The sequence below is a fragment of the Eleutherodactylus coqui genome, chromosome 1, assembly GCF_035609145.1.
Source record: "Eleutherodactylus coqui strain aEleCoq1 chromosome 1, aEleCoq1.hap1, whole genome shotgun sequence".
NCBI classification, from domain to species: domain Eukaryota; kingdom Metazoa; phylum Chordata; class Amphibia; order Anura; family Eleutherodactylidae; genus Eleutherodactylus; species Eleutherodactylus coqui.
Genome location: NC_089837.1, coordinates 437,836,116 through 437,958,011, shown reverse-complemented (window position 1 = coordinate 437,958,011; position 121,896 = coordinate 437,836,116). Strand labels below are relative to the sequence as shown.

General features: G+C 42.7%; 1 protein-coding gene across 1 annotated transcript; it reads right to left on the bottom strand.

Annotated features, from left to right (window-relative positions):
* Positions 1-700: 700 nt before the first annotated feature.
* On the bottom strand, positions 701-77,971 carry TNFRSF19 (TNF receptor superfamily member 19). The gene is made up of 10 exons (XM_066582259.1): positions 77,839-77,971; positions 58,880-58,981; positions 51,959-52,069; positions 45,156-45,334; positions 37,118-37,203; positions 11,462-11,623; positions 8,219-8,344; positions 6,885-6,978; positions 4,789-5,131; positions 701-3,148 (listed from the first exon to the last, which is right to left on the bottom strand). The coding sequence occupies exons 2-10, from the start codon at positions 58,949-58,951 to the stop codon at positions 3,140-3,142; spliced, it is 1,182 nt and encodes a 393-aa protein (XP_066438356.1). The 5' UTR covers positions 58,952-58,981; positions 77,839-77,971; the 3' UTR covers positions 701-3,139.
* Positions 77,972-121,896: the final 43,925 nt, after the last annotated feature.

The window sequence follows — 121,896 nt, the reverse complement described above, 5'->3', positions numbered from 1 at the left end:
ATATGTGTATTTGCACCATATTTTTTGTTCATTGGGCTTTAAATTAAATTAGCACGCAAAACAGTTTTTTTTTTTTTTACTGCGCTCTTTGCACGTGCAAAAAACCCCGCAGTCACGGTCCTGTATATTGAAATGGCTAAATAGCCTAATTAGTTTCATATGTTCTATTTTTCTGCGCAAATGCATAATTGTTTTGCATGACGTAATTGCGCATATAAAATACGTGTATGTGAATGAACCCACTGCAATAAATGGGTTCTATTCACTGCATATTGCGCACCCAAATTTTGCAAGCACAAATATGCCTGTGTGAATCTGACCTAAGTCCAGTTTCTTACCTTGTATTCCGAGCACCTGTCATACAGACATGGTCCCGAGCTCAGAGTATCATGGATCCCAATGATGCTCTAAGTTTGGGTCAGTAGAGTCGCTGTTGGGCAGAGACATAAATGCACCTGTAATATGCTTGTATGAAACTAGCAGTACAGCTGGGGGGACAGACTTATGACAGACATGCATGAGCCCCATGCATAGGGGCTCATGCATGGGTCCTATTCTAACTGATAGAAGCCATTTATGAGACTCTTACAGTGTTCCTCCACAGATAGTTTACCAATTCTGTCGCTGCAATTCCTTTCTCCTGCCTGATCTGATTCTAAGTCCCAAGCTCATGTTTTCACTCACAGCCATCAGAAACACACAAAGTGCAACATTTTATATTTTCTTAACAATGTATTTACAGAATGAGATATAAAAAAAGGCAAAAAATGTTCAGATTTACAAATCAGCAAATATCTGGAGGTTTCCATGAACCCATCGTGAATTCACACTTTACAGCAATTTACATTACTTGCTGGGCCTCATACAGTGGTTTTCTTGTCCACAGAAAGCAGAGCTTCCGCTTACCAGCATTGGAAAAGTGAAAGCAAACTTCTGATTCTTTGCTATGGACATCAATGCCACTAGTTCTCCGAGGCCGTGTTAATACATAAAGTCCGTAGTATACAAAAAGCAGGTCAGACTATACACATATATACAGAAACACCCGGCATGGGATTATTCTTGTCTTTACAAGGGATTTCCTTCATTGTTCTGCTGGAAGTAAGACACCTGTATTTGATTGGATTTACTTGGGAAGATTTATTTAGTAAATCTGATGCAAAGGAAAAATGGAGTAACTGTAAAAGAAACGTGATTATGCCTTTTACACATAGTATAAACCCTTCCTGTTCAGAACATGTCAGCACCTCCATCTAATCTGCAGCAACTACACGAAGCTTCCTGTCCGTATGGGCTGATATACCTGCTGAACGATCTGAACACATAACAGAAGCTATGCTAAAACAAACTGCTGTAGTTCTGAAGGTCAAAGGAGGTCCAATGTGCTACCAGATGGGGGTCTCTAATAAAGTAGCCATTCAGTGTATAATTCCTCATCTCAAAGTAATATGCAGGCAGACTAGGTAGACCATGTGGTCTCATTCTCCTGTGTCTACATCCACTGGATAAAGTCAGCACTTTGCACTACTTGTGTCACTCCCGTCATCCCTTCTAGATTGTAAACCCTTATGGACAGGGCTCCTTCTCCATTTGTATCATTATTTGGTGATGTTCATTTGTCATTTTGGTTTTTTTTTCACTGCTTTAAGATAAAGTGTTGAGGAATAAAGATTCCTAGTAGTATTATTATTCTGATTATCAGAAACATTCATTGCTGGTCTCCTACAAGGCCCAAATCATCGGCCTTCTGGGATCAGGCAGAAATACTGGACCATGTGCTACCTGCTTCAGCGGATAACCACTGAGGAGACACAAATTTCATAAACAATCATCTACTAATTAAAATAACGATGTTCTACCAAATATTGTAAGTAAAAGGATGTTTTCTTAAAAAAAACTATAATAGGACTATAAAAAAAAATAAAAACATGACCTATCATACAATATATCACTTCATATAAAAATCTACATACATTATATAAATGGTGCTTAAAGAGAAGCTGTCATTGGACAGAATCACTGGTGCTGGATGTATAGCTCTTAGGTAACGGCCCCGCTGAATCGATTTTTTTTCCCCCCCCTATATTCACTTTCCTTCACCCAAACATCTTCTTCTTTGGTTTGGCTCCCAATGTGTCAAGTGGGCAGTCCCCACTGCTCATTCTCAATGGGTGATGTAGGACTGTCAATCAAGTCTAATGTCACCCATTGAGAGAGAATATTGGGGACTGCCCACTTGACACATTGAAGGCGCTTGAAGCTGGGCCTAAGAAGAGCCTATCTGAGTGAAGGGAGTTGAGTATGGAAAAAAAACAGGGATAGCCTCAGCGGGGCCGCAGCTGCCGAGCCATACATCCAGCCCCGCTGATTCTATCCACTGACAGCTCCGCTTTAATGACAATACATATGATGGTGTCTCAGAAATATAACCATTTCGATATGTGTTCCTCTGCATAAAGGGATTGGATAAGGGTCCAACATGAGTGCATTACATCTAGAAAAGGTCAAATGTATAATAGATTACCATGGCTCCACCCGGCAAGATGTACCGGGTAACAAATGTAACAGCTTTGGATGGCAGTTGACGTATTGATCAGATTGGAAAGAGTTGTAATGTGCCGACCTCATACAATACTCATTTAATTGCACTGTGCAAACCCCATAAAAAATAATGGGAACTGTGCTTTAAATATTTTTGCAGTCCGATGAAGATGAACTATATAGTTCAATGAAGGTCATCACATAAATAATTTAAAAAAAAATCACATTTACATTCGGCTTCACAATGCACTTCAGTCCTGCTCTGGACTTCTCCAGTCAGCTTGCTCCAGTAGTTACTTTTGTGTAAGTTTCCTAGCATTTCTCCATGTATATCCCAGTACATACACATCCTCAGGTCCATATTGATACCTTAAAATGTCTTAAGGATGAACAACTGGCCACACATCAAGCTGATTCGAAGAAAATGTGGAGACGTATTCTATAAAGAACCTTGTGGCACATATATCTCCAGGTGGAGGACCAAGACGTCAATCTCCACATGGGTGTTCTAGATGTAGATCTCCAAGTAGATCTCCAGATGATGGTTGGCTGATCTAGAACTAGGCCTCTGGATGATGGATATTGAAGTAGATCTCACTCAGCATTCCTGAAAATTAATGACATGATATAAATGACTCTGTATAGAGTAAAAGTAAGTACAAAAGTATCTATATACCAAACATCAAAGGGGAACAGTCACACCAAGCAGCAAGGGCTTATTCATGCAGGTAAGCCCGTATATTGTATACAAAATTGGATGCAAAAGGCATCAGGCGGCACACAGATGCTGGGTGCGCTGTCTGATATCAATGATCTCCTAACATCTCATGGGCAGAATAGGACATGACACAATTGTTTTACATGCAAACCTTGGTCCATAGTTTGTACATGGCTCGTACGGGTGAAGCACATGGTTGTAAGGGCTTTCCCCTGTGACAGTGAGCAGCTAAAAAAAAACTGTTTGCAAATCCAGCCTAAATTGCCTCATGGTTCTTTGCCATGAAGCTAATGTTATCTGCACAAGGAGCTTGGAGACTTTTTCACAGGTCAACGATTGGGCAGAAAAATTTGCTTCGTCTATCACTGTCCTGCATAAAAGGGCCAGCGGGTTTGCTTGTTTGTTGGCTGATCTGGTCCTTTATGCAATCATTACAATGCTCTCTCCTTGATGGCACATCTCCACATGTAGACGGCAAGATATGCCGCTGACCAATATATTCAGTATGGGGTAGAAAGCTCATAGCAATAATTGTTTATACCCACTACAGATAATATGCCCATAAAGACAAAAGGAATGAGTACTGACCGAAATGCTGATTTGTCTGTCATCTTTCGTTATCTGCCTATGTAGAGCCCCCCTAATCCTTTCCAATCAAGTGTCGGCCCTCGTCAGAAATTAGGATTTCCCTACGTAGCTTTTATGTCAGACGAGGGTCGACACGTTTCTAATAATATGCAGAACAGCGCTCCGAAGTCGGAGGCTGTACTGTATATGTATGTAACAGTATATAGGATGGCGCTATGATGTTGGAGGCTGTTCTGCATATATATGTTACGCTGTCCTGTATGCTGCAATACACATATGCAGAACAGCCTCCGACATAGGAGCACTGTCCTGTATACTGTAGCATACACATGCAGAATAGCCTCCGACATCGGAGCGCTGTCCTGCATAGTGTTAGAAACGTGCTAGCCTTCCGCCAACATCGGACCTATGCAGAGAAATCTTAATGTCGGACGAGGTGCAACACTGGATTTAGAAAGTGTTCAGTAAAAAAAATATATTGCTAATAAAATCATTGTGACAGATCATTTTCATGTCTTTCTGTTGAGTACTTGATAGAAATCCACAATGCACTTTCCCACCCAAATAAATAAAAACTGGGGAGCGTGCAGATGTCAGCTAAATTGGATTGGAAAGGGTTAAGGCCAATTTCAGACAACTTGATCCATGTTTTGCAGACCATAATGTAAATCTAAGTATCTATTCACATGGCTGTGAATTTTGTCCGTTTTCGCCTGCGTATTTGCATTCACTGGCAAAGTTTTCTATTGGACAGTTACGGAGCTGTATTTGCCCTATAGAAAATAAAACCAATGACAGCACATAGCGATCAAAAACTAATGAGTTACAGCTGTAATGTGATCTGTAACATGTTCATATTACGGATCTGTATTACACACGTGTGACAATATGATCGACTGAAACAGGTGTAAGACTGGATGACATTGATGAAGCCACTTCACCTGATTCTCCGCTTGGACACATGAAGGGTGCTCTTCCTCAGGCTGGCTTCCTTCAGCTCCTTGACACGCATCCAGCTCTGATAAATGAAGATGTTTTGAAGCCTTCGTCTCGGCACTGATACTCTGCACGCTATTTGTGTGTAAAATACTTGGCTGCTCTGTATCTCTGTTCAAAGTGTCTGCATCTCCTCCTATTAGCTCCGGATGTGGCTCGCAGACAGGAGTGCTAGCGCTGCCAGGAGGTGTTTGCATAAGAGGCCAAGTTTCTGCAAGCTCTCTGCAGGCCGAGTGTGAAGTGGGTCCAAAATATGCTGGAATCATGTCCGCCGCAGAGTCCACGTTCCTGAAAAAGCAGCAGTTATTAGAAATGTCCCTAAGTGCTTCTAAATATTAGCTTGCACAAATCTGTCGCCTACGCAGTCACATAGAGCCCACACAGAGCTCATCAATTAAATAGGAATTAGGAGCATCCGCTCCTCGGTGATGGCTCATAGCTCCAGAGTGGGCAGGATGTATTCTTATTTATTCTGGTTCAGCCAAAAATAATCCTGCCTCCCTGCGTCTAGGTGACGGACACAGCGAGTTAAAACAGTCTATCAAGTGACAAAGAATGTCAGGAAATAATCTGGTCAAGTCCTTGAGCTAGGAAACCATGTAAAGTCTTCGAGCGGTACCAAAGCGGCTTGAGCATTTTTTTAGAAACAGTTATAGCCCCATCCTGGAAAAAATAACCCCTTCCCACCCCATGACATACGTATATGTCATCATCAGGAGGGGGCTAGAGCAAAATGGCATACATTTACAGGATACAAATGGCACAGGCTCAGGAGCTGAGGCCTCCCCATCAGCAACAGGTAGGTAAAGGTAAAGTCCCCGATGCAAGCGCCGAGTCATGACTGACTCCTCGGGTGACGTCACAACATGACCTTTTCTTGGCAGACTGTTTTTGTGGGGTGATTTGCCACTGCCTTCCCGAGTCATCTTTTACCCCCAGCAAGCTGGGTACGGACCTCAGAAGTATGGAAGGCTGAGTCAACCTTGAGCCAGCTACCCAACCCAAGCGGGGATTGAACCCGCAACCATCAGGTCATGAGTGAGAGCGTAGGACTACATTTCTGCTGCCTTAAAACTCTGCTGGTTCAGAGAACTTTAGTTCCGACCATTAATCTCATGCTAAGATGAATGTTGACTATGTAAACAGTTAACAGAGAAAGGGCGCTCTCTCTGTGATGTCATTGGCCATATAATTACGGAGGGCCAATGCAACTAGAGGCCTAATAATGGCCTTTGGTTCTGCCCTGGTTGGTGTTGTTAGAAAAAGAGGTAATACACTGTAGTAATAAAGTCTTGCAGTATATTATCTGAGTGATCATAGCATTGCAGGTTCAAATCCCCTACAGGGACATAGAAAAAATAAATATTCAAAGAAAAAATGAATGAAAAATAAGTTGCTTTTTTGTTTTGCCAAAAATGTTTGGTATTGCGCCATCCATAACGACCAGGACAATAAACCGAACAAACCTTTTAACCCACACGGCAAACACTATAAAAATAAAGCAAAAGGGAAAAAAAGAAATCAAAAAAGTTATGTGTATCCCAAAATTATACCATTAAAAACTACCGCTCGTCACACAAAAAAACAAGCTCTCACACAGCTTCATTGATGTAAGAAAAGTCATTGGTTTTTTGAATGCAGTGATGCCAAAAACAAAATTATTTTTTCAAAAACAGGGATTTTATTGCACAAAGGTTGAGGAACCTTAAAAATATATTATTTTGGTATCGACGTAATCTTACCGACCCGCAGAAAAAAGTTGTCATTTATACTACATAGTAAATGCTATAGAAAAAACTATGCCAGAACTAATGTGTTTGTAACCCCCCCCCCAAAAAAAAAGTTATAAAAGTTATATGATACATTACATGTACTTCAAAATGGTACCAATAAAATCTACACAATGAACGAGTCATCATACAACTATGTTGATGGAAAACTTTAAAAGTTTTGGCTTTCGAAAAATGGAGATGAAAATCCACAAAAATCTGGATTAAGTATGAATACATAAGGGTCTTATTTGTAAGGTAAACCCACTTACCCCTCGTACAGCGTGCTATGTGATGGGAATATACAACCATGTTCGATGCTGTATGTCTCCTCACAGCACAGTGATGGAATCAAGTGAACAGGGCCTAAGGGGGAAAAAACGCAATATCTAAGGATGATTACTGAAGCCACTTCTAATGTCTCCATATTGGAGAATTCAGTACATCATAGATTTATAGACTAGGGCTAACCCATAAGTTTCCACCAGTAACTTCACACACTGGACAGACATGAATTGCGCCATGTTCAGAACGTTTGCATTATTAGAGGGTTATCCATAATTATTAATAAAAAAGGATCTACTTATTTTGCAGAAACAGCACCTCCCTTGTCCACCATGTTTGCCACTGCTGTTAGGCTCCTTTTAAGCTGGTTTATAACTAGTTATTTTATATCCATTGAAGTAAGCCTCTGTTCACACTGGCAATGGGATGGTAAAGCATTTATTATATCAGTCTTGGATCCTGTAAAAATTGTACCCAATAGGTCACATGTGCAAAACTGAAGGCCTTCGGGTCGGATCCGGCCCACCACATCATATTATGTGTCCGTGAGGTCCAGAAGCAGAAGAGCTGCTTTTAGATAGTAGGCTCCTGAGTTGTTCCGGGAAGACCCTCTAGTGCACCATGGACTTGTTTGGAGCCTGCTGCTGGCTTCCAGGATTGTGGCTGCTATCTTGGTTCTACACTGCGACGTTGGGTGCAATGCAGACTAAGCGAATGTGCCTGTTACTTCAGCTACCAGAGCCTTTGCTGTGCAATCCCCTGTCTGCTTCTCCTGCTAAGCCTATCCTGCAATACAGCATTGCTTGCCGGGGCTCAGACTATGAGTCGGCTTGTACATCCTGGTTGGTGCTCACTACCATCCTGCAAAGGACAGTCTGTTCCATCCTGTCTGTTCATATCTGTGAGCTTGCTGCACAGATCAAAGAGGACATTGTGTTATACTGCTGCTGCGTAACTCAGTGAGTAAGGGTTCTGTCTTAAGAAATTTTGGGGGTATCTTTCACCAAGTTCTGCTAACTCCCATAATTTTTTCTTTTCTCTGGCTGCCTGGCAGTTTAGAGACAAGTGTGTGTGTGTTGGGGGACTTGTGCCCCAATTTTTCTTGACTAGAACAATGCTCTGGTTCATCTTTTCTCCCCTCTCCTTCCTTTTAATATATCCTTAAAAATACAGTCTTAAAATTACAAAAGGCCCTTTGAAGGCAACCATAATGCTGATATGTGGCCCTCGGTGAAAATGAGTTTGACACTCCTGTCCTGTAGGTGATTGAGCAGACCTGAATGTCAGTATCTGAACCACAGCAAGTGAACTTATTACTTACCACAGGCCTGTGGCGGCTCTTGCTGGCAGCGACAATATGTTCTATGTGGGAGCTCGGTGACTTGTGGTCTGTCAAAGCACAAAAGTTCTGACCCAGTGTACTGCACTTCTTGAGATCGGCTAGACCCTGTATAAGAGAGAGGAACATGAGAAACACAATGAAACCCAATGTGCAGCTGGGATTATGTTATGTCTTTCTTTATATATTTCTATATACATGTACTAGTAAATAGTAAAGAAAGGAAGGGAGGCAAAGGAGAACAGGAAGGAGGTAACAGAGGCAAGGAAGGAGGAAAAGGAGAAATGATGGAAGGGAAGTAAGTAAGGGATAGAGGGAGTAGTAATTCTGCATCGTCGGAATACCAGTAACCTGAAACAGACCGTTGATACGCAACTTCTCCCTGAACCCCACTCAATAGACTGGTTGTTAAGCATTGTGTTTCTAGGAACCAGAATGTCAGACACTGATATGGGCAGTATATCGCTGAATTGTACTGTCCTGACAGCACAGAAGACTTAGGCTGGGCTCACACAGGGCGGATTTGCTGCCGAATTTTGCTACAGCAAATCTGCCTGCGGCCTCTAATCCTGGGATTAGCCAGCCCTGTGGACGAAATTTGTCAAAAATCTCATCCACACAGGACGAACAATCTGTCATGGCAAAGCTGGCTCTGCGTCGCGAATTCCCAGGATGCAGCATGTCATTTCTTTTCTATTTTTCGTTGTAGCCTCGCTCCTCTCTATGGGAAAGTCGGCCGCAAGGGAAATGCCTGCGGTGAAGCCGCTCCAAAACCCGCGGCTAAGTGTCGCGGGTTTTGAAGCTGCACTTATTCCGTGGAAGTCTCGCAGTTTTTTGCTGCGGCAACACCAACAGATTTCTGCGGTGAAGTCGTCCCGAGGGAACCCAGCATAACAGTAGTTTGGTAGAAGTCACATATTCATTACATCAGACTAAACAGATTTTTCTAAAAATATATTTAGATGTAAAAACACTAAGATTTACATCACTATTAATAGTAACATAGTATGTAGAGCTGAAAATAACACATATCCATCCATCTACTTCAGTCTATTATCTTCCAATGTTGATCCAGAGGAATGTAACCCCCACCAATGAGATAGAAGCCAAATTTCCTTGTCTCAGGGGAAAAAAAATTTTGGCAATCAGAATAATCCCTGGATCACGGACCCTTCTGAAGTAATCAGTGACTATAACATGCAATACTGTTACACTCAAGAAAGGTGTCCAGGCCCCTCTTACACTCTTTAAGTGAGTTCACCATCACCATGTTATCAGGCAGAGAGTTCCATAGTCTCACTGCTCTTACAGTAAAGAACCCCCTTCTATGTTGGTGTAGAAACCTCCTTTCTCTAGACACAATAGATAGTTGGAGTGATCTCTGTATTGTCCCCTGATATATTTATGACATTGAAACACAGCCAGCCTAGGATTTGTGCTTGAGAAAGAAGCGACATTGGCTCCGAAATGTGTTGCCTTGTATTGTATGTAAATAAATATTCACTTAATTCAAACACTAAGAATTTGCCGCCGTCTTATGACTATCTTCTGTTGACTACACAGGAAGTTCTTCTCAGATAATTCTTTCTACGTCACTAGATATTTTGGTGTTTTTGGTGTCTATTGGGTACCCTGAGCGCAGGGGTCTTGCTTGTCTTTGATATTTGCTTGTCTGATATATTTATACGTAATTATTAAGTCGCTGCTCAACCATCTTTTTTCTAAACTAAATAACCCCAATTTTGATAACCTCTCTGGTTATTGTAGTCCGCCCATTGCATTCAACAACTTAGTTGTCCGTCTTTGAAACCACACAAGCTCTGTATTCTTTGTGTGGTCAGACTAGTGACTAGTAAAGAGGAAGAACCTTGTTCTCTTCATGTGCCCCTAGATCTCTTTTGATGTTCCCATGATCCTATTGGCCTTGGCAGCAGCTGCCTGACACTGGTTGCTCCAGTTAAGCTTACAGTTAACTAAAATCCCCAAAAACTTTTGCATGTCAGTGTTAAGGCACCTTTACACAGGGCAATTATTGCCTGAATTATTGCTGGAAACTGCGAATTTGGGCGGTAGATGCCCTGTATAAAAGTCGCCACTGAAAGGGCACTAAACAACAAATTGCTCATTTGTTGGAGCGACCAGAAGAGATCTCTGTCCACTGCACCTCCATTCACAGAATGACTATCACTCCTGAGTAAAAGCACAGGAGCGACAGTCGCTGGGACAGCTGTCGAACGCTAATGCACCCGACAGTTATCTGGTGCAAAAAGGGACTTTTACGCACTGATTTCCCATTTAGCGTGTAATGGTGACATGTATTTCCCTGCCCATGTGCATAACCTTACATTAATCAGTGTTAAACCTCATCCGCCTAACTTATCAAGATCCATTTGCAACCACCTTCTCTTGTGTTAATTACTTAGTTTTGTATCATCTGCAAACATTGATACTTTGCTATACAATCCTTCTACCAGTCATTAATAAATACATTAAAAAGAATAGGGCCCAATACTGCCCCCTGTGGTACTCCACTAGTAACGGTGACCTAATCAGAGTATGTGCCATTTATAACCACCCTCTGCTTTCCATCACTGAGACAGTTACTTACCCACTTACACACATTCTCGCCCAGACCAAGCATTCTCATGGTATATACCAACCTTTGAAGGAGGTCCAGCACATCAGGAATCACATGGAGAAGCTTTATTATGCAAGACAGTAGGGGTAAAAACTATACGGAGGTCACCTAGCTTCTTTGTGTGATTCCTGATCTTCCCTGAAGTGCATGAATCTAAAGAGCCGGCCTGTTTCCATGCACTGAAATCATATAGCAGTGTTCATGCTGGTGAGCTGACGCCCTGCTACTTCTTTTATGCGGCCCAATGCCAAACGCTTTAGACAAGATCCTATGACTCTCCCAGTCCAGTCTAGAACATACCTCTTCGTAGAAGCTGACCAAGAATCTAGAGGTATTATTTCATTTGCCTTATTTGCATATTACCCAGAGGAGCATGAATGGCCTTTTGAGTCTCCTCACTCACCGTCTAGGTGCTCTCCCTAAGGAGAAAAGATAGCGTTTCTAACTTATCCCACTGAAACATTGTGAGTGAAGAATTATGAGGAATATAATAGTTTATTTTTTGTGCATAGCAGTTCTAGTCAACAATGTAAATCTTGTGTATATTGATAACAGAGAGGTCTGTGGCTCTGTGTATATATACTTACAGTTTGGCTTCTTTTCCATATATTGCCTCTTGCAGTAGATAACGGAGAGGATCATCAGAGCCAAGAGCACGGTGGACAAGGCACTACATATGACGGCAGCCAGGGCAGTATCCCGGGGACTTGATGCTGTAGCTGTAATCTTCACAAGGTTTACTTTGCTGCCTGAAAGAAATTAGAAATAGTTGTAGATTCTGTCTCTAGAGATATAGTGAATCTGTCAGAAAGATGCTGGCCACGCCCCCTTCTGGATAACTCCGAATATGCAGGATTCCTGTGTATTGACTGCATATATTTACTGGCCCATTCACTTTAACGACCTAGCCGTCTGGTGCGAAATAGGCACTAAACTAGGACATACTACTTTTTTTCACGCAACTAACTAGTGCATGAAGTAGTATGCATATGTGAATGTACCCGCTGAAACCAATGGCTGTCACTGAGGCTGTAGCAGCCTAACTTTATAATGACTTATAATTCCCTGACTCGACGCTAAAAAACAAAATTTTATTAATAAATATCTAAAAACAGGGATGTAAGCACCCATCCATGGGCAAACCAACACAAACAAAAGGCTTATTGTTGATGACACCACCCCCCCATTACTATGCAACAATCAAGCCTATATTTTCTGATTAGTGAAGAGGGATCAATAATGACTCTTCAGTCCAATAGTTATTGTGGTAGGTTCAGCCTTAGTGACAATGCAGTCTACAAGTATTGCCCAATTGACCACTAACACTTATGGTCCGACACGTTGGTGTCATCAACAATAACCCTTTTGTTTGTGTTGGTTTGCCCATGGATGGGTGCTTACATCCCTGTTTTTAGATATTTATTAATTAAAATTTTGTTTTTTTAGCGCCTAGCTAGTGAATCATTGAAATCAATGGGTTCTGTTCACTGCACGTAATATGCTACACAAATATGTTCATGTAAATAAGCCTTAAAACTGATGCAAATTTCTTAATAAATTTCTCCCAGTCTCAACATGTAATGATACTACAAACAATTATGTCACTTTTAACGTTGTGTTCACTTATTGAAGTCATATTGAGTTTTTTTTTGCAACACTACTTTATTGCTTTAAAGGACCAGGCTGTTTTGTACCTTAATGACCAGACACTTTTTAGGGATTTTACCCATGTGGTGGTTTTACTGCCCTATTTTTTTTCCTTTAGCTACCAAAATAATTTTTGATGTGTTTTTGTCCCATGACTGATAGGGCTATTTTTTTAAATCTTTTTCACTGCCTTTTTTTCTGCTTTTTAGTTTTATTGGGGGTAAAAAAGTTGGATATTCATGCTTAAATAAGGTTTTATTCTGTAATTTTTTTTAACTTATCTATGCAATTCTGTTTTTTACTATCTATGTCCCCCATGACGTCATATAAGACCTCTGGGGGACATTCACATGTTTTTTTATTTGATACTATCCCACTGTAGCTGTGGCATCCATAAGAGTTCCACTTACAGGGAGAAACATCCCCTGTAGTGACAATAATCACTGGCAGAGCTGATCAGGGTCTACTATGACCTCAGCTCTGCTGTAGCAGGGAATCCCGGCGGTCCTGTGACCTCCGGGCTCGCGTAGTGGAAGAAGCACTTCTCCCCTGCTGCATTGTCTTACAATGGCCTGCAGTTCTCCCATACCCCGAGACCAGATGACAGGCGTGGCGGAGGAGTAGGTGCTCTTCTTTCCCCGAAATGCACCTACCAGGTCATCCCCCCTGTACCCTCACTCACTTTTCCATCATTTGAGGTACATATGCTACGGCTTTTCCGCCCGCTGTCCATGCGAGTAGCAGTTATCTATCGCCCCCCAGGCGCTCCTCGCCTGTTTTTGGACCACTTTGCTGCCTGGCTCCCCCACTTCCTATCCTGTGAAATTCCAACCCTCATCTTAGGTGATTTTAACATCCCCACTAATGACCCTATGTCCCCTTCTGCCTCTAAGCTTCTTTCGCTCACCTCCTCCCTTGGTCTCTCTCAACTCACAGCCTCTCCCACTCACAGGGATGGCAACACTCTTGATCTGGTCTTCTTCCGTCTCTGCTCTGTTTCCAACTTCACTAACTCCCCTCTCCCACTCTCGGATCATAACTTCCTCTCTTTCTCTGTCACGCTCCCTACCATCTCTCCAGACCCACCTACCTACAGTACCTACAGGAACCTTAAGGCCATTCACACCCAGGACTTTGCTGAATCCCTACAGTCCTCTCTGTCCCCCATCTCTCTCCTCTCCTGCCCCAACCTGGCTGCCGCTCACTACAACACCGCTCTCAAACATGCCCTGGATGAAGCAGCGCCCCCCAGAACCCGAGCCATTCGATGTAGAACACGGCAACCCTGGCTCACACCTCATACACGCTTCATCCGGCGGTGCTCTAGAAGTGCTGAACGGCTGTGGAGGAAATCGCAAACGGCACCAGACTTCCTCCACTACAAATTCATGCTCAGAACCTACAACCTCGCCCTCCACCATGCCAAACAAGTCTACTTCACCTCTCTAGTCTCCTCATTATCGCACAACCCTAAACGGCTCTTTGATACTTTTCACTCCCTTCTCAGCCCAAAACCGCAGCCCCCAGTGACGGATCTCAGTGCTGAAGAGTTGGCTGCTTACTTCAAAAAGAAAATAGACGACATCCGTCAGGAAATAACTTCCCAATCCCAGACTAGCCCTGACCCTAGTCCTGTCAGCACTGCATCTAGCTCCTGCTCACTGTCTGTACTCAGACCAGCGACAGAGGAAGAAGTCTCCAAATTGCTCTTCTCTGCTCGCCCCACCACCTGCGCTAGCGACCCTCTCCCCTCACACCTCCTCCGTTCCTTCTCCCCAGTGGTCATCTCCCATCTCACCACTATATTCAACCTCTCTCTGACCTCTGGCATCTTTCCCTCTTCTTTCAAACACGCCATCATATCCCCACTGCTAAAGAAACCGACTCTGGACGCGACTGATGCTGCCAACTACAGACCCATCTCAAACCTCCCCTTCATCTCCAAACTACTAGAACGCCTAGTTTACTCCCGCCTTGTAAGCTATTTATCAGAGAACTCTCTCCTAGACCCCCTACAGTCTGGCTTCCGACCTCAACACTCGACAGAAACTGCCCTTACTAGGGTATCCAATGACCTACTGTCAGCCAAATCGAGGGGCGATTACTCCCTACTGATCCTCCTTGACCTTTCTGCAGCGTTTGACACTGTTGACCACAAACTCCTCCTCAGTATGCTACGCTCCATTGGCCTAAAGGACACTGCCCTCTCCTGGTTCTCCTCTTACCTATCTGACCGCTCTTTCAGTGTCTCCTTTGCTGGCTCTACCTCCCCTCCTCTTCCCCTTGCTGTTGGGGTCCCCCAGGGCTCGGTCCTTGGCCCCCTTCTCTTCTCTATCTACACAGCCCCTATTGGACAAACCATCAGGAGTTTTGGCCTCAAATACCACCTGTACGCTGATGACACCCAGCTATACACCTCTGCCCGTGACATCTCTGCACCCTTCCTCCAAAACATCACTAACTGTCTGTCCGCTGTCTCTAACACCATGTCCTCTCTCTACCTAAAACTAAACCTCTCTAAAACTGACTTACTGGTATTTCCACCCTCCACTAACCGACCTCATCCTGACATCTCCATCTCAGTGTGTGGCGCCACCATAACTCCTAGACAACACGCCCGCTGCCTTGGGGTCATATTTGACTCTGATCTCTCTTTTGCCCCCTACATCCAATCTCTGGCCCGAACATGTCAGCTGCACCTCAAGAACATCGCAAGAATCCGCTCTTTTCTCACTGTGGAGACGTTAAAAACGCTTATTGTCGCCCTCATCCACTCCCGGCTCGATTATTGCAACTCGTTGCTGATCGGCCTCCCCTGTACCAGACTCTACCCTCTCCAGTCCATCCTGAATGCAGCAGCCAGGCTCATATTCCTGTCCAGCCGCTACTCGGACGCCTCTGTCCTGTGCCGGTCACTGCACTGGCTGCCCGTTAAATACAGAATTCAATTCAAACTCGCTACCTTCATCCACAAAGCCCTCCACAGTACAGCGCCACCCTATATCGCCTCCCTCATCTCAATCCATCAACCAGCCCGGGCTCTCCGCTCTGCTAATGAAACCAGACTGAGCGCCCCTTTAATTCGAACTTCTCATTCCCGCCTCCAAGACTTCTCCAGAGCAGCACCGGTCCTCTGGAACGCACTACCAAAGGCTACCCGAGCAATCCAGGACTCGCAGAACTTCAGGCGTGCTCTAAAAACGCACCTCTTCAGGGAGGCATACCGCATTCCCTAAACAAACCTCTCTGTACTCCGCCTGATAACATGCTCCCTGACCTACTGACTGCAATCCCTGCTAGCCATCATAAACCGCTCCTGCAGTCACACCGTTTCTGCCGTCACACGGCTAAATGTCTGACCATTGTCTATGTGTATAGCATCGCTCACTCTCCACCTCGCCATACTGTGCACATCTCCAGCCCCTTTACCCTCTGTATCACCCCATTACTTGGAGTATGTAAGCTCGTTGGAGCAGGACCCTCACCCCTATTGTTTCCATCAACTGATTACTATATGTAACCGTGGTTCTGTAATGTTTGTATTTTGTCTTTCTGTATTCCCCCTGTCTATGTAAGCGCTGCGGAATATGTTGGCGCTATACAAATAAAGATTATTATTATTATTATTATTACTTTAGTACATAGCACTCATTGAGAACTGTGTACTGAAGAAAGGAGGAGGCTGAAAGGGTTAAAACCCACTTCTCCCTCCTCCGTCCTGCTGCTGATTGATTACCAAGCAGGAGGCTTTAATCCCCGCTAAAATTTTACTTATGGCTGGGCTTAAAGCCCGTGACCAAGTGCTGTATACTTATAGTGCTTGGTCCTAAATGGGTTAAAAAAATGTATTGTATGGCCCAAAAGGAGGTTAATGCAGAGCACATGGGGGGCAATGTAGGGCCTTTAGGGAGGAAATGTAGGGGCCACAAAGTGCAACATAGGACCCATACAGGATAATGCAGGGCCCAATATAGGGGTGAAGAAGGGTAAATACAGGTTATCTAGGGCCCATAGGGAGGTAATATAGGGCCCATACAGAACAATGAATGCCTATACAGGTGATGTAAGGCCCATAACAGGATTAGTGTAGGGCCTATACGAGGTACTGTAGTGCCTATACAGCTATTCGTGGGCCTTATAGGGTCCATAAGGGTGATAATGAAGGCTCTAAAAGGGCAAAATTATGGGCCCTACATTATCCCCCTTATAGTTCCTGTAGTGGGTAATGTAGGGCCAATAGGATGCAATGTAGGACTAATACGGAATAAAGTAAGGCACAATGGGGGGTAATGTAGGGCCCATGGGGAGGACAAAATGTAGGGCCCATATGAGGAAATGTAGCACACACAGGGGGGGGGGCAAAAAGAGCCCATAGGAGGTACAAACGTATATAAGTGTGTATACAGAGAATTTGGGCATATACGGGAATAATTGCAGCGGAGGACTATTTGCTAATCATGTGTGATTTCATCTGTTTATCGGAGTGTAAATTTAATTGACTGCGTAAAACATCCAATAATCCAGAACAACTGAATTTCTACGTTTGCCTGATTATTGGAATTTCCTATGTATATCTCCACCACACACACACACACAGTCGTCACCTCAGTCATGTGGTCGTACACACGCAGCCGGCTTAGCTTCCTAACGACACAGAGTTTCTGTTCACCACATAACAAGCAGTGATACAGAGAAAGACACAACCGGGACCATGTGGAATAAACTACATATTTTCAGCTGTGGCCAATATCCAAAGAGCTTATGGTCAAACCACAGTTATCAAAACGTCCTCCGGGAGCCAAGTACCAAAATACTCTGCTGCCCCGCCATAAAGCATCAGACGTCTCCGCGTTCCCATACACATTTCCATTCTTATACTCCAAACCTCTGAAATAGCTGAGTGACCAGAACAAATCCATCTGCGATCCCACGTCAGTAGACGGCGCGCCGCTGGAAGGAGTTTAAGCTATGATATAGCATACGTGAGCTTTGAAGGCGGCCGCAGTCATCAAAGCCAGAAGCAATCATAGAAGAGCAGCCCGACTGTTTCTTTACATAAACTCATTTATCGGACGTTATTGCCGGGCTTCCCACATGATCTCCTAACTTGACTTGGTTCAGCTATAAGCAGGACACAGTTCTTTGCCTCATTTTCTGTACAAGAGGCTTCATAAAGTAATGGAGTCACACTGGAAAGGTAAAGTCCTCGCGCCAAACCTCCTACTATAGACAAGGCAGTATAAATAAAGCATCAGTAGTGCGGTAGGTAAAGGCCCTACAAGAGCAAGACCCTCTGTGCAGGCGTGCAGCCTTACAATACATGTAACTAAACATGTCTTGGGCTTATCAAACAAACTATCACTGGTGACTGCATCATACGTGGAGACTTTGGTGAAATGAGACATCAACGTCTCTCTCCCTCCACCATGCTTTACACTGCAGCTCTGCATTAGCTACATTGTATAAGAACATGCCCACCATAACTAGCAGTCAATTCCTGGAGAGCTGACTGCAATATTAACTAGGAAAGGTTTACTAAACTAACCCACCATTAATCAGGAATTAAGATATATTGACGCTTTAAAGGGAATGTAATCATCTTTTTTTTACTAATTACAACCAAACAGCAAAATGTTTTCCATTTCTCCATTTTCTTTTACTTTTTTTTCCTGGTTGTATTTTTTTTTTTTATTCTAACATGACTATGAGGGGCGACCATCTAGCCTGAGCTGCAGTTAACAGCATTTAGAGATATGCTTTACAGCAGCCTCATGGACCATAGACACAATGAACAGAAGGAAACTCATTGACTTCTATGGGAGAGTGTTGTGGGCATGTTCTGTGACCTGTGCAGAGGTCATTGTGCAGGGAGAGGGGAGGAGGTAAGCTGTGGACATAACCTATTGTGAATGGTGAATCCTGTGTTATCTATATATACTCTAGGTGTCGCCTCTTAGTGCAATCCTGCCTGTGATGATAATGAGATGACTGCTGAAAAGTTTTCTCTACAGAATAGGAAGTGTCAGATGATTATTAGGTCACTATGAAAAATGCTGGATTTTAGGATTTTTTTAAAATATAGATTGTGACATCGAAAATTTACAAATAGATTCTTAAAAATAATGTTTAACATAAAAGCTTGATTTATGTAAATGAGTCATTTTCTGATGATACTTTCCATTTTACTGTACATTGCATATGGAGTAATCCAACAAAAACCTAGCCAATGCCTCTGGAAGTTTGCTGAAATTCTAGCAACCATTTGCTTTGAATGTATGAAGCAGAACTGTATATGATCAATGTGGCCGGCATAACATAAAGCAATACATGTAAAGAAAAAGAGGATAGAGTCAGCGCACCCATAAGTATTCCTTCAGCCATGTGCATCAGCAAAGAGATATTCATCGCAGGGGGCAATAAGACACCGGTGGGCTCCAACTAGAAAATCACCGCCAGTACTGATAAGTGAGATCCAGCACCCAGGTGGATCTTAAAACCAAATCTTCATACATTAAAACCCATTGACATGAACAGATGCTTACGCCTTTCGAGCTTAGTTGGAAGCACTTTCACTAGAAATACATAAGGGCCCAGGTTGAGATGTGTTTATAGTCTACTGAGTGAGTGGTTGTAATCCTTCGTGTCTTGTAAGCAGAACAGCAAATGTCTTATTTTAAGTTGGCCTCATCTCTCACCATTGTGTCAACAGTCAGATACTGTGCCATCAATCACGGCCAGGATGCCTCTAGTACACGGCAAGGAGACGTTCTAGGAACTGGTTTGGTCGCTTCTGGAGTTTGTTCTGTATCTAAAAGTGTCTTTTAGGAAATGAGACTGCCTATGTACTGCTATATCAGACCATACATTGTTATCGGCTATATCAGGTTATCTCAATGGCCATCAATAGAACAAGGGTTTTTTTCTAGAAACACCTGTCAGCAACTAGTGGGGGTTTAGGTTCACAGAACCTGTGAAGTTTTCTGCCAACTTTATAAGTTATGTCTGGAAATAAATTTCAACTTTGAACCAAAAACTTCAGGTAAAACCAAAAAATAAATCTCACTTTTGCAAACCACAAAATGGTTTTCCTTGTCTGAGATCACCATATGTATTAGACAATAGTTGTCCAAACTTGCTGATTTCAGAGAAACTAGATGACTCTCATGTGTATATGAAGGCCTCACGACTTTTAACCTGACGATGTTGGGGAAAACGAGGATCGGGTGTTCGTATTTTCAACACTCGATCCTAATGTGCACCCAAGAAGGCGCCACCGATACAGTTTGGCTGCGGCTTTCTCCACTGCCTCCATATAAAACACATGAACACTTGACTGAACCGAGTGCTCATGTGTATGTGGGAACTGGGGGAAACAGCTGTTGGTCAAACAAGTGTTTGGCCAACAGTTATTGAATGTGTATGGACACCTTTCCTTCCCTCAGACCTTGACACCGCCCACAGCCTGTATAAACTGGTGTCACATTCTGGGACTTTTCAGGCCTCATGTACATTGCCATATCATGCCTACATACCTACATATAACCCCTGAGCTCTATGAAGCTGTAATACGCCAGCACGGTAGCTTCATTTAACAACCTTATGAAAAAAACAATAGTATGCTCAGTCAGATGAAGCTATACAAAGCTAATACTGTGCCACTTAAGGCAGCACACAGTGGCATAGAGTGCCTAGGCTTCTTAGGCATAGGGCATCTGTGTGCTGCGTACAGGCTCTGCTGGTTACATGGGGCCTTGTGGTTACTTTAAAACATATACAAAAAAAATTCTGGTATGGTCAACTCCACAAAAGTCTTAAAGTATGGGAAATTCCAATGTTAATATGATGCTGCTCCAATGTCAAAAGAATGAAAAAAAAGTGGTGCTGATGCCAATAACCTGGCATTGGGATTACGTTTGATTTCATAGTACTGCAGTTCCTTATCATTGATCCCCTAATATTTCGAGTCTCCGAATTACTCCTTATAGAACCTTTCATTGAATTCCCTCAAGGCCCCCTTACTCCATTACTCAAATGGATCATGCTTTTAAAGGAAACAATCTACATAATAGATATAATAGGGGATTACTCATAGGATAATTCCCTAATATATGGTTTAGGGTGAAGTCAAGGTGGAGCTTAACAATATGATTACATATCCGCTGTAGCACAATATGATGTTGGGTGCAAAAACATTGGCTTAATCAGTAAATCATACACAATGGGTTGGGATTAGAGGCTGTTGATTCTAGATTAGTGATTTATAGTAAGGTCAGAAAAGGATCAATGGTATAACAGGTGTATAGCCTCTAGATAAGGCGTTCCTTTGCACAAATATTGATTCTGGATAAAGCATACTATATTTCCTTCCCAATCATAGTGTGCCATCTATATGATGTAAATAGTGACAAGGCTCATAACCTTGCACTCCATTTGAGTTATTTTATCATGTGGTTAAGATAGAAGAGGTTATCCTAATAGAAGATCAACTGGAAGTTCTACGAAAGGAATAAAGGACATTAATCAGATTACAAGGAATGCATTGAAATAAAGCACTACCATAACCAAACTTTTTCAGTAGAACGCTAGTACCAAACTACTTTATGCACAGGAGATGTAGGAGTGGTATTTACAAATCGGTTAATAGGGAAAGGGTTGGGTGTCATGAAATGCCCATTACTTCCAAAGGGCGCTCATCCATTTTAACATTCTACTGAATATAGCTGTTAATCCCTCACAATCTGCCAGACTTAAATTGGGGCCACCAAACTAAACAGCAAGCAATGCAAGTGTATAATATTAACTTGGCTTTACACAGGACACCTATTGTCTGAATAGTTGTTCGATGGAGTTAATGTAAGCAATAGCTGTTCTATGTAAACACAGCTACCGACCAGAGGATGAGTGAGAATTCATTCACTTCTCATTTGATTTCGCTGGTTGATTAATCATCATCTGGTGTAAAGAATTCCCTAATATATGTCTTTCAACGGTTAGCCAACAACTTTCCAGGAAGGTTTTATGCTTGTTCAGCATGCGCCTCCCACTGAAAGTGGATTGCCTCCTGCCTTTTTTGAACATTTTGCCATCTCATTATCGTTCATGGATTCCTAAAAACACATAAATATGTGCAAGTGATGTGCGACTTAGTCTGCTGGCCTTCGAAAGAGCACTCAATGTTAAGGTTTCTGGCTGGTTGTGGTCCAGCAAGAGCCCGCAACAGCGAGTGTTCACTCAAAGACCACTTGCATATACAACCCCAATTCCAAAAACGTTGGGACACTGTTTAAAATGTAGCAAATGTAAGGAAAAAAAGAATGCAAGGATTTAGAAATCTTATATAATCATATTTTATTCATAATAGAACACATATCAGAAGGTGAAAGGGAGACATTTTTCTAGTTCATTAAAAAAATGAACTCATTTAGAAATTGATGGCAGCAACACATCTGAAAAAAGTTGGGCCAGGACCGTGTCTACCATTGTGTTGCATCCCCTCTTCACTTTACCACAGTCTGTAAAGTGAGAAGACCAATTGCTGGAGTTTTGGAAGAAAAAATGCTGTTTTATCTGATGTAGGATTATAGCTGCTCAACAGTCCTGGATCGTCTTTGTGGGATTTTTCATTTCATAATGCACCAAATGTTCTCTATTGGTGAAAGGTTTGGACTGCAGGCGGTCAGTTCAGCACCCGGACTCTTCTTCTGTGAAGTCCTACTGTTGTGATGGATGCAGTATGTGGTTTAGCATGGTCTTGCTGAAATATGCAAGGCCTTCCCAGAGAGAGACGATGCCTGGATGGGAGCATATGTTGTTCTAAAACTTCTATATAAGGCTCAGCATTCGTAGTGCCTTTCAAGATATGTAAGCTGCCCATGCCATAGGCACTAATGCAACTGCATGCCATCAGAGATGCCAGCTTTTGAACTGTGTGCTGCTAACAAGCTAGTTGGTCCCTTTCCTTTTAGGTCCGCAGGACACAGGGTTTGTGGTTTCCAAAAAGAATTTAACATTTTGACTCATTTGATCCCAGAACAGTATTCCATTTTCCCTCAGTCTATTTTAAATAAGCTTTGGTGTAGAGAAAAAGGTGATCGAGTTTAAACTTGTATTTGTAGATTGCACGGGGAACTGTGCTCACAGACAATGATTTCTGGAAGTATCCCTGAGCCCATGCAGTGATTTGAATTACAGAATCATGCCTGGTTTTCATAGATCTTGGGTAGCTAATATATTGTCCCTTCTGCACATGAATTTTTCCAGATTCTCAGACTCTTTTGATGATACTATGTACTATAGATGGTGGGATATTCAAAGTCTTTGCAATTTTACATTGAGGACCATTTTTCTGAAATTGTTCCACAATTTTTAGATGAAGTTTTTCACAGACTGGTAAACTTCTAACTATCTTTGCCTCTGAGAGACTCTGCCTCTCTAACATGCTCTTTTTATACACAGTCATGTAACTTAGAAGAAAATTGACTCTCCTGCTGTTTTTCATTAGTACCACTTACTTTTCTAGTGTTTTGTTAACCCTGTTCCAACTATCTTGAGATGTGTTGCTACCATCAATTTCGAAATAAATGTTTTAAAATGGAATGGAAAATTGTAAATAATATATAGTTATATAAGATTTCCTTAACATTTTTTTAAACATTTTTTTAACATTTTACACAGTAACCCAACATTTTTGGAATTGGGGTTGTATTTATGTGTGTGCAGTGGACTCTGCAACCAATGAGTATGCATTGGAGTGGGGTCAAAATTTCAAATACACACTCACCAAAGAACCTAATTGGTTTGGTGGGCATTGGATCTCTACTGCTCACAATAGACTAATGTCTCAAGATTGATAACTTGACTCCTACCTTATTCTAATGAAACATTGTGCTGTGTATGGTTAATCTTAAGGAACTGACCTGGCAGAGGTGTAACAGGGATCTGATACTTCAGTGTTAGAAGATTTACATTGTACATTATTGAATGACCTGCTATCTCCCAGCATGTCACCAGATTTTAAGCCAAGTTAGGTATAAAATTTCAAAATCTGGAACTATAGAGTCACCATTACATGCATACAAGTTATTCACCTATAGCAACAACTATGTTTCCCTTAACTGGTGCCAAATATATTAAAAATGGACTATCTACTTTTTAAAAATATCTTTTTTGTTGAAGGGCCACCTAATGATAAGCTGATCAGAAGATGCCCCATTGCTGGGATTCCAACGACTAGCTGTAATCTGCGGAGTAACCTGGCAGCAAATGTTCAATCTGCAGCGCCACCACAGGAGACATGGAGCATTACATGGTGTATATTTAAATCAATGGGATCTTCAAGATCCCAAAAGATCCAGGTCCTCCAGAGAGATGCTCTTTGTAACATGTTCTTCTCCAGCATTCTTATGGTCCTGAACAAGGGACACCCCTCGATTAACAAACAAATGATAAATGGGTTTCCCACTTTAAAGAGTTCTACGTGTCTAAAATCATTGCAGTGACGGATGCATTTCATGTTTTATTAATGGTTGCAATCCGAATTATATGACTTAGAAAAGGAAGTATCTCTGTAAAGTATGTAATAAAAAGTTAAAGCGCACACTGAGCCATCCTCTTCTCCTACATCCTCTCCACAACATCTGTGCAGTAGGATAAGACATAAAATAGCTTTTGTGCTTGAAATGTAAGTTTCCACAAGGATTAGAGGACGAGGCTGCCAGCTGGGAGCAAGAACAAAGATCACAATCGGAAGGGCATAGGCTCAAATTGTTCTGTTCAGTCTCCAAAATATTCTCCAGAGCTCTTTCCCCCCCGAGCTGTCACTGCACAATAACAGCATATCTATAGAGGAGGACCAGCATAAGTAGTCAAAACTCTGGAATTGAGATAAATACTGCAGATCACAAGCATAAATACCATTCATGTAATACAGGAATGCAATGAGGAGTTTTATGACTCATTTGTTGATTGAGATAATCATGGATTACGGGGACTAGAGAAAAGGAGGGAGTTGGGTGAAATCAGTGGTAGAGGATCGTAGTCAGTAATCTAATGTATTAATTCATGGAGGTCTTGGTTGGGACTACAGTAAAGCGTGCACAGACTGTATTTGGGGTTGAAAATTAAAAGGTGCTTCTTAAGAATGTATAAGTATAGAAGATTGCATGAGGTTAAAGAAATAATGTCTGTTTTTTATTGAAAAAGTGCCACTCTTGCCCATGGGCTGTGTCTGGTATTGCAGTGATATTTATTTGATTGGCGCTAAATCAAGACCAGGAGGACCACGGAGCTAAAGTGGGATTGCACCTATAATTAAAAAATCCGCTAGCAACTGGAAAGCCCCTTTAAATAACTGAGTAATGTACTGGAAATAACACTCCTTGGTGAGTGGCTTCAGTCACTGATTTCAATGTCTTTGGCTTAGGGGACTAAGGGTAATTAGTCTCCTCCTTACTGCGATGGAGGGTGGGTGACCCCCGTTCTTGGGATCGGTGGAGGTCTAATCAGTGAGACTCTCACTGATCAGAAAGTTATTCCCTATCCTGTGTATAGGGGATGACTTGTGATCCTGGTACAACCCCTTTAAGCGCCATAATATGGTTCTGAAAATCTTCAAGTTGTATGAAGACGTCTATGGGCCCCCTACTACACCATTGTATGCCTCAGATTTCATGTAAACATTTTTTCTGTTGGAATCTGCATAAATCAATAAGAGAACAAAACAATGGCACGCTCCATTGGCTGCCGTATTATGAGGCAACTCACCCCTAGACGCAATATGTTCCCATACAGCAGCACATAGTGTCTACGCCTCCATAAAATAGAGTCAAAAGGACTCCATATTTTCTGCGCACGTCCGAGCCTGCATTAGGCTCTGGTTTTCTGTTTCTTGCTTTCGTATGGCTCATCGATGGAAATAAAATGGTAGACTCGTCAAAGTACTTGCAGCAGATGCAAATAAGGTCCGAGCAACCCTCTAAGTTTTCACAACTCATAACTGGAAAATGTGCTTCACACAGGCTCACCAGCTCTCGCCCTCCTACCTATGAGCGAGTTATGAATGCTTGGCACACACATTGTTTGGCTTGACATTACATTTATGCCTTTTGTAATTAGATAAATACACACAGCTGAACAGGTCACGGAGGCACAATGAAGCTCTTTAAAACCTTCCCTCTTTCAACAAAGAATACACCAATTGTTTTAGACTCCGAGGGAAGATCAGACATCCAGTGTAATGTGACTCCTCCAACACAAGAGATTGTACCAGCCGAGAAGCTATTCATGTAGAAAGTGGGTACAGGAGACACTCTCATGCACCTCTGATGTGTTGGATGCACAATTGCTCAAGTGGCCGTGTGAGGTTTACTGAAGAACAAAGCCATTTATTTTTACTGCCCGGCAACTTGTGTGGAGGAATGTGGAGACAGACACACTAGTGGTGGGGTTCACTTATCTTCTTTACATCTAGCGGTCTAGTAACGAGAAGCACAGCGTGTTCCAGCCAAAGACAGAGACCCCCCTTCCCATAATGCATGATGGCTAAAGTACTAAATTATAGGAAGTGTTTGGTTAAATTATTGCTGCCATAGGCAGAGGAACCAGCTATTAAAGAACAATCCAACCTTAAAGCAAAACTAACAATGTGGTTATTATGTGAAAATCTGAGACATAATGTAATTTATATGCTTCATCGAAAATTAAAGACTAGCTGTGAAATCACTGCCTGCTCAGAGACTTTATCAGCTTACAGCCAGTTTCCCACGAGTGTGTTACAGCTGTATTTCTGTGTCTGTAATACGGACGTGCGTGCCGGTCCGATCGCAGGGTTTACCGATCCGATCTGCTAGTAAACCCTGTCGTCAGACCGGGACGCACATCTGTATTACGAGCGCAGAAATGCAGCCATAAGGGCTCATGTGAAAGTGGCCTAAGGGTAACTTTATATAGAATGGCTGTCTGGCACAGAAGCACCTGACAGTCATCCCAATGACAATCAAGAGCAATAGTCATTTAGTGAATGGAAGCAGAGCACACTGGAGATCTCTTCCAGCCCCTTGCCTCCATTCACTGTAAACAGGCAGTCATTCAAATATGTGCATCTGCCTGTTCATACTGAGCGATCGTTCACCAGTCTCTTCATTTCAGTGAGTTAAAACGAAGCAACTAGCGACCAATTAGTGATGTCTTGCTCAGTACCCTGTTGGGATCCACATTTACAAGGGACAACTATCGCTTAAAATTGCTTGAGTGAATTTTTAGCAGATAATTGGTCTGTGTAAATGTAGCGTAAATGGGTTGATGGAGTGTTTCTGAAAGAGGGAACAGATAACTGTGCAAAAGTTCAAAAATAATTCAGTATTCGTCTTGTAAATGTACAGCTTCGGCCCTGAAAGCTCATACAGGGGTCATGTGCTAATCATCATTCACATGACTACTGCAGCCAATCACTAGTCTCAGTGATCATGGATTATTCATTTACACATGAACACAAGTCCGGAGAGGCGGCATGGGAGAAGTGGGCCATCGAAAAAGCTAGTTTTATTTTTGTGTTTTTCTCCCTCTATCCTTTACACAGTTGTCTGCCCCCTGGAAACTGTAAAAGAAAAGTGACCCCCCCCCCCCACAAAAAACAACAACAAAAAACGCTTGGACAACCTCTTTAAGGCTAAGTTCCCACATACTGGTAAAGGCGTATGCATTTTCCTGCAGCTTGCCTTGGTTTTGCTTTGCGGTTATTTGCCATGTGGCTTCATGGGTGCAAAAACTAAAATACAAAGTTTTAAAAAATGTGTTACACGTGTAAAAAACGCACAACCAAAATACATGTAAAAACCATGCAGTTTTCCTGTGCGGCACACTAGCTATGCATGAACTCAGCCACAATGGCCCAGTTATAGCCCCAGTTATCCTCCGCACTTGTTCCAATCTGCATGGAAGTAAATTTTCCCATCTGAAGTGATTTGTGATCTGGTACAGAATGATTGCACCATATAACTATGCCACTAATGTGAGATTGCCACACTGCATCAGGAGGCATGGCATGCCTCATCAACAACCGGAGGGCAATGTCTACTGTGATCCGAACAGTATAGGAATCTTCTCGCCGTTTCAAAATCCCCAGTACTCAAATTTGGACTGGTCCACCAGAGTACCAGAGGACCACCTAGTCTAGTGGGTCCAGGCTCTGACACAATAATAGACTCCCAAAGGCCCATCAGAAAACAAACCCACATGAAACCAATCCCTTGTCACTAGGTTCTATTTCTTCTGAATGATTACAAGTTCTCTGTTAGAGCTTACTGACGATGTGCCATATGTACAAAGATAGTATGGATATAATATCTTCATCCTTTTCTGTGAAGGGCTTTCACAGGTTGAAATGTCTCAGTTATCAGGATAGGGGATACATTTATTTGATAGGACAACCCCTTTAATTTTATCTGGTGCACCCAAGGAACCTTAGTGTGACAGTGCAGATCCCAAACACATCCATGACTGTGTGACTTCACATAATCTGTTTTTCAATGCCTCAAGTATGCAAAAACAAAAAGGACATCTGGATGGAAACACTATTTTACACAAGGGCGCCAATACTTTTGCACTTAGCATTGAATTTTCGAGTTGTGACCCCTTTACTTTTCCTATTTAGGACCTAAAGAATGCTCCTGCCAAATTTTATGTTTGTACAACATCAGGAAGTTAGAGAATTAGTGACGAGTCAGTGAGTCAGTCAGTCAATCAGTGAGTCAATGAGTGAGTCAGTCGGTCAGTGAGGGCTTTGACCTTTATATATATAGATTAAGACATCACTTGAAAATTCCCAGCATACTAACAATTCAGTGACTGCATTGTTACATCCATACACTGCTGGCTATGTAAATAGACGTTTGTGATCATATTAAAGCAGATAAATTCTAAAAATACGTCAGAGAAGAAAGTGGGAACATGAAAACTTAGTGCCAATTCTTTTGACAGCATACTAATTCTATATATTATGTACAGATTTAAAAAAACAAAACAAAAAAAACTTTTGCTAAAGTTTAGAAGAGTCCAGCAAAATCCGCTTGTTATTGTGTGTGCGCAGCACAAATAACATCTTGAATACGACAGAAGGATAAGAAGGCAGCAGACTCTGAAATTGAAGGCTTTATGTATAACATTCTTCTAACCAAGAACTTTGATCAAGCTGTGATATGTGAAAACCTAAACACACACATCGGTTTCCCCATCTGGATGGTGTTTTCAGCAGCCCTCGCTGTCACAAATGATTTAGCGACTTGGACGTTAACTAAATAACTAATGGGTGGCGTTCAGGATGATTAATAATTTCAATCTTAAATGCGCAGTGTAGGATTGCAATCCGGGATAGCGCATCAGTACTAAAAACACAACAAGGACTGCTCTAGGCCTTATTCACACGAGTCCGACTTTAGTCCGTGCAAAAAGGACAAATTTTAATCCACATTTATGTCCAGATTGCATACGTATCTATTGCATGCAAAACCCTCCCCCAGAAAACTGTGCATCCATTGACTTGAATTGGCAAATGTCATCTGAGAAATTGAACCTGAATAGGACAAGCTGCCAATTTTCGTTATTTTCTTTTTAACGCCAGCCATTGGTCAATGTAAAAAAAATGCCTGTTTGAATAGGCCAATTGCCTGTAACAGGTCTGTGTGCAATAAACTGCACACACAGCCAAAAATTTACATTTGAGCAAGCCCTTTCATTTTCAGAGAAAAATGTATATTAATGTAGGCACCTATGGGCTTTGGGACATTAGGAAACTGGTAAGCTGGCATGGGAGACTTTTTGGCCGTGCAATGCTCTTCTGAAAAATAAGGTATACAAATGAGAGATGGTACAGTGCCTTGTGAAAGTATTCAACCCCTCAGCATTGGGAATGTTTTGTTGCATTACAATCTAGAAATAGATTTTAATTCAGGTTTTATGTAATGGATCTGACAAAATAGTTCAATTTGTTACAATGGAACAAAACTTACCTTCAAAAAAGAAATTAATGAAAACTGAAGTTGTGAGGGCATATGTATTCCCCCCTTCCCCCTCCTTTGCTAGGAAACCACTAAATAAGGTTTGGTCCGACCAATTAAGTTTTTAAGTCACATAATTAGTTGAATACGGTACCCCTGTGTGCAATCAAAGTGTCACATGATATCAGTATAATTACTCCTGTTCTGAGAGGCCCCTGAGTCTGAAACATGAAAACCAAAGTTGTGGAAAAGTAGAGATCAGGATTGGGCTACAAAAAAAAATATCTCAAACTTTGAACATCCCACAGAGCCCTATTACATCTATTATAACACAATGGAAAGAACATGGGACAAGTAGAAGCCTACAAGAGAAAGCTGTCATCCAAAACTCACAGACCAGGCAAGGAGGGCAGTAATCAGAGACAAGAAAGACACCAACGATAACTCTGAAGGAGCACCAAATATATGAGATGGAAGTATCTGGTCACAGGACAGTTATAGTTCGTACACTCCACAGAGGGGGACTTTATGGAGAGTGGCTAGAAAAAGCCATTGATTAAAGAAAAACATAAGAAAACACATTTGGAGTTCACCAAACAGCATATCTTGGAATGGCTTAGTTAAAACCCATACCTAAATCTAACTGAAAATCTGTGGCATGAGTTGAAGACTGCTATAGACCAACACAACCTATCTATAGGCCCTTTTACACGGAATAATTTTTGTTCCAAAAAAAATCATTCAAACAAGCCAAAATGAACAATATTTAGTGTAAATGCAGCCAACCATTGAACGATGAATGATAAATCGTTCGCTTTTCATTCATCCTTCATTTTATGCCTGCATAAAAATCATCGTTGGCTCGCTCGCTAATAGTTGATATGTAGTTTATATACAGGATGGGTACTATTTGGTGGTGACAAGATACAATAATACCTACAGGCTGCAGGAGTGAACTAGGACATTGTTCGCTCGTTGAAATGAGAAATTGGCAGTTCTAAACGGACCCTTACTTGAAAGAGTTGAAGCAGTTTTGCCTGGAAGAATATGCAAAAATCCCAATGTCTAGATATGCAAAGCTAATAGAGACAAACCCCAAGAGATTTGCATCTGTAATTGCAGCAAAAGATAGCTCCACAAAGTAATGTCTTTCCGGGGTTGAATAATTTTGCACATTGAAGTTTTTTTTTTTTGTCTTAATTATTGTTTGAGTCACAATTGAAACATATATATTGCGCCATCAAAGTGGTTGGCGTGTTGTGTAAATTGAATGATACAAACCCCCAAACATCCATATGCATTGCTCTTCAGATCTATTTCATTATGCCTGAGGAAGGACCCTGAGAGGTTGAAAAGCTCACTATAACAACATTTATTTTGTTAGCCATTAAAAGGTATCATATCTACAAGATTACTTGGTTTCTCTTGCTGAGAACAATCACATTTTGCTCTACTGGCCAACATGGTACCAAAACTTTTTTCATTATACCTAATGGAGAATTCCAGGCTGTAATGCAACAAAAACAGGAAAAACACCAAGGGGGGGAATAGTTTTGCAAGACACTGTACAATGCCCCTGTGGCTTTTCTATGGGTCAATGTCTGACCTTTTAACAGGCCATGCACTGACAACGGGCAAAAGCTCAGAAACAGCCTGTCTGCAGATGGCAATCTTTTCCTTATGGAGAAAAATCTGGTTTGACTTATATCCTTAGTCACGTTACAAGTCCTGTTAAAATGTCAGACATAAACTAAGAGGGAAGCTATCTTCCAACAGGTGGCAGTACAGTGGCAATATACCATCTCCCATTGGCAAACATGAGTTGCTGGTGCTGTTATTCCCATTAGCAATTAGGTGGTTTATAGAGCTGATTTTTCTTTCAATGTTGCAGGAAGGCGAATTGAACCCTGAATATCATGGGTTAAAAGTGACAGTAACTTAGGACTTTTCAAACTGCTGTAGGACGAGTACCAGACTACAAAGTTATTTTAAACTTGGCCTGTGCCTATATATCACAGGCAACCACTTTATCAGATGAACTCCTTTATATGTATCCCATGAGTAGTACAAGGTTGCAAGGTGGGTCAAAATGGCAGCATGATGGCACAGTGGTTAGGTGTACTCCAGTTACAGCCCAGGACATTCCTGTTAATTCTGCATTTCAAAAGCATACAGGTAGGTCAGCTGGATTTCACAAAAATAAGGTCTGGGAGGTTACTGCTTCCAAACAATTTGCCTCAACCAAACTAGTCAATGGATAGACTAATAATGTAGTGCTGTCGTTCATGTGATCATGATCTCCACAGTCCCTGTCTTGTGTCTGAAGAACAAAGACAGGGATGTAGTAAAGCAATGCATGACTGAAAGCCTTGAAAGGGATTTTCTGACCTTTAATAAAAACAGGGCAGGCTCCAAATAGGTGGAAAGAAAAAAAAAAAACCAACAACCACAACAACGCTCATCATTTAAAATCCAACTGTGTCACAATGGCGTCCTATACCTCCATCACAACTTTACTAAGTCACAAACTGCCACCTTTGAATATATTGTAGAGTTCAGTGGGTGCTTTTGATTTGTACATAATGTGTGATGTTATTAAAAAAGTGGTCGAGTACACCAATTCGGAAGCAGAGAGAATTTCTAAAGATAAAAAAATTCATTGTTTATGTGGCAAAAACGTAATTTAGTAGAAATTCGAGCTTTGATTGGACTGCTGATCACTGCAGGTCACTTGAAAATCAATCTCTCAAACGTCCGAATTCTGTAGCGCAAGAAATACTGTCCACTAATTTTCCGTGCCACAATGCGTGAGGGAAGATTTGAAGATCTAATGAACTTTTTAAGACTTAATGATAAGTCGTCAAGAAGTGCTCGAAGGGCTACAGACAAATTTATGCTTTTTTGTGAAATATGGGACCAGATAAATCATAATCTTCAAAATTAGTACTTTCAAGGTGTGAATCTGACTAACTACTGATGGCCAATTGGTTCCATTCTGAGGTTGCTGTTGCTTTCGCCACTACATGAGTTCAAAGCCAGCAAAATATGGAATAAAGATCTTCTGGCTATGTGACTCCAGCTACGTTTACCTACTGAAAGGCTTGTCCTACTTGGGTAAAGAAGGCAACGTGAGGGGAACAAATATTTCATTCAAGGTGGTGGATGCATTGGCTACAAGGTACTTTGGCACCCATCGAAATATTACCATGGACAATTTCTTTACAGCAATGGAACTCGCTGACCACTTGCTGAAGAACGAGCTAACACTGGTTGGCACAGTGGGTCAAAACACGACTTTCATATCAAAGGAATTTCTTCCTATCAAACACAAGGCAGTAAAAAGTTATTTTTTTGGTTTTGCAAGAGATCACTCTTTAGTGTCCTATGTGCACAAAGCAGGAAAGAGTTTTGTGCTTCTCTCCACAATGCACCTCAGCTCTGATGTTATTGTGGGAGACACTTATAAACCAGAAATCATTCTTCATTACAATAACACAAAAGGAGGTGTTGATGCTCTTGATCAGATGGTACACACCTACACTTGTGAAAGAAAAACAAGGAGATAGCCACTCACAGTATTCATGAAGTGCATTGACGTAGCTGGAATTGCGTCTTACGTAGTCTCTTGGTGAATAATCCTGACTGGAATGCGAGTAAAAAGAAAACCAGAAGACAAAGCTTCCTTACTGATCTAGCTGAAGATTTGGTTCAGGAACATATTAGGAGAAGGTCAAAACAACAGGGCTGCATAAAATCCACATGTGTGCGTTGGCAGGCAGAAAGCTTTTAGCTTCAATAGAACCTTGCCACTGCGGAATTCACGCGCGAATATCCGCCACGTGAAACGAGATGCAAATCCGTATGTGGGCGTTAGGCTGGTGTCACATCAGCGGATTTGAATTGTGGATTCCACAATTGCCGTCTGTGTGTGTGATACGCAGGAATATGTGAGCATTGACTTTCGAGGTTTCGCTCACACTTGAGGGTAGAAATTCTGGAATTCGTGAGCAAAAGATAAATTGTAGCATGCTCCATTTTACCATGGATTCCATGCGTATGAGCTCCATTGACCTCTATGGATGTGTTTGATCCACAGTGCATAAGCAAATAACATTGTGAATGGACACGGATTTGTACGCACGTTGCTAACAGACTAGATAAAAAATGGTATAAAGACAGCAGGAATTTGTGGGTAGCCAATGCAGGACAGAGTCTGGGGAGCAATACACCATCCAGACTGCTGTCTGCAACCTCTGCTTGTTCTTCTGGGCTTTTTCTCCCCAAGAAAAAGTCTTTTGTTTTTTTTATTAAATGGTTCATACTACTATCAAAATAAGTAGTATTAACCAGCCAAGCCAAGAGTGCAGTATCCTATTCTGAAGGTTCTCAGAACATCTCACCATGACAGCACAAGAGAATGTCACCTGCGCGATCGAAGGGTGTTTCCAGGGGGTTGGGCTACTTTATGATGCTGTTCCCTGCTTGCTTTCGTTCTTTCGCGCAGACAATACGCTGTCATGCGCAGTACATCCACGTGGAAAACCGCACACATACCCAACCATATGCAATTTGCTTCCGCGAATACCACATGCCTGTGTAAGCTTGGCCTTAATGATGAAACTACCATTACTGCAAAATGTGTGATATAGGACTCACATTGGGGGTCCACGTGATTTTTTAACCCTTAGGCGTTTAAGGGTTAAAAAAAATATTACAGGAAACAGATAACAGTGTAAGCTAATGCAAAAAAAAATCTATTCACCATTCAAATGGCCCCCAAGTCCAGTCAGACAAGATGACCTCTCAGCCAATCCTTTGGGGGCATCTGTGCATAAATGACACCAGTTGACACCAGTGATTAGCAGAACGGTCACGTGAATGATGAATTCAAAAGGAAAGTGTCGTTTTTTCTTTATTCTACAGTTTTACATTTATTTTAAAATCTTAGAAAACTCTTTTAACCTATCAATATGTTTTTGGTACAGGGGAGAAAGTCCATGCAACCATACAAACTCCATGCAGATATGAATCCAGGACACCTGTAAGCAACAGTGCTAACCACTGAGCCACCATGCTGCCTGTAAAAACCGGAACCGACTGTTAATAAAACGTGTTCAGAAAAAGGGAGACATAATAATCCGCTTGAATTATTCTGTACTATTACTTTTCATTTGAACTAAACAGTCGAAAAGTTTCCAAACTTTTTTATTTTAGTAACAACTTTTAACTTGTATGGCCTCTCAAAATGCTGGGCATCAACTCAGTAAATTTAGTGTTTCTACAAGGAGGTCCCCACATCCCTCCTCCGGCGAAGGGTAAATGTTTAAACCAGTTTCTGTTTTCAAGTATCTGAAAACCCAGGCAGTGAATAAAAGGAAGACGGGAGATTTATTGCCAGCTGGGTAATAATCAACTGCTACTAGTTCTTAGAATTTCTGATCAAAGTCTTAATAAACTCGCTACACTCTATAAGCCTTTAGCACAGGAAGTTCATGCCCCTTACAAGTGTTCACAGGCAAACAAAACACTTGCCAAAGTATCTCAGTGTTACAAAAGACTTTGTTAATTTATGGGGGCCCCACAGGCATTAACACTTTCATTTGCCACCAAAGCACTTGAAGAGAGGGCTTACAAATATTTGCCTCTGCCTTATAGACTACTTGGGTTCGAGGGTTGAAATCTAATCTGTGTGCACGCCGTCCTGTAATATACACACACATCTGCTGGAGACAATGCCCCGATCAGAGCTTTCTTGAAAAATATTTCACAACTTAAGATCTAAGCTACCGACTTTAGGGGAAAGTCAATTTATCAACTCCTTGCTTGCTTGGATCAACAATGGCTCTTGCTAGAGTCAACTCAAAACAGGACAAGATGTTTTAATATTCTTCAGGGTTACTCTGACAGTAGTCCATTAAGTAGAGCAAAAGAAAAAAGGTAGGCGCTGTCGGGAAGTGATTGAAAATGACGCAACTGTGTTAAGAAATACAGAGTGAAGTTTTGTTTGATGCATTTGCACAAGTTTGATAAGATACATTTAAAAAAACTAAATCAAAGATTGGAAAAATAACTTTGATTGCCAAATAAAATCCTTAAAAAGTTTTGTTGAGCGGTAAAAATAATATTTTAACAAAACTTAGATAGCTATATAATTTAAAAAAAAAGAAGTCATACTTACCTTACAGATGTGATTGTTCCCAGCAGGAGAAACCAAGTAACCTTGTAGATATGATACCTTTTAATGGCTAACAAAAATACATGATGTTATTGCGAGCTTTCAACCCTCTCAAGCGGTCCAAAAGCTAGCAATAGCATCAGGTATTTTTGTTAGCCATTAAAAGGTATCATATCTACAAGATGACTTGGTTTCTCTTGCTGGGTAGAATCACATTTTGCTCTACTGGCTAACACCGTACCAAACATTTTTCATCATACCTTACAGATCTACCGTTGACCTAGTATGGACTCCTCCCGCTCCCCCACCAGTTGCAAAATTCCCTCCAGCTGACTACATTCCATCGAACCAGTTGCTGCAGCAGCTCATATGCTTAGACAGAATGTGCTCAGCGATAGGAAAGTGCAGAGGCCAGCAGAGAAGCAGAAGAATTTGGAACTGCATTGGCTGGTTATCGATAAAGCTATTTTGCATTACTTTTGGTTGACATTTTGGGGCTTCGAAGCCAATTACAAGTTTTCCATAGAGTTATGGTTTCAACATTGGGCTCGTTCACATCAATGAATTTAATTAAAATTTAGGACAAGAAAGTGCTCATAGTATCATACAGTGTTCAGAACAACTGTAAGACAGACCCTCCAGGGTCACTTATCACAGATATATACAGACAACATAGAAGAAAATCAATTAGTCCCTGAACACCTTTTACCAAGAACAGCCCTGTATGCATCATCTTGCCAGCAGGTTACACTGAAATCTGATGTCTATGTCCTGTATGTCCCTTTAAAAACTGGAGAACAGTGAGCATAAATGGTAAATTACAGACCACAAAATCGAACAAATCAAACAACAGAGATGTGTTCTCTCCTTAAGACACATACAATTGCAAGAAAAAGTAAGCAAACCCTTTGGAATTAATAGTAATAAAATGTGGTCTCATTGTAATCCAAGTCACCATTATAGATATACACAATCTAATAACACACAAACAGTTGTACCGTTAATGTGGCATACATGGAGTGCAGGGAGAAAAGTAAGTGAAGCTCTTTATTAATGACTTCTTCAAGAGATAATCAGCAAAAGGTGTTTCAATTAAGGAAAGGAGACTGGAAGAGTTGGTTTCACAGATGCTTTGCACTTTAAATAACGGCACACTAAGCCTGGTTACTGAGCAATGTGTTCTTCAAGAAAGATTGGTTAGTAATGAACTGTGCCTTGATGCAAATAATTGTCAGAAGACCCCAGAATATGTGTTATAGAAATGCATGGGGCTGGAACAGATTTTAATGCATTGCTAAAGACCTGAGTATACATCAATCCACTGTTAAACAAATTATTAATAAATGGTGAAAATTCAGGACTACTGCAGAAATCTGGGTAATTCTAAAGAGAGACAAGACAAGCCGAAGTGAAGAATGTGATCTACTTACACTGAGGCTCGTATGTTGGAGGGGGATCTCCGCAGGGAACACATTCCATATCTTGGAAGCCACCAAGCTTTGTCTTCCTATAGAACCTGCAACACAATACTCATCTTATGAAATTCCATTTCTTTCAAATTGAGTTTTCTAAAATGTAACCTCTAGCAATATTTTCCTTCAATTTTATTTGATCATTTCATTTAACCTTCAAATTATTGTAGTAAATGAAAATCTAAGTAGTAAAATTCTGTGTGCATAAGACCAGAATTGTATGCCTTACAGTGGTTCACAAAATTTCTAGGCCAATCAAACAAGGCACCCTCTTCAGTTTTCGATGGAAATAAAACTGTCTGTCTTTGATTAATGGATTTCCATGGATCACAACTTTCACTTTAGCCAAGTTGCTGAAAAATGTGCTAAAATCAGTGCATTTGGATGACGTTTGTATAACAATACAGGTTGTGTCAAAAGTGTGGAAACACCCATATTAAAAAAATGGTTTGGTAGATGGTGATCCAATTTTGCATACTAGAGAAACAATAGAGTGTTTTATTTTAATCATTCATTGTCATGTTAACGCTGTAATTTTTCTTCATTACTGGGAATGTGACTGATGGCGTTATCTCAAGCAGTGCCATCACTGCAGATTTCAATCAACGCTAGCAAACCAGACCTCCCATTACCCGCAGTGCACTTGCCAACCGTCTTTCCAAAATTTGAGAAACAGGCGCTGTTGCTGATAAACCAAAATCTGGATGACCAAAAACCGTAACTGGACCATCAGTAACTGCTGTTCTGGCCTCATTCAGCAAAACCTCATTGTCTGTATGACATGTCAAAAAGTATTGATCAGTGGGGGTCCCTCTGCTGAGACCCCTGCTGATCGCTAGAAAGAGGGGGCTGTAGCGCTCACCCTATCTCTGTGCTCCCTTGGCTAGGTTATCTCATTCTCGGACTGCTTCTGGCAGCTGAATACGGCTTCAGAGAGCTGTATAGAAAGCTTCTATACACCTTTATAAGGCTGTCTTCAGCTACCAGAAGCAGCTGAAAATGAGTTAACAACGCTGAGGAGGGGAACAGGGTTCAACTGAGCGCCGCAGCCCCCTCATTTTAGCTATCAGTGGTGGTCTCAGCAGCAGGACCCCCAGTGATCAATACTTTTGACAAGTCTCTATGTCAAAAGTGTTCTGAAAGTGCAGGTACTCTTTAAATGTGCCCATATATCTTCAATAGCTATCAGATAAACTTGTTTAGGCATTCAGCTATTTCTCCCAATCCCCCATACATATGAATGTTAGGTTCAACTGAGCATTCATGCATTTATAATGGGAAGAAGGGATAAGTTGCTGCCAGATACGTCTGGAGCACAAAAGGATCTGGCACTAAAATTCAAGGAGCTTGATCCATCTTTCACCTGACATCATCCATTGGGGAATAGGCAAGAGCCCGCCATACATATATGAATAGGAGCCATGGTGCTGGAGCTCTTGTGCATCAATGTTATATCTGGAAGAGCTCTATAAGGAAGTAGAAGTCCTCAATGCATCCTCAGATGTTTCCCACTCAAATAAAACAAGAACCTAAAGATGTTCTCAGTTACCCTACTATCTCTTTGCAGAAATGAGATTGCCCTGTAGCGTGAGATTGCCGTACAGCATGTAAAAACAATGGCTGCATTCCTGACAACATGGCTGGTCTGAGTTACTTCAGTCAGGCATGGTCATTGCAACTTTGGAATCACAACAGAGAAGTCTGTGGACTTAACCAAGCAGAGTGGAACAAATACTTTAGAAATTTACCAACACAATCATAAACCAGAAAAGCCTGCAAAGAGCTGAAAAATGAGTCAGTGTAGTGAAAGCGACTTACAAGCTTGCCGACAAATAAATGAGATTTCATAGTATTGTGAAGGAATGTGAACAGAGGCTGGCGGGGAAACAAGTGATGCCACTTTTGCAAAATATAAGAATTTGCATTTACAGCAGTTCCTTAAAGGAGATGTCCCGAGGCAGCAAGTGGGTCTATACACTTCTGTATGGCCATAATAATGCACTTTGTAATGTACATTGTGCATTAATTATGAGCCATACAGAAGTTATAAAAAGTTTTATACTTACCTGCTCCGTTGCTGGCGTCCTCGTCTCCATGGTGCCGACTAATTTTCGCCCTCCGATGGCCAAATTAGCCGCGCTTGCGCAGTCCGGGTCTTCTGCTTTCTTCTATGGAGCCGCTCGTGCCAGAGAGCGGCTCCGTGTAGCTCCGCCCCGTCACGTGCCGATTCCAGCCAATCAGGAGGCTGGAATCAGCAGTGGACCGCACAGAAGAGCTGCGGTCCACGAAGACAGAGGATCCCGGCGGCCATCTTCAGCGGTAAGTATTGAAGTCACCGGACCGCCGGGATTCAGGTAAGCGCTGTGCGGGTGGTTTTTTTAACCCCTGCATCGGGGTTGTCTCGCGCCGAACGGGGGGGGGGTTTAAAAAAAAAAAAACCCGTTTCGGCGCGGGACATCTCCTTTAAAAAAGAAAAGGAAAATGGAAAAGAAGTTATTGATTTTATATACTTTGGGGCTTCCGCACTGAAAACTATTTAACCCTTTCCAATCCACTGTCTGACGTCTGAAGACATTATGATTTAAGGCTGTACAGCTCCGATGTTGGAAGACATCCGTTGGGGTTCTCTTACTGTATATTGCCAGCCTCTCTGCTGTCGGAGCCTATCTAACGTGTCACCTCATGCAGTACTGGCTGTAGCCAGCATTTAGCGCCATTGCATAATGGCAGAAAAAGAGTAAGCCCCCTAGGAAAACCAGGATACAAAATTGGATTGGAAAGGGTTAAAATCAATATACTCACAGTGGTGCCGGACCGCACCTTATAGAAAAAGAGTGCAAAGTGAGAGAGAGGTCTTGAAAAGTGGAGATTGTAGCACAAACATGTTAACTAGAGATGAGCGAGCATGCTCGTTTAAGGCTGATGCTCAAGCGAGCATCGGTCTTTTCGAGTAACTGCTTACTCGTCCGAGCACCATGTGGGGGGCGGTGAGGGGGAGAGTGAGAGAGATCTCTATCTCCCCGCCACTCCCCCCGGCCACCCCCCCTGCATGGTGCTCAGACGAGTAATCAGTTACTCGAAAAGACCGATGCTCGCTCATCTCTAATGTTAACATATTACAAACTCACTTGCCTTAAGTGAATGTGTCTCGGCTTACTCCTAAATTCGCAATGAGTTTTAACGGGACATTAAACCTCAAGAAAAGCTTTCAAATAGTGAAATTTCAGAAACAAGTAAGCGAAGTAGCTAAACATTTGAACACTTCTATTGTGTTCTGAGGAAACAATAAAGAAGAAATATCTTATAGTTCAAGAGTGCTGGTTTTTGCCTACTCGAAAGTGTAGGTTGTGCTGGGACTGGTACCTAGTGAATAGTGCCGCTACGAATTGTATTTGTTGTGCCGTAGGGAGCTGGTGGAGGGACTATGAGAGGAGAGGTGCTGGTTGAGCGTGAAGACAGGTCGATAAATGGTTCAGCGACATTGTACATAGGCCGGATGGCTTCTAATTACCTTGTTGTTGGGCAGCGTTCTCCAACTAATGCCTACATGAGGCTCATGGCCCCTTCCATGCGACTCCTCAGCTGTTGACTGCTCTAGAAACTATTGCATACTAGTGGCATTGTACTGATGATTACAATCTATGCAGCCTTCTGTATATTTGGAGGATGTAAAGGTTTTGAGTGTGTTCCTAAAAGCTAATCTCATGGTTATTCAGCATGGAATGGTTCCATCTAATTCTCCATTGCTGTAGGACTAGAAGAGTAATCAAGAGCGGAGAACTCCTCTTGTACGTCTCTATTTAACGATACCCTGTGGAAGTGCAGGCTCTGCAGTACCAGAGAGGCCGAAATGCATTTGTTTCCACACAAAGGGAGATGGAATTAAGAATTCAGGACGAGTTCCTCGCTTTAATTGAGAATACCCTTTTTTTAATTCACTAGAAAAATATTTCGCCCCTCTCCGCTGTTAAGAAGGGTGATGCTTAGTGGTTTCATACAATGTAGGGAATTCACTTAATATAGACAACCCTCTGCACTAGGCCATTGAAATGCAGAGGGGCTAACGAGCAGCAACCGAGTCCGTCTAAGCTGTATTTAATTGATCTATGCTTGTCAAAATAAAGTATTATATATAACAAAGGGCTATCACCCAATACCCACGCTGCAGAAAAAAATGGGCGAGCAAACGAGAAAATGATCAAGTTAACAGATGTAGAAGGGCTGATTGCGTCATTTGACATAACTCATTGAGATATGACAAAGTGCTATCTGTGGTACTAAAGAGGATCTGTCAGTTCTCTTGTTAGTTTTTGTAAATACTTGTATTCCTCGTTACAAAACAATGCTATAGCATTTTTTCCATCTGAGAACTCAATGTTGGGCAGTTCCTTTGTTATTGCTCCTGGAAATATCTGAATAGATGGACAACTGGGCGTTACCATTCCCATTGCCAACAGGGTATGTCCCTACACAGTTTGATAGTCGGACACTTTCAGACAGAGTAGGGACATATTTCATTTATGAATAGATTTGCAAATCTATTCATAAATTTCCAGTAGGAATAACAGAGGAACAGCAACAGTAAAAGATGCTAATAAATTGTTATTTTATTAAGGGTGCACTTTTTACTGAAACTGTTACTGTCTTTTAGGAAGCCATTTGTGTAACCACCCTGTATGCTCAGGACCTCAGCATCGGTTGTCACGACCTGCCCAATAATCTGTATAGAAAATGACTGTTTATTCTGTGCAACTGCACACATAGTGAGTTACATAATTATACAGACTCCCAAGCGGGGCATGCCAGTCACTGACTGGTCTGGGAGCATAGACAGGAACGGCCTGCTAGATGACACCCAAGGATCTTTAATGTATTTTCCATAGGGCGTCACTTTAAACAGGGCTACAGGTAAAGCTACCATATTGCCTTAAAGTGTCCAGTTATGAGCAGAAGGTCCAAGCAGCAGACTCCCATCATTCAGCTGCATACCGGCCGGCCACACGCGGGCACAGAGCTGACTTCTGCTGAAAGCAGACAGTTCCTTACCCACTGTAGTGGCCCAGCTTGATATTGCAGGTTAAGGCTGACACTACAGCTCTTGGCTGAAACGTGTCATACTGGTATATTGTGTATATATTTATTTGGTTGAAAAACAGTAGTTTTTTAAAGACTGCAACAGTTATACACATCAAAGCACAGTGGAGTGCAGGCACAGCATTTCACAGAAGGATGTACCACAGCACACTAGGACCGATCTCTAGTATGTAGGTAGATTACACCTGCTGCTATAGCTGGTGACAGTGATGCAGGCTCTCTCCTCTTCTATAGCCGGTGAAAGTGATACAGGCTCTCCTCTCCTATAGCTGGTGACAGTGATAAAGGCACTCTCCTCTTCTATAGCTGGTGAGTGTGATACAGGCTCTCTCCTCTTCTATAGCTGGTGACAGTGATACAGGCGCTGTCCTCTTCTATAGCTGGTGACAGTGATACAGGCTCTCCTCTTCTATAGCCGGTGACAGCGATACAGGCTCTTCTCTCCTATAGCTGGTGACAGTGATAAAGGCACTCTCCTCTTCTATAGCCGGTGACAGTGATACAGGCTCTCTCCTCTTCTATAGCTGGTGACAGTGATACAGGCTCTCCTCTTCTATAGCCGGTGACAGCGATACAGGCTCTCCTCTCCTATAGCTGGTGACAGTGATACAGGCGCTGTCCTCTTCTATAGCTGGTGACAGTGATACAGGCACTCTCCTCTTCTATAGCTGGTGACAGTGATACAGGCTCTTCTCTCCTATAGCTGGTGACAGTGATAAAGGCACTCTCCTCTTCTATAGCTGGTGACAGTGATACAGGCTCTCCTCTTCTATAGCCGGTGACAGCGATACAGGCTCTTCTCTCCTATAGCTGGTGACAGTGATAAAGGCACTCTCCTCTTCTATAGCTGGTGACAGTGATACAGGCCCTGTCCTCTTCTATAGCTGGCGACAGTGATACAGGCTCTCCTCTTCTATAGCCGGTGACAGCGATACAGGCTCTCCTCTCCTATAGCTGGTGACAGTGATACAGGCGCTGTCCTCTTCTATAGCTGGTGACAGTGATACAGGCACTCTCCTCTTCTATAGCTGGTGACAGTGATACAGGCTCTCCTCTTCTATAGCTGGTGACAGTGATACAGGCTCTCCTCTTCTATAGCTGGTGACAGTGATACAGGCGCTGTCCTCTTCTATAGCTGGTGACAGTGATACAGGCACTCTCCTCTTCTATAGCTGGTGACAGTGATACAGGCTCTCTCCTCTTCTATAGCTGGTGACAGTGATACAGGCTCTCTCCTCTTCTATAGCTGGTGACAGTGAAACAGGCGCTGTCCTCTTCTATAGCTGGTGACAGTGATACAGGCTCTCCTCTTCTATAGATGGTGACAGTGATACAGGCACTGTCCTCTTCTATAGCTGGTGACAGTGATCCAGGCTCTGTCCTCTTCTATAGCTGATGACAGTGATCCAGGCTCTCTCCTCTTCTATAGATGGTGACAGTGATACAGGCTCTGTCCTCTTCTATAGCTGGTGACAGTGATGCAGGCGTTGTCCTCTTCTATAGCTGGTGACAGTGATACAGGCTCTCTCCTCTTCTATAGCTGGTGACAGTGATACAGGCTCTCTCCTCTTCTATAGCTGGTGACAGTGATGCAGGCTTTCTCCTCTTCTATAGCTGGTGACAGTGATACAGGCTCCCCTTTTCTATAGCTGGTGACAGTGATACAGGCTCTCCTCTTCTATAGCAGGTGACAGTGATACAGGCTCTCTCCTCTTCTATAGCTGGTGACAGTGATCCAGGCTCTCTCCTCTTCTATAGATGGTGACAGTGATACAGGCTCTGTCCTCTTCTATAGCTGGTGACAGTGATGCAGGCGTTGTCCTCTTCTATAGCTGGTGACAGTGATACAGGCTCTCTCCTCTTCTATAGCTGGTGACAGTGATACAGGCTCTCTCCTCTTCTATAGCTGGTGACAGTGATGCAGGCTTTCTCCTCTTCTATAGCTGGTGACAGTGATACAGGCTCCCCTTTTCTATAGCTGGTGACAGTGATACAGGCTCTTCTCTTCTATAGCAGGTGACAGTGATACAGGCTCTCTCCTCTTCTATAGCTGGTGACAGTGATACAGGCACTCTCCTCTTCTATAGCTGGTGACAGTGATACAGGCACTCTCCTCTTCTATAGCTGGTGACAGTGATACAGGCTCCCCTTTTCTATAGCTGGTGACAGTGATACAGGCTCTCCTTTTCTATAGCTGGTGACAGTGATACAGGTGCTGTTCTCTTCTATAGCTGGTGACAGTGATACAGGCTCTGTCCTTTTATATAGCTGGTGACAGTGATACAGTCTCTCCTCTTCTATAGCTGGTGACAGTGATACAGGCTCTCCTCTTCTATAGCTGGTGACAATGTTACATGTGTTCTCCTCTTATTCAGTTTTATGAAACAGTGACAGCAGCTAACTGATCATAATTGGTTTAGTAGATGAGGTTCAGTATTTATTAGCTGTCTGTGGAAGGAGGATACAAAGTGAACAGGCAGAGAGAGATGTAATAGAGAAGCACAGTCGGACTGTGAACAGGAAGTACTGATGTAAACAACAAAGCACAGAGGATTCTGCAGAATGAATAGGAGAGCAGAAAACGCAGAGGAAAGGTAATGTATGGATTTACTATAGCACTGTGAGATGATTTATGACTATTTGGTCTCAGAATAACTCTTTAAGTTCCCGTTGAAAAGGGAACCCAGCTGATCTGCTATTGATGGCTCACCTGAGGATAGGCCATCAATAGCTCATAAATGGACAACCCCTTTAACTCATCCAGTTATCGAGGTGCACAAAGAATGCAGATCCAGTGAATGAAATTATAACTTCAGCTCTGGATGAATACAGCGATTCATTCATTGATATTGGACAACCAAAGAATGAGCAGAGGATATATAACATAAAATATAGTTCATACCCTGGCAAACATTCCCTGCACACGGCATTCCCAGTGGCGGTGCAGTTTGCTTTCTGGTAGCGGTTGACAGATGCACAGTCTAGGCAAGTCTTGCATTTCTGGAAACCCCAATCTTCTTTGAACCTATTAGGTCGACAAGGTAAACACTCTGCATCTTCCCCATATCCAAAGCCGCATTCCTAAAAAGGAAAATCCATGAAAATCAGAAGAAAATCTCTATTTTATTAAGTTCCTGACCCATTATCAGCTGTATTATATTAATAGATATGAAACTTTCTACAAGCTGCACAATAGTCTGATGGCACACAATGGGCAGAAAACACAGCAATTCATACAGCAATACTTATGCTAACATTTCTGTATGTTCTCCATTCGTACTGCACACGTATGTACAACAGTCTAATTCAATCATGAAGAGGTGAGACCAAAAGTAGTATGGGGGAAAAATAATTTCCTCACTTGCTTTTCTTCAGCTTGGATTAGGTTTCAGTAAGGCTGCCTGCACACGGGCGGAAATCCCGTGGCGGGATTTCCGCCGCTCAAAGCCTGCATAGGAGTGCATTACAATACGCACTCCTATGCAGACGGCCGCGGTTTGGGCGTGCAAAATGTCGCGCGGCAAACAAACCGCGGCATGTCCTATTTTTGTGCGGGGCTCGCAGATACGTCACTCACTCGGCCGCCAGCTCCTGTCTGCGCATGCGCCGGCTGCCCGGCAGCCGGCACATGAAAGAGCCGGGGCTGCCGGGCACTGGTGAGTACACGCTCATCTCTGCAGGCGCTCAGGTAGGGTCCTGCGGCGAGAATTCCCGCCGCCTGATCCGACCCGCTCGTCTGCAGGCGGCCTCAGACAAAGTGCCAAAACCAAGTATAAAAGTCTATGACATTGATATGACAATTAGGGTAAACAGATTTTAGAGGAAGTGATCCCCCGCTTGGGTTCCCATCCACTATCAGCTAGAATGGAAAGCAGCACTGTGTGGCACCAATTTTTGGGACCCAGCCCATTTATAAAAATGGCCTGTATGTAATACCACATTTCCTTTGCAGCGAGAACGGGAAATGTATACCTTAAGTGAGCCTTCCACTGTCACTACAGTAGATCACCGGGGTTATATAAGCCGGACCAACTGTGACTGGCATCTTAAAAAGGAGCTGTGTTTGTGAGACAAACCCTTAAAAGAGATTTCCCACCTAAAGATGTTCTTAAAAAAATCTCCCAAACACCGACTGACTAGGAAAAATGTGATTTGGGTATTAGGAAGACTCTTTGCCCCTTTCTCTGTCCTCCGTTCAATACCAATTTAGTCTCGAGTTGATAGACTAATAGCTGGTGACATCCAGCCTATCAATTGAAAAGTTGTGGAAACTGTAAAAACAAAATATGCTACCAGCAACTCAAACCAAGTTACTATCCTGACAACCCAAACACATTCCCTGTATCAAAATGACCAGAGCAGGAAGGGAAACCCACTCTAAAATGGTGTAATTATATACTATTTTATAGTTTTTGTTTATTTTTCAACTACAAAGATGAAAAAAAATATTAAAAAAACACTATTATATAAAATATTACAAATATCCCATGCTTCACTCAAAAAAGCAGCAAAAGTTATTTGGACAATGTAATAAGAAAAAAGGTCACACAATTTTTGGCATTGGACTCTCAGAACTGCATGACAAAGGGTGAAACCTTCTGGAAAATTTCCAACACATTCAAGATACATTGTAAAAGTTATAGATTTGGAAATCTGCCGCGTGCTCTAAACGTCTGTGAAGGTCCTTTGTCACAAGTGAATTAGATTTTGTAAAGCTACACTCACTAAGTGTGCCTTTACACAGAGATCCTACCCCGTCCTCCTTTGGAGAGTTTCCCCTTCCAGGATCCGTACCTGGCATATAACGTGGACTACAGGACCGATATCATCGTTTCCTCCCTGACCTCGAGTTTACTGTCCTACCTGCACTGGTGCGTAATTAAACTGTATTTTGTCAAACTGCAAGTGAAGTTTTACCAGGCCCTGACCGTTCCTAGGGACTGAGGTACTAAACGTTAATTGTGTGTGTGGACTTCCTTCATTTCTCCGCCGAGGGTCATTCCGATGAGTAAGGAACGGTGGCATGACACATGACATATCTACAGTTCACCACACGTATACAGGTAACCGCTGTCCCGACGTTGCCTGAAAGAGGCCTAGCAGTACTTGGGCAGAGGTTGCGTGCTTACCTCTGGGGAGGAGTCTGGTAAGAGCCACCGTGACAGGTGCCAACTCTACCCTCCCAGCTCCTCAGTGCGGGCCTCATGATGGGAAAATTGCTGAATTCAAATCTTTTAGGTTACAAATGACAACAGAAAAGGCAGAGATGGTTGTCACCCAGGAACAGAAATAACCAAGAAGCCACTGAAGATATCCTGACTAAAGGGGGCCAAAATAAAGGTTTCCTGTACATCTACCAGTGATATTTTTTGTAAATTGTCTTTACTCTCCCTTAAAACAAACTTAATAAGACGACTAACATTTACTGGAAATGGCACAAGTGAACGGGTGCAGACAGGTGGTGCTGCATACATATGGGTATCAAATGAAGGGAGGGGGGAATAATTAATTGGACTTCTGTGCAGCCCACGTTAGTAGATCCAGCGTCTTAATGATCAGAGTGCTTATCAGAAACAAAGCATCTTCCAGCAGCTTGCAATGTGGTTTTCAGGGCTAATAATCTCCCTTACTCCTATAGGCAAAAGCTAGCCCTCCGCTGTGTATGAGAAAGCATAGGGGCATTTGAATGATAAAGGGGTTTCAAGGGCTCCCACTGCTGCATTATCAGCGGCTTATGGCACAGCTCAGTGAGGTATCTGTTTTCTAATGAAGTCAAGGATGTGAATGAGCAGGAGCTGGGTAGACGTTCACAGGCATTCCACTTAACCGCTGTGAATAGAAACCACACCTTTCTCTGTGCATTGCCAAAGACGTGTCCTGCAGTGCTGGCCCCTCATCTACTGGGACAATGGGGTAAATACGCAGACAGTTTTAAAACAAGTCAACTGCTTGCAAATTGCACAAAAATAACAAATAAAAGTTCAAAACGTTCATTTAATTTAAAGGGTTTCTCTAAAAATATAGAAACAACTGCAAAGAAGAACTTCCCATAGTTCTACCTACAGCTACATAATGCAATAAGTAAAGTACTTGCCTTCTATTGTTGGTCCTTCGTCAGGCTAACGATTCATTAGCCGCTATAACATCATGTATTTTTGTTAGCCATTAAAAGGTATCATATCTACAAGATTACTTGGTTTCTCTTACTGAGGACAATCACATTTTGCTCTACTGGCTGACACAGTACTAAACCTTTTTTTTCATATTATTTATGTATGAAAATACGCACAGTTTGCACACTCAAAAAACACTGTAAAACACGCCCAGACATGCACAAACACGCAATGCTCATCATACAAATATGCAGTGCAAATGTACGTGTAAATGCGCAGGTCTTAGTGCAACAATATGCGCCAAAATACTCAGAGCTTAGAAGTCTATAATCTAAAGCTGGCGTCACACGAGCGGAAGCATTTTTGCACCCAGCTGTGCGTATTACCTGCGCCCCCCAAAAAAACATGTGTATTTGTAAGCGTAAAAAACAAACACAAAAATGCTCCTATTGCAGTTAGTGCAATTCGTTCGATATGTGCTATTTTCCTGTGCAAATACGCAGAGAAATAGAGGAGGCTGCGTATTTTTTTGCGCAAATGAAATGCACAAGCAAAATGTCCTTCTGTGAATGAACTCATTGAAATCAATGGGTTTTATTCACTGCATATTGCATGCACAAATACACACGTGTGACATAACCCTAAGGGCTCAGCTACACGGCCGTAGGCGTTTAACGTGCGCCCACCGGCGCCGAAAAAACGCATGAAAGGCAAAGGACTCAGCGCATATGTTCCAAGGCCGCAATGCCGTGGGGCCTGGGGAGACATTTCCATTTCCCTCCCCCTCGCCGGTTCACCTTCTCTCTCCTCCCCTCCGGCTGTTTGCAATGGGAGGGGGTGAGACAGAGGCGGAGCTAAGCCCCCCCTGCCCCTTGTCAGCAGTCAGCAATGGGAGGAGGTGAGGCTTAGCTCCGCCCCCACCCCTTCCCATTGCAAAAAGCAGAAAGGGGAGAAGAAGAGAAGAGAAGAGGGAAGGAGTTTAGTAGTCACGCTGCTAAACTCCCTCCCACCTTCCTTCCCCGGCAGCTAGCATAGGCTTCCATAGGAATCTATGCAGCTGCTGGCAGAAATACGCCCCAGTGTAAGCCAATGCATGAAAGGGGCAGCGTATATCAGCCAGGCGTGAAAACCCAGCCGCTATAGGCTTGTGTGAATAAGCCCTAAGGCCGCTTTCACACAGTCGACGAAATCACGCACTTTTCCCGCAATGTGTCAGCAGGAGAAAACACATGCTTTCCAATGGGCTGAACATTAACTCTGTTTAGTTATGTATGTAGAGGTGACTCCCTTTTATAGTGGCAAATCTTCCCAATTGCTCGAAGCCGGGTGACAACCCCTGTGAGAGCTGGAATGGCAGCCATATTGGTTGTCTCCCAGCTGTAGAGGGATTCCCAACTTAGACATTTATGGCATAAATATCTGATAGATGTTGGTTCTGTACCAAAGTGGAGAATGGGGTTTCCCATGACTCATGCCAATGTGGAGAACAGGAGTTTCCTGAGCTGCCCAGTGAGGTGCCCCCAGCATTTAGGCAGAGAATGTATGGAGAGGTAGTTGTGTACGTGTGTTGTGGGAGATTCCAAAACTGCGAACATGCTTTTCCGTAATTCCTATACAAGTGAAAGGAGAGAGCTGCACGCACTCATAATCACTTTCTGCTTGGACATGGCAGTTCGCGGTGCCTCAACGGGCCATTTGGGGGACCCGTCGTTTTTCAAAAAGGTGTTGGTGAGAGACTTGGGAAGACATTTATGGCATATCTTATGAACATGCCATAAATGTCTATAATGGGAATACTGTAACCCATTAATAGGAGGTGTAACTACGAGAACAGCTGAACAACATTTTTCCATATCTTCATATTAGAAGACGACTCAAGGGCTTACGGTTACCAATCGGGGCTCGTAGCGTCTTAATGCTCAGCAGAGAAATAATAAAAATGCCAACAGATTCTGTAGGAAGAAAATCCCCTCATCCAAGCGACTTGTCTTACAGGAATCTGTGTCATTCCACTTTTACGGCCACATTCTTTTACTGAATGCCAGTTCTGCAGCTCCAGAGATGTGCTCTCTCCAGCTGACTGTAAATCAAAACCATCTACATTTTTATTCATCTCGGCTTCAACAGATGTTTGAGGTTACTGCCAAATCCTAAACCTGCAATAAGCCCCGGTACATAATGTCATGCCCCCTGGATCGCTTGTTAAAGTCCACGTCTTTTCTACTGCTGCAAGAAAATAGCAGCCTCGAAGGAAAAAAAAAAAAAAGCAATGGAGCGAAAGTATAAAAGAGGCTTTTTTGTATTATGTAACAAAGGGAATGAGGAAGAGCTCATAACGATCAAGTGTGTAGAATAACAGATGTACTGTACCCGCTTCTGACTCTCCAGCTATAGTGGCATCCAAATACTAAATTACTTGCCTTTGGTAAAGTCATTATTTAATATCCATGTCAAATACACGCCAGCTAAAATCCTTCCGATTCTGATAGCATTACTGTTACATCAAAGAAGCACTCATAAAAATAAAGTAGTCATGAGGCACAACTTTCGTGAACTTTAAAGGGGTAGCCTCGTTAAGAAAAAAAAAAAACTATTTTCAATACTCTATAAGAGAGTTCTGACTCGATGGAGAAGGAGTTCTACTGTTTAGGACAGTCACCTATGTTGTCTATGCATAATGTGGACAAGGCATTGTATTCAAGGGGAAATGTGTAATGTTTAATTTCTCCTGTGGAGGTGCTACAGGGAAACTAAAGACTTGCTACTAAGCTCCCTCCCAGACTAGGCTGATCTCTGGAGCACCCAATTTGTGATCAGCTCATCTGCAGAGCATTCTTGTAAGAAAGAGGTATTGCCCTGAGCAGACAACCCCTTTAAGATGCCAAAGTGTACATCGCGTTTGGAACTGCTAACATATTATGCGATTACAATTTATGCAATATATTCTTTCATCGTTTGAAGAACTTACTTTAGCCATGGGAGCCTCTGCCATTAAAACAGTTGTGCTAAGATGACATTCCCTGTTCATACGCCCTATTATGGCATATGACTGTCAGAGAGGGATCCCCTATTTGGGAACCCCCTCTATGGCTGGAATGGAGAACAGCTCTGTAAGAGCAGCTCCTATCTAGACATACCGTGTCCCATTGTAAATAAAAGAAGGCTGTTCGCATGAATGGTCGACCTGTTAAACCACAGGCTACTGCAGTGGAAATTTGTTGATGGCTGCGACTTTTCTCAAGAATACCAGCTCTTTGCTGGGGTAGCCAAGAGTGATCAGCTGTCGCCTCGGACCCCACATTTTGAAAGGAGTTGTGCATGTTGACACAATCTCCTTTAAATAAGATGCAATTGCTCATATTTAATGTTTAAGATGCAGGTGTTTAAGGTTTCAAAAAAGCCACCCCAAAAATTGGCAAAGCCAATGGAAACCCTTGCGATCAGCTGAAGAAAAGTGTTGCTCGGGCAGCCTGCTTATACTTTTCATTGGGTAGAAAACACCTTTTCCTTCACTCTCTGTGGAGTGTTTTATACATATTGACTATAAGTTATTTTTCCCACCATATTTACTAGTCCGTAAGAGTCATTATACCTTTGATAGTTCCTTGCCCGGACCACACTGCTTGCAGGGTCGACAGTTCCCAGTGTAATCAAAGTACTCCTGCTCTTTGCAGTCTCCAACTTCTGAAAGTGTTTTGGTAACCTAAGGATAGAAGAAGAGAAAAAGGTACATTATCGTTTACTCTAGGAAACTTCGACACTTGGAGATGCCATATTTAAAATGACGCATTCATGCATGTAATCCCAGTTCATTAAAAGATTGGTGCCAAGTGTAGCAACAAATGCAATGCTCTGCATGAATAGGTAAAATATGTAAATAAAGGGCCACTCCAGCGGAAATACATTTTTCAATCACTGCGCCAGATTGGCACACTCGGGACCTCTCCTATGTATATTGCAGTCACTTCCTTGCAGTGCAGCCTTCTGTCTGATACTTATCAAACAATATTTTGATTTTTAAATTTCTCCCCGATTTCTCTTCCTTTGTGCTGTTCTAGCAACCCCATGATGCATCTACATAGCATCAGATTACCAGCTAGAGCCAGCACATACTTTGCCTGCTGGGAGGACAGTGTCATTAACAATAACCTCTATGTTCCTTCTATGGCCGCCTGCACACGGGCATATTTGCATTGCGGAATCCAGGGCGGGCGTCTGACTCTGGGTTTCGCAGCAAATACCATCCATAGCGTGCTATGGAAAACCGCTTTTTTCTGCACATGAGCGGAAATGAATTGCGATTTTCCACTTGTGGAGGAAACAAATCGCAGCATGCTCTATCTTTGTGCGGTGTCCACACAGACGGCTTCCTTTGAAGTCAATGTAAGGCGTCCGGCCCGCGGCCCTTCCTCAATTAACATTGTGGAAGGGTCGCCGGACCCGCATCATCGTCCAGGGATGGTGCGGGAAAATCTGTACTGCACATGTCCGATGGCGAGCAGTCCGGACCATCCGCAGTAGAGAAAGATAAAGAAGACAGGTACGCGGGGTCACCAGCCAGGCACAGGGTCGGATTCCAGTGTGGGATCTCGCATCTGGAATCTGACCCATTTGTGTGCAGCTGGCCTAAATAAGCTAAAGACCATAAGTATACAGTCAGGAAGATCACACGTGATCTCCTTCATTATAACAGTGTGACTGGCACCTCTAATCATCAGCAGTAACAATGACAGGAATTTCTGGTCGTCCCTCCCTCATGTGAAGAGCTTGTGTGGTATAGTCCAAACTATGATTTCTCTTTAATCAGAGAGAAATTCTGGTGACTGAAATAATGACTTCTGGAGAGAACAAAGAGACCAGTAATTCCCAGGTGGTCATAATGAGATCACGTGACCCAAATGAAAAGGATTCCAGAAATGTTTACACAGAAAAGAATAACTAACCAAGGTGATACTAGCTGAGGGCTTAAACAGGTGGGCGTATGCACTAATAGGCTTGCCACTACGGAGCATATTAGTGCATGGACTGGGGTTTGTTTTTTGTGACTATTCTAACTCCGTGCTATTGCGCATGAGTTTGAAAGAAAAAAAAGCTGGAAGATGGGTCCTGTCTAGAGATGAGCGAGTATACTCGCTAAAGGCAATTGCTCGAACGAGCATTGCCTTTAGCGAGTATCTCCCCCGCTCGAGACGGAAGATTCGGGTGCCGGAACGGGGGAGCAGTGATTAGTGGCAGTCAGCCAGATCTCCCCTTCTTTCCGCTCCGCTCTCCCCCGCAGCTCCGTGCCCGCTGCCGGCACCCGAACCTTCTGTCTCGAGCGGGGGAGATACTCGCTAAAGGCAATGCTCGCTCGAGCAATTGCCTTTAGCGAGTATACTTGCTCATCTATAGTCCTGTCCTATCTTTCTGGCACATAGAAAAAGTACCTGCGAGAAAGAAGAAAGGGCAAGTCTTATCTTTTCTCGCGTGTAGTATTAACATCAAAGAATCCAGCTAGTAAAAATAAAACCACTTAAATCAATGCTTTTGTTTCATCCCATTTTGCCACCGTGACAAGATAAAATCAAGAAGACACCCTGAGGGTGCGGGCAGACGAGCGTAGGCGTATTTATGTTCGCACGAGCGCAACGTATAATCGCCCGAGCGATCGTTTTTCACCGATCACGACCAGAGCTAGAAAGCGTATTTTCGTTTGTTCCTACTTTGCAAACGGTCTTTTCGGCGATCGAATATGCGTTGGCGCGTATTTCGGTTGCATATGTTCCGTTTTTTTTCGAATCGCCGTTTTTACGCGCCGTAAAATCGCCCATGTGAACGAATACATTCGAAACCATTGCCTCAGATGGTCACGTATATACATTTGGTCGCAAAAACGCGCCGTTTATGCGCTCGTCTGCCCGCACCCTGACTTATATATACTGGGGTACACGTTATAATCATTGAGAATTAGTCACCGCGTGACCCTTTAATCTTGTTTGTTCATATGTGGAATATACTAGATACAAAAGACTGTGCATTTCAGAAAGATGTATAAAAAGAAAGCAACTTTGAGATTGGGCAGTGGAAACTTCTAAACAGTTTATGTTTTTAATATGCTTACAACATTTTTGACCTAAAACTATTTTTTGGCTGTGAGCAAGGTGTCCTATTAGATTGCACTGAATCGGTTTCAGGAAGGACTAATGTACACCTGCGGTATGATCCCTACAGGGTAGGACTGATATTATTTGTGGATTTACTCTTTTCTCCAAACCTGCACGCACCATCAGTTGAGTTCTTTTGATATTTCACATCCTGAGAAATGAGCCTAAGGGAAGGTGTTAAAAAGTTCCCCCTGTGAATCATTTACTCCCAGGATAACAGATGTTACATCTCTCAATGTCACATTATATATGTAGATGTTTAAAATTGTGAAAAAACCATCTTCACGTCAAGCCGTGCCATCTATAAAAAGGTTTGGATAAGAATCCAAGAACTGTAAAAGGCAGTTTAAATACTTGTAGTTCTAACTATTCCACCGCAAGAAGTGTTAATGTACACAAAAGTTTAACCAAAACTTAGGGACCTTTCACAGAATATGCTGCCCTTCAATTCAACACCAAAATCCACAATGCTAACTGCAGGTTTGGATGCAGAATTACCGGCAGGATTCTGCTATTTTCAATTCCGCACCAAAATCTGTGCTTTGGCAATGTGGACTTTGGGGTTGAATATTCTGCAGGAGGGCAGATTTCACAACACGGTTGGGGAACATCCATCCTTATGAAAGGTCCCTTATGTACAACACGCAGACACTTAGTGAAATCAGTCCGCTTTTCACTGACCTAATTTGCACTAGTTCGTGTGAATGTAGCCTAAAAGCCATGGCTAGAACATGGCAATACAAATGCGTGTTCCATCAATGTAATACTCTGATTGTCCCTAATAATTACACACCAGGAACTTCATGAAGGTTCAACAGTTCAGAGCAAGTTTTTTGCAGTTATTTGAAATATCCTAAAAGTTCGCTCTCAGATCAAACATCATTACACTTACCCTGAATACAGAAATCCCTTTACTTAGTAAATAGCCATGGTTCCTCTACTCCAATTCAGCTAAAAGGATGTAGTCATAAGAAAAAGAATGACAGGGCCCCTTTTGTTTGGGGCCACTGTAAGAGCCCAGCTTCCTCCATTGATATAATCTTCTAATAAGATGACATAGGGAATGAATTGCCAATATAACATAAGTACTGATGCAATATTACAGAGAGTGGGGGAAATTTATTTAACTTTTTATCTGCCAACGTTCAAAAATTGGAACAGTAGATTCACACAGTTGCTGCCTTGCTTTGTATTGAGGTGGATCCTTATTCGGCATGTAAAAGGTTAAGTGAACCTGTCGCCATCTGAGTGCGGTATAAGGTAGCGACAAACACAATGATTACGTATCAGTGCTGTAGTTTGGGGGAAGCTTGCATTTTATTATGAGTAGCCACACAGAGGACTAGTCCTCCATACTCATGAGCAGCCCACTCATGGGGCTATGTCCACCCCACAGTCCTTACACCGATTGACAGCTGTCTTCCAATTGCTGTACATAGGAGAAAACTGTAGAGCTAACCAGAGTTCATGAGTATTGAGGACTACTTCCTGTACTCCCCTGTGTGTCTGTAACTAATTAAATACAAGCTTCTCCAAAACACCTACATAGACATATTGCTGCAATCAGCATGCCTATCATTATCTTATTCTACCTTCAAAGAGGTGGTGACAGATTCCCTTCAAGACAGGCGCTTAATAGACCAATCTTAATTTAAAGTGCACTGGTATAGGATGCACTAAATGTAGAGGCGCATGACTCTTGATAAATTTGGCACATAGCTGATGTAGATTTAATTTTCTAATGCATGGACAGCCGTATATGTGCTATAATTTGAGCCATTTTCTAGCATCAATTAGTAAATTTGTAGGTCCGCCTCTTTTGCTAAGCTCTAACCACTTTGGCGTACACCAGAATTTGCAACTTTTTTTCTGCCAGAAAACTGGTGCAAAGCCCTTTATATATTTCCCCCAATGAGTCAGGTTTTCAAGATAAGGGGTAATACTTTAAGCAGTAAAGCAGCCCCACAGATAATGAAAAGCGATGCACATGATCAGCGTCTCTCTTACATGCAGAGTAAAGGCCCATTTACATGGAGCGATGATCACTCAAAATTTGCTCAAACGACAGTTTGAGTATCAGTTTTGAGCGATCATCTTTGCATAACTCTAAGTAGCTAATTAGCTACTTAAAGAGTTATGCAGGTGGAGCGGGATACCGCAGCCATAGCTCGGAGAACAATGCAGCTGTTTTGTATATGCAAACAGCTGCATTGTTTTCTGAGCTTTCAGCTGGTGTCCTGCTGAGAACTGCCTGCAGGATACCAGCTGAAAGAATGTTATCAGTACTGCCCACTGAGATATTAGCGTACGGCGCTGATAAGGCTCATCACTATTTTCTAGAAATGAGTGATGAACGAACAGTGCACGATAGCCGTGTGTTTAGACGAAACAATGATCACTCATAAGACGGCTTTTGAGCAAATTTTGAGCGATAAACGTTGTGTCTAAATGGCCCTTAAGTAATAATAGGTGTTTCAGAGGATCCTATTAGCATGTGGCCTGCAGATGTCAGCATGTTTGCACATTTACTTTGAAACAATTATTCTTCAGAGACATAAAATGAATAATTGATTTTGGTGGACGAATTAGTTTTATTAAAACAGAACGCTGCCAAATTCTGCCAGCTGCATGTGGGAGGGGAAGCATTACAGATTGGAACAACTAGATGAGGAGCCAGAATGGCGAATGCAAATAGTAAAGCTTTTTTATCTAAAAATAGTCCCCGCTGATTGTCCCTCTACTGCCGCGGCAGGAAAGATAGCAGAAGGACTGCCTGCCCTCTGAAGTCAATGGAAATCCATAACAATCAAGAGCTTTCCGTGAGTGTCCCTGCCCTCCACTGCTGAACACCATACTGGAGATAATAGCTTCGAGTTTGGGATCCTCCCGACCTACCTAGGAAAACTAGTGTGTATATAGATGCACCTAAATTATAACGCCCCTCAGCAGTCAGCTCTGTGTCTTAAAAAACTGGAATAAAAAAGCCACTATATAAAACAAATGCAAATGATTAAAAAGAATGTGACAGACTCTATTCCCTTATGGAATACCATTAACTGCACGCATCAAGGCAGGTTTCCTAATCCTGTCTAAGTGTAAGGATGGTTTCACACGGACGAGCACTCGTTAATGTCCATTTTACCCGCCGATGCAAAAATGCTTTGCATCGCTTCTGTGGAATTCCAATTCTCTCTCGTGTGAATATTCAAAAGTGTTTCCCATTGATTTCCGTGGGAAACCTCACTTGCACTCATATGTACATCCCACGGTATGCAAGTGCAATGCGATGTATTTAAGGTCTAATGAAATCACTGGGTGCTACATTCTGAGATATGCGAAAAATTGGACATGCTGCGATTTTTTTCCTCGCAGCATTGCTGTGATGGAAAACATCGCTCATGTGTATGACTCCATTCAAAAGAATGGCGTTCACATTCATTCAAGTTTTGTGCGTCTTGCAACGCACAAAACTCGCTCAAGAGTTCATGCTCGTGTGAAAGTAGCATAATTCTGCAGCCTGTCCGCATGAAAAACTGCATCAAAACCACACCATTGTGTGAAAGAGTGAAATCAGCTGCGGATCCGCACCAAAATCCACACCGAAATCCACACCAATGGTGTGAAATTTGAAGTGGTTTTTGATGCGGGAATGCTGTGGACTTTGACACGGATTTTCACTTTCTGTAAAAGTATCAAAGGTATGTTCACACGTAGCAGAAATGCTGCAGATTTGCTGCAGTGGGAAATTCTATGGCAAAACCCGCAGTATTTACGGAGAGGAAAGAGAGTCAAAATCCGCACCATCAGCACTCCCCATCAACCTCGCAATTCTTTGCACTGTATGGACGACTATTTCATCCGGCATTTCATGCTGGATCGGCGCCGGCGGTTCTGAACGGAGCCCCCAATGCAGATGTGAATAGAGCCTTAACTGTAATGGAGTAGTTAGCTGCTCTTTCATAGTAATGCAGCACCAATGTTACAGTTCTAAAATTCCAAACCAATAATACTTGTGGTGGCAATATAACAAATGGAAAATAATCCCCCAGCCGACCGCAAGCAATATACAAGTTCTCTGCTTGGTAGCTTATTATTAGCTCTAACCGCACATTTTTCTCCGCTTATATGGTATCTGGATTCAGTTTAAGTAAAAAGACTTTGAAGTTGTTCAATGTGTTATGTAGAGACACCACAGCTATGCGGAGCGTGTTTGTACAAGACGGGATGTGATTATTCACTGGTTGCTGATAAACAGGATTCTCTAATGTGTGACAGTATACTCTGCAAGGCACTCTCTACACAAGAGAATCTGAGACCTCAAGGGATTGCAAGATAATTCTAAAGTAGCAAACTTCTTCCAGATTACTTACCAAGCATGTCAGTATAAGCCACAGCATCTTAAGCAAAAATAGTCCCTTCTTCTGAGGCGTTGTACAGTCCATGTCTTTAGTCACCCCTCAATGCTAGGTTATCTGAAAGAAAAAATACAAGTATGACCAATTCTGAATTATCAGTCCAGGCATTACCTTCACCATTCTATGAACTGTTAGGCATATACAGAAAAGAAATAAAATAACTGCATTTACAAGACGGCACAAAAATGGCAAATATGAATTTTCCCCTAGTATAGTATACAAAATAAATTATAGGCATATATGTAACATAAAGGGAGACTACCCGCTTGTCAAAAAATAGTGCCCGTTGCCTTAGGTTGTGGCATCTTTTTTCTCTCTGATGGCCGTCAAAAATTAATCAATGAGCCAACTGCAACCCTAATCTAAATGGTTGGTAATGCGGGCACTGAATGCAATGGAAACAGTGCTTGCTTTACCAAACAGGGCCACTGCAATGTATAACGAGCTATCTGCTTCCTACTCCATACACATTGGCAGCCACCAGAAGAACACTAATAGATCAGGGATCCGAGTGGCGGACGCCCACCAATCAACTATTGATGACTTATCCTGAGGACTGGTTTTGGAAACCGAAAAGATAGTCCATTGTGGAGCTAATTGAGAAGACACGGAAGCAGACAGCTTGTGCTAACTTGGATTCCTTGCCATATATTGTTTTTATAATGCTATTATGCCAATAAGCGTAAATAGATTTCTGCCAGAGCATAATTTTATCCCCACACATCTATTATCTCTCCAACACCCAACCTAAGAATTGAATCAGCTGAATTTTCTGCATGTCTATCACTACATCTTATTGAAAAACGTACCATTCACTTCACATGGCTTTTCAGAATAAGCTGCTGTTTGTGTACATGTGGAATAACACTATTTCAGACCATTATAGGACACGTATCCTGCATTGATCACCAGTTTTTCCCTCCATGAGTAGTTTTTCTAATACTTAGCCTTCCCTAAGCTGGTGGGTGGAGACCAGCTACTAGGATGTCTCCATACACTGCACACAAAGGAACATCCTTCTGAAACATTCACTCAGAAGTAGAGCATGGAGGACATTATATAGCAGGGCTGAGCAGCATAGCTGTGTATCAAAAACGGAGGTGAGACAGTAAACACTAACCAGAGCCAACCGCGATATCTCTTTGTGTGCGTGTGTCTGTGCCCCTCGCCCTCTCTGCAGATGCTTTCCTCTCCACTGACTACTGCAGGCAGAAGGTAGCATGATAATCTATTGTGTATCTCAAGACGGATTTTAGCAGTGAATTGGGGGTGGATGATAAGTGCATAAGGTGAGTGTGTGGGGGGCGGGGGGTAGGGAGAAGTAGCGGAGAAGTGCAGAAAGAAGTATTTCTCTCTAATAAGAAATGTTGGCTTGTACTACTGATGTACAGTATGCAAAGTTTGTTTAAATGACAGGTCCTATTTAAACAAGTTATCCTATCATCTTGATTCCTGTCCATAGGGCCTATTAGATTATATGGTTGTCACAGATGGGGGAGGTGCCAACTTGTGCACCCTGTCGTAGTGGAGAGCTATTATAAGTACCGTCTGTCATTCTGGACTACTAGCCACCACCATGTAGTACATGGTCCACCACTGACTTTATTGGGCACCATGTAATGCTACATTTCCCAGTGTTAAAGATGAAATTTGTACATGGCCACAACTACTCCCAGTGCTAAAAGCTACTTGCTAAGCATTATACCAGCCAAGCATTTCACCAGAGGGAAGCTTCAATATGAACAGAGGTTGCCCTGATGGGACAACCCTTTTAAAAAAAGGGGGGTAGTATGAGATTAGAAGAAAAATATCAAAAAATAGCTCCACTCTTGTCCGTGGGTTGTGCATGGTATTGCAGTTCGGCACTATATCAACCACAGCCTATAACAAAAAGTTTCTGGAAACAGGCAGACCCTTTTTTTCTAATCTCATAAAACCCCTTTTAAGATATTTTACTCCACTGATTCACGCTCAGCTTAGTAAGCCAATATCTTAAGATCTTCAAAGAACCACGGAACAAGACCTAATCATTAACTTTCCGACAAATTTACAGCATGGCCATCCATACTGCTATAGTACTACACCTTCACATGGAAGTAGTAATAACTAACTGATAAACATCGCAGTCTAGGAGCGTGGCGTCGTGCTTGCGAAGCCAGAGTTTATGGTGCATTTAAATGTTCCTTGATAACATGGAAAAGTTTCACGCTACATAAACCTCCAGAGGCCGCAGGAAATTAATTGAATTGTTCATTGTAAAACAATGGACATTGGAGTTCAGAGCGGCTTCTGGGAAGGCGAAAAAAAGACCACAAGTACAAACACTTTATTCTGGACGTAAACGACTATATGAGGTTTGTTTGTACTATGTTCTTGTAAGTGCAGCGATTTCCTTCCAGAAGAATTCTCTCACACATAAAAGGAGAAGGAGACTTACATCTACATATTTAGATAATTGCAAGGTCAGAGCTGAAAAGACCCAGGGTTCAGACTGCTCGGCACGGTGTCAAGACCTGCAGCTGAAGGCGTTCTCCTGCTGCCGGATCTTGGATGGCTTCAGTCTTTTAACATTCCCTTTAGAATGATTGCTTTCATCTCACTTCCCCAGGCTATCGCAACGACGACCATTGAAAGTGAGCCAGAAGGCTCGGAGAACAGGTATTTCTTTGCAGGAGTTCCTTGTCCCACAAGGCTAACAAGTCAACTAATAATTAGTGAGCTCTCATTATCTACTACCCACCCCAAATAATGAGATATACTGGGGTCCTGGTGATGGAGAAGGATGATGCCAGTTTATAGTGAATATTACAAAAAAATGGTCAAACCTAGTAGCAGAATCAGAGGGTGTTATATATTTTTATTCATTTTTTTTCTGTTTGTTGCAATTGATGACACATTTTTCAATCTCGTTAAACATGACATAAAATGCACCCGAAATGGTGACCATTGGTCGAAAGATTTGCATGAACAATTGTTTGTCATGGCAGAGTTCTGTCTGCCGAAATTGTGACCGGCCATGTTGGAAAATTTTAGGCACAGTTGGATGAAAATACACATGTATGTGTTTTGGTTTTCTTTTTGTTGTTTGCTTCTGTTTTTAAAGAGGAACTTCACTTTCATGAAACTTTGATATGCAATAGGGATATGTCGATAGCTGTGATGAGTCGGGGTCCAGGTGCACTCACCTGAGCGCTGTGCTAGTTTAGCTGATTTCGTTACCCTTTAGCTCATAGAAGTCTAATAATGTCTTCTATAGACTTCTACAAGCTGGTTCTCAGCTACCAAGAACATCCAAATAGTAACAAATGCAGCAGAATGTGACCACTGCAGCCCCTTCATTTCAACGATCGGTGGAGATCTCAGCACCCAGACACCCACTAAGCAAAACTTTTCGACACATTTTATGACATGTCAGAAGTTTTACGAAAGTGCTCTTAATATTTAAAATGATTTGCTGATCCACTCTGACCTGTAGTGTTTTTGGTGGAATCATTTCGGCAGGCAGCTTTCGGCTGGATTCACACACAACATTTTGCTGGGTTTCCTTGGTGTTTTTTTTTTTTTTTCAGGTCAGAAACGCTGTGCCAAGATGTTACTTTAAAGGGGGTTTCTGTACTAAAATTACTGATGACACCTCTTTGGACTCTATCCATATAGTTAAGAAAGTCCTTTAAACTAGATAGAAAGGTCACCAATGGCAAAATATGTCCCAAGACCATAGTTGATTAATATTACTTGCTGCTCCCCTTTCGCAGAACTGCCGTGGATCACCATTTCTCAGGGCCACTCTTCAGTCTTCCAAGATGGCCACAGCATTCACGTGAGCAGTACTGGCTAATCCGAAAGCAGGATGAAGTGTTTGACTGCTAATGCACAGTGTATATCAGGTAGTAAGAGGAACGCTGCAGCCATCTTGGAAGACTGAAGATGGGCCCTGGGAATTGGTAAATCCACAGCAGAACAGCAGGTAATACTCCCTTCAGACCCCGGACAAATTTCGTCCCTGTGGCTGGCTGGAGGATGACTTTAAACCTCAATATTTTGAAGTAAGATGTACCAAATTTATTAAGAGTCACAGACACTTTTTTGAAAAGTAGCAAGAGTGGTGGAAAATATCCCCAAACTACTAATCTGCATGCCAACGGCATGCGCACAAATTTGCGAATTTCGATTTTTAATCTCCTCCTATAGTATAACAGTATGAAAAAGAAGAAGAAAAGGAATATCAGCAGGTCCAGAACTATGAATAGGTTTTTACTGAATCGCTAACCAGAATAAAATATCATTTGTATAGTGGGACTGCACCAGGTGGGACTTTAACCCCTTCCCGCCACACAGGGAGTAACTGTACGTTCTGGCGGGGAGGTGCTTAGCACAACAGCGCATACAGTTAAACCTTAGGGATAGCGCAAGATCATAAAAGATCTTGCACTATCCGGCAGCAGGAGCTGGCTGTCACGAATAGCCATGCTCCCCATACAACATCAGGGGTGCATCGGAGCAGCGGCCCCACTGTTAACCCCTTCCCTGCCGCGATCTATGTAGATCGCGGCATGAGAAGAGCTCACAGAGGGAGCACGCTCCCTCTGTGATGTCATCAAACTCTCGCGATATAATCGCGGAGATCCCGACGGGTTACCATGGCAACAGGACGCCTGATAACGATAACAGAAGTCCTGCAATGCCTTATCATAGCGATCAGAGCTGGTATGGTACAAGAAAGAAAAATCTAGCAAAAAAAGTTAAAAAAGCAAACCTTTTTTCGTGCTTTTTCTCATATTAGCATAATTTTTAAAAATTTAAATCCCACATATTTGATATCGTCATATCTGTAAAGATGTGTACAATAAGTTGAACATACTTTTTATCCTGCATGGCAAAAAGTGTAAAAAAAAAACCTAAAAAACTAAGGCAAAATGCACATTTTTAGCGTTTTGCCTCCCAAAAACCGCAATAAGGGCTTTTACCCACTAGTGTTTTTTTTCACAGCGATGTCACTGCATTTTTTTTTCCAAACGTCAATGGGACTTTCTAATGTTAAAATCGCATCGCACAAGAATCGCAGCAACGCAAACTTGCAATTTTTGTGCGATGCGATTTTAACATTAGAAAGTCCCATTGACATTTGGAAAAAAAATGCAGCGAGATCGCAGCAAAAAAAAAAATGTTTGTGGGTAAAAGCCCTAAAAGTGTTAAAAAAAAGCCGTATGTACCCCAAAATGGTACCAATAAAAATTACAGATCATCTCGCAAAAAACAAGGCCATCGTCCATGGAAAAATAAAAAATTTATAGGACTTTGAATGCAGTGATTTAGAAAAAAAATGATTTCCAAAAAAAAGGTTTTTATTGTAGAAAAGTGGAAAAATCCCCCCAAAATGTAAGAATTTTGGTATCGTTGTAACCGTACCGACCGTACAGAAATGTATTCTGTAATTTATGCTGCATGATTAACGCTGTAAAAAAAAAAAAATCTATGGGAGAATTGATGCTTTTTCTCTCCCTGCTATGAAAAAATAATTACACAAGTTTTACAATATAGTTTATGTACCCAAAAATGGCACCAATAAAAACTACAGTTCGCCACTCAAAAAACAAGCCCTTATATGCCGTGCCGACAAAAAAAATAGAAAAAAGTTATGGCTTTTGAAAACTGGAAATTCTCCAAAGGCTATGTCCTTAAGGGGTTAATGTTGATTACCTATCCTGAGCTGGAAGCTGACAGCTCCGTCCCCATTGCAGCAGCCCAGGTTAGAAATTGTAGGCATAGTCCAATGTATGACCGAGGCTTTGTAGAGTCTGGTCCCAACTCACCACACAGTGCAGCCAACTGCCCATGCAACCCGACATTCGTACCCCAACACCATTCCCTCCCTCTATGCCCCCTCACTAAAAAAAAGCACAGAGCGATACTCAAGTTGAATTAAATTCACCACATCAGCCATTTTATTAAACAAACATGACAATAGATAATATGTCTTATAAGACAATTATATGACTGAGGTGGAGAGGTGCTTGGAGCTACAAGATCTGGCACCCAGAATATATTTTTAATACATCATGCGATTCTTACCCCCAGTTGACACCACTGGCTTGGGGTCACCACTAGTCCCCAAATGGCTACCTTATTACCAAAGGCCCAATAGAATTGCTTTAAGAATTAAGGGGACCATACTCCAAATGAATCCTCTCCCAAGAATTGAGAACCAACTCCAAGGACCCCCTTACCTGCCACTAGCTGCTATGACACCAATACATGTGAACATGAACGTCCCAAAACCTCACCAACCACCCAGACAACATCCACAAAGCCATCAAAGTCCCAACCAGATGGGGCAGGACTTTACCTAAACTGTCCCTACACTGAAAATGTGCTATCCCACTCGTAACACAACTATTATATTCCACCTGCATTCCGCCCCTTTCCTTACCCTGCCTGTTGACCCTCCCTGCAAACCCTATCATGTGGGCCTGCACCCATGGCTTCCAGCCTATGTTAACCTAGGCTACTAGATGGGGTTGAAGTTGTCAGCTTCCAGCTCCATCCCCACTGCCAGCTGACCCGATATCAGCAGATTGTTGGGGGTCCTGAACAGTTGACCCCACAATTATTTACGAGCTATCCTGAGAATAGGCTATGAGTAGTAAAGTCCTGGGGAATCCCTTTTTAAAGCATTGCTCAGTTTTCATCATCATATGCCTTAGCACCTCTATGTTGTCATTTCTACTGCACTTCCAGACATGGGAACCCAATTCTGACTATATCCTCTGCAGCCCTTGCTATTACACAATGTTCATATGCGTATACCAAGGGTCCCCAACCTTTTTATCATGCTGTGAGCCACATTTAACATTGAGTGATGGTCGAAAACCACATTCAATTCAGAAATGGAGAAGATACATTTTTAGACTAGGGCTACATGATGACTCTAGGCACTACTCACATGTGCAAAAATTGCACTGTGGCCTTGTTACATTGCATTTTAAGGTAAGTAAATGTGGTTACATTGCGACTCACAAGTCACTGTTATTCAAAAATTGCAAGAAGGCCAAACCTGATGGATTGCGATTGTCAGGTTGTGGTCACTGCCAGCTGCAAGGCAACCGCATCCACTTATATTAGAATGTAATGTAGCAATCCTTGTCCACGAGATTAGCACCCAATGTTGCCATGTAGCCCTAGCGTAAATGTGGATAAACAAGAACTTGTGAAATTCTAAAATCTGCTGACCAAATTGCAATTGTTTGTTTTTTAGGATACGTCTTCCAAAATGTCAAATACCAGTATATGCGCAGAACTCAGGATCCAAGCAGCAACCCGCAAGCCACACAGCAAGGGGTTGCGAGTCACATGTAGCTCCCCAGCAACTGGTTGGTGACCACTGGTGTATACTATAGGTCAAAAGGTTTACTCCCAAATTCTAATGCAGCGACTTTACTTCCTGCAAGATGGAAAATGTAAATCAGTAGCGACTAATGATATAGTTGCAAGGTTGTCAACACCCTTCATGCCATATTGGAAGTTAACCAGCTGTTTACACAATTGTTTCCAAGCAGAAGAACAAGTAAATGGCGATCATGTATGTACATGTGTTTAAACAGCAATACACAGGGTAATCAATCAGAAATCAGACAGTAGTCACCTGTCCTACAAATAAACAATCCAGTGTTGTGCAATCACTTCAGTACTCTCAGATCCCTTGTCCCTTAAATCAAAAAATAACTATATGTATCATTTTATTTTTTTATACCCTCTCTTTACTGACAAGTCCAGGGGCGTAACCATAGGGGATGCAGGGGATGTGGTTGCATCCCGGGCCCAAGAGCCTTAGGGCTCATGTCCACGGGCAAAATAAGAATTAAAATCCGCAGCAGATTTTAACTCTTCTCCCGCGCGCGGATCCGCACCCCATAGGGATGCATTGACCACCCGCGGGGTAGATAAATACCCGCAGATGGTCAATAAAAGGGATTAAAAAAAAAAAGGAGCATGAAAAAATCTGGACCATGCTCCATTTTCATGCGGGTCTCCCGCGGGGACGGCTCCCGCGGGCTTCTATTAAAAGCCTATGGAAGCCGTCCGGATCCGCGGGAGACCTAAAATAGGAATTTAAAAGAATTTACCCATCTGGAGCGGACCGGGAAGGTCTTCTCTTCCTCACGGCCGCATCTTTCTTGCTTCGGCTCGGCGGATGTGCCCGGCGCATGCGCGCGGCACGTCGGCGACGTGCCGGCGATGTGCCGCAGCCGTGACTAGTTCATCCGCCGGCCGAAAAAGAAGATCCGGCCGTGAGGAAGAGAAGACTTTCCCCGCCCGCTACGGATGGGTAAATTCTTTTAAATTCCTATTTTCAGCGCTCATGTCCGCGGGGCAGGAGGGACCCGCTGCAGATTCTCCATGTAGAATCCGTAGCGGGCCTGATTTTCCCCGTGGACATGAGGCCTTAGGGGACCCAAAAGGTTAGTTTCTCCATATAGGGAGCCAAGTCCTATAAATAAAGCATTATAGTTGGGGGCCTTGTTACAGATTTTGCATTGGGGTCCAAAAGTTTCATGTTAAGCCTCTGGTGGCAAACACTAATGGCAGCCATTATAATGCCCTTAGGGCTGGTCATCTAAATTTGTGCCAAGCTACATTACTATCAAGAGTTAAAGTTTTTCCCACATTTTGGACATCAATTAGCTTGGACAGAGGGTGGCTACAAAATATGCCTCTGTGAGGGGCCTTGCAAGTCCTGTGGTACATTGCTTTCAATGGCATCATGTAATGCTTAATTTCTCCTGTAGTGGCGCTACAGGGGAATTGAACACTTGTTGCTGGATTACCATAGATTACAAGTGATCTCTGGACGTTCTCACAGTAGAACTATTTACTGTATACCTCCTTTATTTTCAGGAGACTCTTCCAACATTAAGAGATTGTCCAAAACAGATAATGAAAAATATTATTCAATAGATTCTGTCCACTGTGAATTGCACTTAAATTTGGCATATGTATGAATAGGAATGTAAGGGTATATTTGCAGGGGTACGTTTTACGCACGATTTTCATGCGTTGAGAGATGCAAAGAAATCCCACATGAAAACATCCCATTGTTTTCAATAGGTTAATTTACAAGAGCAATTTTTTCACTGGCGCCAGTAGTGCGAAAATGACGAAATGCAGAATGTCCTTTTTTTGGGTGGTTTTGTTCAGGAATCTCCCATTATTTCCTATTAGAGCAATAATAATAATAATAATTTTTAAAAACACCTATAGTACTCCCATGCAAATGCAATTTTCATGTGAGTGCGAAACATTTAAAAAATGTCACTATTGAAACAACATGCGATTTTTAAAAACGAAAGTGCAGCAATGTGAGTTTTTTTTCTCGCAAAACACATCGCAATTGCAGAAAACAAAATTTCAGGTTTACAAGCATGATATCGCTCATCTTCTCAGACCAATAACGCACTCATCCATGTAAATATGTTCTGATATTTAGACAGTCCTAGCGCTTATTCAGATGGGCGTATGTCGGTCGGGGTATCACGCCCGTCCAATATACGCTGCCCCTCTCTGCAAGGGGAGGAGGCGGGACGAGAGTTAGTGCACTGAGCTCCCGCCCCCTCTTTGCAATGGAACGAGGCGGGGTAGAACTTAGATCCATCCCCAGTCCCCTACTTTCCATTGCAAAACAGTGGTGGGGGCGGATAGGGGGCGGGAGCTCAGTGCACTAGCCCCCGTCCCGCCTCTTCCCCTTGCAGAGGGGCAACGTATATCGGCTGGGTGTGAAAACCCAACCGATATACGCACGTCTGAATAAGCCCTTAGATTTAGACCAAACAGTCCTAAAATACACCAAATTTATCACAGTGGCCCATGCTGTATTATAAATTTGGTGCATCATTAAATATTTGTCTAACTTTGCACACACTATCTGGCTTTCTTTGTGGCAAAATTGTATAGCGAACATTGTTGTATCTCAAGTCATGCCCCCCTCTAGGCTGCACCCCATTTCCCACTAATCCCCGTCCACTTTTCGAGCAATAAAAAAAGAATTCAAAACATCCAATAAAAGTTCTTGGTGTAACTTAAGCCAAAATTCTGGCGCATTTATTTTAGCAAATCTTCTCCAATTTTTTTTCCTAGCTCCTAATTATGGCCATTTTTTACCTTTGTGCTCATTTTATAGCAGCATTATCAATATAGCGAAATCCATATATATAAAGGGAACTCATCAGCCCCATAAGAGCAGGGGACTCCCCATTATCTGGAATGTAATTAACATACTGGATGTGCCTATTTGTCAAGTAGAGAGAGAAGGTTTTTCCTTGCCACAGGCTTTGAACAGCCTGCAATTAATGAGATGCCCTGTCACATAAATTATACGTCCTCTTAAGTTTTTAATATCAATAATAAAACTGTTCTTACTTCCGCTGAGAAGATTTATATTTTGCAATAAGCTAGATTTCTACATCATAATCTGTAATAATGATGCTCTTTATTTACATAGCGCCAACATATTCCGCTTTACATTGCAAATCTGAGGTAATGTACAAAATCAGACATCATATACAGTATTGAACAACAGGGGTGAGGGCCCTGCTCACAAGAGCGTACGGAGATGACACAGGTACAAGTGCTGGTGCTGTACAATGGTTCAGCCGTCCCTTATATAGATATAGTAGTATACATAAAGCTGTATGAGTCGGTCACCACCTGGTATCTGTGTATGTACAGGTATGATATGCATTAGGGTGTATGGCGGTCAGGTTTTGAGGAAGAACGTAAAAGAGGGTTAAACAAAGAAGACTTAGATATGTGGTAGGCCTTCCTAAAGAGATGTGTTATTAGGGTACACTTAGAACTGTCGGTATTGGGAATTAACCTGATTGTTTGGGGGAGCGCATTCCAGAGAACTGGTGCAGCTTGGGAAAAGTCTTGGAGACAGGAGAGGGAGATCCTATTAAAGGGGTTTTCCAGGCACAAAATGCAAATTCTGAAAAAGCTGAAATCTAGCAGGGACAGCTAAGTAGTAGCAACCTATATCTTTTATCTACGCTCTGGACCCTCTCCTCCGTCCTGTGCAGACGCTGATCTGCTGCTTTGCTTACATGCATCATTTCCACAGAAAGCCCAACAACAGACTGTAACCTACAACTTCCAGCATGCACAGAACTTATTTACTGGCCAGCACTGTAGCTCCGCCCACAGCTCACTGGTCCTGCAACTTACTACCGGGTTTCCCCCAAAATAAGACACTGTTTTATATTAAATTTTGCCAAAATGAGGTACCGTGTTTTATTTTCAGGGGGTGGGGTGTCTTATAATACTCACCTAGCAGCTGGCGTTCACGTCCCTCGGGCTGGTCTCCATTGCTGCAGCAGGCTTCCGTGTCCTCCGGCAGTCCTACAGAGCAGTTCTTCCTGGTAGCGGAGCTTAAATACCCTGCCTCTAACAAGCTAATGCTTTGATTGGTTAAACGAGCACCACGTCAGCCAATGAGAACTGGCGCTCGATTAACCAATTACAGCCGTTCATTGAATGACAGCTACAGTGAACATATTACAATTGACTTATTGTGATGATGTACATTAGATTGTAAAATGTTAGTCTGTACCCAGAATACCCCTTTCATTAGAAAAGTCTCATGGCAATAAACTCAGCACAGGTATTTCCCAGTGATTAGGTTAATGGTCCTTTTACATGGGCAGATTAAATGCTCTATGGGGACAACCAATTGTTAACACGATCAATTGTCCCCATACAGCTGTCACTGATTGGCTGCACACCTTCCTAATTGATGAGGGAGATGTGCAGCTGACCAATAAGCATTTTCACGCTTACCTAAATGGCACAATCAGCTGATTCGTTGGCTGATCATTCCCCCTTCTACATAGCCCAACTGTCGGGAAAGTGAATGCTTATAGGAATATTTTGCCTTATAAAAGGACCAACAATCTATGGAGAAATCCAGCAACAAGTTTTCCAGTTCTCTACAGCGCCACCACAGGAGAAATGAAGCATTACACAGTGCTCAATGAAATCAATGAGTTATCCATGTAATACAAGGTCGTGTAGGGTCCTCCAGAGAAAGAGACATTCTTAATAGCCACTCTGGCTAATAAATGGAGGTTCCAAATGGCAACCCACTGAATTCCCTATTACGGTATTTGAAAGTGAGTTTTCCAAAGCAGAGAAGGATTGTTCTATCTCATATGTATATCTGAACCTGGCACCGTGCCTAACTGTATTTCTTTAATAAAGGAGAGTACGCGAGGTTATGAAGACGCGGTATGAGTAAAGTACGCTTATATTTTCACAGGCCGTTATTACAGTCCTTTACAGAGTCTGACTTGGCATAGGCTTAATCCAACCTTCAGCTAAATGAGTTACTTATCACAGCTAGTGGTATCATAAAGCCAAAATATCTGGAGGCTCGGCCCTTAGATCTGTCTTTGATATAAATCCCTCTGATCACTTGGATGGAGCATACAGTATTTAGAGGCCAGCTCTGTAGTATATTCTACATCTGTCTTTTGTTCAGTCTCAACCAGACTCGCAGAACAGTAGCATTTCAGGTAACCCTTGCAGGGCCAGAACGATGCTCGGAGATCAAAGATCCTGTGCTTTCAATGGTGAACGTCTTAAACCATATCTAATTATAAGAAGAATTACCATTCTGTATCTATTTACAGTGTCTATGCCAGCGCGAGAACAATGAGCTCACATCTCCGGCAGCTTACCATAGGTTTTTGGCATGAGAGACTTACAAGGATAAAGTGACTGGTCTCTTTTAAGGAGTTAGTTCCATGAGTCTTAAAAAAAAAGGATCCATTCATCTTACAATGAAAAGGAAACCTCTGATCGTTCCTCCTGGCTAACCAAAAACCTGATCGCATCTAGTCTGTAAGAGATACTTTGAGAAAACAGTTCATGTGCCATGATAGTCAGCGAGCAAAGCCAGAACTATATAGTTTTTAATAGTTTTAAAGGGATTGTCCAGGAATGGTGTAAAATTGCTGCTGTCAGTGTGAAAACCCTACCTAGGATGGGAGAATTCATATGCAAATTGAAGGGTGCAGGGCCACAGGTGGGGGGGGGGGGGGGGGGTGGAGCCTAATGTTACACTTTTAGGAGGACTCATGTGCAGACCGAAGGGTGTAGCATGGAATTCATGTGTAGCATGGAAAGGAAGGGGTGTGGCCAGGGCCATGGGTGGAGCCTAACACAGCACTGTTCTGAACGGTGTGATTTTAGGCTCTGCCCATGTCCACAGCCCTGTCCCTGCCAATTTCCCCCTCCATGAATTCTTTCACCTAGGGTGGGTTTTCACTGGCTGTACTGAAAAGAGTCATATTTTGCTATTCCTGTACAACCCCTTTAATTAACTCATTTATGACCAAGGAGCGTACAATTACAGCACTTGGTCCTAGGTTTTAAAACCCCGCCACTGTAAATGTACTGTGTGGGTTTCAAGCTCCTGCCATCTAGCTGGACACATCAGGTGCCCGGTGGTCAGTGAGCAGTCAAATATGGACAGCAGACAATACAAAGTTGACCCTTTTAGTGGGACAGACAATTCTCTAATGTGTAAGGGGGCAGATTTAACTTTTTCCCAACAAATGTTATTGGGAAAAATATTTCAACACCTAATCCTTTTGTTCCCTGGTAGATACGCCAATGCTAGAGCTGTCTGGCAGCAGCTTACCTCCCTAAACACAAGAACTGGGAAAACAGTTGTTGGCCGAACGACCTTTTTGCCAACAGTCCTTGAAAGCACATGAGCACCAATGGCCATCAGTGAGAGGCTGTATAGTACAGTAGTGTAGAAAGAAAGAAAAATGGCTCTATTGTGTTGACCCAGTGCAAATGTATAGTCATGCAGCCCTTGAGCAGTATTGTCCAGGGACCATCTCTATACAGCCCTGGAAAATGCCAAGTCTTCTCTTTCTCAAGAATGGACTACAGTAGGATGAAGCTAATCTATCGCCTCCTCTCTAGCACTGACATAATGGCCATCTGATTGCACCAAAAGGACAAAGAATATCACTTGTACAGCACAATGACAATCTACATAAGGCTAGGGTCACATCCGCGTCTGAGGCTCGATCACAGATGCAATCGGGCATGATGGAAAAAATACAACTTTTCTCCATGAAAATGACGGACACCATAACAGACCCTGAAGTCAGTGAAGTCCATCACCCATTTCTAACTGGGTATATTCACACATCGCGGAGTACATTTGAACCAAAATACGGATTTTGATACAGACTTTCATGCCGGAATTCACTCATAGCAATGCAATGAATTGGCTCTACAGTGAAAATCTGCACATTTCAGCCACAAATAGAGCATGCTGTGGATTTGAAGATACGCAGCATGACGATCTTCTACTGTAGATTTTTTCTGCTGTAGGTGAATGGGATTTCTTGAAACTCCACTCACTTACATTATACTGTACATTACTGGGGAATTTTGGCTGACATTCTGCAGCAATTTAGCCGTGTGTGATAAGGGCTTAAACAGACAAATGTGCATGCAAATAAGCTCACCACAATGGAGCATATTTGCGCATGAACTTCGTTTCTTTTACTGGTCAAACCCTGCGCTATTACACATGCCAAAAATAAAAAGCAGAAAGATAGAGCAGGAGCTATTCTTTCTCGTATGTATAAAAAATACCTGCAAGGGAGAGATAGGGCAAGGCCTATCTTTTCTCATGCATAGGAATTGCGCACTAGGAACGCACTTGTGAGAATGAACTTATTGAAATCAATAGCTTTGCTTCGCCATTTTTTGCGGGCCTGATTTTCATGCGCACAAAAAGCTCTGCAAACATGCTCGTCTGTTCAGGCCCTATGTGTGAACATACATTAAGGGTGCGTTTGCGTTTTTTTGCGGGCGAAAAACGCAGCGACAGGGCAAATGTGTGTCTGCTTTGGAAAGTGCGTCACCGTGCCTTTTTTCACCCAAATTGAAAAAATGATGGCTTCATCTGGAAACATAGGTGCATAAAAAGGCGAAAAAAGCTGAAAGATAGAACATGCCGCAATTTTTTGCTATCGCAACAGAGAACACATCGCAGACGTAAATGAAACCAGACATTGGTTTTGTAAATCTGCTTTTTTACTCACTCTCGCATGGAGCAAAATACGCAGCATTTTAGTGCCCGTGTGGAGGCGCCCTAACAATAAGGACTCGGGGCTTAAACAGTTGACTTGTCTTTTATCACGTTTTGCAGGCGTGCAAATCATGCACGCAAAACGTGACGAGGTGAAGCCATTGATTGTAATGGCTTCGTTTTCATGCCTGTGTTTCTCGTGCGATATCCCTAAGGCTGGATTCACACAGGCGTATACGTTTCTATGTTCCCCCGCTGGCAATGTAAAAACGCACGGGCCTGCCACATATACTATCTTCCCCACTCACAGTTTTTATACCTTCGAGAAAAGATACGTCCAGCCCTATCTTTCTGCTTTTTTTAATGTGCCCAATAGCGTTGCCTTTGAACAAGTAAAAAAAAGACTTTGGACTTGTTCATGCTCAACTACGCTCCGTAGCGGCAAGCGTATATAAGCGTATATAGTGTATATAAGCATTCGCTCATCTGTTTAAGCCATAAATTTCAGCTGTAAATTTACACCTTTCGATGCTGCGGATCTGAACATGGATTTAGCTTTCCATCAATGAGCAAATCCATGAGTGGAATTCCCAATGTGGAATACATGCAGAATCCGTGTGAAGTAGTGACAGGTCACTTCTTTTTTTTCTACCCGCAGTTTTGAACTAAAGTGCAGATTCCCACTGAAAAGAATGGGAGACTGCACTGCTGCGGATTCGATGCGGAATCTGAATGAATTTGACATGGATTCTGCATCAAATCTGTGCTGATTTTCTGCTGTGTGAATATGGCTTTTTTGACACTGAGTTTGCAGAACACGTTTTCCATATGTTGCAGTAAAGCTCCCATCACATACATATCCATAGGCTCCCATTCACCCAATAGAGGGCAACAAAGTGTCTTTTTGACCATCCAGCTACAATACATGAGCATACGTTTTTTTTGCTGTATAAAATAGCGCAGCAGAACCATACCATAAAAAAACTTTAAGCCATAGGGGCTTCCTCACACATGGTTTAAAATAAGTGCAGCAAAAACACCATAGAAAGAAGAATAACTGCAACACAGACAGTTGCTTTTTTTGTGCAGTTTTTAGTATAAACTGAGGTTTTTAGTAGAGAATTCCCTAAAGGCACTTGACCTACTTTGTGCCGCATCTCAAAAATAACCCACGAGGGCTAGAAACATGACAAACAAATGCATTGGGGGAGATTTAGTAAGCAAAGGGCGCAGAAAGGATGCCAACAGAAGTGGAGTAAATGATATGTATAAAATTTATTAAGGGGGTAATCAGTTTTTGTACCTTTCTTGACAGTTTTAAAGTGTCTAGGTAAAGGGGGTTTGGCTTACAGAAGTTCCAAAATGTGACAAATCTATTAACAGGGTGTGCCAGCTTATTGAGTAGGGCGGCATGAGGTGGCATCAGGAATAGAAAACTGTAACATCTGTGGTGAACTGCTATCATTCCAGATTGCACCATCATATACAATGAAGCATTTTGTTACATTTTGAAAACTTCAAACAACTTTCATGTTTACAAATAAAAAAAAACTGCAACAAACTGATCTAAACACTCTATGTGTGACTCAGTATAAATCCAAAGGCGATGCGCTCCTCAAGGAGCACAAATCAAGCAGAAGTTTCAGTAAAAGTGCAAGGCTTTAGAAGATTTATACACTAATCTATAGGCTCCAGTAGCATGAAGGGGTTAATAAGTGAAAGCAATAACAATACAATGTCACACCATGTAATATCCACTGCAGCGCTCCTGCGCTTATGACTATAGAGACCTGCGAGCAGCAAAAAGAAGTATCCAAAGTATTTCATCGCTACAGATTTCTATCACAGAGCTTTTTGACAGTTAAACACCTGAATACGTTTTTTTCTTGTTTTTCCAGTATGAAATAACGCAGGTTGCTGCACTATTCAATCCTGTAAAAAAACTATATGCTGTTTTCATGAAAGTCAATGAGCGACTACATGGTATAAGTTACACATGTAGCAATGTTTACCTCGATACCTTGCGTGCGCAGTGGCAGCAAATGTTAGGCTATGTTCACACAGGACGGATACGCTGCGCAATTTCTGCAGGACAAATGGTAACCTAAATCTGGTTCCTAAATCTGCGAGACATAAAGTTGCTGTTTGTTGCGGATTTCGGAGTGTTTTTCTCGGCCAATGGTGCATTTTTTTCAATATGGATTTTAGTGCGACTGTGATTTTCGTTGCTTTATGTGAATTTTCCGTGAACATAGCCATATTAGTCTGACTTCTTCAAAGGCTTTTGCTGTGTTACGTGTCATTTTACGGTTTGCTGCAACTGTGCACTTAATGTATCGCTCTTTTTTAGTTTGGTAAAATTCATACAGTATGCCAGAAAGGTTCAAAACATGTAAAAAAAAGGAAACAAAAGACTCCGGCCACACATCAGCATGATGCCCCAGAGCTATACATGATACAATGTAGTGGAATAACTATGCCGAAATATGGTGACCCACACTGGGAAGGCAGAAAACCGACTGTTTCATATACATACATACTATCTATCTAAAGAATGCTTATACATTTGTGTTAAAAGGTGATAGATATACAGTAGATAGATAGATAGATAGATAGATAGATAGATAGATAGATAGATAGACAGATATTAGATAGATATGAAATAGATAGATAGATAGACAGATATTAGATAGATATGAAATAGATAGATAGATAGATAGATAGATAGATAGATAGATAGATAGATAGATAGATATGAGATAGATATTAGATAGATAGGTATGAGATAGACAGATATTAGATAGATAGATATGAAATAGATATGAGATAGATATATATGAGATCAATAGATATGAGATAGATAGATAGATCAATAGATATGAGATCGATAGATATGAGATAGATAGATAGATCAATAGATATGAGATCGATAGATATGAGATAGATAGATAGATAGATATGAGATAGATAGATGGATAGACAGATGGATAGATAGATAGATATGAGATAGATAGATAGATAGATAGATAGATAGATAAAGAGATAGATATGAGATAGAGAGATAGATAGATAGAATATAGATAGATAGAATATAGATAGATAGATGTGAGATAGATAGATAGATATTAGAGAGATAGATAGATATTAGATAGATAGATAGATCGATAGATATGAGATAGATATTAGATAGATAGATATGAGATAGACAGATATTAGATAGATAGATATGAAATAGATATGAGATCGATAGATATGAGATAGATAGATAGATCAATAGATATGAGATCGATAGATATGAGATAGATAGATAGATATGAGATAGATAGATGGATAGACAGATGGATAGATAGATAGATATGAGATAGATAGATAGATAGATAAAGAGATAGATATGAGATAGAGAGATAGATAGATAGAATATAGATAGATAGATATGAGATAGATAGATAGATAGATAGAATATAGATAGATAGAATATAGATAGATAGATGTGAGATAGATAGATAGATATTAGATAGATATGAGATAGATAGATATTAGATAGATAGATAGATAGATATGAGATAGATAGATAGATATGAGATAGATAGATAGATATGAGATAGATAGATATGAGATAGATAGATAGATAGATAGATAGATAGATAGATAGATAGATAGATAGATAGATAGATAGATAGATAGATAGATAGATAGATAGATAGATACATGCAGTATACATCTTGCACGTACTCCCTCTCTACAAAACGAGTTCCCACAGTGCGGTCTTTAGGATGGATTCACACACACACACGGAGGTGCCCACCTGCTGCAGCTGGCCCTCCACGGCTAAGTCCCCCGGTGCTCCGTGCGGGGCAGTACAGGGTGACACTCCACACAGCCGCAGCCTGCCCGGACCCCGTCAGCTCCTGCGCGGCCGCCCGGAGCTGTGTGAGCAGAACAGCCGGAGCAGCGGGAGAGATCAGTGGCATCTCCTAGGAGACAGGCCACGCCCCGTCCCCGCCCCCTCCATTCTGCGCCTCACTGTCCTTCCTCTATGAGGGATGTGTATCGTCCTAGTGACTGGGAGAAACCTATACAAGTAGAGGTCACCTCCAGTAACCAATCAGGTTGCAGCTCCTAACCTTCTGAGGCAGCTTGGAAAATAAAAGGAGGGAGCCGATTGGTTGCTAGGGACAACAGCCCCCCTTCTCGCTTGCACTAGGCTTTTATATTTATTAGGTGGGTGGCTTCACCTTTAGCGATTTTAGGGACGTTTTTAGTGGCATTCTCCTGGCATTTTTAGCCACTTTTTCGAAATAAAAATTGTCTATCACCAAATATTAGCTGGAAGTCATTGAGGAAATATTGAACAGGCTACAAACTGCAAGCTGTAGGTTTGGCATTTTTTGTGGCGTTTTTGCATAGGCTTTCACTAGGGGACACAGAAACGGGTGTGAAGGAAACCTGAGGCCATGACTTTCATGCGGTCTTAATCGTATGTTCACCTACGGCATAACTGCTGCAGATTTTTCACATACAAAGTCCGCAGCAGTGTGTTCACACAGTGTATTTTGGCGCATATTCCGAGTGAAAACATACCTACAATACACGACCCATTGATTTGTAATGGGAGGCGGTGTCCATGTTTTTCACACAACCCATATGTAAAAAACACCTTGTGGAATAAAAAATAAGTGAAATGTCACTTTTTTCGTTTTACGTTTCTGATTTTGGTTTTCCAATGGTATAAAACTTCAAAAACGCATCGAAACCCACGTCTCCAGTTTGTACGTGTGTTTTGATGCCTATCCGCACGTAAAAAATAAGCGCTTTCTTTGCCCTCCTTGCTCATTCCGAACGGCGTACATACACTGTGTATTAGGGCGGATTCAGGCGAGCGCGGCTTTCTCTCCTTACACTGCCCTGATCATTTCAGTGGTTGCGTTTTCACTAGCAGTATTCTCGCGCATTAATAGTACATGCAAGAAAAGGTAGCGCCGCACCTATGTTTACGTTTTGTTTTTTTCAAACTCGCGTGCAATAGCGCAGAGTCTGAATGGTCTGGAAACAAATCAAGCGGGTTCATGCGCAACTACGCTCCGCAGCCCATCTGAAGAAGCCCTTATACCTCAGGCTGCCTTCACACTTGCGATAAAAGTGCGCGATGTGAGAGTGAGTGAAAACGCAAAATTATGAAACCAATGATCTTCAAAGGTTTCATTCATATTTGCGATGGCATTAAAAAAAAAATCGCAGCATGTCCTATCTTTCTGCGTTTTGCTTTTTTTATCTCCCATGTTTCCGTATGGAGCCTCCTTTTTATCGTATCGCACGCACTTGTGATTTACGTGCGATGCATTTTTAACATTAGAAACTCCTATTGTCTGCCGTGAGAAAAACGAGCGAGAAGATGGCAGGCGGCAGCCATGTTTTTGCAAGGAAAAGCATCGCTGACGCTCAGACTTGCCATAAGCAAAGTTGCAATTGTTCCCCCGATTTTCTGCGGTGACATCGTGATCGCCAGTGTGATGGACGCCTTACAGCTCCTTCACACCGGCGATCACGATTTTGCCTTTGAGAAAAATTACAGCAAAAATCAGGGTTTTTTTCTCGCAATTTTTGAGCGTCATCTATGCTTTTCCCTGAGAATAATCTCGCTTCGCTGCCGCCTGTAGCGCGAAAGTCAATAGGAGTTTCTATTGTAAAAATACATCGCACAAAAATCGTAAGTTCGTACTTTGCGATGCGATAAAAAAGAGGCTCCATATGGAAACATAGGAGATAGAAAAAAAAAAGCAAAACGCCGAAAGATAGAGCATGCCGCAATATTTTTTTTCACGAAACATCGCATGAGTGAAAACATTGCGATTGTGAAGGAAACCATTGAAAAGCGTGGGTTTCATCATTCTGAATTTTCACTCACTCTCACATCACGCGAAGATCGCATGATTTTATTGCAAGTGTGGAGGCCCTTTTACACGGGCCACAGCAATATCGCCGCTACAAAATCGCGGCGATATTGCAGCTTTGTTCCAGCGATTTTGAGAATAATTTTGCATCACCGCGATAAAATCGCGCAATTTGTTTATTACAACGGTCAATAGGAATTTCCTATGTTCAAATTGCATCACTCGAAAATTGCAAGTTCATGCGATGCAATAAGCAAGGAGGCTCCATAGGGAAACATAGGAGATAAAAAAATAGCGCATCGCAGAAAGATATCTCGCAACATAGTATCAGTGAAAACATCGCTAGTGTGAAGGAAACCATTGAAAAGCATGAGTTTTCTCGCACTGATTCATTGCGGGAAAATTGCGTAATTTTGTCGCCCATGTGAAAGCGGCCTAATGCTGCCTGTCCACGGGCGTTTTTGGATTGCGTTCCCCACAGCGATAATCCGGCCGCAGGGAACGCAATGCACGCTTTTCATCATAGTGATTCTCCGCTCGCAGGCGGCAAAGCACAGCATGCTGCAAATTGCTGCGATTCTACAGTCAGCCTATCTGTCAGATAGGCTGACCGCAGAGATCCATCTCCAGGCTCCTGCTCCCGGACGGCGGGATACCGCAACACCCGTAAACAGGCAGCCTTAGTGTTTGACAGTCTTTGATGTGCCTGATCCTCGGAGCTAGCTGAGCACAGTATGGCGCGGTCTCTGCTTACATTAGGGAGGTGGTAGTTTGTATTGCCCCTGACCTGTAGATAGTAATTCTGTAAATTAGCTGTGAATTCATGTGTTATTTTGACGAGCCTCTATTATAGCGCTTTTGTCCACACTCTGAAACCTTCCCTTCAGGAGTGTAATAAACGTTTAGGCGTAGGGCCGCTCTCTGACTGCGCTGTTGAAGTCACTATATAGTCATTGGATATGCCGCATAAACAGCTAAAGCAGCCCTCCAACCTTCCTCCTCACTGAAGGCCCATTTACATGTAACGATTGATTGAATTCATTCAAACAAACAAAAATGCGCGATAATTGATACGACTAAACACAAAGCCATCGTGCAGAATTTGTTTACTTTTCCTTTGCTCAGTTTCAACCTGCATAAAAATCAAAGCTGATTTGCTGACTTCTCGCCACATCTAAACGCTCCCCGCTCAGTGTCTCACATAGAATGTGAAATCTCAGCGAGAACAACTAGCGGTGACGCTAGGATCGTTTAGCTGATAGTCGTCCTGTGTGAATGGGGCAAAAGGCTCATTCCTCTCAGTATAAGGCCTCATTCACACGAGCATTGCGTTTTTATGCCGGCCACATCACGTCTGAAAATCGCCAGCAGAGAGGAAGCCGCGACCAAGTCGCGACTAAATGTTGCCTTTTCTCGCCCATTCACACAGCTGGGTGCGGGGTATATACGCTGCAGCCCGGAATTCCTTCGGGCGGAAGAAATGCTCAGCATGGCTTCTATTAGTGAAATAGAGTCAGCTGACATGGTATAGCAGTGCTAGCCGCTGCTAAACTCCCTCCCCCCTTTTCCTCCTTCCCTTTGCTGTCAGTTTCCATCGAAGACTTTGGGAGCCGTCAGCTGATTGCGGCCAAAAGATAGGGTAAAACCTATCTTTTCTGACCATGTCAAAACATCGGTTGGCATATTCAGCTGACGATCTCCTATCTTCGCCGGCCAGACGTTTTTGCGCAGCTAATAATCGCCCCATATGAATGAATGCATGGATTTCATTTTTTTCACCTTTGTACAACCCCTTTAAGAGCAGATGAAAGCAATGGAGGCAGTGTGCTGATCGGCTGTAATTACAATAGTTCTGTACAAACGTATTCCGTTTTGTAACTGCTTTCCCATTAAATATTTCTTGTTCCACTGGTTAAAAAAGCACTTCTGTAAATTCACACTGTATGATTTGTGTCACCGTAAGGCCGCTCTCACACTAGGGCGGAGCTACTTTGTACAGCGTTCAGTATGAGCGTTTGCCTGCGTTGTTACTACTCTAACAGCAGGTAAAGCAAGCCGATGACATCACTACTTTCATTTTCCCTCTTGGTGACAAAGAATGCTGCGGTCAAAAACGCAGTAAAACTCAGCACTCTACTGCGTTTTGATTTTAATGGGTGACACATTGCGTCTAAAAATGCTTAAAATAGAACAGACTGCGCTCAAACACTGGTCTGAGAAGCTCCATTGAAATCAATGGAGGTGTATTAACCCTTTCTAATCCAATTTGTATCCTGGTTTTCCTAGGGGGCTTACCCTTTTTCTACCGTTATACAATGGCGCTATATGCTGGCTAAAGCCAGTACTGCATGAGGTGACACGTTGGATAGGATCCGACAGCAGAGAGGTTGGCAATATACAGTAAGAGAACCCCGACGGACGTCTTCCAACATCGGAGCTGTACAGCCTTAAATCATAATGTCTTCAGGGGTCAGACAGTGGATTGGAAAAGGTTAAAGAGTTCAACGCAGTGTATAAAATGCCATAAAAAGTGGTCTGTGTGGGAGCGACCCTATGAGGACCATAGAGAGGAGAGGTTTGGCTGTAGCAAAACAAAAACTGTCAGAGGCAGGGCTTAATAGGCTGCCTGCTAGTGTGTTGTAGAGGATCAGTGCAAATGAAGATAAGCTTAATAAAAACCCTGTAAAAATTTGGTAACTCCGTAATCCTAACAGTCTGCAAAATAAAGTTAAGTAACTGTGTGGTCATTTATACCACACAGAAAATGCTATAAAAATGAATCCCAAAAAACAATAACAGAGTTTCTGCTTTTTACACTGCCACGCCCCCCCCCCCCAAAAAAAAAATTGATAAAAGTTATACATTACCCAAAATGGTGTCACTAAAAATACGTCTCTTCCTGCAGAACAACCCCTCATGTACAGTACGTATGGGGGCTGGAGAATCTGGTTCCGACATACCTGTGTGTCTGATGTCACCATGTGCAACAGCGATTGAAAATCAACTTTTATCCCCAGTTTTTCGGGGGGGGGGGGGGGGACTTCATTCTCTAATGATCTCCCTTCTATTACTAATGAACGACTCCAGGGGCTCTGGTTGACAGTTGTAGCGGTCTCCCGTTTGGTGCAGCAACTTGCGGAGCAGCTGATTGGACATAGAATGAGAAGTCCAACCCCCAGAGCATTTGTGGCAGCAAGCCATTAGGAAGAAAAGTTGATTTTATTGGCGCTGCGCATACTGACATCAGACACAGATACGTCTGAACCCTACCCTCTGGTCTCTAGATGGAGCTGCCAGCAGTTTTGCCCTGGCAAAAGGGCTTTTTAAAGTGTCTAACCCATTAGGGCAACTCCTGTCCATATGCTCTATTCAGGGATTCTTCTCTATTAGTCAAGGTCAGGTGCCACCACTTAGCTCAGTAGTTGTTCTGGAAGGCTTGACACAACCATGTTTACCATTTCAGGGCTCGGTCACACGAGTGAAGATCCGCGTGTTTTTCCATGCGGGAAAAAAAAACGCAATGCAGGTGTGGAAAAAAATCCGCACCTACCAAAGAAAGAACATATGGGTGGCAATGGACGTGGCCATGTGGATTTTTTCCTGCACGTGGTGCGTTTTTTTTCCTGCCATGGAAAAACACACCGATCTCCGCTTGTGTGACTGAGCCTTCAGAGTGCTTTTCACCTACAGTGGCCACTGACCTCTGCAGTTGGAAGGTTTCCAAATAAGGAAATTTAAAGAGGTCTTGTTAGGGACTTCTGTTTTCTGGTACCGTTTGTGGAGCAGGAAAACAGCAATTCTTGACTTAACAGTTCCGTCTTATGACTATAATGGGGTCCGTTTGATTTCTGGACAGCAATATGGCATTTTGTAAGAATTTGCAAGGCAAAATAGCAGAAATCAGCAACAGAGGTTCTGAATGGAACCTCCGATGCTGATGTGAACAAACCCTTACTTGTACATGCCACAGCTTCACAACAAAATGTCTCTTCTTACGGAAGAAAGAAATTGTATAATCTTAAAGAGTTTTTCCCATCTAGATGTTAAACCCATAGATGTCAACGGACAGGGTGTAATTCGCCACCTCTCCTAAGAATTCTGTAGAGATAGTGGCTGACGTGGATCAAAAATGGCAGCCAAGGGATTTGTGACATCTACTGAGGTTATGCCATAAATGAATAAAAGGTGAATGTCCCTTTAACGAGGAATCAGCCTTGGCCGTGGTGCAATGCAAGGAATGGCGAAGACATCAGCATTACCACAAAGATCTGAATAATCAATGCAATCTCTTTCCCAATAACTACACATGCATGCGAAAGCTGGACACTCAAGAAAGTAGACAGAAGGAGGATGGAGACCTTTAAGCTGTGGTGCTGGCAGCGTATGCTGCGCATACCATGGACAGAGACTGTCACAAATAAGGCGATCCTAGACCGTGTGAGAGCAAAAGTATCACTAGAAAACAAAATCACCAAACAACGGCTTCCATACTTTGCTCATGTCATACGAGCCAATTCTCTGGAAACAACATTAATGATTGGCACAGTCAGTGGTTCAAGAAGAAGAGGACGCCAATGAACACGCTGGCGAGACACAATCAGGGTTGACACGAACATGACTGTGGTAAATCTGAAGGAAGTGGCCAAAGACAGGGAAGCATGGCGTATGCCGATCAACAAGGTGACCGACTGAACGGATAAATCATCATCCCTTTAACTAGGAGATACTTGTCACAGCTTTGCTACAAAGAGACATGTAAGGAAAGTTTATTAGTAGTTCTAGTTTAACCCCTTAAGGACCAAGGTGTTTTGGTCCTAAAGGACCAGATACTTTCTATGGATTTTACCCATGTGGTGGTTTTGCTGGCCTATTTTTTTCTTCATCTACCATAATTGTTTTTGCTGCACTTTTTTTCTGTGACTTCTAGGGCTATTTTTTATATCTGTTTTCACTGACCTTTTTTCCCTGTTTTTCAGTTTTATTCTGGGTAAAAAGCTAAAAAAAGATTTTTCTTTCATTTACAGTTGTTTATTTTTAAAATTAGTACATTTACGTTAAAATAAAGTATTGGAATGGGTTTGTCATTTTGTTTCGGATGTTTTGATATATAATTTGTGTAGTTTTGGATTACAGGGCACATACGGCAACGGTTTTGGTTGGTGTCGGTGGTGGGTCATGTTCTGTTTTATGTATATAATTTTTAGTTTATTTTGTAAATTTTCTGTACTTATTTTTGTAACAATTTTTTTTACTATTTATATACTCCATGACATCATATAAGACCTCACATTGTTCTTTTTTTATTTCATACTTTTCCACTGTAGCTGGGGCATCCATAGGAGCAGCATCCCCTGTAGTGACAATAGTCACAGGCAGAGCTGATGAGGGAGCTGATCAGGGGCTGCTAGGACCCTGCAGCTCTTCTGTGACAGAGGGCATCTGGCAGTCACGTGATCGCCGGGTCATATAGTGGGAGTAATACTTCCAATTTCACACTTTAGAATAGCGCTCATTGAGTGCTATGTAGCTTGGAAAGGAGATGACAGAGGTGGTTAAAAACAGCTTGTCCTTTCTCCTCTGGATCCTCGGCTATGTCTGACAGCTGAGGACCCGACCTGCTCCTGCCTGATTGCAGGAGCAGAGGTTTTAATCCCACACCATACAGATATCGGCCAGGATTAAAGTCCAGGACCAAGCGCAATATATTTACCACGCTTGGTCCTAAAGGGGTTAAAGAGGTTGTCCTATATGAACAATACTCGTCCATATTAAGGCATACAGATGTTAAAGAGGGGCCTCAAGTTTGTGACTCTTCTGTCTTAAAGTAGAACAGAGAACTGATAGAAAGAATGGCTACGTTGCTGCAAAATTGTGTTAGGCCTCCCTCACACAGGGCGTTTGCAGAAATGCAGCGTTTTTCAACGCTGCGTTTACTGCAGATTCCGCCCGGTTTCAGCAGCGCTGGCATACTTTATGCCAGCGTTTTGGCTGCGTTTTCAGCACAGCTGTCTCAGCCAATCCGCGCCGGTAAGCTCTGATTGGCTGAGACTGTTAATGAAGAGCTGTAATTGGGCATCGAGCCAGCGCTGACAACCAATCACAGCACTCTATTGCTGGAGGCAGGGTTCTCAAACCTGGCCTACGGCAATAGACTTGGGAGTGCAGGGAAAGCCCGGATCAGCGGCAGAGTCCAGCGGCCGTGACCTGGACCGCAGTGGCTAGGTGAGTATTACTTTCTTTTTTTCTCTATCTAGCCTAGCTGGGACTGAGGGGTTAACAGTGCCAAAAACGCGGCACCAAGTGTTGCCGCGTTTTCAGCAGTGCTGAAATCGCTGCCTATTCATTTTAATGGGCGACGCAGGGCTGAAAACACCCAAAAATAGAACATGCATCGCTGTCAAAGCGTTGGAAGGCGCTACGTTTTCAGCCCTGTGTGAGCAGCCCCATTAAAATGAATGGGAGCCTTGTACAGCGTTTAGCGCTGGGCTGAAAAGGCAACGCAAAACGCTGTACAAAATGCCCTGTGTGAGGGAGGCCTTACAGTGAGCAGTTGCATAGAGCTTCTCCGGTGATATCAGCTACTCACTACGAGACTCCAAACCACTGGATAGCCAAGTAGTTTAACTGGTATTCTGTTTTCCCCCCTACGTATGTAAATAGCAAAATAATAAACTTTATCATATACAATGCATTACACATCGTAGCCAAACTTCTACTTTGTAACTTATTTCAGCAGTCGATTTACCAGAGGCTCAGATCCATGCGAATTCCTACTATATTAAGACGAAATTCCATATTGCTGCGTTCAGCTCGGCTTACATCATATTTTCTGCAAATGTGCAATGTTTCATCTTCTGGTATTTTATTTGCATCTGCTTTCTTTTATAGCATGAAATACAGTTTTAGTACAAACTTTCATGCAGTGTTTAGTTGAGCAATACAAATAATTCATGAGTGTGACAGGTTTAAAGAAAATAACATTGTGGACTTGTGTCTGTATAAACTAAAGCCCTGTGTTGCTGTTGCTGTTATCAATCAGGATTATATAAAGCCCCAGGCATGGCTGCTGACAAGGAATTAGGGCTGAATTTGTTCCTGGACAAAAATAGTTGATCTTAAAAGGGTTGTCCGAGATGTAGAAAGATTGCATTGGGAGCAGTTAGTGTTACAAAATAAGGTATATTAACTGGTTCAATCCCAGTCAGTCCAGCACCGCCATCACCGATTCTCTCCATTGGGCTTTGCTTACATGACTACAAAAGAGATGTGCCCATATACACATGTGACCACTACAGCCAATTCAGTGGCAACCAAATGCTTCAGACAATCACTGGTTTCAGCAGTTTCAAGCTATAAGCGGCTGTAGCTAGTGATGGCTGAAGTGGTCACCTGACAGCTACTGACATTTAGCGTATACCTTTTACATAGCCATTATTAACTAAGTGCCACTATATGGACCTCCAATGTAGTTTTCTCTGAAATGCTACCTGTACCATGAGACACACCAGAGAGGCAGTGGGAGATTAGAGAGGTAAACAAGTGGCTAAAGAGTTGGTGTTCCTGGAGAAATGGCTGACTTTGTTGTTGGCTACAAGCTGTACCGTAGGGATGGGTTGCATCTCAATGGGGAGGGTGCAGCTGTGCTGGGGCAAAAGACGGCTAAAAGGCTTGAGGAGTATTAAGACTAGGGACTGGGGAAGGGGATGAACCAGAGAGATAGGGGGGAAGATAGTGTAGACAGTGGCCTATGACCAAGTAATAGGAATGGGGGTGAAGCAGGGGGGGGGGGGGGGTTGTAACATTAGAACTCACAGAACAGCTAATAGGACCATAAATAGCATAATGAATATAAATAATAACAACTGTAAGAATTGTATGGCAACAAATGCAAGATGTCTGATCAGTAAGGCCGGCTGCACATGGCCGTGATGGGCTCCGCCCGCGGAATTCCTGTCACGGCGCCCCCCAGAGACCCCAATACTTACCTGCGGATCCGGCGTCCTACGTCCCGCATAACGCTTAATCGTGACGCGCCGCAGCGTCATGTGACACGCCGTTCACCTCACAAGACACGCCGAGAGCGTCACATGACGCGGCCGGCCGTGTCATATGACATGCCGGCCGCCTCATATGACGCGGCGGCGGTAGGCGGGGAAGCGGTTTCACGCTATCTTCCGCTGTGCTACATCAGGAATTCCACACCATGAGCATTGAGCTATTAGGTTTATTAGAACCTAATAGCTGCGGCATTACGGCATTATGGTATTACGGTATTACGCGGCGGAAATCTGTCCGTGGGAAGGAGCCCTAAAGTGGGTGAGCTTGAAGCGAGAATGTCTGAAGAAAATTTCGACATAGTAGGAATAGCAGAAACATGGCTTGATGATAAGTGCGATTGGGCGGTGAATTTACATGGTTACAATCTCTTCGGAAGAGACCATGGGAACTAGAAAGGGGGAGGGGTATGTCTGTATGTTAAATCCTACCTAATGCCGAGGCTATGAGAAGATATGGGTGTAGGGGACGATAACGTGGAATCTCTGTGGGAAGAAATACAGGGAGGGAAAACGAACAAAATCCTGATAAGTGTCTTCTATAGGCCACCAAAAATAACAGAAGAAACTGAAAACTTATTACTAAGACAAATGGGAGAAGTTTAAAAACATCCTAAATACCTTATGTGGGCAGTTTATACCCTACAAAAATGAAAGAAATACAAATAGAAGGAAACCAATGTGGCTCAACAAGACTGTAAGGACGGCAATAAGTGAAAAAAAGAAAGTGTTTAACCCTTTCCTATCCAATTTGTACTCTGGTTTTCCCAGGAGTCTTACTCTCTTTCTGCTGTTATACAACAGTGCTATATGTTGGCTAAAGCCAGTGCTGCATGAGGTGACACGTTGGATAGGCTCTTACAGCAGAGAGGCTGGCAATATACAGTAAGTGAACCCCCGATGGATGTCTTCCAACATCGGAGCTGTACAGCCTTAAATCATAATGTCTTTAGATGTCAGACAGTGGATTAGAGAGGGTTAAATTACTGAAACAAGAAAGCAGTAAAGAAGTGCTAAGAACATACAAGGAAAAAAACATTATGTAAGGAAAAGATAAAAACTGCAAAGAAACAGGCAGAGAGACTGATTGCCAAAGAGAGCAAAAATAACTCAAAACTATTTTTCAATTATAAACTGTAAACGGATTTGCACTGAAAGCACTGGCCCTTTTACAAACAATGCAGGAGAAATCATAGAAGATGATGGGGGGGGGGGGGGAGGCAAATCTATTAAATGTTTTTTTCTCAAGTATATTCATGAAGGAAAAAGAAATGTCACACGAGATGCAAGGGGATAAAATTAACTCCCAGATGGAATACACCCAAAGGTCCTAAGGGAACTAAGTCAGTCCAACCTGCTTTTTCACTAATATCACGGTAAAATCGGATTTCCCATAATGCATTCTAATGCAGGTCAGTCAATCAGTAGGCAGGGTACCTTGATGATATTATTAAATGTGTCCTCCATCTTGCATATGGGCAACACTTTCATTGGATGCCTGTATCACATGACCCAGCCATATAGAACATAAGCACTGGGTTACCAGCAACAATTTTTATAGCTCAGAAGAGGACAGAGAAGTTGCAAATTACTAGGGAAAAGACGTCTCTGCACAAAAAGACGTCTCTGCACAAAAAGCCATCTCTGCCCTGTGCAGCCATGTGAGTGATAAAGTGTCCCTGGCATTGCAGAATGCTGTCAGTGGCAGGTTGCACCTGACCACGGTTATGTGGCCCAGTAAGCTTGGGCAGGGGTCTTACATATTCTTAACATCACACTGGTTCAATGTCTTGGAGGTGGGGCATGAAGCCGAAAGGGGTGGACCTTGTTTTATGGTACCCCCAAAGACTTGCAGGACATTCATCCATGTCTGTTCCCTCTTCACCCCCCTCCACATCTACACAGTTATTGGTTTCTCACAAAACCCGGCATCCATATAGCACAGCACGTGGCAAACGGGACCATGTTGTGCTAAAACTCACTTGTCTAGGAGAGTGCAGCCACACCACCAAATAGCTGTTGATGGCTCTCCAGGCCTAGGTTGTTATGTGGCTGACCCTGCACAAGCTGAAGCCAGGCAAGGTTGTCTGTAACATGCCCTTTGGACATGTTATATACATACCTTGCTTGGCCCATTTGATGATCAAGACTTCCTAATCAATTACCCAGGTTTACATTCATTGCTGGAAAAGGCCAGCAAACTGTGCTAGCACTTTTGGCATTCACACCCAGCTGCCTCTCATCTGGCAGAGGTACAGCAACAGTTCGACCTACCACCAAATCACATCAAATGTGCTGTACCTACATGGTGGAATTACAAATGTTGCAGAGGCCAAGCCAGTAGTAGAGAGTGCTTACAGAGTACCATTAACTGTATGCCATTAACAGATGCTGTATGGAGGTTGGGTATTTGACGCCTGTGGAGTGGCTACTGATCAAGGTTTTGTGTCCCATTTTAGCCTGCTTTGAGGAAGCAACGAAAATGGTCTGTAATGATGATGCAGTGATTAGTATGACTATCCCTGTTGTCTGCCTGCTGGAACAGACACCATAGGGTCTCAGAGACAATCACGGAGGAGGAACAGGAGGAGGAGGAACAAGGGATACCATTCTACCAACATTCTGGGCATGCTGCAAGGAGGGTGACTTTGGATAACAAAGGACGGTGTCTTCTCTGACACGTTTCTCCAGCTATGGGAGAAGCATAAAGGATGATGAAGGTGAATAGAACAAGGAGGAAGAGGAGGAGGATAATATAGCTCCAGAGCAGGAGTGGGGCTACGCAAAGGACATTCCATCCATCACAAACTCCAGCTATTGTCCAAGGACCAACCAGAGGACAGTCTTATGCCTGACGATGAGGAATGTGGGCCATCACCCTTAGGTACTTTGAGGCATATGAGTGACTTTATGATGCAGTGTTTGCAGAAGGATTGTCGCATAGCCTACATTAAAACATCAGACCATTACTTGATGACAACCCTCCAGAGAAAGTCTAAAAGAGGTGTGGCATAGTTTTTTTTAGCCCATCATAGCCTGCAACAACAGCACAGGATGGACTCACATTCACAGGTGTCACTCTGTTCTGCACCGATCTATATAGTACATAGGCATTATACAGTGCCACCTGTAATAATGATAATCTTATTTCGCAACGCTTAATACAGGGGGAAAAGAAACAAAACCACGGTTACATGTAGTAATCAATTGATGGAAACAGTAGGGGTTAGAGTCCTGCTCCAACGAGCTTACATACTACAAATAATGGGGTGATACAGAAGGTAAAGGGGCTGGAGAGGTGGAGAGCATCTACAGGGCCATCATGTGACCGCATCATTCACAGAGTGGATATATGTTCACAAATAGTTACAAAAAAATACTTTTTTGGCCCAATAAAAATCAATGAACTTTTAGCATTGCGTGTTGCGTTCGTGAAAATTGCGTATGCGATGCACAATGGCAATACGCTCGTGTGAGAGAAGCCTTACTCTGAGGACATCCAAAAAACAAAATAATGAATAAATCCTTTCAAATAAACCGATTGTAAATCATTATAGACAGCTAGAAGCGGTTATGTAACATATAAAAATGATCTAGTTTACACATCCAACGTCGTGTTTGTTATGTTTTATAGGAACATTATTGTTGGCTACTGTTCGCTAAATATGGATTTATGTTTAGGAACCTAGTTCATAAAAGGTCATCAGTTTGGACAAGCAGGAGAGTCTTTTGTTGAGAGGATGAATAAAGCATCCAACCGCTTTTCTAACTAACAATTTCCTCAAACTGTAAAGACATAACACTTGAACTTCATTTTCTAATTAGCCGCAGTCCTCGGGTACATCATGTACACACAAATAACAGATGGAGAACAAGAAAGCCATCTATAAACAATTTAATGAAAATCTGCACCGTTGGTTTTACAAACAACATAGACTAATCCCATTGCTGGAAAATTATGACTGCTATCCAGATGCATAATCTCTTAAAGGGGCTCTCCAGAAGTTATATTTTGATGACTTGTCCTTAGGAGAGGTCAACAATATCGGGTCAGTGGAGTAAGACTCCTGGAATGCCCACTGGTCAGCTGTTTCAAGGGCGCTTCTGCGAGTGTTGCAGCCTCTTCTTTGGGCTCTGATGTCATGTCCATTGATCACATGGCCTTCCTGCATCATAGTCCCATTCAAGTGAATGGGATTCAGGTGCAATACCAGGTACCGTCACTACACAATAAATGCCACTGTGCCCAAGCACCACAGCTACTTCAAATAGCTGATCAACAGTGTGCCAGGAGTCAGAATCCCACTGATCTGATGTTGATGACCTATCCTAAGGAAAGGTCTTCAATATAAAAGTCCTAGAAAACCCTTAAGGGATCCTTCACACTGGCGATCGCGACTTTGCCGCGAGAAAAATCGCTATTTTGCTCAGGCTTTTTTTGAGCATCAGCGATGCTTTTTCTTGACAGTAATCTTGCATCACATCGCTGCTGCCTGCGATAAAATCGCGAGCTAAAGTCAATAGGGCTTTCTAATGTAAAAATCGCATTGCATGAAACTTGCAAGTTTGTGCTTTGCAATGCGATAAAAAGGAACATGGGAGATAAAAAAAATGGCAAAATGCAGAAAGATAGGCTATGCTGCGATTTTTCTTTATCGCAACATCGCAGGAGTGAAAACATTGCAAATGGGAATGAAACCCCTGAAAATCATTGGTTTCATAATTCTTCTTGTTCACTCTTGAAACACATGATTTTCTTGCATGTGTGAAGGCACTTCATCGCCGATGGGGAAATCCCTTCATCTCCAGCATGGGAATCCTTTCATCCCCACGGGAAAGAAGGGACCCCCTGTAGTGATGCGAGGCTGTTTTGACATGGAAACGCCTCGCAGCCACGGGGCTTTCGCATGGTGTAAAGTCCAATACATCATATGTGGCCAAAAATAATGCAATTAAAAAATATAATTTGTCCTGCAAAAAACAAGCCCTCATATAGCTATCTGGTTCAGAAAAATTAAAAGGTTATGGTTAGAGATGAGCGAGCGTACTCGGTTCGGGTGTTTTTGCACTCGAGCACCGCTTTTTCTTGATTCGGGGGGGCGGCGTGGTGGAGCGGGGGGTAGCAGTGGGGAACAGGAGCTCTCTCTCTCTCTTTCCCCCCCACTCCCCTCTGCAACCCCCCGCTCACCCCCGGCGCCCCCGAGTAGTCAGTTACTCGGAAAAAGCGGTGCTCGAGTGCAAAAACACCTGAACCGAGTACGCTCGCTCATCTCTAGTTATGGTTCTAGGAATGTGACGATGAAAGAAATTGAAAAAGTAGTTGTTCATTAAGGAGCAAACAGGCTTGGTTACTAACGGGTTAAGATTATTTGGATTGTGACTTTTCATGTTACATATATGGAAACAATAAACAAATATTGATTGTAATGGTGAAGGATCCCTTTAAAGACTGGCAAAAAACCCTTACAAAGTCAGCTTGGATACATTAACTGCAACCTCTGGTGACCATATGTGTTTAGACAGAAGACAGAGGTGTCATCACCACAGTTTGTGTGATGTCATAGAAGAAGTTTATTCACACATATTCTGACACAGGATTAGAGTTTGGTTTCTGTTGACAAGTCGTAGGTCAACTCTTCTGGTACTTTACTAATTTAACGAGGAACCATGACTCCAAGTTCATTATAATGTTGGGAACTTCTAATTAGATTTGGTAATATTTAAAGCAGAACAGCCTGTGTACTGAATTTAATTATTACCATATAAACGTTTGCCTCTAGGAAGAAAATGTTCACAATCTTAACATGTAACAGGTACATGTACATCGTTGGTCACCGGGGTGGGTATGAAGCAGGCTGGGCAGCTGATCCTGCTGCCTACATAGTGGATGCTGGCTGTTTGAAATAGTTGACAACCTCTGTTAACAGCCACAATCAAAGCTAGCTCCAAATGCGTCCGTTTAACCACTTAGAGGCCACCAACAATGGTGACCCTTACGTCTAAACTGTTAATGGAGAGTCAGGGCACCCCACATACCCCATTGACTGATGGGTTGCCATGACAGCCTAGGGTCTCACGGAGGCTTCCAGGCCTGCCATGGATTCCAGCTTTACATTATTGATGATATTTCCCCAAAATTAGCTGTTCAGCTGGTCGGTGTACTACTGCACGGAACTGCTGTGTTGCCAGAAACATGTAGCTCCCATCACATTGTGGTGGCCCAGGTTGGTATTGCAGGCAAAGTTTCCATAGCTCCATTAATTAACTATATATGGAATATCCTGAAGATAGCTCATCAACAATATAAAGCAGAAGCATACAAGTTCAAGTTCACTATTGGAATGAAGAAAATGTTTAAAACATGTCTCTTAACTTTAAAAAAATATTAAAAGTAAAGATAATAACCTTTTCCTGTTTTGCATAAAAAATAAACATAATTGGTATTTGTAAAAATTATGAACTATTAAAATGTTACATTCTTTATCTTTCACAGTAAGCAACCTTTGGGGAAAAAAATACACAAGGCCATAATTCCATTATTTTCGTCGCCTCGTTTTCCCCAAAAGGTAAAAGGTCATAAAAAAATCGTATGTTCCCAAAAATGGTACCAATAGAAACTATAGTGCCATTAATGTACATTTTAAATGTTATTGGCCTCAGAAAGTGGTGACATAAGGCTTTTTAGTAAAATATAAATAAATTTGATATTGCCGTACTCCTACTGACCCACAGTAAAGTGACTGTACTGTGAAAGTTGTAAAAACAAAACCCAAGAAGCAATGGCAGAATTCCATTCCCCCCCCCCCACTTAAAAATGTTAAAAGCTTTTGAAGACATATGGTATATTAAATATTACCATTACAAACTACAAATCATCCCACATAAAAAGAAGCACTTATGCAGCTCTGATAGAAAAAATAAAAAAGTTATAGTTCTTGGTAGACTGGAACTAAACATAAGGCAACGAAAAATGGCTCAAAAGGGAAGGGGTGAAAGTAACCTTGCTAGGTTGTGCAATTAAGGCAAAATACTCATTTAAATGCATCATGTGATCCTGCGTTGAGCAGGGGGTTGGACCCAAAGACCATGGTTGTCCCTTCCAACTCTACCATTCTATGAACAGATCAAATGGATCTTAAAAATCCTGCTGCCATCCAGTCTCATACTGGTCAACCCCAGTCTGGGGCTGGGTTTTCTATAAAGTGGATATTTAATAAAAAATAGCTTGGAATTTTTGGGCAATGGACACAATAATTTATAACTAGAGATGAGCGAGCGTACTCATCCGAGCTTGATACTCGTTCGAGTATTAGGGTGTTCGAGATGCTCGTTACTCGAGACGAGTACCACGCGGTGTTCGAGTCACTTTCATTTTCTTCCCTGAGAAATTTGCGCGCTTTTCTGGCCAATAGAAAGACAGGGAAGGCATTACAACTTCCTCCTGTGATGTTCCAGCCCTATACCACCCCCCTGCAGTGAGTGGCTGGCGAGATCAGGTGTCACCCGAGTATTAAAATCTGCCCGCCCGCGGCTCGCCACAGATGCATTCTGACATAGTTCAGGGAAAGTGTTGTTGATGCCGGAGCTGCTATAGGGAGAGTGTTAGGAGTGATTTTAGGCTTCAAGAACCCCAACGGTCCTTCTTAGGCCATAGAAATTTAAGGATCGCACCTATGTGCGATCTGCGATTTCTGTTCTCTTCTCTATATGCGCTCAATGGGGCTGGCGGCAGCAGCGCCGACCCCATTGAGAACATATAGAAGACAAATCATTCTTCTCTGCCACAGCTGTAACAGCTGTGGCAGAGAAGAACGATGTTTGCCCATTGAATTCAATGGAGACGGCAATACAGCAGGTTCCACTGAAAGCAATGGGCTGCCGGCGTGCGCGGGATGAATTGTCTCAAGCTGAGCCAATCAGGGGGCAGGTTTGACTCACACCCCTTCACACCCACTGTAGGCCGCGCTGAACTCCGTCTGCCGGGACAAGGTAAGTATATATATATTTTTTATTTTTACACATTTCTGGATGAATTGCAGGGAAGGGCTTCTATATTTAAGCCCTTCCCGACAATTCATCCCGCGCACGCCGGCAGCCCATTGCTTTCAGTGGAACCGGCTATAAGCATGTAACCCAGGAGAAGCGGCAGCGGAGTGTCATGCAGACAGTGATTGTGCTTTGTTGGAGGTAGTGTGGTGCTTAGCTAAGGTATGCCTTGCTAATGAGGGTTTTTCAGAAGTAAAAATTGTTGGGAGGGGGGGGGCACTCTTGCCGCTATTGTGGCTTAATAGTGGGACCTGGGAACTTGAGATGCAGCCCAACATGTAGCCCCTCGCCTGCCCTATCCATTGCTGTGTCGTTCCCATCACTTTCTTGAATTGCCCAGATTTTCACAAATGAAAACCTTAGCAAGCATCGGCGATATACAAAAATGCTCGGGTCGCCCATTGACTTCAATGGGGTTCGTTACTCGAAACGAACCCTCGAGCATCGCGATAATTTCGTCCCGAGTAACGAGCACCCGAGCATTTTGGTGCTCGCTCATCTCTATTTATAACATCATTGAATCGCTGCGATTGGTTAATCGAGCACCGGCTTTCATTGGCTGATGCGGCGCTCGATTAACCAATCAGAGCATTAGCTTGCTGGAAGCGGGGTATTCAAGCCCTGCTACCAGAAAGAACTGCTCTGCTGGCTGACAGGAGGACACGGAAGTCTGCAGCAGTGCCGCGGTCCAGTGCGAGGGACGCGAACGCTGACTGCTAGGTGAGTATTTTTTTTAACATGTAGTCTAGCTAGGGCTTATTGTCAGGGGAGGGCTTATATTTCAAGCCCCATTTTGTTTAGGATGTTTTGATATATAATTTGTATAGTGTCAGATTACAGGGCAGATAGGGCGATCGTTTAGGTTGGCATCAGTGGAGGGTCTTTTTATAAATTTATTTATTTTTGTAACTATTTTTTTAACATCTCTTTCCACCAGGATGTCATATCAGACCCCTGTGGGACATCCACACTGGCTTTTTCTTTTTAAAATGTTACACTTTCCCACTGGGGAATCCATTGAAGCCGCAGTTATAGGAGAAAACATCCTATTGTAGTGACAACAGTCAATGGCAGAGCCGCCATGCCAGGGGACACCCGGCGATCACGTGATCACCGGGTTGAATAATGGAACTTCAGCTTTCTCTATTCACTATGTAGCGCTCATTGAGCATTATGTAACCCACGATAGAGATTGCAGAAGTGGTAAAAAAACGTTTGTGTCCTCTCCTCCAGTTGTCAGTGACCACCGAGGACCTGAGTTGTTTCTGATAGATTGCAGGAGTTTTACTCCTGTGCTATATTTTTACTATGGTGCGGGATTAAAGCCCAGGATCAAGTGCTGCATATTTACGGTGTGTTGTCCTTATTGGTTTGCTGGCAGCTTTACTTCTCTACTCCAGTTTAATATTTATCAAACCCCTTCATGACATGGCCCTTTTTTTTCCCCATTTTCGTTTCTTCCTCCCCCCCTTAAAAAAATCATAACTCCTTTATTTATCCATCGACGTCACTGTATGAGGGCTTGTTTTTTGCGGGACGAGTTGTAGTTTTAAATGGTGCTATTTAAAGTACCATATAATGTACTGAAAAACTTTTTAAAAATTCTAAGTGGAGTTTAAAAGGGAAAAAAACTACATTCCGCCATCTTTCAGTGCGTGTTTCTAAGGCGCACAAACTGCAACAAAAGCGACATGATAACTTTACTCTATGGGTCGGTACAATTGCTACGATACCAAACTTGTATAGTTTTTTTTTTACTATAGTACTCTTTTTTTTCAAAGCCATTTAATTTTTTTTCAATTTTCTTCTGCGGTCATCTTGTGCTCGCAATAGCTTTTTTATTTTTCCGTTGACGTAGCTCAGCGATGGCTAATTTTTTGCGGGATGTCCTGTAGTTTCTGTTATTACTAATTCGGAATACATACGACTTTTTGATCGCTTTTTATTGCGTTTTTTTCTGGGAGACTGGGTGACTGAAAAAGTGCATTTCTGGCATTTTGTTTTTTAGACGACGTTAACCGTACGGGGTAAATAATCTGCTACTTTGATAGACTTTTTAATTATAGATATGGCAAAGGGGGGGGGGGGGGGAACTACAATATGCGATACTTTGATCGCTCCTGCAGTATGACGTAATGATATAGCATTACGTCATACTGCATTCTGACAGGCAGCCTATTAAGCCACCCCACAGGGATGGCTTGATAGGCAGCCTCTCAAGGCAGCCCTGGGGCCTTTCAGAAGGCCCCCCGGCAGCCATGACACCTGCACGGCTCCCCCAATCTCACTGCGGGGGGCCGTGCGGTACCCCCAAACAGCGTTCCGGGGCTTTAAATGCCGCTGTCAGAATTGACAGCGGCATTTAAAGGGTTAATAGCCACTATTGCCTGCGGGTGTCAGTTGTAGTGAGCAGCTGACGCCCATGCTGTATGCAGAGAGATCGCCCCGCGACCTCTCTGCATACATACCCCGACGGTCCAGGATGTAAATGCACGTCCTGGAGCGGGAAGGGGTTAAATATGTCTGGAGATGTCGACTCACTTTGTATCCCACCCAACTTCTGGAGTGAGATTGCAATGAATTTGACAACTTTTTAAAAAGTCATGTGTCATAAATGTCTCTAAAAACCTCATTCTACTCAAACACTGATCTCTTTTCTAGGCGCTTTTTTTCTATAAATATTAATTTTTACAAAAAGAGCTTAAATGGAGGAGGAAACTTGTCAAACTATGTATGGAGGAATGTATTAAAGGGGTTGTTCAGTTATAACTAGAGATGAGAGAGCACGCTCGGTAAAGGCAGATACTCGAGCGAGCATCGCTCTTCTCGAGTATCTGCATACTCGTCCGAGCAAATGGGGGGTTGGCGCGTAGGGGAGCGGGAGTGAGAGTGAGGGAGATCTCTCTCTTCCCCCCCTCTCACCCCCCGCTCTACCCCGCCGCCCCCCGCATTTGCTCGGACGAGTATGCAGTTACTCAAGAAGAGCGATGCTCGCTCGAGTATCTGCCTTTACCGAGCGTGCTCGCTCATCTCTAGTTATAAATAGAGATGAGCGAACGTACTCGTTACGAGTACTTATGCACCTGAGCACCACCATTTTCGAGTACAGCGGTACTCGCGCGTAAAGATTCGGGGGGCGCCGTGGCGGCACGGGGGGTAGCAGTGGGGAGTGGGGGGGAGAGGGAGAGAGAGAGGGCTCCCCCCTGTTCCCCGCTGCTCCCCCCCGCACCGCCGCGCCTCTCCCCGCCCCCCGGCGCCCCCCGAATCTTTACGCCCGAGTACTGAAGTACTCGAAAATGGCGGTACTCGGGTGCGTAAGTACTCATTACGAGTACGTTCGCTCATCTCTAGTTATAAACTATTGATAAACTATCCTTAGGCTAGGCCTTCAATAGCTGATCATCTGAGATTTGCCACATGAGCCCCTGCTAATCAGCTGTTTGCCAGGCCGGGGTGCGATTGCTCTGATATAGAGCGGACCTGAATGCGAACCTCGGCCACTAAGAATTCCCTACCAGGGAACCCTGAATGTAATATGAACAGCAAAAGATATAACACCAGTGGTACGTAGCTTTAGCAGCAGTCTACAGAAAAGACCAGGAGCTCCAGGAACAGGTTGTGCACCTCAGTGATCCAGGGAGGATACTAAATTAACCAGCGCTGCAGTCAAGCTTAAACCAGACTATATAGAGCAGGATAAATAGAACCAGTTGAGAGAGCTGACATCACTCACCTGACACCACGTCCCTCAGAAGCAGGAAAAGCATAGATACAGTTAAAACTTGGCCCAGCCTGATAGCAAGGGGATGATACTAGAACCGCTGTAACAAATCTTTTGCTGAAATGCTGTGGATTTTGCTGCAAAATTTGCTATTATGTATAAACATACCCTAAGGGCAATGGGTATGTTTAGTTTCGGAATGCCATTAGCCTATTCCGAGTAACCCATATTTGATAAAGAATAGTCTAATGGGGTATGTAGAAAATGATAAGATCTGGCTGCATGGCCTTTCATTCCAAGGGGTCATATGTGACCCATTTCTATGTTGCCATTTTGTTCAAGGTATATTAGCTAGAACATAAAATATAAAGTTGAGTAAGAGACATGACATCTGTTCTTTTGGGTGCAAATCAACAGTACATTTGTGTAAACTGATTTACACCAAAAATAAGGCTCAACTTTACTCCAGAATTCTGGTGCAGCACCACTAATAAATGTGCCCCAATATGCCAGAAAAGTGGCATCAAAAAATCCCCTGATGATAAATACCATCATAATTCCCATTTTAATACACTTGTCCATAAACTGGAAAAAGAGCACGAATACAATGCAAACTGAAGAGACAATGGTATCTAAAGAGGAACGGATTATAACAGACAATGTATGATAAAGTTAAAGCAACATATGTTTGTTACTTTTTAGAGGATCCCTTTAGCTCATACGTACCTGATCAGAACTGTTCAGTAACTCGAATCATCGTGCCTCTTGGCCTTTGAACCTTTACTAAGGAGACTCTTCTATACAACATGTCCAGGCACTAGAAGAGTAATTACATTTATTTATTAGAGACGTGTTCTTAGCAATCATTGTAAAGTACTGTCGTTAAGAGACTAATAAAGTTTTATGTAATTGCAGACATTGCTACAATCAGAGATATTATTATAGTATTACAGGAACTAAAACGAGAAAATTAGCCTCATTTGATTTTATGTTTTATACTCTTAGCTTACTAGTTTATGCTTTCGACACAGCATTTGTAGTATAATGCAAGACTCTGGAATTGTAGTCATGTCACTATTACACTATGGCCAATTCATGACACTATATTTTCCCAGTGAGGTTAAGAAGACAGGCAACTGAAAATAATAGCATATTTCCCTTCTAATTTTAAAGTAGATTTAATATTCAATGCTACTGCCTATTAAATAGTGAGCTGATAGGCTTACTGGATAGGTCCGGGAGTTCAAGATCACCTGCCACTACAACATTAAGTGGTGTTAATCACTTGGATGGGGTATAGCTTTAAGAAAAAATCATACCAGTTGTAAGTAGGGTGAAGAAAGTTCTCCACATTCCCTCCACCATACAGTGACAGAGTTCCCAAGCTACTCTGATAGTAGTACCGACAGCTGCCCATGAAGGCCCTTCTCCTTGCCAGTCAGGAGGCAGGGAGAGAGATTGCTGGGTGCTGTGAGTGCCGAAAAATGAGGCCTTGCCCCAATAGTCATGCCATAATATGCGTTTCAACCACTGTGAATCTCAGCCCCACAATAGGGGCAATGGGGCTAAGTCCAACATCCCCCGAAAGACTGAGAACTTTCTTGGTGCAGCAGACATCATATGAAAAGAAAAGAGCTGCGCCACAGGTGGAGAAGTGTGACGCAACACTAGAGGGAAGCAGAGCCTGCAGGTAATTTTAGGTAGAGGAGGCTGCTCAATAATACAGCACCCCCAGTGGGTGTGGCTGTGTCCCCATACTAAGAGAAGCCGGCAGTAATGGTCTATACAGCAGCCAAATCACAGGCAAAAAAGAAAGATGTCCACTGTTACTGGAGGAGCAGCCGGAGCATTGGGGATCATGGGAGGTAAGGTAGACTTCCTCAACACTGTTACCCTGAAGCAGAGGCAGGATGGCAAAGCGCCCGCTCTACAGATGCAGTCAATATCGAGTCCCGGTTAGCCGAAAGCAGATGGCTGTCAGTGCACCTTTTCCCTTGAGACTGTTATGTGTAAATCTCTGATCAGGGGGTTGGGTCTTGGTCCTTTGGAGACTGTCCTAAAGGGTTGATGCTACCATACAGTACAGGATATAACAACATATTTAGTGCAAGGCCTTGCAATGGTATTTGTTACAATGATTCAATGCACTGTGCAGCCATGTGTAACATCATCTACAACTCAGCGCAGGAACCCAACTGTTTTTATCACATAGTACGCACTGACGCCAGAATGATTGACGAGCTGGATGAGCATGGGTGGTCGACGCTCCATTCATTTCAATAGGGCTGATGAAAATACCCAAGCATTTGCCTCTTGGCTATTTCTGCTATTTCCATTGTAAGTGAGTGGAACTTCAATGCACTTGCACGATTTGGGCTCTGTTCAGTCTCCTTCTTACTGTGGTGGGTTGCAGTAAGTCCAAAGTGAAGAGGACACAGATCCTCTGCTTTTGGGATCAGTGGGGGTCTGTGGATAGGAGACAACTTGTGATCCTGTTTTTTACAGATGGAAAATCTGAGTTTTTTATAAAAAATGTCATCAATTGTGATAGCGAACAGGTTATTTACAACATATTTTGCACTAATTGTAATAAAACCTATACAGGCTGCATAATTCACAAGTTAAAAACACGTATCATGGTGCATATTAATGACATAGAGAAAAAGAACAAAAATGCCTCAGGAGTTGCAGGACATTTTTTGGAACATCACGCAGCTCTTTGGAGTCATTCAGATTCTGCGGTATTAAAGCAGTAAAAAAAAACTTGAAGAGGAGGGGATTGGAGCAAATTTGATAGAGAAGCATTTTGGATATTGAAGTTGGGGACTCGCTTGCCAGTGGGTTTTAATTTCAAAAATCATTTGATATATATTAGAGATGAGCATACTCGCTAAGGACAAATACTCAAACAAGTATTGTCCTTTTCGAGTACCTGCCTGCTCATGAGAAAAGATTCGGGTGTCGGCGGGGGTGAGCGGTGTGTTGCGGGAGTGAGTAGGAGGGAGCGGGGGTGGGTGGGGGAGGGAGAGAGAGAGATCTCCCCTGTTTCCACCCCGCTCTTCCCCGCCGGCACCCGAATCTTTTCTCACGAGCTGGCAGGTACTCGAAAAGGACAATACTCACTCGAGTATTTGTCCTTAGCGAGTATGCTCGCTTGTCCTTTTTTGGTTCTGGGGGTTGGAATCAAATTTGCGGAAATGCGCACATATGATTTAAATGTATAATGATTGGTCCATAATTGATTTTAAGGGGAAGTACCATGTCAGTTTGTTAGCTGCGATCAAGAAAGAAGTGCCTTTCGAAACGCGTCTGGCATAGACATGGTGTCACACGGTAGATACCATTTATAATTTTATGGATTTTTTTAAATAAAAGAAGTGTTTTTAAGGGTCCTGATGTCCACCTAATGTGTATGGGAGTGTTTCGGTGCTCTGGTATTGAGAGATGTAAGGGGAAAGGAGGATCGTACATATTGGATTTCTAGAGGTGTCTGGGAAAGGTTATTCTCCTCTCTCCATTGAGAAAACTTGCATGCACAGTTCGGCATACAGATGTAGCAGCACCATCCTTAAAGAAGGGCACGCTACATTTGCAATGCAGACCGCCGGGAGCCTTTAAACCACGATACGCTAATTGTGTGGTGCGACAATTGTCGTTAACTTTGAACGGCGGCTGTGCTATGCAAGCAGCATAGCTGTGCCAAGTCGCACTGAGCGATGACTCATTACCACAGTAACCCTCTAACACTAGATGCGGTGTTACATCGGCATGCATGTATACCATTTATGAGCTGCTTTCAGGATCTAGCAAGCATAAGATGACTGTCGTTACTCAATGGAACCACCAAAACTCATTATGTGGATGTACAGTGAAATATCACAAATGACACCTTATCGAAAAAAAATTAGGGATCATTAGGATGGGTGACAGGTTCACAATGACAATTTCTAAGACAGACTGCACTTAGTAAGGAAATGCTAAGTAGAGTTTTCCTGAATTTCAAGCATTTACTAGAACAGAAGCCAATTCTGAGTGATGCCTAAGATGCGCCTGTCAACATAGACACACCTGTCACCATAAAAAGGTTAGTCGGGCTCTTTGATTTCACATTAATGTCCAATGAAGCTTTGTCCGTGAAGTGTGTGCAGACAACTTGTCTGGCAAAACTGTGCCTTAACTTGAGACAAACATCAAAATGAAGAGGTCAGAGGTGTGTGAGATGATAGACTAGGGCATTCTAGGATCTCTTGATCACATATTTGTCGTCTATTCATAATAGAAACCTCATAGTCACCATGTCAGATCTGTTTGCCTCGTGTGGCGCAGAGTGTTAAGGCAGCAGAAATGCTGAATGATCATGCGCAGCATGTTTCAGGTAGTCGGCTAAAGGTTGACTCAGCCTTCCATCTTTCCGAGGTCAGTAAAATGAGCACCCAGCTTGGTGGGGGTAATAATAAATAATAATAAATTACCTAAAAGCGCTGCGGAATAAGTTGGCGCTATACAAGATTTATTTATTTATTTGTAGTATGATGAATTCCTACGGTGTCTGATGGACCCCAAAGATTTATAATGAAGCTTCTTCATCCTTCAACTATGACAGAACAGAGCCTAACACAATCTCTACACCAAATCAGGAAGAGTGGACAGAGAATGATAAAATGTAGGAGCATATTCACAAGGACATTCAGGAGATCCATTATATTACACAGTCACTATTTTGAGACTCATCCTAACGCAGTTAATTTTGGCCTTAAGGAATTCTGTAGAATGAGTTTTTAAGGATACATATAACTTTTATATATTTTTCCTTGGGGGTTGAAAAAAACAGCAATTCCACCATTTTTTTTTAGGTTTTGTTTTTATGCCAATCAGAGGCAGCACTCACCCATTCATTGAATTCAGTCATTGATTGAAATCCATGAATGTGTGAGTGCTGCCTCTGATTGGCTGAGCGCAGGGACCAATCACAGGCAGCACTCAGCTGTCATTCAATAGCTGAGAGCTGCCTCTGATTGGTCACAGTGCTCAGCCAATCAGAGGCAGCCCTTTCAGCAGTTGGGGATTTTAAATGTTTTTTTCTGCATGACGTCACACAAATTTTTTCGGCAAGCGTTTTTGCGCACATAAACTTGCACATTAAAACACCTGTCTGACTGAGCCCTTAGAAGTCATAGACATTATTCACTCCTGTGCTAAAGCTGGATAAGGGTGCTAGATGGCTATAATTGACAATAAAGCGGTCCATCCTCCTTGTAGCATGTCAGACAAAATTTTCCCAAAATTTTGTACCAGATCTGTGCCAGACAGGTCTTACTCACCTGACCACACTCCAGCAGCGCTCCTGTTGCATCTGTGGGCAGTTTCCCACTGGTCTTCACTTACGGATGCACAGCTTATAACAGAGTTATGTGATGGCTGCAAAGGTCAAATGACCCTGTGTTAGGCAGTAGGGAAAGTGGGGTCAGGTTAATATGCCTTATTTTTTTATTTTACAGGCTGGCACAAAATGGCATAATTGACCCGATTCAGCTGATCACGCCATACACTTGCAATTTCAGCCATGGCTGTACAAAATTTTCCAATGGGCCAGATCACATACAAGAAGTCTAATCAGTAAAGTGGGTGATCTTGAAGCAAGAATGTCTGAAGAAAATTTCCGATATAGTAGGAATAACTGAAACATGGCTTGATGATAAGTGCGATTGGGCAGTGAATTTACAGGGTTACAATCTCTTCAGAAGAAACTGTGGTAATCAGAAAGGGGGAGAGGTATGTTAAATCCTACTTAAAGGGGTTGTCTCACGCCGAAACGGTTGTTTTTTTTATTCAATAGTCCCCCGTTCGGCGCGAGACAAACCCAAGGGATGGGTTAAAAAAAAAAAAGTTTATTACTTACCCGAATCCCCGCGCTGCGGCGACTTCTTTCTTCCCACTTGATTTCACGAGACAACCCCTTTAATGCTGAGGCTACAAGAAGATTTAGGTGCAGGAGATGAACACGTGGAATCTCTGTGGGTAGAAATACAGGGAGGGAAAAATAACAAAATCCTGATAGGGGTTGTCTCTAGGCCACCAAAAATAAAAGAAGAAACTGAAAACTTATTAATAAAGCAAATAGAATAGGTGTCAAACCGCAATAAAGTAATTATTATGGGAGGCTTTAATTTTCCAGACATAATATGGAAAAACGAAACCTGTGAATCTCACAAGGGTGATACGTTCTTGAGAACAATTAAAGATAACTACCTTACCCAACTTGTATGGGAGCTAACTAGAGGGATGGCCACTCTGGACATATTATTAACTAACAAAAACACTTGGGAAATAGTAACCACAATATAGTTAATTTCCAGCTGTCATTCAATAAGAAGCCTTATCAGGGAGCGACAAAAAAACTAAACTTTAGTAAGGCAAAATTTGATCATTTTAGAATTACTATTGGCAACATTAATTGGGACAGCATCCTAAAAAATAATAGTACAGGCGACAAATGGGAGAAGTTTAAAAATATCCTAATTACCTCAAGGGAGCATTTCATACCCTTTAAAAGTAAAAGAACTGCAAGTAGAAGGAAACCAATTTGGCTTGATAAGACAGTAAGTGAGGCAATAAGTGAAAAAAAGAAAGTGTTTAAATTATTAAAACAAGAAAGCAGTTAAGAAGTGCTAAAAACATACAGGGAAAAGAACAAATTATGTAATGAAAAGATAAAAACTGCAAAGGAGGAGGCAGAAAGACTGATCGCCAAAGAGAGCAAAAATAACCCTAAACTATTTTTCAGTTATATAAACGGTATAAGAATTTGCACTGAAGGCACTGGTCCTTTAACAAGTAATGCAGGAGAAATCATAAAAGATGCTGTGGGAAAGGCAAATCCATTAAATAATTTTTTTCTCAAGTGTATTCAGGAAGGAAAAAGGAAAGTCACTCGAGATGCAGGGAGATAAAACGACCCCCCACAAAATATTACATACCTAACAGAGGAGGAAGTGCAGAGCCGGTTAAAAAAGATAAAAATCAACAAATTGCCGGGCCCAGATGGAATATACCCAAGGGTTCCAAGGGAATTAAGTGACGTGGTAGACAGATCACTATTTCTTATATTTAGGGACACTATTGAGACCAAGGTTGTTCCACTGGATTGGCGTATTGCCAGTGTGATTCCAATACACAAAAAGGGGTCAAGAAGGGAGCCTGGTGACTACAGGCCGGTAAGTCTCACTTCAATAAGTGGAAAAATATTCGAGGGGTTTCTGAGGGATGCCATCCTAGAATACCTCAAGGAAAACAACGGCATAACTCCTCATCAGCATGGGTTCATGAGGGGTCGATCATGTCAGACCAATTTGATCAGCCTCTACAATTGAGTAAGTTCTAGGCTGGACCTGGGAGAGTCTATTGATCTTGTATATCTGGATTTTTCTAAAGCATTTGACACCGTGCCACATAAGTTGTTGAAATATAAAATGAGACAACTCGGACTGGGCAAAAATGTGTGTATCTGGGTAAAGAACTTGCTCAGAAATAGAAAGCAGAGGGTGGTAATGAATGAATCGTAGACTGATTGGACCTCCGTTGCTAGTGGGGTTGCCACATGGTTCAGTACTAGGCCCTATTCTGTTCAATATATTTATCAATGCCCCCAAAAGAGGGACTGCACAATAAAATATCAAAATTTGCAGACGATATGAAATTATACAAGGCAATAAGTACAACAGAGGACAATGTACGGCTACAAATGGACCTAGATAAGTTGGGGGCTTGGGTAGAAAAAAGGCAAATGAAGTTCAATATTGATAAATGTAAGATTATGCTCATGGGCAGGAGAAACGGATGTCACCAATATACACTAAATGGGGTACTGCTAGGGAAAAGTGAGATCGAAAAAGACTTTGGGGTACTAGTCGACTGTAGACTTAACTGTAGTAATCAATACCAATCAGCCACTGCAAAAGCAGTATAATTGGCTTCAGCCTCAGTTTTTTTTTGCCTTCCTCTGGATCAACAAGGGGGGGGGGGGGTGAAAACAGGCTAAACTAGATGGACATTGTCTCCCTTCAGCCTAACATACTATGTTACTATGTTACATATTTGCCAGACTACAGTCTGCCTTCAGCTATCACAAATGATCTATGATCCTTTGTATTAATTTTGCAGCCCAAGGCTGGGTTCCCATGGGACAGAAATCCCACGGACATCTGGCGACTTGGCCACACTGAAAAGCCGCGATATTTCCGTAGGAGAGCCGCAGCTCCAAAATCCATGGCATTTCACCACGGGTTTTGGAGCGATTCGGCGTGAGTGAGGCCGCAACGGAAAAAAAAAAAATTGACATGCTTCGGCTGTCAATTCCGTGCTGCATCGCCGGCTCCACCCGGCTTTGCCGCAACGAATTGGCCACCCCGTGTGGACGATATTTTTGAAGAATCTCGTACACATGGCTGGCAATACCCAGGATTAGGAGCCATGGCCGGACTTGCTGCACAGAAATTCTCAACTCAGTCTGTCACCGAGTCCATGGCGTTTTTGATACAGTTCATGTACAAAACAAGGACCTAAGATAGATGTATAAGTGTATTCTGAAGATTGAAGAATTATAATAGGAAAGACTCTCAAAAACAGCCAGATCAGATCATAGGAATGTAGGAAAACCTTTCCAAAAAAGCCTTAGGGCTTTGCTCACACAGTGCAGTCTGGGTGCAATTTCACAATTCTTCTCCATTAATGACCATTGTCATGCAAGGACAAAGATCCCATTAGGTTTTTATAACCCGCTAACAACACAATAGGCCAAAACATGAAAGCAATTAATGAAATTATTGAGTCCTTTGAATGCCATTATAGGCCTGTAATTATGTAGTGGTTCAATAAAACTGTACTTATATAGTTTCTCCTGGGCGGGCTTCCAGTTCTGGAGTGCTCATACAGAAAAAGGGGTATAGTCAAGGATTTGTTATCAGGTGGCTAGGTTCCCACCTGGCCTTCATTATGCATTGCTATGCCAATTTTTAAGAAAACTGTGACTCTCTTTACTCCAATCTCCATATATGTAATAAGTGGATTACGCTTCCATCACATACACTTTATTTTGTGGCAGTTCTTTGCGGCTTGTGAAAAGCCCCATGAAATTAATGTACACTTTAAAAAAAAAAAAAAATCAAGCACCTAGAAGAAGTTGTCGTTTTGCTGCAAAACTCAGGATACAGTTACATCTCAGGCAGATATACAAATTATAAGAGTTGTAGTGTGATTAGATGAATGGTCATGCCGACATGACGACGGTCGTGTTTGTGCCTGGAAACCTAGAAAAGAGCACCTCAATCCTGCCTATGGCAGTCAGTCACCTCTACTGGTGGTACAAGGGATAATGACAGCCCAGAGATATGTTCAGGACATCCTGCAGCCGTATGTGTTCCTTTCAAGTCAGCGCTTCCAAGAGGCATTTTCCAGCAGGATAATGCTCGGCCGCACACAATAAGGGTGTCACAAGAATGTCTGCGCAACAGTGTCACTTCTGTGGCCTGACTGGTCACTAGATTTATCACCAATAGAACATGTATGGGACCATCTGGGAGGCCAACTTAAGCAGACTACAAGTTAGAGGTAGCTCAGCGCAGGGACCAATCAGAGGCAGCTCTCACTCACACCCATTCATGAATTCATGAATGGGTGTGAGTGAGTGCTGCCTCTGATTGGCTCAGAGCAGGGACCAATCAGGGGCAGCTCTCACTCACACCCACTCACACCCACTGCTGGCCGGCCGCGCTGAACTCCATCTGCCGGGACAAGGTGAGTATATATATTTTTTTTATTTTTACACATTCGTGGATGAATTGCAGGGAAGGGCTTATATATTTAAGCCCTTCCCAACAATTCATCGTGAGATCGCCCACAGCGCATTGCTTTCAATGGAGCCGGCTGTATTGCCGGCTGTATTGAATTCAATGCGCTGGACAGCTCTGGCCCGTTTCTATTGAAACGCGGGTAGGAGCAGTTTTTTCAGGCGATTTTTTTGGCCCCGGTCACACGATCTGCGGATGCACATCCGTCATGGGATCCGCAAATCGCGGCAAAAACCGCCCGTGTGACTAAAGCCTTAAGGTACCCTTAAACTTAGCCAAGCAGTAAGCCATGCCTACTCTTCTAGACACTAGTGGAGTGAGAGGCATAACATCTATTCTTTTTGATGCAAATTAATAGTAAATCAATCTAAATTGATTTGTGAGAAAAAAAGGTGCGACTTATACCAGACTTTTTTGCGCAACAGAATAAATAAATGTGCCAAATTTACCACAGTGGCTCATGCTAGATAATAAATCTGGTACATATTTAGACACTTCTATTTAAAGGCTGATTTAGACACAACGATTTTCACTCAAAAATCGCTCAAAGCCGTCTTTTGAGCGATAATCATTGTGTCTAACTGCACTGACATCGTGCAGTTTTCGTTAAGCCGTCGCTCATTGCTGATCTTACAGCATGCCGAAAGATCAGTGATCAGTTATCAGTAATTCACAGCGGGATACAGCTGATACTATTGTTTCAGCTGTACCATACTCCCTGATGACAGGCTGGGTATGAAGAACAGAGCGGTCCAGCTGTGTTCTCCATATCCTGCTTGAAGCACTCGGCTGTATAACAGTCGGGGGGCGCTCCAGGCAGAGAACAGCTGGATGCAGAAGACACCCTGCTTGTCTTCTGCATCCTCTGCTCGAGACGCTCGGCTGTATAACAGCCGGGCGCTCCGAGCGGGGAACAGCTGGATGCAGAAGGCAAGCGGCCCCGCTTGTCTTCTGCATCCTCTCCTCGGAGCGCAAGGTGATTGCTCAACGTTTGAGCAATCACCTTGCGCTGTTAAGCACACAACAATTATCGCTCAAAAGATTTTTTGAGCGATAATCGTTGTGTCTAAACCAGGCTTAACTTGCCAGAATTGAGTGATCAGCTGTTATCAATGGAGCAGGCTGCACTGATAACATTCTCTCTGTCTGTGTCCTGCTGTGAATTCACACTGGTAGTCAGAGTGGAGAACACTGCAGCTGTTTGCATATGCAAATCAGCTGTATTCTTCTATTAGTGGTCACAGTGGTGTCCCGCTCTGCTTGCATATTCTATAGCAGCTAATTAGCTACTATAAAGTATGCAAAGATGATCGCTCAAAACTGTCACTCAAACTATCGTTTGATCAACTTTTGAGCGATCATCTATCAGTGTAAATGGGGCTTAACTTTATACCACCAATTAATTGGCTTAGTGTATGACAGTTTGGGCACAAAAATTTGCATGCATTTTTTGGCACATTTAGAGCTAAGCCATGTCCCTTTCAAAAACAGTGTCCAAAAGTACCTAAAACACATGATAAATGTGCTGTAGGCAATGGAAAACAGTTTTATGTTGGAATTTGCTCTAAAAACTGGCACATTTGAATATTCCGATATTGACTTGCGGCTAACATCTGTCCGTGGCATTTTTTTACCTACAAAAGTATCAAATAAACATCAGGAAAAAGCTTAGGGCTCACATGTAGTGTTTTAAGAAAAAAAAAATTTTGTGTAGTTTTTCTTTTCATGTTTATTGCCATTTTTTTTCATTTCTGACTTACCAATACTGATGTTCTGCCAAAACGTGTCCTAGCCTATAATTGCAGTGTAGTACACGCTTCTCACTTCTAGTCAACGCAAGGTGACTGGGGAATGTTTCATAGCTACTGAACTACACTAGGTTAAACTTGTGCCCCTCTGTTTAATAGGCCTCATACATATGGCAGAGCAGCTGTATTGTCTCCATGTATTGCCATCCAGTGCTGTTTGTACGGAGCTTTTCTTGTCTAGAATATAGAACATCCGATGGAGGATGCCATCTTTTTTCCTGCTGGCTTAGTACAAAATACGATAGGAATAACTTTCTGCTCATCACGATATATGGTGGTACAGTAATAGCACCGTGCATTACCAGGGGAGCCTTTCATACAAAAAAAGAGTAATAATACAGTTCTGTGCATGAAACCTTAGAATGTAAAAGTCACCAACTCTGTCAATATTTACTGACACGAGTCATCTCAGGTTGCTGTGACCTTTATAGCAGCAGAGAAGGAAGCCCATAAGCCATTGGTGACATCTAATATCCATTTAATTTCCCGGAAGAAGTGAAGTACTACCACAATTATCACCGCTGCTGTACTCCACTGCTTTGATGTACTCTGGAGGGCAGGAACTAAATCTAGATTTCAAACAGATAAAATAATTCATATCATAACAAGTAACAGGTGGGATTCTCGGCTTTATTGCTCTATAATACCTGGCATGTGGAGTTGATGCTGAGGTCCACACAGGGCACTTTGAAGCAACTTTTGACAATTTTTTTTTTAGCCTGAACAAGTATCCTGAAGGGAAGTCAGTGCATGGGATAGATGCAGTTGTATTTGTTTTAAAGATGTCTTTATGAGAGGGCGGAACATAGGGTGAGACAAGGAAGAAGAGATTTAGGTGTCGTGGCAAGTTGGGGGTTACTTGCTTATCAGGATTGTGGTCTTTCCATCAGGATGGTTGGCACACGTGCAGAAAGGCTCAGGAGACTTAGAATTTCTGTCAATTTTGACGCCTGCCTTTATTTCACATATAGCAGTCATTTGTGAAACACATCACGACTCATGGTTCACAACCCACAGGGTTTCCGTCACCACCCCCCACTTGGGGAGTCTAGAGGGCGACCTCCCCTGCTAGACCTTGTGACAGGCCCAGACTGGTCCGTGCTGGACCTCAGGCTCCTAGTTCCTGATATGGCTCCTCTCACTGCCTCTCACTATGGCTCTCAGCCAACTTTCCCCTAAGTGTGGCAGAAACTCATACTTTTATTCAACTTCCTGCCACACCCACAGGTGTTCTTTCTAAGTTCTGCAGCCTGAATGTCTATCTACAGCCCTCTGCTGCCCATTCTGTGTTCTGCAGCACCACAGTATTCTTAGAGCAGAAGTGAGTTGTTGACTGCAGTGGGGAGAATCTGCTGAGCTCTGCTAGATCAAAGGTTTATGCTGATTTCTACAAATTTGTTGACTGCCAAATGGCAAATCTCTAGGATATTTCATCACTTCATGATGGGTGGTGTCAGACCTCTGAAACTTACACTGATTCTAAGAATCAAGAGGCTGCAGCACTGGTGTAGCGCTGGGTCACCCTCTAATTTTCCCCTGCACAGAAGCGCTGTGGAACTGCAGTCTTCTCTATTCACTTGAAATGGACCACACTGAAGTGACCTGCATAGTCAGGAGGTCAAAGCACCGCTGTGCAAGGGAAAAACAATGATAAGGTACAGTACTGAATCCACTTCATTCTCAGGATTGGTGAGGACCCACGAATCAAACCAGGATGGAATATCCTAGTGATGTGCTATTATTTTATAAAACAGGAAAAGCCTTTTTAGGATTCATTCTTTGGTGAAGTTTTTGACCTTAAAAAACACATGTAAAAAGATTTTTTAAATGGTGCATTCTGTTAGGGCTGGTAGGGGACAGATGTCCAGGGGGAATCCACACACCAGCCCACTTCCGTATCCCTACCTACTTGCCCCCCTGGGCTAAGCCCCAGGGCGACAACTGGGCGGCGGTCCTTGCTCGGACCTAGTGACAGGGACCCCAAGGGAGAAGGACAGGAGACGGATGGTCAAAAGAGTCGGGTCAACACCTACCGAGAACAAAATGACAGAGGGTAACACAGAGAGTAGTCAGGGAAAACTGAGTCAAACCAGAGGAACACGCGCACAGTACAAAAGGACTAAGACAGGAGTGAAGTCAAAAGGCAAAATGGGTCAAAGAACAAATCAGTCAGGAACAGTATATGCGGGTGCTAGCAGAGCTAAGTCTAACCAAACACTGGCAACCTCTGTTAGCACTCAGCAGCCTAATATGTGAAAGTCCCCGCCCAGACAGGGCAGGAAAAGGTGACACGCTGATAGGGGAGATGATAAGACCGGCTCTCCCCGGGGCCATGTACTATACAGAGAGCCCTGCAGCCAGCCGGAGGGGGCGCGTCCCCGAGTGGGGTGGGGCACATGCCGCTGGCGGGAGCGGGCAACCACCAACATGGAGGAATCCTGACTGGAGCCGCCCGCACTGACATCTGTGGCGCCAGGAGGAGCAGAGCTCGACTGACGGCCGCCAGCACCCCCAGCGGTAACCCTATACCTAACACATTCGTTTTTAAGAGGCATTTTTGGGTGATGTTTTTTTTTTAATTCTCACAATTTTGCATGTGTATTTCAGATTTTATTTTTTCAATAGAGAAGCCTATGCAACAATGCCAGAAAAAGACAATAAATCTACATCTAGTTGCAATTGCAAAAAGGCTCCAATGATCCAAAAAATTAACATCTGGTCAAAAAATAAAACAAGCACACAGAAAGCACTGTTTGTAGTGCATTTTATATTTCTATACTGAACTGCAGCTGACATCTGGCCAAAAAATGCGTGAAAAAAATGCCGCTAAAAATCTGGGGTTTTCCCCAAAAAATCAATGCAAGGTAGCAGAGAAGGGTGAATCGCCCGCATTATCCACCACAAATGATATGGAAAACCAATTCTTCCAATACTTTGAAGTCTAATAATCTGGTATCACAGTGAAGGATTTCAGAAAGTAAAATAACTTTATTTAGAATAAGGTTACAGAGTAAAGGCAGAGTGATAAAGAGATTCTAAGTACCACTGGCATGGACACTTCGTAAGGCACAAAGAGCAAAGTCTGATGATGTTCTGTCATGGATGCTATTTAAGCCCTGAAAACGGCGGACGATATATGCTCCTTTGAATAAACCCTAATTCTGCTGATCCATATAAGAAAATGATCTTGTTATTTTTACTGAGTGATGGACGCTGTAAAAACAAAAGCCCAAAACAATGGCAGAATTTCTGCACAGTTTTTCCAATCCCCCCCCCTCCCAAATGTAATAAAAGTTATACAGCATATTATATGTACCCCAGAGTGCTGCCATTAAAAAGTACAACAAGATGTAACCCAGCAGAGACAGGCAGAGGGGGAACACAGGGGCCCTGTTCTTGAGATCGGCGGGGGTCTCAGTGATGGATAGGGGATAACTTGTAATCTTGGTACAAACCCTTTAACAGGGTTTTTCTGAGCTACACAAGCTCTGACTTTACTAATCTCCTATATTTTTGCACCTGTAGGAAGTTCTTTGCTGTTTGGACGTATAGTGCATGTCTTAAAACACGAACCAGGATGAAGTCCTAAATCCAGGAAATAAAATAAACCGGACACATCAAAGTCGATGCACTTCAGCACTAAACGCTACTAATTAGAGCAGTGATCCTTGCCAGACATGAAAGAGTGGAATCTGAGCGCAGACCGTTTCCCTTCTGCTAATATCAAACTGCTAATAACACAAGTTTACTCTCTGGTTATAGTTTTATGTATGAGGAGACATTTTCACTATGTTGGTCGAGAGCAGACTTTATAATAAGGCTCTGGCCAGATTGGATCACTTTAGTGTCACACAATGTGGAATGGAGATTAGGTTTTGGATTCTTGCCTAGTGCCAGAGAGTTTTACTTAATCCTTTCATTTCACAACAAAGAGACAGATCCCATGACATCACTTAGTGCTGCAGGACCAGTGACAGACAGCTCATAGGCGCAGCCCGTGGCTGAATTTCCCATAGCTTCCCCTGCACCAGATGCAATATAACTGTATTTATTTCAGACACATTTAAAGTGTCAGTTTACCTGTGATTTCTTCATCTTAACTTTTTTACTGCCAAACATCCTTAGAACATCATGATTTTTTTCTGCCCCGTTCCAAACAATTAAGGAAATGGCTGTTATATTAAGGATCCCAGTGAGTAGCATGTTGGACCTACTTTGCCCTTCAGAGCCGCTGTAATTAGTCGTGGCATAGATTCCTCTAGGTGTTGAAATTGTTCAGCAGTGATATGCAAATTAGATGGCAGCACTGACAGGAAGGGTTCATCGATTCATGCATCTTGTGCTAAATTCTGACCTCCCATCAGCACGATGGAACAGCAAACTGGATTCATCTGATCAGGCGATGTTTTTCACTACTCATTGATCCAATTTTTGCACTCTTTTGCATGCTGGAGTCTTGCTTTTCTACTTCTCTTAGTGAGCCATGGCGCTGAAACTAATGGTTTACTGTTATAGCCCTTCCATGCTAAGGAACGACAAGTTTTGCATTCAGACATGTTAGTCGGAGCACTAGCATTGTATTTGGTTCAACGTTGCTTGACTGTGCACTGCCTGTTCACCAGAACGATTCTTGACATTCTCCTTTGACCCTTTCATCCACAAGTTGTTTATATCCACAGGATTCCCTTTGACTGTATATTTTCCTTTATCATGCTATTGTCTGTAAACTCTCCACACTTTTGCATGAGAAAACCACACCAGGTTGGCAGTGGATTAAATCCTGGCCCGGCTAGTCTAGCACTGATGACCAGGCCTCAATGGAAGTCACTTGATTTTCCTATTTAATGTGAATTCACACTGAATCTGATTTATGAAAAAAGTATCATTTGATTATATGCTGCACTTTGGGGTCACGGGTCTAATTTTCATATAGGGAAGCTCCAATTGTAAAAGGGCCCGTGTCCATAATAAAATGGCCATTTAATATGTGCCGTTATCAAATTGGAGACATATGGAGGTGTCATCATATAATTCAATAGCTTATTATTATATACTGTAGTTTAGGATGGTGAACTGGATAATGATTGGCAGGAAGACATAGAGGTCTGTCACATCGTATAACAGTACAATATTAGTATCTCAATCCTTACATTACAGGAACATCTCTTTTAAAAGAATGGGTAGAATTTATCATGTCTTCCCTCCTCCAGTCTAAACTATGACAAATTTATCAAATGTTGCATGATGTCGATGCTTTTGTCCCATCTTTAAATATGTCTAGAGATATGGAGTCACTTTGTACGCCACCCAGCTACTGCAGTGAGACTGGGAGAAAATGAGATTTAAAAAAAAAAGTCACATCATATATCATTTAAGAGGTGAAGGAAAAAAAAGTGACTGTGTAACAGTTTGACGTCTGAAGAGTACAAAGGCAGGAATATTAATCCGACTTCCATTTATTTATAAACCAGCAATAAGAAATGTGTTTCGAGGTGTATAAGCCTCTTCCTCAGTGAAATGCTGGAGGAAACACTTTTTTACAGCCAAGAGGAATGCTGCAAATAAAGTGCACCCATAATGAGAGAAGGAGGTCTCTGAATCTTGATCAAGCAGCAAATCACAGACCCTTTTGAAAAGTGGAATGAGAGGTGTAGCATCTGTTCTTTTGGTGCAAATCAATAGTAAATCTGGCTAAATTAATCGGTGCCAAACAAGTGCAATTTATGTCATGGGAGGGGGTATAGTTATGTAAGATTCAGGATGCAGAAGTTGGAGTACCTAAGACCTATGTACTATTTTTTTGAGTTTAGGTCATTAGAGCAGTGGTCAGGTTGGGATTTATTATATGGGTGTGATAATGCTCCTGTATTAGGTTCATGTGAAACCGGCCCAAGTCATTTCCTTTTTCTTGCCTTTATTTATATAGTCCCTCAGATTCAGTGATTGACAGATACAGAGCAGTTCTCTGGTGACGATAGTCAGGCAGAGATTAGTAGACTTGTGTAATAGGAAAACTTTCCTAGCTTGGAAATGGAAACTAATTAACGGAGCACATCTGGAAGTGCTTGAATACCGTTTGTTTAGTCATAGATACTGCCTGTAATTTACATTATAGGACATGTTGTTAAATTACGGCAGTAGAAAATTACCTTTTTTCAATAATTAGGAAAAATTTTATACGTCACTCTATGTCATGTGATTATCCGCTGCCACAAGGGCTTAATAGTTAAAAGTCTATGCTATGGAAAAGGAATGAGCAAAGTCTCCACTGTACAAAATATATGCTGAAGCTCCAACTTTAAAGACACATTGGAGCAGTGGGGGCTCCATATGCATTTGCTTTGTCTACATAGGAGACAAAGAATGTTAAGCCTCACCCAATTACCTAAGCCCCACCCAATTGACATTCTGCCAGACCAAAATGGAAGGAATCAAGAGGAAATTAACCCCTCTGCTCTCTGCAAGGTTTCTTCAAAACTATATATTTCAGGAACGTACCTGCCGTAGTTTAGTGTTCTTTTAAACGAGGAAGCTTAGTGACAAGTGGTACAATTTGACTTGATGTGATACATTTGCCCACTAGGTACACTCTATTAGGGCATCTTATAGAGTTAATGCCACAAGCTAATGGGATATGGCTGGTGCCTGATGCTTTTTAAAGCCAATGACTGCCCGCAGTGGTGACCTGCTATAGAAAGTAGAGATGAGCAGTGGACCCAGAAATTGTCAAGATAGGAGCGGCAGGGGATTGGCAAAGTGAGAACAACTTATTTTAATATTTTACACCATTCTGAGTTTTTTAGAAATAAACTTAATTGGCTCGAAAAGTGGCCATACATATGAGATGAATGAGAGCCAAACCCAGCAGTTTCAGTGGGACCGACTGGTCATATAATGTATATGAGGCCTTCTGACTCTCCCCGGATGGCAAGTTACAGAGGAAAAAAGGGCCAGACATTTTTAATTTCAACATGCCCAATAATTTTTATTTGTAGGGGAGTTAAGCCATTGTTAGAGGCGCCTGGCAGTGGCTTAATCCTCTTTCCCCATTGAGAACACATGGACGCTTGGCTAAGCTAAATGTCCATGTGTATAGGGAAGATCGGGAGAAATCGCTTTTGGCCGAACCTTGCAAATGATAGGACTTAAAGGATTTGCTGCTAATGTCTTGGTGCCAGATTCCACATTACACCTTGAGGCCTTAGTCAGACGGGCGTTTTTTCGCGCGATTTGCGGATCGCATGACGGATGCGCATCCGCAAATCGCGTGACCGGTGCGCGCAAGTCGCCCGCAAATCGCCCGCAAATCGCCCGAAAATCTGCTCCTAGCCGCGTTTCATTAGAAACGGGCCGGAGCTGTCCAGCGCATTGCATTCAATGGAGACGGCAATAGAGCTGCCTCCATTTAAAGCAATGCGCTGCGGGCGAGCCCGGGATGAATTGTCGGTAAGGGCTTAAATATATAAGCCCTTCCCTGCAATTCATCCTAAAATGTGTAAAAATAAAAAAAAAATTGCATACTCACCTTCTCCCGGCAGCCGGAGCTCCGCGCGGCCGTCCTGCAGTGGGTGTGAAGGGGGTGTGAGTCAGACCTGCCCCCTGATTGGCTCAGCGCTGAGCCAATCAGAGGCATGCCTCACTCACACCCATTCATGAATTCATGAATGGATGTGAGTCAGACCTGCCCCTGATTGGCTCAGCGCTGAGAGGCAGCAGTCACTCACCCATTCATGAATTCATGAATGGGTGTGTGAGTGAAACTTGCCTCTGATTGGTCAGGGCTGTGACCAATCAGAGGCAGATCATTCAGCAGGCGGGGATTTTAAAGCCCCGCCGGCTGAATAGTGCCGAGAAGCAGTTCAGGAGAACTGACAGCGGCCGCGGCTGGACTCCGGCTGCAGCGGAAAGGTGAGTATACAATTTTTTTTTATTTTAACACATTTTAGGATGAATTGCAGGGAAGGGCTTATATATTTAACCCCTTCCCGACAATTCACCCCGCGCACGCCGGCAGCCCATTGCTTTCAATGGAGCGGCTGTATTGCCGGCTCCATTGAATTCAATGGGCAAACATCGTTCTTCTCTGTCACAGCTGTTACAGCTGTGGCAGAGAAGAATGATTTGTCCTCTATATGTTCTCAATTGGCTCAGCGCTGCTGCCGCCGGCCCCATTGAGCGCATATAGAGAAGAGAACAGGAATCGCAGATCGCAGATAGGTGCGATCTGCGATTTTTTGTTATATAATTTATCGGACGAGCGCATAAAAAGCGCTCATGTGTCCGATACCATTGCAAAGCAATGGTTTTATGAAATCGCCGGACGCATGCGCAAATCGCGGCTAAAAACGCCCGTCTGACTAAGGCCTCAGAGGTTTTGTGGAGTCTTATTTGGCCAGAGCTTTTTTTTTGGTAGTTACTACACAATATTAGACAGGTAGATTTAATGTTATTTCTGACTAGCGTCCGTACAGCGCTACGAAATATGTTGGTGTTATAGAAGCTGCAGGAAATGCATACTCCACATGTACATCCCCACTGGTGCAGATATCCTCAGAGCCTATACAACTAGATCACCTCTACCATCGGTATTTGATATTGGCACTGAATATAAAGCACAAACCTTCATCCAAACTTCAAATCACTAGCTAAGCCCATTTGAATGTGCCACCGCCGATCACCTGAAGAATGAGCAATGTGGTGCAGGAAGTCATTGTGTAGGTAGCACAGTCTCCTTGTGTAAATGGGAAATATACTGCTGATAACACTCTATGGGGACTAATGACCATAAGTCCCCTAATACAGCCTGAATTGGTTTATGTAAAGGCAAAGCAGATGATTGTCAATCTCGTTTATTGGCATGTTTCATGATCACTTTGAAGATTGTAGATGATTATGTTATTTCACATTGCAGTGACATTAAAGGGGTTTTCCGGGAACTAAACTATTGTTAACCTATCCTTAGTGTAGGTTAACAATAGTTGAATGGTGAGGTGTCATCACTGATCACCTGATTGAAGAGGACACAATGCTCGGGGGAGTACCCCATCCTCTTGGCAGGTCAGTTACGTCATGTACATCGGTCATTCAAGTGAATGGGATTGATCTGCAATTTAGGGCACAACCCCTACACATTATATGATATTGTGCCTGTATGGACTGAAGTGACAACATTGCGCACCCGAGTCACTTCAATCAGGTGAATGTCAGAAATGCTGAGGATAGCATCAATGGTCTAGTTTCAGAAAACTCCTTTAAGGGACTGTTCTGTAATTCTGGACTAATATTGTTTTTAAAATGTTAAAGTTTTTGCTGGATGTCAGATAAAGACTAAGTCCATGTAGTGGCAACTCAAAATAAACTTACTTTATCTTAATTTCTACAAGTTTACCTACACATTTTACATCAGTTCTGTGGCAAAAACTCAACATGACTGATACTTGGTCTCTCCCTGCTGGCCAAATGAAAAATTACACATAAACTAGTCATTATTTACAGGTGATGCAGTAATTTTTGGATTGTAATGTTGCTATTGGATATAAGATATGTTCACAAAGAATAGATTTCCTACCCTTCTCTATCTTCTCTTCACTCTGCGCAAAGTCTTGGTCTGCTCACCTGACAGTCTCTCCCAACCTCCAGTGATGATGTCTTGACCTACGCGACTGCTGTGTAGTGGTCCAGAGTTAGAGTGTCTTTCTGTATGTGTGTGTTCTTCTGTGTGTGTTACAGTCGTGTCTTTACATGTGTACTGATGTCTGTACTGTGTCTCAAGTCAGCCTTTGTCTGTTACATGTGTACTGTCTCTTTAACTGTCTGAGTGTGGATGACGTGGGGAGTGAGTCATACTCAGGGGAGGAGTTAGAGTAGTAGCTGTAGTCGGGAGGAGTGAGAGCAAAGGTGTCCTGGCGGAGAGGTGTCTCGAGAGGGAGAATGTGTATGTGTTCGGGAAAAAGGGACCGTGCAAAGAGGAGGCAGAAACCCTGAAGTTCACCCAAGTGTTTCGGCCCAATCCCTGTGGATATGGGATGCCTCTCCTCCGAGGAGTGTGAGGATTAGATTCTGTTCTCTTGGAGTCGGCAGTGGCGAATGCACTGCACCACTGTTCATCTACCGCAGTTTGGAGCATTAACAAGGACTCAGTAGAGAGGAGAGTGGGAGTAATCGAAATGAAGAGAGGAGGAACGTAATAGTGAAAATGAGAGTGGTTGTGGTATCTACCTGACAAATTCCGGGAGTACCCCCCATAGTCATCAGACTGATAACTGGGACTGCAGATGCTCAAAGGTTAAATGCGGGGAGAGCGACTTTTGGATACAAACATGTTGAGAGAAGAATCCTTGGAGAAAGAGGATTTTTTTTGATTGAAACCAAAGGAAAGGAACACCGTGTGCCTCCGGTTAACGTTAACTTTTGTGGACTCTGTTATTTACTCTAACTATTACAAAGAGGTACTGGCGTCACGATGACAAAACAAGTAAAAACATTCTCCAGCGCTGTT

Bases quoted from the DNA above. Each gene is read 5' to 3' on its own strand.
- TNFRSF19 (XM_066582259.1), bottom strand. From the start codon at position 58,951: ATGGACTGTACAACGCCTCAGAAGAAGGGACTATTTTTGCTTAAGATG. The intron at 52,070-58,879 runs GTAAGTAATCTG...TTCTATCCTTAG, and splicing joins GGCTTATACTGACATGCTTG to GTTACCAAAACACTTTCAGA. The intron at 37,204-45,155 runs GTATGAACTATA...ATTGTGTTGCAG, and splicing joins TGCAGGGAATGTTTGCCAGG to GTTCTATAGGAAGACAAAGC.